General features: G+C 38.9%; 4 protein-coding genes across 6 annotated transcripts; 3 read left to right on the top strand and 1 right to left on the bottom strand.

Moving 5' to 3' along the window:
* Positions 1-51,979: 51,979 nt before the first annotated feature.
* LOC121512055 (galactose-specific lectin nattectin-like) lies at positions 51,980-60,233 on the top strand. The gene is made up of 7 exons (XM_041791038.1): positions 51,980-52,013; positions 52,313-52,378; positions 54,056-54,074; positions 55,315-55,418; positions 55,577-55,711; positions 58,656-58,755; positions 60,046-60,233. The coding sequence occupies exons 2-7, from the start codon at positions 52,313-52,315 to the stop codon at positions 60,123-60,125; spliced, it is 504 nt and encodes a 167-aa protein (XP_041646972.1). The 5' UTR covers positions 51,980-52,013; the 3' UTR covers positions 60,126-60,233.
* Positions 60,234-66,241: 6,008 nt separating this feature from the next.
* LOC121512056 (galactose-specific lectin nattectin-like) lies at positions 66,242-74,915 on the top strand. The gene is made up of 7 exons (XM_041791039.1): positions 66,242-66,303; positions 66,575-66,640; positions 69,910-69,928; positions 70,475-70,569; positions 72,602-72,736; positions 74,498-74,585; positions 74,739-74,915. The coding sequence occupies exons 2-7, from the start codon at positions 66,575-66,577 to the stop codon at positions 74,819-74,821; spliced, it is 486 nt and encodes a 161-aa protein (XP_041646973.1). The 5' UTR covers positions 66,242-66,303; the 3' UTR covers positions 74,822-74,915.
* A 6,617-nt stretch (positions 74,916-81,532) lies between these two features.
* tut4 (terminal uridylyl transferase 4) lies at positions 81,533-124,061 on the bottom strand. Of its 3 annotated transcripts, none has more exons than XM_041791035.1 (30): positions 123,927-124,061; positions 121,148-121,711; positions 120,919-121,070; positions 119,471-119,587; positions 119,178-119,355; positions 118,973-119,061; positions 117,177-117,228; positions 116,865-116,934; positions 112,312-112,438; positions 112,006-112,125; positions 98,351-98,545; positions 98,069-98,243; positions 97,180-97,733; positions 96,476-96,626; positions 95,187-95,273; positions 94,739-94,842; positions 94,580-94,637; positions 94,391-94,494; positions 94,194-94,283; positions 91,637-91,750; positions 91,458-91,535; positions 91,140-91,317; positions 91,002-91,049; positions 90,663-90,745; positions 90,457-90,572; positions 87,416-87,570; positions 87,227-87,321; positions 85,684-86,251; positions 82,142-82,312; positions 81,533-82,051 (listed from the first exon to the last, which is right to left on the bottom strand). In XM_041791035.1, the coding sequence occupies exons 2-30, from the start codon at positions 121,629-121,631 to the stop codon at positions 81,963-81,965; spliced, it is 4,602 nt and encodes a 1,533-aa protein (XP_041646969.1). In that variant the 5' UTR covers positions 121,632-121,711; positions 123,927-124,061; the 3' UTR covers positions 81,533-81,962. The 3 variants fall into 3 exon arrangements, 2 of the variants coding, with proteins under 2 accessions (XP_041646969.1, XP_041646970.1); XM_041791036.1 differs by having other exon boundaries at positions 86,111-86,251; XR_005992089.1 differs by lacking the exons at positions 81,533-82,051; positions 82,142-82,312 and adding an exon at positions 87,088-87,143 and having other exon boundaries at positions 86,166-86,251.
* Positions 124,062-125,972: 1,911 nt separating this feature from the next.
* On the top strand, positions 125,973-138,159 carry gpx7 (glutathione peroxidase 7). Its single transcript, XM_041791037.1, has 3 exons — positions 125,973-126,160; positions 134,118-134,379; positions 137,685-138,159. The coding sequence occupies exons 1-3, from the start codon at positions 126,029-126,031 to the stop codon at positions 137,846-137,848; spliced, it is 558 nt and encodes a 185-aa protein (XP_041646971.1). The 5' UTR covers positions 125,973-126,028; the 3' UTR covers positions 137,849-138,159.
* The last annotated feature ends 6,020 nt before the right edge of the window (positions 138,160-144,179 follow it).

The raw sequence follows: 144,179 nt of genomic DNA, 5'->3' as shown, positions 1-144,179 counted from the left end.
GAGTCCATTTGTTTGGTGAGTTTGTGTGACCTTTCACGCCACTCAAACCTAACCGGACTATCTAGGAAAATGGACCAGAGTTTGTTTAAAGTGGACCAAACAGCTCTGGTGTTGCTCTATAGGCACCAATGCAACCCCATACCGTCAGAGATGTAGGCTTTAGAACTTTGCACTGATAACAAGCTGGATGATCCCCCTATTCTGTGATCCTGAGAGGATTTTTTTATGAGGATTTCAAATTTTGATCCATGTGACCACAGAACAGTTTTCCATTTTGCTGCAGTTGATTTTAAATGAGCTTTAGCCCAGAGGAGACGGTGGCATTTCTGTATTGTGTTCATAAATGGCTCCACCTTTGCAATGATAAACATTTACAACAAACTGCATTGACAGTGATTTCTAGGAGTGTCCCTGAGCGCATGCAGTGATTTACAGTACAGAAATCACCCCTGAGGGCCCAAAGACCACAAGCATCCAGTACTGACCTTCAGCCTTGCCCCTTGCACACAAAGATTTCTCCAAACTCTCTGAATCTGCTGATGGTATAATGGACTGTAGATGGTGGATATTCAGTCTTCAAAGGTTTATGTTGAGGAACATTTGAAATTGTTCCACAATTTATAGACAGTTTTTTGCAGATTGGTGAACCTCTGCCCAGCTGAACTTCTGAGAGACTGCATCTCTAAATGCTGGTCTCTTTAAGTCTTTTTAAATGTAGATTGAAGATCTTGGAGGAAGACGTATCAGGTTGCAGATGTTTTGACTGACGACTTTCTGCTCTGGGGCCCAGCATTTGGTTGATCTTGTAAATCAATTAGTTTTTTCTGGTTAGATGACTTTAAAACTCTGCAGGAAGAATGCTCCAGAAGGTGGGGGCTGTATTGCTGAAGGCTCTGCCTCTGTGGTTACACAGCCTGGTGTCCACTGTCTGAGGACTGAGGTCGGGGTGCGATATATAGGTGAAGGAGGTTGCAGAGGTTCTGAGGGGCAATGGCATAAAGGGATTTTGTAGATGAAATGGAGGATCTTGTACTTGATGCAAAATCTAATGAGAACCAGTGAAGGTGGCTAAAGGTTGGGGTGATGTGCTGCTAAAACCAGTGTAGGTGACAACCCTGTAAGCTGGGTTTTGAACAGCATGTCCTGGACTTTGCTGGGTTGATAAGATTCCCTTTTGATGCCAAAATGGACCCATTTTATTGCTTTACTTATCTCAGCATTTACCAACAAGATATTTGCTATAGGAGGTATTTATTTCTGAAAATTCACATGACCTGAGACTGGTCCCAGCAAAATTGTACATCTTCTGACTAAAGCTTGTTAATTTGTCCCTGCAGCTTACCGTCCGTCTGCCTGCTGTGTGCTCAGGAGAGATAAAAAGCAATCTGCAGGTATTATGTTTATAGAATAAAGAGACGCCTGTGTCTGTCTTATTATTCACACAGCAGTCTAAAGAATACATCATAAAAAGTGTCATGTATCTACAAAGCTGCACATGGATTAACCATGGCAAGGCTTTGGATTATCCTGTGAATGCAATTATTCATTGAAACCTCAGATTTAGTCACAGACTTCACAACAAGCCAAGCAGCGTGAGGATGGAGTCTGATGAAGTCCAAAGACCAAAAAGACACATTCACAGAAAACATCAGGACATGTGGTGTGCAATTGGTCTGGTTGCCTGCTGACTGGAGAGCCAGTGGGTTGCTTCCAGTCAGAGCAACTCTTGCACTTTTGGTGTTGAACATAAGACTGATGGGGCCACTTTGATATGCCTCATTTAGACTGTATTAAAGTCAGTATAACCAATCCAGTGAAGCTGAAATTATAGTAACTAATAAAACAGCCATTTCCCACTCTAAGATGTCTCAGAGGTCCCCAAAACATGCCTGTGAAGTTTGTGGCTGAAAAAAAAACACTCCAGTATAAGATTTCTGCATGTCTAAAAAAACCCCTCTGTTTCAGCCTGCTCAGAACGAGCTGTTTCTGTGTCTGTGGCTTTGAATGTTAACCCCTTAAAGGCTGTTGTATCATATCTGATACATACTTTTATGATACCTCTATCTAACCAAAATGATCATAATTTACTAAAAAAAACTTCTGAATACAATCTGAAAAGTGATTAAAAAATGCCCTCAAGTGGATTATCAGTTACCAAATACACCTAATGTATCAAATGGGATACAAAAAATAAATATGTTAAATTTTATGGAAATTTTGACTTTTTATTTTTTTTTAATTTCAGTAGAAAGTGAAACAAATAATTCAGTTCCAGAAAGTTAGAATTTTCTGGCTATAATTTGTGTTTCAGGCTTTAATGGGTTAACGAGCTGTCTGACTTCGTCCCTGACTCCGCCCCTCTAAGGAAATGGATGTGGCCTAATGAATATGGCTCTCCTGATCCTCCTCTCAACTGGAGGATCAGGAAAAGGAGGGCAGAACATTCTTCCAAGCGGTGAGGGCCAACTGAACCTGGGGGGCAGGGCTAACTCCCAACATGACATCATGAGGGTAAAATCTGAGAACGGCTTGTTTCAGCACACATTTTCTGAAAGTTGGAGAAAGAGAGAGGGGGAGGGAATGGATTTTTCTGATTCTTGGGGGAATTGTGGACAGGCCAGGGGCATATATTTTTGTTAGAAAAGCCTGAAAAAGTGTATTTTTTGTGCGTTGTGTGTTCGAGTGTTGGTGTAAAGACAATTACTGCAATATGCTTTGTAAATCAGACTTTGAGACTGAGCAGATGACAATGGAGCAAGGCCTGTGGTTTGAACCCCAGATTGTTGGAGCCTCTTGTGTGCAGTTTGTAAACTCTCCTTGTGTATGCATGGGTTCTTTCTGGGTACTGCGACTTCCTCCCACAGACCAAAAACATTTTTTTTTTACAGATTTTATCAGTGGAATAATTAAAATTGATGTTGATTTTTGGCAACTTTTTCTTCTCTGTTTGGGTCCTGGGGAGGCTCCACTACTGTTAGATACATTTAGGGGGGGGCTCCAAGGCAAACTGGCCGGGAAACACTCTAGAGCAAACTGCTCCATTTCTAGTCAGTCTAATCAGGTGCATTCCAGAAGTGCCACTCCATTCTATTCCATTCAACATAAATGCTACTTTTATTTTCAGTGACAGCCACTGCCAAAACACACCATCTCAGGTAGAGCAAATTGATCCAAACTGGAGGAAGAACATGCAAAGCATAACTCAATATTTGAAATACTGACTGTAAATCTCGTCTCTATATCAGTAGTATGTTTCATCTTCTGGCACAAGCCAAAGGTCATCATTCAGTCAGAGGGTTACAGAGGTTATACCACACCATGGACAAAAAAAAAAACATTTTTAAGGTAGAAAACAACAGGATTTCATGGGCAAAAATAAACCTTTTAACTTCCTAATGTACTCAGCCATCGTATCAAAGCTGACGGCAAATCAACTTCAGAAAGACAAAGTCATCTGTTGTTTACATTCTCCTGTGATCTTGTGATCTCTCTTCTCCAGCTGCTCTGGTCAGCGCTCCAGAAATGCATCTCTAAGATGCACTCTATTGGTCAGAGTAATGCCCAGAACACAGCTCAGGTAAAGAATGTGAAATATTGGGCTAAATAACCAATTTTAGCAACCCTTTCATAAAGGACAATCATTGGGAACATGTCGGCTAGCTTTTCTAATGAGCCATAAGCACAGAGGGTGTAATTTTTAAAACTGAATGTTTTCTCTTCCCTTGTGCCTCTCCTGCATCCAAATTTTTATTCAGAACAGATCATTTTTTGCTCCATAAAACCAACACAGCAACAGCAACAACGGTTGACACAAAGCCTCAAAAATTAAACCCATAAACACACTATTAATGTGTGAAAGTTGTTGATAAATTAAAGGTAAAACTAAAATGTGACATGAGCATACCTGCACTGATAACACAAATCCATTTAAGAGAGCGATGTATCTTTTTTCTCACTGACACCTACCAGTCGTTGCACGGTGGAGACACAAGGGGACTGATGAGGACAGAGAGAGGGAGGGGTACATGAGGGGAAACTGGAGCAGAGCATCCTCTCTGTTCCCGTGTTAATCAGCAGGGATTGTGTCAGCGACGAGGACACACGTCTGTGATGGAGCCCTGCTGAATAACACAGAAGCTCTGTCTGTGCTGCTCCGGCTTATCTGGCTGTCTGATGGAAATTACCCCTGCTACTGGACTCATATACTTTAATCAGATATGACCCAGACCAGACAAATGCTCAGTTCCACCTCTTCAGCTCATCCCTCCATTCTGCAGGATGAATTAAGCTCTCATGTCACTCGTCGTTGTCTCCCTCCTCATCATCCCCACAGCCAGCGTGGATAAAAAGTCATTTTCTCTCCCCAAAACCATCAAGGTCAGCCCCCTCCCTCCCCCTCCTCCCTCCTCATGCCAGATCCTGATCCTCTGTAACACTTAGGTGAGCTCAGGCTAGGAAGTGGATTCTGTTTCAGCACACACTCTCCAAGATCCTCATCCTTGAACTTTTGCCCTTTTCTCTGACATTTTCCACAAAAGCATCGTCTCAGATGGCAGGGCAGCTGCTGTTTTATGCATTTTTATTTTAAATTTGCAGACATGGATAAAACCAGGAGGAGATGATCCTTAAAAAGACGCTTTATGGAATTACTTTGGATGCATTTGCTTGTAGACTTTAGAGACGTGCACTCATTTATTTCATGTTAAAACAGTGTGTTTCTGAGAGTGGGCTGAGGCTGCAGAAAATAGGGAATACTGTGCAGCCCTGTCATTCCACTTACTGTATAATTTCTTGTGTCTTGTTGGTTAAATTCTAATTAAGTTCCTCTGCAGTCGAAGTCCAGTTCGAGCCAGTTTTCAAAGCCAGACACATCGCTGCAGTGCAGGGTTCACCAACTCCATTTTTACAAGGGCCAGCTTTTTTATGACAGCTGCTGTGGGGGTCAGACTTTCAAAGTAAAATCAATATTTTGGTTTAATTAATATTTTCATGTTGAAATATTGATATTTCCTTCCAAAATTAATTTCAGAGCGTGGGGATGATGAAACATCCCCCCTGATCTGACATCCTGGCTGCCTCCTTCCTGTAGCATCTTCTTATCTTTAGTTGAGATACTACCTTACAGTGCTGTGAAAAAGTATTTGCCTGCTTTCTGATCCCTGACTTTTTTGCATATTTATCACACTTAAATGTTTCTGATCATCAAACCAATTTTAACATCTCACAAAGACAACCAAAGGAAATACAAAATGCAGTTTCTAAATGATGATTTTATTTATCATGGGAGAGGTGACCAAGAACCCAGTGGTCACTCTGATGGAATTTCAGAGATCCAGAGACCATCAGGGTCTTGGCCATCTCTCTTAATAAGGCCCTTCTCCCCAGATCACTCAGTTTGGCCGGGCGACCAGTTCTTGGACGAGTCCTGGTTGTGCCAGACTTTTTCTGTTTGAGGATAATGAGGCCACTGTGCTCTTGGAAACAGACAGACCTTATTTAAGAAGTGTGTTTATTCATGCAAAAAGGATTTTAAATGAAATACACTATATTACCAAAAGTATTTGCTCACCTGCCTTGACTCGCATATGAACTTAAGTGACATCCTCCTCTTAATCCATAGGGTTTAATATGACGTCGGTCCACCCATTGCAACTATAACAGCTTCAACTCTTCTGGGAAGGCTTTCCACAAGGTTTAGGAGTGTGTTTATGTGAATTTTTGACCATTCTTCCAGAAGCACATTTGTGAGGTCACACACTGATGTTTGGACAAGAAGGCCTGGCTCTCAGTCTCCACTCTTAATTCATCCCAAAGGTGCTCTGTCGGGTTGAGGTCAGGACTCTGTGCAGGCCAGTCCAGTTCATCCACACCAAACTCTCTCATCCATGTCTTTATGGACCTTGCTTTGTGCACTGGTGCACAGTCATGTTGGAACAGGAAGGGGCCATCCCCAAACTGTTCCCACAAAGTTGGGAGCATGGAATTGTACAAAATCTCTTGTTATGCTGAAGCATTCAGAGTTTCTTTCACTGGAACTAAGGGGCCAAGCCCAGCTCCTGAAAAACAAGCCCACACCATAATCCCCCCTCCACCAAACTTTACACTTGGCACAGTGCAGTCAGACAAGTACCATTCTCCTGGCAACCGCCAAACCCAGACTCATTCATCAGATTGCCAGATGGAGAAGCGAGATTCATCACTCCAGAAAACGCATCTCCACTACTCTAGAGTCCAGTGGCGGCGTGCTTTAAACCACTGCATCCAACGCTTTGCATTGCACTTGGTGATGTATGGCTTGGATGCACCTGCTCAGCCATGGAAACCCGTTCCATGAAGCTCTCTACGCACTATTCTTGAGCTAATCTGAAGGCCACATGAAGTTTGGAGGTCTGTAGCCATTGACTCTGCAGAAAGTTGGCGACCTCTGCGCGCTATGTGCCTCAGCATCCGCTGACCCCGCTCTGTCATTTTACGTGGCTTACCACTTCATGGCTGAGTTGCTGTTGTTCCCAATCGCTTCCACTTTGTTATAATACTACTGACAGTTGACTGTGGAATATTTAGGAGCCAGGGAATTTCACCACTGGACTTGTTTCACCGTCAGCATCCTATCACAGTACCACGCTGGAATTCACTGAGCTCCTGAGAGCGACCCATTCTTTCGCAAATGTTTGTAGAAACAGTCTGCATGCCTAGGTGCTTTAGTGTATACACCTGTGGACATGGAAGTGATTGGAACACCTGATTTCAATTATTTGGATGGGTGAGTGAATACTTTTGGCAATATCGTATATCATTTCAGCAGATTTACCAACACTGTGATAACACTGATATCTATGATATTTAAGGTTAAAAATTCCGATACAGAACGTCAACATTACTACATCTCTACTCACCTTAACAAACACATCACAGGTCTAGTCATTTTATTAAAATAAATGTAGATGTTTAACAGTCAAAACTCTCCATTTTGCTGCCCTTTCTAGCATATTGACAGTTAGAATTGATCCAAATCCTCTAGTATCTCTTTTTGGGGTAGTTCCAGAAGAGATGCATCTATCAGCAGAGGACCAAAGGGTCATAGCCTTTACCACCCTTTTGGCTCGCCGCTTGATACTTATGAAATGGAAGGATGCTGCACCACCCTCGGTATCTCACTGAATAGCAGATGTATTAATGTACCTGAAGCTTGAAAAAATTTGATTGACACTGCGTGGTTCTGAAAAGAAATTTAATGACGTGTGGAGACCCTTTTTGACATTCTTTGATAAACCTTCTACACAAGTAAATCCTCAGCTGTTGAATGGATGTGTTTGACCCTTTATTTTGAATTTACTGTATTTATTTTTCTTTCTATTAGTGACATTGATCCCACTGTACTCTCTTTTCTGTTTTTTTTCTTTCCCCAAATTATATGTAGGTAATTATCTGCTTTGTCAGTGGGTTTTTAAAAGTCTTGACCCATGAAAGGAGTCAAACATGGTGCTGCGATATTCATGGTAGAACATGTGGAAATACAGTGTTTATTCTATGAAATGTAGTTCTGTTTGGAGATGCGGGTTGTGGCCTGACGCTGACATTTCACACCTTTTTTTTTTTTTTTTTTTTAATACAGCGGGTTACTACTGCTGTTACTATCTCATTAACATATTCACAGAAAGTCTTCTATTAATCTTTTCTTTCTTTGTGCCTATTTTACTCTGTATACAACTTTGTAATGAAGTGTAGCAGACTGGATTATTGAGTGGCAGCTAGGGATAAGGGATTGTAGGGTGGGGGGTGGGTGTAGGGTTTTTGTTTGTTTGTCTGTTTGTGGGGATGTGCAAAATTCAATAAAAAGACTATGAAAAAAAAACTCTCCATGTAGAACCTCTAACAGTGTGCACTAAAGGAGAATAAGGTAGCTGTCTATAGTCACCACATTCCTCATCAATAACCCACTTTAAATAACAGAAACTCTGGTGCTATAACCAGCCGTGTGTTTTACAGCTGCTTGTGTCGCCGGGAGGATACGTGCGTCTCATCACGTCAGGAACAGGTCAACCTTCATCTCCTCCTCCTCCTCCTCCTCTCTGTATATTCTGTGGGTAAATAGGACTCCAGGATTATTGATTTTCTACAAATGAAATGAAATTGGCTTGATGTATTTGGAGGACTCTCTATCAAATCCTCTTCAGACTGGAGGTCAAAGGTCATCTCTGTGATATCTCATGTTTACAGAGAAGCCTGCTCTCTAATTTAACCTTTAAAATGCACAAACATGCCCTGAAAAATACCGTCTAATAAAACATCCAGGATGACAGTAATACAAACTATAATGTGCTTTATTGTCTTTTCTTTTTTTATGTTCAGTTCTCTTGTGTCTGTTTGCCTGTCAACTGGTAAGAAACACTATAAAGCGAATATGTCTTAGTCTTATTAATGAGCACTTTAATTCACTGTAAAATTGCCCAAAAATTTTTGTTGAAAAATGTGTTTTTAGAAATAGATATATTGAGTAATCTTTACTTGTACATTTGTGTTGGGTTAACTTGAATTTACAAGTTAAACTGCACTGTGGAAACGTTCCTATACTTTTAAATTCTGTTCAAATCCAACTTAAAACAACATGTTTAAGTACTTTTCATGAAGCTACCCGGTTTTTGTCCGCTTCAGTTTTCTCTTATTGCTATCTCATACTTTTATCATGAACATTAATGCCACTTAGATAGTTTAACTTAAGTAATAATAAGTAAAAGCTGCACTGAGCCAGGCAGTCCTCTTCCATCATGTTCAGTATAACATCCACAATAATGTGGGACCAGTCTGACTGAGTGACTTCACTCATGGTGCAAAAGTGTCTAATGCTCAAAGGTGTTCTGGGAAACTGGTAAAACAACTGAGAAAAATAGAGCTGAAATGGCTATTTTTTGAATTTTTGGTTTAACACAACTTTTAAACATTTCTTTAACAACCTTTAACAGTTCGATCTTACATGCTGTATAATGTGTTTTTAGTGTAGATGAAGATAAATCTGGTGCATTTATTTTTGGTTAAACTGGGAAAATTCAGGCTGATGCTGGTACTGATGTTCAAAATAACATTTAAGCTGATTGCTGACACTAATGTTTGTTTTAATCACTTCTATTTGGGGCAACATTTTCTCTCATTTCAACCATAGAAACAAGTGATGCACCAACGCATCCGTGAAACATCGGCACCTGCCAATGGTGGCCTTGTGAACCCTCGTCAGCATAAAGGTAAAAAAAACCTGACATGCTCCAGAAAAAAGCAGAAAATGGACAAATCTGAAGTCCATGCTGCTGTGACAAAAACATGACTGCAGTCATGCCATCCTTGCTTTGTATAAATGCAGTCACACCATCCAGGCTTTCAATTCTGTTGCACAAGAAGACAAAATTTTATGGGCTGTCTCTCTGATATGTTCAGTGGCATCATGGAAATTCAGGTTCTCTTGGCAAATGGTTGGTGCGACAAATCCATGAATGGAAATTGAATATTTTCTGTTTTGACAGTCCCTGTGAATTTTTGAAACATGTCAAAACACATCAGGAAGTTAATGTTCAATTGAATTTCAGACAATTTGACTGTAGCGTTATTGATTTAGAGCACTCCAAAATCAGGCTTCTGAGGCCCAATCACTAAAATAGCACGTATATTGAAAAAAAATCATTTAAAAAAATCAACGTAAAACTATGATCTATCAAGTCCAACAAATATTTAAAGAACAAGCAGTCAGCCAGAATTCTGACCAGGAATGCTCCAGGAATCATGGGGGGAAATCTCATCAGATCACCTTGAAAAACTGACAGCTAGAATGCCTCAGGTCTGCACGGCTGTAATTGCTGCAAACTGTGTTTTTTTCTATGAAGGCAAAGTTTAAAGAACACTTGTCATTAAAATCCTTATTTCTAACTCTGACAATGTCAGTATGTCCACTTCATTTGCTGTGTTTCCTATTCAGACTCATTTCATGAGTTTTTCCATGGAAAACAAGAAAAATTCCTAGAGATCCCAAACTTTTAAGCAGTAGTATATATATATATATATGTATATATATATAGGGTGCACCATGAGGGACTTGAACCCTCAATCTCCAGTTTACCAAACCTTTTCCCTGTAATTTGAGCTATCTGGATTACAGATGAAGAGATATTTCTGCAGAAAGCATTTTTGGTCTTTATTCCAAATGACTATTTTAGGGGAGGCTTTTTGCCTTCATATTGGTGGTACAGCTGAAGAGAGACAGAAAATATGGGAAAGACACCAAAAAGCACTAAAACTAGGATTTGATCCTGGGTGTTGAGGTCCAAAGCCTCTGCAACTGGGCACATGCTCTCCCCACTGAGCTAAACTGGCCTCCTGGACAGAGATCTTGACATGTCATTTGCTATAAATCCTGCTCTTTCTGAGTAGATTTTCTTTGAGTATTTCCTGCAGTGTTCACACACCACCTCACCCAAACTTCATACTAAAAATCCTGCAGAAAGCTGGATTTCTGGGTACAGATGTGGTGAAAATGGTTCAATTAGGGTTCAGATCACAAAAGCTTTTGGAGACTTTCGAGAGTTTAGTGCACATTTGATAAAGCAGACATTATTTTCAACTGGAGACAACTGCAAGGGAAACGCATGACAATGAAGAGAGATTTGAACTCACAACCTTCAAACTGCAAAACCAAATCGCTCCCTACTGAGCCAAATGGATTCTGTTGAAAAACAGCAACAGACGGAGTCACTGAACATGTTAGATTAAAACGCCCAAATACAAGCATGTTTGAATAAAAGAAACTTTTTATTTCTTTGCACTAAAGCAGTGTTACTCAACCCTGCCCCTCCAAAGAGCCATTCTTTTTAATTATCTTTGCAAGGGCCCCAAGCTAAGGGGTGAAAAGTGGCAAAAAAGTGGTTAAATTGGCAATAAAAAAAGTAAAAAGGTGGCACAAATTGTCCAAAAAGCAGCAAAAACAGGATAAAAGTGGCAAAAATGGACAAAAAAGTGGCAGAAATTGATCAAAGGTGGCAAAAAAAAATGGAAAAAGGGGCAAAAAAGAAAGTAGGGGCAATGGAAATATACAGACAGAAAATAAAAGTAGACAACTAATTTTGACAAAGCCAACTGTTTAAGTGTGGGAGTCAAACTGACTGTGGCTTGCAATGGGTCATCTCTGAGGTCAAAGATTCCCTTTTTAAAGTTTTTCCGGGAAGTATTTCAAACAAAGACCCAAAAGAGCCACGCACTGAGTTTCACTGCACTAAAGTGTTGAAGTTTCTGCAGCTTCAGTCTGATCTTTCCTTTCTCTCCGGTTCTTGCTGTTTCTCAGCGCTGAAGATGGTCCAGGGGTGAAGGACTCTGCCTGGAGACCGGGACACGTGGGATCGACTCCTGCTTCAGCAGATCTAAGGTAAGTCACACCAGCGTGTGCATGAGTGAGTGTGATTTCATTTCCGACTCGTTGCGTTGCGCCGAACATCGTGCATTTCCGACATTGCGATTTCTCAACGATTTCAACTTGGAGCGCGACAATTTCAACTTGCGAATTTCTGAATTTCCATCACTGACCATGGAGGAGGAGGAAACATGAACAGGTAATGAAAAAGCATGAGCCCAGGGGTGTTGAGGGAGCTAGCTTGGTAAGCTAGCTGCCTCGACGGGCATTTTTAGTGTTTAAATCTGCAGGTCGCTCATCTGTCCCTGTTGAAAATTCCTACTGGATGAAATTCATGCTTTAAGAAAGAACTGCTGCATTGAAATCAGGCAGACTTCTTTTGAATATCAAACTTTCACCTTGATGGGGATTTTCTTAAAGATTTAGCACGACTTCAGCAGAAGAAAACATTCACGCTAAGATAAGCAACACTTGTGAATTCCTACCGATGCTCTTATTTTCACTTGTGAAACCTCTTCCTGTGATTGTGTCTGAGTAAGGGGATACCCATCTGCTTTAACACCTGAACCTCAACACTCAAATCTACCTGCCAACTTCCTGTTTGCCTTTCTGTTTCTTTTATTTTTTTGACCTCTTTTCTGCTCAGCTTAAATCCTACTTTCATTTTATTTTTAAGGCCGAAACACCAAACTCACAACAGAAAAAGGAGGTCAGATGATGTAGCTTATTTGGTGTTTGTTTAAGACTTAAGATTTAAAACAACGCAAGACTGATATTGGAGTGCTCTAATCAACAATGCTACAGTCAAATTGTCTGAAATTCAAGTGAACATTAACTTTCCGATAAATTTTGACGTGTTTCAAAAACTCACAGGGACCATCAAAACAGCAAAGACTCGATTTCCATTCATGGATTTGTCGCATCAGCCATTTACTAGTGAACCTGAATTTCCACGATACCACTGAACGCATCACAGACACGGCCTGTAAAATTTTGTCTACGTGTGCAACAGAATTGAAAGCCTGGATGGTGAGACTGCATTTATCTGAAGCACGGATGGCGTGACCGCAGTGCTGGCTGAAGTAACACCAGTTAAAGCGACAATATGTAACTTTTACACCTTAACAAATTAGTTTCAAAGTCGCTCCATCAGTTGGGTACGGAAGAGTATTAGGGCCACTGAAAAAAAAAAATTGAGACGAAAATTTTTTTTTCCACTTGTGAGAAAAAAGTCAGAATTCTGAGATTAAAGTCAGAATTCTGAGAAAAAAAGTCAGAATTCTGACTTTATTCTTCAAATGAAAAAAGTCTCAATTTTTTTTTTTCAGAATTCTGAGATTAAACTCAGAATTCTGACTTTTTTCTCAGAATTCTGACTTTTTTCTCAGAAGTCTGACTTTAATCTCAGAATTCTGACTTTAATCTCAGAATTCTGACTTTTTTCTTACAAGTGAAAAAAAAAATTTTGTCTCAATTTCTTTTTTTCAGTGGCCCTAATACTCTTCCGTAGGGGTTGGGTGAGTAGTAAGGAGAATGAAGTCTATCCCGTCCTCACGTAGCGGCTCGGCCGCCTGTACTGAGCGCTATATACCTTTGGCAGCGGCCCGCCGTCATCTCGCGAGAATACCGTGCTGTTTTACGGCGAGAGTTCACGTTCACTTACTGAGAAGGAGACAAGCTAGCTTGTCGGGCTTCGTTCGGAGTGATACATGGCTGAGGTAAAGAGAAAGAGGAAGACATCGACTAACAAACTAAGGAAGAGAAAAGGAGAAAGTGACCGAGCAAGAAGCTGGACCAGAATACGTATTGGACTTGTATTTTACAGTGGTGAGAGGTTCGCGAGACGGAAGGCTTCAAGTCCGATGCTGAGCTGGCTGTGTTGGTGTTGGACAGGTAAGCTGTTTGTTCGTTTCAAGCCATTTGTTTGATTTTTTTGCATCGGTTGTCATAGCTTTCGATTCGTTATGACATTTTATATCATAAACTTCACAGCATAGATCACCAGAAGTTAGCAAACAATGTTATCGTGTTGCGTTAGCTTTGCATGCTAACGTCTTTTGTCGGAGGTCCCTGCAGCGGCTGCACACGGACTGTAGGATCGGCCAAAGTCGACAGCTGTTTAGCAGTTGGTTGTGAGTCAAGCCAGCCCATGTCGACAAAAGTTTAGCCGGTAACGTGAGCAAAAAGCCCATAGCTTTAGCAAATACGCTAGTACCGGCTAAACTTTTGTCAACATGGCCTACGCTCCCTCCATTCCGTGATATACTATGTTAACTGTGACGATAAGCATGCTAACTATGGGCTTTCATTTCCCCCTGTTTTCTCAAAAAGCGATCGGCCTCATCTCTTTTCAAAGGGCCACCCCTGCCAGTGTCGAGTCTTACAGAGTCCAACCTCGAGAGCTATGTTTTCCTGGAGATATGTTATCATATAGGCTATATACAAGTACTTTCGTGGAGTTGTAAACTGTGTTTTTTTGTCTGCTGATACAGAAGCGCTGACTTTGTTGTCAAAGGTGTTCAGGCTCTGATTGAAGAGGCTGAGGAGGTTTATGTTGTAGAGTCCAGGTGAGTTTGAGTTGCAACTTTAGTGTGCAAAACACATTGTTTACACTTCGATCACAATGTTTTCAGCATGAGTAATCCCATTATTGATGCCTTTATTTGTACACTGTTTGCAGCATGCGCTCCCTGAATATTGCCAGTGGCAAGCCGCATGAGTTCCTGGATGAAGAGGAGGTGAATGACTCAAGGCATGTAAGTGGCTGTAGCTGATCACTTGTGTCTTTTTGTAGTTATTCATTGACATGTATTTTCAGACTAGAGTGTTTGTTTATGTGCAGTATTGAAATAGAGGATCTAGCTCAAATGGGTGTTTGAGAGGTTGAGGACACCTCTGATGAAGAATTTGATCCTTTTCTTCATTCGTGGTATGTGTGATTTTTTTTTTTCATCTTTTAGAAAAAGCTGATTTTTGTAAGTAAATATGATGAGACATAACTAATCTGTTTCCGTTTTTAAAGTAAAATTTCAAAAATGACTGAGAAATCCTGTTATTTATCGGTTTGAGTATTATAATCCAACATATTTACTCATGTGCTGTCTTAGTGCCGGTAGGAGATGGCAGAAAGGACTCTTCAGGTAAACAGTAGGTTTATTTTGTGAGCACATATTTCACACATGATGGCCAAATGATTTCAGTTATAACTACACAGCTCTCACAGCCAATCACAGCGCATTATCCCAACATGGCGCTCTTTTTTCATACAATGTTTTTCTCACTAATCCTTGCTTCATCAATGCTTTCTACACTGCTGCTGGCAAAGCTTCAGCTCCACCACCCCTGTATCCACATTACTTGTCAAAAAGTTGTTGCTCTCTCAAATTCAGTTTGAAACTACTACAGAGTAGATTGCTGCTGATCAGGCTTTCATTGTATTCAGCATCAATTGTTATAAATGTATTTGTCCATATGACGGTGTCTATATGTGGTATAATTCTGTTTTAATATTTTTTTAGATGATGTGCAGTGCTGTGCTACATCATGTTTGAAACCAACGTGTGGGCTAATAGTAGCTGTGCGCATGAACCCATGGATGATGGCAGTCAGGAAAAGCCTTGGATACAACAAAGTAACTCATCGTGCATTGGGTCTTTCTGTTGATGCAAGTAAATGCAGGCACTTACTCAAATAGATATGATGTTGTCACAGGTTCTGCACCACCTCAGGCACTCACAGCCATCATCCTTGACGAGCACTTGTGATGGATATAAAGAAGTTCATCAGCTTCAGGTATGCCTCTAACCATCAAATCATTTTTCTTTATAATATTAACTTTGTGCTTTTTCATATCTTCCAGGGATCTACTTTGTTATTTAGGGTTGCTAAAAAGTATTTAAAACAAGTGACTTTTATACATCAGGGCTGGCTGTGTTGTTCAAGCTGATTTTCAGGCTTAGGACTCAAATTTCCTTGCATCCACTTTTAGTGCAATATGAAGTGGACATAAGTAGTGATCCTGACAGTTTTTTTTTTTCTTTTCTTTTTTTTTATTTATTTTTTTTAATCCATGGAATAGGATGTCATCTGATTTAGAGTTTCCAAAACCACAACCTGATGTATGCTGTCCAGTGGTTTGGTTACAGCCCACCTGTAAACAGGACACAGACCTTGCTTGCAACCATTGACTATGACCTCCACAACCACAGGCTTCCAGCTCAAAACTGTAGTGGACTCAAAATGTAAATAATTAGTACAGCAGATGTCTTGCACTCAAATACACTGATATAGTTGTCAATCAGTAAAATCGTGCAACAACACTGATACAAAATGTTATTCTCATCTTAGGCACAGGCGATACTACAACAAGAGCTGGAGTGTCTATGGCTTTAAGGGGCCCAGGGACTACAGCTACATCCCAAACCAACAAAGAGCTATGGTCACAAGAAGGATTCAGAGTGGAGTAGGCCTCCCCAAGAGACGAAGTCTGGGGCCAGATGATCCAAGGCACTTCGGCTTGCAATACAACCAACACTCACAGCTGAACTTGTCCAAACACAGATTACACAAGGATACTGGTCTACAGGGTGAAAGTTGAATCTCTACATGACTCCACAAACAATAACTGCTCTGGGATCAAATTTTCTGTCATCATAGATTTTTCATCATATTTCACTTTCAATTGAACAGTATCCAATATACCTGGCAAACTAATTATTGTATTAATTGTAAATAGTGTTTATTACTAACAGTTTTATTTGTATAGAATAATTTTTATCTTAACACCTATTTTGTCTTTATTTATTCCTGTTGTATTTTCTTCTTTATCATTTTTTCTCATTGCTTTTTTTTATTCTGGGTACTTCAAACCTCAGTGAGATGAAGGTGTTTGCTTTTCACAATGACAAAGGCTTAAATTTTTAAACATGTATGACTATTTTTTTTATTCTGTAAATGAAATAAGACAGTACAACTTCCAGTGTGAATTGCACCTAATTACTAAGTATGTTATTAGATAAAACAAAAAAAATGTGGTGTAAGAAATACTAATATGTATCAGTCAAAAACAACAAAACTCAATATCAGTCAAAACTGGAAAAAAACAACCACACCAAAATGTAATGCAAAAAATGTATTTACAAGTCAAAAATGGAGGAAAATAAACAAAGAAGAGTCACACAGGGCAGCACACCCTGAAGCCTTTATAATGCCCCCCCAAGTCAGGAAAGACATCAAAGATTCTCCTGATTCTGCCTGTTTTGTTGCTGCTCCACTCCTGGCTCCTGGTCGTCATCAACAGCAAAAGTGTCATCTAAGGCAGCCCGAGCCAGCTGTAAAGCCCTAGGATCTAATATGTAATACTGCATGTATGCCATAGTACTAATACAGTTTTCAGGGCCAGCTGTAAAGCCCCAGGATCTAATATGTAATACTGCATGTATGCCATAGTACTAATACAGTTTTCAGGGGTCTGGTGGCAGCAGAGCCTCTGGATGTCAGTCAGCATTTCTCTGCAGTTATTGCAGGTACACCAGTGTAGCTGTCCTCCACCTGCAGCTGCAGGGCCTGGTTCAAGAATATCCAACATATCGGACATCAGGCCTGGCAGTCTGCTGTGACTCTCTCCAGCAGCATGTCCCTGTCCAATGTTGGGGACAAAAGTCTTGCCTACAACACAAATCATTTGGTTATAATACAGTAGGGTATTAAACTAAGTGCAGTTTATACATATTCCTGTACACGTTTTAAAAGTAACCTGTATTTCAGCAGTCCTTCTCTCCTGCAGCCCTGCAGCTCTTGTTGTCTCCGAGGGTCAGGGGTCAGTGTCTCTGACCCTGACAGTGCTTCTTCTCCCCCTCCTCCTTCCTCTTTCTCTCCTCTGACCACTCGTCCCCGACATACTCGTTCCTCCAACTTCAGAAGAAGCTGAAGTGGACGCTGAAGTCTGGGTTGACTCCTGGGAAAAAAGCACAGCTGAGGTTGTAAAAAGACGAACTTCACACACTGTTAGCAATGCACAAGAAATGTTATGATACCCAGGAAATAAGTTATACTATGTTTCATGGCTCATGAGACAGCAGAAATCAGACGACATAGTTTAGGCCACATCTGTGCAAAAATAACAGACTGTGACGTAACGTCAAGCTGTTACGTATTTTACTGTCTCATGCTTGGAAGTTTTACCGGATGCATAAAGTTATAAACTAGTTATATCTCAGGTTTTTCCACAAGTAAATGACTCAGTCTTACGTCACGAGTCGTGTCTTTCCCTTCAATCTTCAAGTTAAAGTTATAACTGTAACCTTACAGATCTAGCTCAAATAGTAACTAATAAACGACCCTCTCCAACGTAGTCATTAAGCCATGGCTAAAAATACTGTATACTGAATGCTAATGGATAGCACACGCTAGACACTATAACTACTGTACGGAGATATAATTAACAACCGGAAATATATGTGTGTGTGTGTATATAAAAACATCATTTCGTTACCTTATCAGACGACATGGTTCTTCGTTTTGTCCCTCTTGCCAGCTTTGCAGACCTCTCATCAACAAATGCACGTTGTGTGAGGCGGGGAGGAGGAGGAGCAGCAATGAGTGTTTTACAACATTGCAGTTGCATGCGGAGGCCTTCAGTGGCCGCTATAGAGCAAAAAACGGAAATCTTACATATTGGGCTTTTAATGCAACAACATTGATCGAGACACTGATAAAGTCAGAGGCAGGATAAAAGAGGAGCTGGGGGGAGGAGGGTTATAAAAAAGCAGCTTGCATAGACAGCAGTAAAACGAGAGCAGTTTAAACATGACAGCACCAGTGTGAATTGTCAGTAGCATCCTTAGAATAAATCAGCTTGCAGTCGAGTGATGAGGGCTTGTGACATCAGCTGATCTAAGTTATATGGCAGCGCTTGACTCCATGCTTGGCCTGCCTTAACTAAGGCTGTAGTCTCGACTCACTGTAACATGTAAGAGGCTGTTTTGTGTAGATACGGTTGTGGTGTGCATTGAGATTCTGGCTTGATCTTTGGTGTGCCCTGGGAAAAAAAGGATTTAAAACAAAAAAGTATAAAAAATTCTGACAACCTCATTAGCAGAGGATCTTTATCGATACACATTTGATAGCCCCCATACTGTGACTTTGATTATCCTTTTTATATTAATATTAAACTAAATGAAATTATTTGAAATGATGAATCTGTACTTTTTGTTGGTTTTCAGCAAACAAAGGGTATGATATGAAATTGAAGTAAGGCTACACCTCTGATTTTGATGTAAATATTGTGAGCTTGTCCACAGTGACAGTGTTATTTCTGTGGTAAATTCTGGATTTAAAATCTCTGGATCATGATCCAGGTCATGTCATTTTTATTTCCCTACAGAAATTTTATTTTTCCTAAAGGGGAGATTAATTCTTTTTGTTTGTTTGTTTGTTTGTTTGTTTGTTTTTAATGGTGAGAAATAACAAGACAGATGAGTGATATTCAAGTGGTACATGAGGGACAGTGAGAGATGAAGAAATAAATTTTAAAAAATAAATTAAAGTTGTGTATCTATTAATACAGGGGTTCTCAAATGGTGTGGTGAGGCACACTATTGTGTCTTGAGGCAAGTCAAGGTGTGCCTTGGGGATCTGGCTAGGCCCCTGAAAAAACCCAAAAAGTGGGCCCTCTCCAGCTGGGATTTATTGATGATATCAGTGTATGTGTATTGGATCAGTAGCATTGGTGCTAGCATCCTGGCTAACAGTTACCTCATTTGGCAAGCTATTATTGAGTTGAAACTGGTGTTGAAATTATTAATTGATGTTACTTCTAACCAAGTTAACAAGTTTTTCTACATATTATGCCACTTATTCTGACAACTATTTTTGCTGCTATTTGCAACTATTTTAAAATACTTTCTGCAGCCTTTAACCCACTTTTGCTACCTCTTTGCTGGTTTTTGCCTACTTTTGCTATTATTCAGACATTTTTTAACCCATTTTTACCACCTTTTTAGCACCTTAAACCCTTTTTGCCACTTTCTTGCCAATTTGCCCTCCCTTGATTTGCCCACTTTTTTGCCAAATTTTGTCAATTTTTTAAATCACTTAAACCAACTTTTACCGCATCTTTTTTTATTCTTTTGTACAACACCTAACCCTTTTTGGCCACTTGTGACCCATTTTTTGCCACCTTTTTAACACTTTTAACACATTTTTGCCACTTTCAACCCATTTTTTGGCCCCTAATGCCAATTGTTACCAATTTTTGGCTCTGTCTTCTCACTTTTGCCCAATTATGCCATGTTTATTCATCACTTTTAACTACAGTTTTGCCCCCTTTTGGCCACTTTTGCCACCCCCTGTTGGCCACATTGACTATTATATTATTTAAAAAGTCTATTTTGTATTGATATGAACATGGTGTGCCTTGAGATTTTGGCTTAACCTTAGGTGTGCCTTGGGCGAAAAAAGTTTGAAAACCACTGTATTAATATATATTCATAATATTAGAATATGATTATTAATAATAATAATAATTATTATATATATATATTTTCTTTTCTTTTTTTTAAATAATATATATATATATATATATTTTTTTTTTGGAATAAAAAAAAAACCTCAGATGGATTTAACCAAAAACATTGTACATTGTAATAGAAAAATACAAGAAACACATTGTTAAGACAGCAATAACAAATATTGGAGGCCTATAGCAAAGATATTCAGAAGGAAAACCGTTGTGACATTAGAGTGTTATGGTCATTAGTGTGTGTGTGTATTAATAATGATAAACAAATTCATAATAACATTAACAACACACAAAAATAACAGATAGGATTGAAGATTTAAAAAATGTGGACAATATTAAAGAAATGTTTGAATCTTACTCATTAAACTGACTGAAGGAAGGGGAGTGTTGTTTTGGAGACGGTGCTGAGGATTATTTTTATGTGTCACAGTCAGGTCACGCTGCTTTTAAAGTATACGTCCTGTTCCCTCTATACTGCCGAGGATGGCTGCCCCCTCTTCTGCCAGGTGGTCTTTTTATGTCAAGAACCAGCTGACATTCAGCAAAGACCAACTCTCCGTTCACCTTTGAACGTTTATATCTCTGGGAACAGCTCCGACCTCCCGCCAGCTGCAGCCGCTTCAGAGGAGTCAGAACGGCCATAACCGAGGCTGTCTGCCTCGTCGTTCGTTAATCATCAACTTTCTGTGGTTTTATATGAATACGTTTTTTTAATTCTTCATGGTTTTTAGACATTACACATATTTAAAGTGCTAACTTTATGTCCTGAGCGTGGATATGACTGATAGAGGTTGCAAAGAAACCACAGGAATGTGCTTTGTTTGATCGTTTGAATTTTAGTTTTTCAAGGTAATTTGGAACCTGCGTTTATGAAATGATGTAATATAACAGAGACAGGTAAAGAGCTTCAGTCTGTTTCAGCTCAGCCTGATAATGATCATTTATTAATCTGCTGTGAGGAAACGTGCCGTCTTCTCTCTGAATTTATTCACCTTAATGTTATGGGGATTCACCTTTTCTCCTGAAAACTTCCCGGAGGATTTTTCAGGACGGCAGAGCTAATTACTTTCAGCGATGAGTGCTAAAGAGAAGCTGTCAGAGTGTGAGATATTATTAGGAAGTGTCCGTCCCACAGCTGAACCAGAGGCACAGCACATCTGGCACAGGGAGTTCCCCTCAGCAGGCCTAATGATCCGAACCGTCTCAGTCTAAGAACTGATGTGTAGCACCAACAGCTTGTGTTCTACTCCAGTGCATGAATGATTACGGCTCCACAGAGCAGACATGATGTGACGGCGTGTCCGTGCAGCATCACCACAGGAGGGAAAACGTGCAAACAAGGACTTTACTTTCACTGGGATGTCACCAGAGAAGAACACAAGGTCAGGAAGTAATGGGAAGGATTTTTAGACAGCAGGAAGCCAACAGGATGTTTCCCATCCTAATCCACTCACAGTTTCAGGCACATCCTCAAAAATGGAAGTACTGTGACGAAACGATGCATATCGCAACTGGGTGGCCCTGCCCGACTCTGAATATGTCTGCAGATACTGTACGTACTCTAAAGCAGTGTTTCCCAACCATTTTCCTTGGAGCCCCCCCCCCCCCAAAAGAAGTTGTAAAATGGCCAAAAAAATATGAAAAGGGGTATTTAATGGCATTATAACTGAATAAGAGGGAAAGGCAGATGTTTAAGGACATTTGCAAACTAAAATATCCAAAATATATTCATGTTAAAAATGTTTAAAGATTAGACATAAATGTTTGGATTTTTTTTTTTTTTAATTTCAATCCTTTTTGTGGATGGGGGTCCACCGAATGAATAACTTCTTCTTAGGGGAGGCTCACTCTCCCACACTTTGAAAATCCCGACCTAGAGTGGAATTAATGGCTGCAGATGGCGCTATAACTTTATATCTACTTACCAACATCCAAAAATGTCAGGAAACTCCTCATTGCAAAATCTTTGGGAACAATTTGGGTTGTGAGCATTTAGTGGTTCAGGAGGATCAACGTGCACTTTCTGCTGAAATGTCTTGAGCAGCACCGACACCGCTTTCCACATTATTATGCAAATGACATTTTTCTCTTATTTTCCTAAATATTAATGCAAATGACAGAATATTTTTTAAGACATCAGCCATTAGAGCATAATTCAAATGTTTTTGAACAAACTTCATAATGATAACCATTATTTTTTTAGAAATAAAAACCTCAAAATACACTGTTCCACATTATTAAGCAGGCCACAGGTTTCAGCAATATGGGAAAGAATAAGGATCTCTGCTGCGGAAAAATGTCAAATAGTGTAATGCCTTGGAAAAGGAATGAAAACATTAGATATTTCATGAAAAAATTAATCGTGATCATCGTACTGTTAAGAAATTTGTGGCTGATTCAGAGCACAGACAGGTTCATGCAGATAAAGGCATAATGAGAAAGGTTTTTGACAGACAAATTCATCAGATTAAGAGAGCAGCTGCTAAAATGCCATTACAAAGCAGCAAACAGGTATTTGAAGCTGCTGGTGTGTCTGGAGTCCCAGCAACCTCAAGGTGTAGGATCCTCCAGAGGCTTGCAGTTATGCCTAAACCTACTATTCAGCCACCCCTAACCAATGCTCACAAGCAGAAATACATGAGGACTCATTTTCAAACAGTCTTGTTGACTGATGAATGCCGTGCAACCCTGGATGGTCCAGATGGAGGAGTAGTGGATGGTTGGTGGATGGCCACCATGTCCCAACAAGGCTGTGACGTCAGCAAGGAGGGGGCAGAGTCATGTTCTGGGCCAGATTCATGAGGAGAGAGCTGGTAGGCCCTTTTAGGGTCCCTGAAAGTGTGAAAATGACCTCGGCTGTTAAGATGTTTTTGATTGAAATAGCTTTGATTTCAGTAAATATGACCTTCTCATGCTGCAAATTCAACAAATTAACATTTTCAGTTCTTTACAACCTATAAAATGTTTTAAAACTCTGTTGTAATAATAATAATGTGGAACAGTGCATTTTGAGGTTTTTTTTTTTTTTTAAATAGTGGTTATCATTCTGAAGTTTGTTCAGAAACATTTTAATTATGCTCTAATGGCTGATGACTTGAAAAATATTCTGTCATATGCATTAATATTTAGGGAAATAAGAGAAAATGTCATTTGCATAATAATGTGGAAAGCAGTGTATAGTGACTCCTGTACATCAACGTATTGTTTTGGTTGGTATGGTTTGCCTACACAGCAGGGGCAATCAATTCAATTTCTTCAAGGTCCGGTTTGACAAAATTTCCTTCAGCAAAAGTGGGCATCAGACAAAATGCCATGTTTAGCGGATACCCAACACTGCACGTCACCACAAACACACCATCCCCACTGTGAAGCATGTTGGTGGCAGCATCATGCAATGGGGATGCTTCTCAGCAACCAGCCCTGGAAGGCTTGTAAAGGTAGAATGAATGTGGAGAAATAAAGAAAAATCCTGCTAAAGCATACAGAGAAATGTAAATCTAAATGTACTTTATTTATATAGCCCTTTACAACACCCTACAGGTCACCAAAGTGCTTTGCAAAAAACTGAATAGCATTAAAAACACACAACATAAGGGAAATCCATAAAGATAAAAATAACAGCATTTATAAATACAGACTAAAAGGATAAAACAGTTAAGTCAGAGATAACACATATATCAGAGGAGAGATTATTCCAGAGCCTGGGTGCAGCAACTGAAAAGGCTCGGTCACTGCAGTGTTTATATTTAGACCTTGGCACTTCCAACAAGAGTCAGTTGGATGACCTAAGCCCTGCCATGTTCACTAATGGTTAAAATTTTAGATAAATAGGATGGAGCGAGGCCATTCGGAGCTTTATAAACAAGCAGTGAAAGTTTGAAATCATTGGAGCCAATGAAGGGAAAAGAGAATTGGAGTAATGTCCTCTCCTCTGGTTGTGTTAGTTAAAGGGGACATATTATGCAAAAATCACCTTTTCAGGCTTTTCTAACTAAAATATGTGCCCCTGGCCTGTCCACAATCCCCTCAAGTACCAGAAAATCCATCCCCCCCTCCCTCCATCTTTCAGAAAATGTCTGCTGAAACAACCCATTCTCAGATTTTACCCTCATGACCTCACATGGGGAGTAAGCACCCGCCCCCAGGTTCAGTTGGCCCTCACCACTTGGAAGAAAGTTCCACACTCCTCTCTTGATTCTGTTAGCTGAAATGCTGGATAGCTCAGTGGGTTATCCTGCTGATTTTGGTCTGGGAGGTTGGTGGTTCGAATCCTAGTTAGGTCCTAATCATTGGAGGAAAGTGTCTGTAACATCAGGGGTGCCACATCCATTTCTTGAGAGGGACGGAGTCAGACGACTCATTAACATTTACAGACACAGAAAAGGCTCATTCTGAGCAGGGCGGAAACAGAGGGGGGTTTTAGACATGCAAAAGTCCAATACTGGAGTGTTTTTTCAGCAACAAACTTCACATACATGTTTTGAGGACCCTTAAAAACAATATAAACTTGTCTTAAAGGGTGAAATATGTCCCCTTTAAAAGATGTGCAACTGCATTTTGCACAAGTTGAAGGCATCTGATTGAGGATTGGGAGATGCCAACATGAAGTGCACTGCAGTTGTCCAGTCCGGAACTGATTAAGGCATGGATAGCTTGGTGATTGCTCAAATAAGGTTTGCATTTGCTGAGAAGACGTAAGTGATAAAAGCTTGTCTTAAAGGGATAGTTCAACATTTTGGCAAATTCGCCCATTGCCATAATTCCTATAGTCTTAGTAACAGGTTCGTTTCCTTTAGTTGTCCGTGCAAGCTGTTTTTAGATCTGGGGGGACCGATACACCAGCTGCACAGCTAATGCTATGGAGACAGATGGCATTTTTGGTTTTCCCTCATCAAACTCATCAAATACACAATCCAACAACTCCAAAACGCTCTCGTGGACAAACTGTGACCTGTACATTCACCACGCTATGAAATAATCATGGAACGTTACAAGACAGAGATGTTTTAAAGCTAAATGCAAAGCCGGAACGACCAAGTAACTACGGCACTGCCACAGGTGCGCACTGTGTCACTACGCCCAGTGGTTTACTCCGAAACTAGTTCAAAGTATTTGCTTCATGTGTCATAATGTTACACAATTATACGTCCAGGTCACAACTTATCCACAAGAGCGTTTTGGAGTTGTTGGATTGTGTCTTTGATGAGTTTGATGAGTGAGTTTGATTCTATTTCACTGAGTTTGACACAGTGAAATAGAAAGTATTTCTGTGGCCCAAGACAGTAGTTTTCAAACTTTTTTCACCCAAGGCACACCTAAGGTTAAGCCAAAAACTCAAGGCGCACCATATTCATTTCAACACAAAATAGACTTTTTAAATAATGTAACAGTCAAGGTGGCCCATAAGGGGGGGTAAAGGGGAGAGGTTTCTGGGGCCCAGACAACTGGGGGTGGCTAAAGGGTGGCAAAAATTGGTAAAAGTGATGATAAAACATGGCAAAATTGGGTAAAACATGGCAAAACAAAGTCAAAAATGGTTAACAATTTGCATAAGGGGCCAAAAAATTGGTTAATAGTGGCAAACATGTTGAAAGTGTCATAAAGGTGGCCAAAAAGGTTAAATGTTGTAAAAAGGTGGTTAAAATGGTTAAAAAGTGATTAAAAATTGGGCAAAATTAGGCAAAAAAGTGGCCAAACAAAGGCAAAGTGAGTAAAAATTAGCAAGAAGGTGGGAAAAATGTCAAAAGTGTCAAAAAGGTGACAAAATAGGTTACATGTGGCAGAAAAGTGGCAAAAAGGGTTAAAGTTGCTAAAACATGGTAAAAAGTGATGAAAAAATTGGCAAAAATGTCCAAATAATAGCAAAAGTTGGCAAAAACCATCAAAAAGGTAGCAAAAAATGGTTATATGTGGCAAAAAGTTCCAAAAAAGTTGCAAAATGGGTCAAAGGTATTTTCAAAAAGTTGCAAAATTGCAAAAAAGCAGCAAAAATGGTTTAAGTTGACAAAATTACCGGCAAAATTGGTAGAAAAATTGGTTAACTTTGTTAAGAGTAGCATGAATAATGATAATTTTAACACCCATTTCAACTCGCCAAACGAGGTAACTGTTAGCCAGGATGCTAGCACCAATGCTACTGATCCAACACACATGCTCATCAATAAATCACAACTGGGGAGGGTCCCTTCTCTGGGTTTTTTCAGGGGTCCAGACAGATTCCCAAGGCACACCTAGACTTGTCTCAAGGCACACTAGTGTGCCTCGCCACACCATTTGAGAACCACTGGCCTAAGACATTATTAGATTATTTCTTTTGGTTCTGAGATTGGATATTATATATTGTATTATGAGTTACCCAAGATTCCCACCCTTAGACAATGAGAAACCCTGATGATTGGAATATTTCAGTAGCATAGAATAAATTCAGCTCATAATTTTCCGTGCTCTCAGACACTTTAAATGTGGAGGTTTCTCTGTCAGAGGTGACCTTTCAGTCCGTCTCAGCTGATAGTAATGTCACTGTGATCGATACCACATTAATGCATTCCCCTCGCACTCTCTCCTTCAGTCCACTGGACTCCAAGGGTACCTCACTCAGCCCGATCAACAAAGTCACTCCTGGTCTTCAGTCGCCATCAATCCCTTTACAGCTGCTGTGTCCTAAACATGTCAGAGGGATTTCCTAACATCAGCAATCTGAATGATTAACTTTATGTGCTCTCAATGTTTATGCAGTTGTTGCATTTCTCTGCATACAATCAACAAGTATTAATTTAGATTAAATGTCACCAAATGCTTGGAAATGTGAAAGACAATAAAAATGAGCTTCTAACCCCTTATTTCTATCAGTAGATTTTATGAAATGTTTCATCAGTGAACAATAAAAAAGGTCATTCTTTAAAAAGTCAAAGATTTTGCAGAAAGCTCATATTGCCTCATGCAGTGTTGCCTTGGCTGAGATTTATTTAGTGATCTTCCATCCCGTCACGCTGTCCTCCATCTCTGATGTGATAATGGAAACCTTTGGCAAATGGAATTGTTTTGAAAAGCCTTCCCAGCCTGTCTTTTCCCTGATGAAACACATTTGTTTCTGCTGCTTTCACTGCTCAGACGTCCCCGAGGGGAAAATGGTCTTTTTCACAGCTTTCCCTCGACGTGTCAGAGAGACAAAATCTGCTCTCTGAAAATTTAATTATCACAAATGTTGAGCAGGAGGAGCCGGGGCTTGCACAGGCAGGGCGTCCCTGTTCTATTACAGGAGATTCCCCTGGCCTCAACACTCGGATATCGATCATACTGAGCCGTCACGTACACTAACACTGAGACCTGACGAGTTTAGGCTTGTTAACTCTTATACTGTCCCACAGCCCCCTCTTATCTATTAGTTATCTTGACATGGGACTGTTGCAACTGATAAATGTCATTTTTCTAAGACACTTCCACACAGCCTGACTCTTTGCTTTGCTTCATGCAGAGTCGACCCCTGCCGGGTACTGCAGCGCTGGTGGACCCTGGGGCGCCAAAGTGACACATTGAATGCCGCTGGAAGAAAAACATCATACACCACATTATTATGCAAATGATATTTTTCTCTGATTTTAAATGACAGTATAATTTTCAAGTGATTAACCGTTTAGCATTATTCAAATTTTATTGAACAAATGGTCATTCATTGAATTTGCAGCATTAGGAGGTCATATTTACTAAAATCAAAGCTATTTCAATCAAAAACATCTTAACAGGCCAAGTTCCATGCTAACATGGGAGCCCCTCATTGAAATCATCTTCACAATTCTTGCATCCATTGAACTTGTGAGTTTTTGGAGAGTTTCTGCTTGAATTTCTTTGCTACATGTCAGAATATCCTCCCAGAGCTGCTGTTTTGATGTGAACTGCCTCCCACTCTCATAGATCTTTAGCTTGAGGATGCTCCAAAGGTTCTCAATAGGGTTGAGATCAGGAGAGGATGGGGGCCACACCATGAATTCCTCTCCTTTTATGCCCATAGCAGCCAATGACACAGAGGGATTCTTTGCAGCATGAGATGGTGCATTGTCATGCATGAAGGTAATTTTGCCACAGAAGGCACGGTTCTTCTTTTTATACCATGGAAGAAAGTGATCAGTCAGAAACTCTATATACTTTGCCGAGGTCATTTTCACACCATCAGGGACCCTAAAGGGGCCTACCAGCTCTCTCCTCATGAATCCGGCCCAGAACATGACTCCACCCCCTCCTTGCTGACGTCACAGCCTTGTTGGGACATGGTGGCCATCCACCAACCATCCACTACTCCTCCATCTGGACCATCCAGGGTTGCACGCCCCTCATTAGTAAACAAGACTGTTTGAAAATGAGTCTTCATGTAAATCCTCTGCACCAGTGATAGACGAGGCCAGAGGCATTATGTTCTCCAGTTGTCCGTTCCTGTGAACCCTGTATCTCAAGAACTATTTCATGGATTTTCATCAAACTTTGCATAAATGCCCATCAAGAAACAAGGATGAACTAGTTAGATTTTAGAGCTTAAAGTTCATTGTAATGGACTCATGGTCAGCCCTTGGTTCTAACAGTATATCCACAGTAAACAGTCCTTTTTGACCGACCACTGTATTTTTGGAAACTTTATCAAAGCATTTAACTGTGAGGTGGTAGTTCTAGTTTCCCCCCGAATTCAACAGGGGCAGCCTTTCTTAAAATGTTCTTAAAATGCTTCTGAAACTCTTCACTTGTGTTATTCAGAACTCTTTTAATGAAGCAGCTCATCAGTGTGTGCAGGATAAGAATCATAGTTGTTGTTTTTTGTGTTTTTTTTAATGTAATCCTTGTGATTAGAGTTTAATCTCACAGTACATCAGATTAATGTGGACGAACATCTAACCTTTCCGCGGTCATCGTTGCGTGTTGTTCAGCCCAGGTTCCCTCCAGGTAAACGCTCAGCTCCTCTTTGGCAGCGATTCGTCTCCTGCCATTTACCATCCCATTTCTGCACGGTGATGCAGCATAACGACGGGAGGGGTCGAAACAGAGAGCACGCTCAGAACAGGATGTCAGGACTGTAAATAATTATGCCCAGTAATGTGGATTTACTCACGGCAATCACACTGGTTTATTTCATTACAGTGACGCTGATGGAAACAGCCTGCAGCCTGCATGAAAATGTCACTGACCCCACAAGAAGGGACGCAAATAAAAATGGGATCCTTCCCTCTGCGTGTTGGAGACAAAGCTAAAAATAGAAACTATCTACCCAACAACAGCTACAATCTTAACTTGAAATACTTTCTGATTGATTCGAGCAGTATGTGAATGTGTTTGCTGCGTTTGTGTGCTGATGTGTGAGGAAATGACCAGATGGATCCACCGAGAGGTGAATGATGATACAGTTTGTTTTCTTTGGACGTTTTCAAAGGGTCGCAGCGGTGGCTGAAGTTAATGTGCCAAATTATTCTGTTCCACAGTGTGCCAGGGAAATATTTATGCAACTGTTCTGACTGAAACTTAATCATAGAAGATTGTGTCTGCCTCTAAAAGTAAAAAAAAAAAAAGATGAATTGATTATTTTGAAAAATTGAGATGAAATTATGAGATTGTAAGGTATAATTAATATGAAAGAAGCTGAAGGTATGGGACAGTTTGTCATAAGAATAGAAATATGTAGTAAAATTATAAGAACAAAAGACAAAAATGATGATGTTGAATGTGGAAACCCTAACTAAGAGAATAGGTTTTAATTTGTGAGATAAAAAAAAAGATCTGGCTGCAGACCTCCACAAAGAGGCTACCTCACAAGTGACACACTAAGCCTTGTTGGGTTGTGTTTAGTTTGTGGTGTGTTTTTCTCAATCTTACCCTCCTTACCCTATCCCTTAGGGCTCAGGTGCCTAATACTAACCCATGTTGGGTTTTCCTTGGTTTGTGGTGTTTTTGTCAATTTTATCCCCGTCCCCCTAACCCTAACACTTAGGGCTCAGGTGCCTAACCCTAACCCTCTTATACCCCTTTCTCACTGGCCAACAAACCTGTTTAAACACGCTAACAATCTGCTCCTGTCAGCAGTGGGAAAGGCTCTAATTGGCATTCAGACCCACATCAACTGACCCTGCAATGGACACAGGTTTTTATCGGCTTGCCTCCGATCGGCCCCAGTGGGAACATCACACCCGGGTAAACGGGGGATGACTTTGGCGTAATGTGCCTACGTCATAATATCGGCCTGTAACTTGGGGCAACAAAAGGACGTCGCATCTGAGGGACGAGCATTGTTGTGTTTTGGACTTTGAAATTCCATCCGCCTTTGTATCCTCAGCGCTCAAATGTCGTTCAGTCTGCGCTGAGTTCGTATATTTTGAAAGAGGGACAAAAGTACAAAGTACAGAAAACAGTTGACTACCGAGTCCATGGCTTCCATGCTCCTTTCCATTGTTCATCAGTGTGATGACATCAGCTTGACGCACCAGAGTAAAAAACAAAAATAGCCACCCAGCTCGTCTGCTGGCGATCAGACCCGGATCTGCTGACAATGGGAAAGGAGTCACTAGCTGATTGTTAGCGTGTTTACCCGCATTTAAAAACCCACTTTTACACGCTAATTTTAGAGGGAAAGCGGTATTAGAGTTTCCCTTAGTTTTTGTAAGTAAGTAAAGTTTATTTGTATAGCACTTTCCACAGACCGCAGTCACAAAGTGCTTCATACAGACAAAAAATACAGAGAATAAAAGTGATGATTATGAAATCACCATCCGACCCAATAGTCACAACAATAGTACAGTATAAAAAAAAAATAATATTACCAATCGAAACACACAGTATAAACAGTCCACATTATATTAAAGAAAAATCAAACCAAAGGCCTGTCTAAACAGGTGAGTCTTTAACTGACTTAAAAGTCATTTACAGAGTTTGCAGAGGGGCGGCTCATTCCACATTTTTGGGAAAACAGCTTGAAAAGCTCTATCACCCCGAGTCTTTCGGTGAGTGCGTGGGACAGAGAAATATTCTAGTGAGTTTGATCTGAGAGGGCAGGATGTCTAGTAGGGGTGGATGATGTCTGATGAATAATCTGGAGCTTGACCATGCAAGGATTTGTAAATGAATGTGAGGATCTTGAACTTGATTCTGAATGTAACAGGGAGCCAGTGAAGGGATTTGAGTACAGGAGTGATGTGGGAGAAATTTGTTTGACCTTGTTAGTTCTCTGGCTGCAGCATTTTGGACTGACTGGAGGCGATTTAGTGTGGTTGTGTTGAGGGAGGTGAAGAGTGAATTACAGTAATCAATCCGTGATAAAATGAAGGCATGTATGAGCATTTCAAGTTCAACAGGGGAAACAAGTGATCTGAGTTTATGAATATTTCTAAGATGGAAAAGACCTGATTTTGTGAGCTGTTGGATGTGATGATCAAAAATAACAGGTTTCGAAAACTTGGGCGAACAGCATTTGAGAGGCAACCCTAGTTCTTTAGGATTAAGGGGACAAACTTATCCTGTGCAACAACTAAAACCTCAGTTTTATCAAGCCATCCAGAGCTTTAGAGAATAAACACACTCAAGCAGGCTGGACAGCTATGAGGCTTCACTGGACTTGAATGTGAAAATGAGCTGTAGATCATCTGCATATAGATGGTGTTTTATATTAAAACTCTGTATAATTTGTGTGCTATTTGCAATTTCCTTCCCCTTCCCCTTTAACCCTAACCTTTAGGGTCTGGGTGCCTAACCCCTAACCCCTAACCCTCTTATAGGTAGTTTCCACCAAGCGGTCTGGTTCAGTTCACTTTTTTTTTTTTACGTTTCCACAGAGCAAAAAATTAAGAAAGCGTCCCAAAAAATCGACCCGTACTGTCCCACTTTTTTGAACCAAACTTACATATCGGTCCAAAAAAGGTGGAGCTGCGCACACAACACTGACGTCACATCAGCGCACAACATTTGGCAGAGATCCACACTGTTTCCTAGCCTGTTGATACTGATATGTGTCCACAAATCAAGTTTCTTGACGTTTGTCTGGACCTGATTTTAAGAACACAAAGCAGAGCCTTAAGGCTTACATCAGCCTGGTTTTTCTGCGATGGACGTGAAGCTAAATTAATGCTGAAGTTTTGTGACTATGAAGTTTTAGATCAGTTGATTCTCTGTTTTTTAACAAGTTATTCATCTACTTCTTACTGTAGGTAACTTGTGAAAACATCGCTCTATGGCTGTTGAACGTTCTCGTAAAACTTCAGGCTGCAGCCTATTTTTTAAAGATCAGCGCACCCAGGATTCCTGACTTAATCTAGTTTGATTTTAACACCAGTTAAACCTTTGGTTTATTTCTAATACAACAAATTAACACGGTGCAACTCTAAACTTTTGTTTTATGTCATATAAACTGTTACAGGCTAGATGTACTCACATATTAACATACCATTAGTATGTGACTTCCCAAACCACGGTCAGTTGCAGAGGTCTACAGCTAGATCCTCTTGGACAGTATGAGAGTAACAGTAAGTCAGGTAACTCCATCATAAATCATCCTATCAAAATAAAAAGTCAAAATTATGAGGTGTGATGTCAAAGTTATAAAGAATTACATCACCGTTGTAAAATTAAAGTGAAAATTATAAGAGGCAGGTGGAGCTGCGCCATAAAAAGTCATAACTATAAGATATAAAGTCAAAATAATTTCACAAAATGTCAAAATTACATAAATGTTAAAATATGAAGATGTAAACCATAATTATTAGCCAACATTATGAGAAGAAAAAGAAATGAAATGATGAGGTAAAATTGGTAAATTCTAAAAAAATGTCTAAATTAGGAGAAACCACATCAAAAATTATGATAGCAAACCATGACGGTGAGATTAAAAGTAGAAATTTCAAGATATTCATAAATTAAATAAAAGTAAAAATCTTAGAATAAAAAGCTTTAAAATTAGATAAAGAGAAGAAACCATGAGAAGTTTTAGATCATTTTTTAAATCTTTTTTTTTCCTCTTAATTTATTTGCCGTTCCTGGATTTTATGTCCAGATTTGACAATTTTTTTCCCCTTCTGAGGTAATAAGAGTTCCCAAATGAATGTCTGGGTTTGGTTTAAACCTAACAAAACAACAGCAAGTTTATAGAATCACTCTCCTCTACTGCTATCTGCTCTCTCCATCTCCTTTTGTTCTAGAGGAAAGTCTCCTGTGAAAACGAAGGAGGATGCTGTGAGTGATAGAGTCAGCCATCAGAGCTTGGCAGAGCCGGGGAGCTCTATCTCACTCTGACAGGACAAGACCTGAAATGTCCGCTCGTCCAAAGGTTGTGGTTTCAATTTTCCTCGTCTGCCAAGGGGAGAAAGTGCAGCAGCAACAGCCAACAATGCCACAGAATCAATCTTAAGTCATTATGCGTCCAAACTTTGAGTTATTACAGTTAGAAAGTTGCAATGAAACCTAGAGTAGACGGACATGTTTATATCTGTGAGGCTGCTATGAGAACCACCGTCATGACAGATCAAAACCTGATATGCCAGATAGACTGTTTAAGATATCCATTGTATGGATATATTTCACATTTATTTAGGGAATCTAAATTCTTTGAAGGTGATTGGATGAATGTTCTGTCTGTCATTCATTATAGGCCAATCGGAGCAACAAGAAAAATCACCACCTCAGTAGAAGTTAGTAGAAGTGCTAAAACATCTTCTCTGCCAAGAAAAACTTCCCATCTGGCTTTTTGCTCTTGTTTTGATAAAGAAATGTGGCCAAGGTCTGATAAAACTGCCGCTATACCATAGCTACATCTGAGCTAAACACTACAGCTATTGTATATATTAATATAAATCAGGTTGGGAGAAGAGCGAAAACATATTTTTTGTCATGAAAAGCTTTCAGTGCTGTAGTTTGCTGTGTATCTAATAAAAGAAATGTGGTCCAGTTCTGATGAACTACCACTATACTCAAGGCTGCCCATTATGGTGATAACTGGGAGAGCTTTCTGGGGCCAGCAAAACCATGTTCCACTGTAAAGCTAGGCTGTAATGACTTTTTTCAACCTGAAAAATAACCACTCTTATCGAAATGACAAATATTTTTTTATGACATAGTATGTAGCCTTCTAAAAATATGTAAACCCCTTTTCTTCAAACAAAATTAAAATGGGTTGAAAATGGCAAAAATGGGCAAGAGGTGGTAAATGAGGTTTTAATAGTAGCAGAAATCAGTTAGGGGGGAAAAATAGCATTAATACATTTCAAGTGGTAAAAATGTGTAAACAGAAGCAGGAGAAAACAGTCAGAAAGTGGCTAAAATAGGTTTGGAGTGTCACAAATGGGCACGGCAAATGGTGAAATGCAGTTGAAATTGACATTATTGGGGAAAGCCAGTGGAAAAAAAATGGGTTAATAGTGGCAAAAATGTGTAAACAGAGATAACAACAGGTGGAAAGTGGCAAAAATAGGCAGAAAAAGAGGTGGAAAGGGCTTGTAAGTGATTAAAATGGCTTTAAAGTGGTTTGGTGATACAGGTGGTAGAATAGGCAAAAGTGTGGGATTGTGGGGAGGGCATATATATATTCATGTTAAATGGTGGTAATCCTTAGCCTGACACACCAGATAGATTTGTTTCACACATCCATCTGGTAAACCTCTCATAGATGCTGTTTGGGAAAGGGCAGAGCCTTTGAAAGACACTCAGATGGTATTTGGATGAGCGTTCTGTCTGTCACATCTTAACGGGCCAATCAGAGCAACAAAACACGTGACATAGCCGTCACTGAGGAGTAAATCCATGGAGAGCTGCATAACACAAACCACGGCAACTGTAGACATGTCAGTGCACGACTTTTGTCATTTTTGAAAAGAAAAGAACTCACTGCTGTTCTTTGTTCTTTTTTTAACGAAGAAATGTCGTCAAGTTCTGATAAAACTGGCGCTTTAGCAGCATCCAGGCTAAGCTCTTCCGCCATATTTGCACTGGCCTCTTCTGCTTGCTTACATCACAACTCCACCATGCCTGAAAGTACTGCCCCTCTTCGCTGATTGGTCCTGTCACTTTCTAACCAGGCCCAAACGGTTCAGACGGGAGCTTTGCAAGATGGATTTGCCAGTGAGAAACTGGTGTATCCATCTGCTTTGCAAGGTTAGGTAAACCTTGTATTTTACAAAAAACAAGCACAAGAATATCCACTTTAAAGCTGTCTCCTAAGTGTAAGTCATGATTTAAGACCACACTGGTGTAGCAGTGCAGAACTTACTGAAATATAAACCAACACAACAAAGATATCAGAAGATAGCAGTAACTTTTTTTTTTTTTTACGTTTAAGCAGTTTCTTTGACATGACAGCGTTTTGGGTGCCCAAAAATGTCGAAGTCCTCATGTAACCTGGCAATAGTTAATTCTCTCTGAAAACCCAGACTTTAAACAAACCCCATTACAGCTCCAGTCAATATCATGAGGATTACATCAAAAGAAAGCAACTCTTTACCAGTAAGCTTTTTGAATTCGACCCCGGATGTTTTTTATCAGCTCTACCGATAAAGATGAGCAGTGTTTTCATACTGACAGCGTTGAGGAGAAACAGTGGTGCTGCGCCTCCTGCCTGGCTGGCTCTCATCCAGCAGCTCAAACTGTGCAGTGCATTAAAAGAGAGTTATAATGTTATTGAAGACCTCCACTCATGTGCTTCATTGACTCTCACCTCCAGCACAGTCATAAAAGTCACTTCCTCTAAGGTAAATCACAACACGTCAGGTGCAGAAGTGATGAAAAGGTTGTAAATTAATGCGAGGGAGCAACAGAGCGCCAACTTCAGGATATTGGTTTGGAAACAGCCATTAAATAAGATGTCAAGACACACACAGCAACCTAAACACACATTATTACCCATGAAGAAACATAATTACCATTTTGATGGTTCAGTAACCATTTATAAAAGTAGTGTTTCTGTGTAGCATTTAACATGCAGTATTATGTCTATGTCAAGGGCACAGAAAAAGTTTGAACTTTGAGTAAAACGTGTAAAAAAATCAAAACAGTCATTCACAAATTATTTTCCAATACAGCTCAAAGACACGATTTTCAATCTGATAAACTAAATTGTTGACTTGGAAATCCACACACACATTCTGAATTTGATGGCTGCAAAACTTTCTAAAAAAGTTGGGGATGGAGCTAGATAAAATGGGAACTTGTGGAATACTCATAAAAACCTGGAACATTCCACGTTGGCTGGCTAATTGGTTACAGGTGAAAGTACCATGATTGGGGGAAAGGCCCAGTTGTTCACAGTTATTGGTGACGCAACATTCACCAGTTTGTGAAAGACTGCATGGGCAAATAGTCCAACAGTTTCTGAACAATGTTTCTCAACATACAACTGAAAGAAACTAAAAGATGTTGCTATCTGCATTCCACAAAATCATCAGAAGATTCAGAGAATCTTAAGAAATCTCTGCATGTAAGAGGCAAAGCTGCAAACCAACACCGATAGCCTATGACCTCTGACACCTCAGCAGTGTTAATTTTGACAGCTCTTTTAAACTTTAGTCACAGTTAAGTCATTTCTACTCTTTTAATTTTTATGCCCTGTTTAAACGACAACGTTTTCGGGTGAAAAGTTTTGTAGCATTTTGGCTGTCCGTTTACACGGCAACAGCGTTTTGGTGCCTGAAAATGGAACTTTTTGGAAACGGGCTCCAGAGTGGAAGTTTTTCAAAATGCCTCTGTCTCCGTGTAAACAGGGAAAACGGCACTTTCTGAAAACAAACATGTGCACTGCGGCTGCAGTAAATATCAATGTGCGAGTAGGCTTATAATGCATTTGCAGATGGGAAGCCCAAAACAAAGATGGCCAACACCAGAGTACTGTTCGTGCTCCTCACTCTTCTGAATTTAACTGTACTTCCCCAACAAAGTGTTGATTTACCTCACCATCGCTTGGCTCAGCGGAGACGTATTTTGTGCCTGCACCAGATTCTGACTCGACCTATGCGCCAGCAAAGGCCGTATGGGTCGAGTCAGAATCTGGTGAAGGCACGGAAATCACACCGCCATCTACTGGCCTGGCATGTATACTACATCGTTTTTGGTGTTTCCCGCAGTCTTGTGTGAACAGAGATCATTTTGAAAACATTGCCATCTGAAGGTGGAACTTTTTGGAAACGAAAACGGAAAACGAAGCAAATCGTTGTCATATAAACGGGGCGTTAGTGTAGCTTTAGGCGACCAAAACTCTAAAACATTTTAGTCCGTTTATCAACAATCCCTCTGAGTGCCTCAGATCTCCTCAAAACTTTCAGTTGAATCCCCACACTGAAGAGCACCAGAGAGACACAACATTTTTTCAAGCATTTTTAAACTTCTCAAAACCCATGCTGCACTCCATGCAACTGTTTTTTTTTTTTTTTTTTTTTTTTAAATTTTAGTCTAGTTTTAGTCCATAAAACATCTTCAGATTTCAGTCTTTACTTTTAGTCCAAGGATTTATATTTTCTTGCCTATCTGGTACCAAATCATGGTAGTGTGTTCCATGCATGGGGTCCCTGCTTTCTACAGCTGAGGTCCAAAAGAGATACAGCTACATTGTTTTTTGACAGATTTGCCCACAGTGGAGAAATATCATGGATTTTCAATGGCAGATGAAAACTAAATTACATTGTTGTCTAGTTTTAGTCATCTTGACAAAAACTAAACTCAGTTTATATCAGTTTTAGTCATCACAGATCTATTTTTGTAAGTCTTAGTCAAGTTTTTGTCATGGAAAAAAGGCTCTCGACAAACATTTTTAGTCATAGTTTTAGTCGACCTCAGGTGATACGATATTAAAAACAACCATCATTCCCTGGTGGATATTACACCGTGGGCTTAGGAACACTTCAGAAAACCATTGCCAGTCAACACAGTATATCAATACATCTACAAATATAGATAGGACTCTATCATGCAAAGCCAAACTGTATAGGCAAAATCCAGAAGCTCGCCCACTTCTCTGGACCTGAACTCATCTGAGATGGATTGACCTAAAGTGGAAGTGTGCTGTTGTCTGCTGAGTCCACATTACAAATTGTTTTGGAAATAAAGGCCATAGAGTGAAAAGAAAAAGGACCATCCTGACAACACAAAGTTCAAAAGCCAGCATCTATGATGGTGTGGGTCACTTGTACACCTGTGAAGCCTCCATTAAAACTAAGAGGTACATACAGGTTTGGGAGTGACTTATGCTTCTATCCAGACATTTTCAGGGATGTCCTTGCTTATTTGAACAGGACAATGCCATTACACATTCTGCATGAGTCACAACAGCATGGCTTCACAGTAAAAGAGGATGCATGAAGTCACAGACTGGTCTTCAATTTGGAATGTGTGATACATAGTGAAACACAAAGCACGACAAGGAAAACTTAAAACTGTTGAGAGAATTCCACTTCCAGTACTTCATCAATCAGTGTCTTCAGTCCCCAGATGCAAACAGTGTTGTTAGAAAAAAATATGATGTAACACAGCAGTAAACTTGCTTCTGTACCAACTATTTTTGAATATGCTGCGAGCATCAACTTCAAAATGTGTGTATTCCTCCTAAAATAATTCTGCTTATCATTCTGAGCATTAAATATCTTGTCTTTGTGCTGTACATAGTTAAATATAGATCAAAAAGGATTTGAAAATCACTGTATTCTGTTTTTATTCACATTTTATATAGTGTCCCAACTTTTTCAGAATTGGGGTTTGTAGATCAGACTAGAGCAGCATTGATTCATATTAAAACTTGCAGGTTCAATTACTAAAAACGTGACAGAACGGCTGTGTGAGGGACGGATGAGTATGCAGCATCTGGCTGACTCATGCATCATTTGGTTGATGGAATACTAATAAAAGCAATATGACAACAGCAAACTAAATGTGCAATTAATATTCTAAAATATTCCTGCCCCTGCATGTGGTAGAGACCTGTTCCCGGCTCCCTCGCTGGCAGAGTGTCTGCGCTGTCTCTCCTGTACAGATGAGGCGTCCTTATTAACCTTTTTCCCTGAGCCGTGCCTCCCACAAACCAGCCGGCTCAGCTGAACGCTCAGAGTACACACGGACGCCGTTTGTTGTCCCATCGCCTGACAGCCGTCTTGACAGTAGATAAATAATCTCCTCTAGAGCCTTTCTCATCTGAGCTGAACGGCCAGAAGGAGCTAATGAGTGATTTGGAGATAAATCAAAGTCCAAAGTTAAAGCAGCATTATGGAGGGATTTGTTTCATTACAAAGTCACAAAGCTGTAACTTTGCAAAGCCGATGGATTGGCCAGATTCCACATTTGTCAACTGGCAAATCCATCTTGCAAAGCTTCAGGCTGATAAAGGCGATCAGCAGCTACAAAGCTGGGATTAAATCTTTAAATCAGGTTGTTCTAAAGAATTAAAGCAGATTATGATACTGGTGAGGATGGTATAATCAAATCCTAGTTTTAACTTGGGTTTAACTTCTAGTTTGTGCTGCTTTGAATAGGATTAGGATGTGTTTTCATCCTGATCTCTGGCAAAGGCTTCCTCTAATCCAGAGTCATGGATTACAGGGATAATGTAAGAAAATGACTAAATTTCTCCAACAATAAAACAATTTCACAAGGTGGCTTTAAGTTTTTGAATATATTATGTACTAGAATGCTATTTTGATTCAGTGACAAAATTGATAAGGCATAAATTATAATTGTAAAACAATAAAAGATTTGTCAACTTAGAATATGTAACCAAAAAGCCTCCATATTTAACACAAAATATCCAATTTAAAGCAGCTGTGAGGTTTGTTCAGTTTTATGGAGTTTGGTGCCCCCCTGTGGACAAAAAATTTAGCATTAAGACCCCTTTAAAGCCCTGGTAATCTGGACTTTTTTAAATCTTTGACTGTACCCAGACAAGATTAAACCAATCCAGTCTGTGTGTCACCCAACATTAAAAGTAAACTGGATCATGTTGTTCTTTGTCGAAAAAGCAGGTAGATTTCAAAATGTAAATAATTTTAGCAGCCTTTAAAGACCCTGTAAAGTCAAAATAAATCTATATTTAGGTTTGTTGTATGACAGGTCACTGTGTTATGAACCTCCAGGTCCAATTTCAGTCAAATTAAACATCTCCAAGTTTATAAAATAAAGCTTCAAAATAATGAAAAAGGAGGTCCCAGGATGGTGTGGGCGTGTCGGTTGAATGAGCTGAAGCCACGCCCACTCAGGAGAAATACAGTCCTCTCAGTTTTTAAAAATGTTACAGTCAGAATGGAGGACAGCAGTCACACCATTATTCTGCCTCTTGACCTTTTGTTGACCTCAGAAGAAGAGCGAGAGTCTGTTGAGTCTGGCTCAAATCTCTGTTGTGATGCTTTTAATGATCCTGTGGCTGATAGATTTAGCAAATTTACCTCAGAATGAACAAATAAACAGCATTTGACTGACTGTTAATTTTCAATAAAGGCAGTGACATCAGCTAACAACAGACTGGACTGAGATGAACTGCTCTGTCATTTTATATTGTAGTGTTAGGCTACGTTCACACTGCAGTCAAAAGTGACCTGAATCTGATTTTTTTTGCTCACATGTGACTCATATCTGATTTTTTTCTGTGTGAACAGCGCAAGTCACATTGAATCTGACCTTTTCGAATCAGAACCAGGCCACTTTTGTATGTGGTTCTGAATCAGATGCGTATCTGATCTTTTAGAAGTTGACTGCAGTGTGAACAGGTGAACAAAAAAAAAATCAGATCTGAGAAAAGATCAGAATTGAGCGTTAAGGCCTGCAGTGTGAACGTAGCCTTAGAGGGATGGAGTCATTCCCTACACATATTGGCCCCGCCCACAGGAAATCAAGCCAGGAAAGAGGTGGAAAACTTCCTAACGATCTAAATCCGGAATTCAGTCACTTACAGATCTCAGTGTTTCCACATGTTTACAGCAACCATATTCCAACATATCTAGTGTGTTCAGGCAAAAATTTGGATTTCATTACAGGATCTTTAATCTTGTTTGGTCCTCTCTGAGCAATACTCCTCTTCAGCCTCAAGAAAGTTCAGCCATTTGCATCCACATGTGTATCCTATGAAACATAGCCCCAAGCAAAGCCATAAAAACAAGAACGTTTCAACTGTTTTAGTAGAGCTTATTCAAGAAACAACCCAGCACAAGAGAACATACTTTAGACTGGGAATTCCTTTTGAGTTGCATTGCTGCATGTCTAAAATAAACTCAGCAGAGGGCGCTAATGTTACATAAAGTAATTCTCGCCCCAGTGGCAAAACCCACAGGAAAACATACAGTATACACACTATTAGAAAATAAAATCAGTGCTGTAATGAAGCAAAAATAAAAGCAAACACAAGAAGGTCATTAGTAAAGTTCACATATATTTTAAGTGATCAATTGTTAAATCAACAGTATTTTGATCTGAAAAAAATCTTAACTGTCCTGCACTATAAAATATATTAACCTCCTGAGACCCAAGCTTTCATTTGTAATGTATTTTTGATATCTCTGAGCTATTTGGTATTAGATAACTATGAACTCAACATATTTCAAAAACACACAGTTGAAATAAAAATGTACATGACCGCGTATGAATAAGATAACAACTCAGCATAAAGTATTTCCTAAATTAGATACTTCAGAGTTGTTCCTTTCAATTGCATTCATCAATCTTTCTGCTTTTGACAGAGACATATGCCCCCGTCATGTATCTCATACAAACACAAATCAATGTAGACACAATTGTTCCACGTGCAATAAGCATTTATAAGCACTTTTGCATGCAAACTGTTGGTTTCTTTCCAAAATCTCTCCAAGCTGTTTATCTTCATTTTTACACAAGTAAAAAAGTCACAATGTGCTTTCTGTTTAAAGTGCTGTGGCTTGTTACTGCTGATAAAAACGTGTCAAGAAAATGAAAAGCAGTATAGAAATGGATGGATGGCTATAGAAGGAGCTAGGTCTCTCTGTCTGCCTCTCCTTCTTCCTGGGTCTGACTGATAAATAATAATAATAATAATAATAAATTTGTTTGTGTAGCACCTTTTTGAATAGAGCTTTTCAAAGTGCTTTGACAACAAGCAGAATCACAATTAAGACAAAGAATCCCAACACAAGCATGAGAGCACAACAAGAAAGACAAAACCCCGACAACAGAAGAGGCCATGAAAAACTCAGCCCACAATGTAACCCCAACATCATAATAGCCCAGCAAACATTATAAACCCCGAGAACATTTCATCTTAGAGATGCATTTAACATAAAACATAACATAACATAAAAAGAAAAGAATAAAAATAAAGACCCAGAATGAAAACATGGAATAACCTTGAACACAGGTGTCAAACTCAAGGCCTGGGGCAAAATCCGGGCCGTGGAACAGTTAAATCCGGCCCGCAATATGATCTCATGTTTCTGTTATAACTGGCCCATCAGTATGAGGTGATTTATGATATCCTTGTTATGTCATAAAATCTGAAAAAGTAAGAAGTAAAAATATTTAGATAAGAAGTCAGGAATGTGGGAAAATAAATTATTTTGTTTTATTTTCACATTTTCAATGTAGCATCTCACAATTAGGACTCAAACTTAAGATTCTGACTTTTTATTTCATGCTTTGAGCATTTCAACTCATAATTTTGACTTCTCATATAACATTTTGAGCTTTAAGATTCATAATTCTGGTTTTAAAGTGATATTTTGACCTTTTTAACCAATTATTTAGTATTTTACCTCATATTTTCAACTCCAGACTTTGACCCCACAGTTTGATCTTTTAGACTCACAATTTAAAATTTGGAATCATATTTTGACTTTTAATTTCATGATTACAAATTTTATTTCATGTTTTGACCTTTTAAACTCATGATTTTGACTTTATTTCTAATATATTTGCCTTTAAAAACATTATTTTTCAATTGCAATTTCATGTTTTGACCTTTTTGAACTAATAAATTTACTTTTCTCAGATTGTGAGCCTTTAAACGTATCTTTTTAACTGTTTAAATGTCAAAATCATTTATCATCAGTGCCAAGTTTTTTTTTTTTCATATTTTATTAGCGGTGAAACAAGGTTGACAGTTTATGGTTATAAAGGTGATGCTGTTGGGCCCTCAGGTTAGTCCTGAATCCAGAATCCAGCCCCTGCTGTGACCGAGTTTGACACCCCTGCTTTAAATGATCCATAGACCACTGTGGCTGATAGATTTTGCAAATTTACCTCAAAATGGAAAAAAAAAAAAAAAAAAACAGCATTTAACTGACTGTTAACTTTCAATAAAGGCAGTGTCATCAGCTAACAATGGATTGGACTGAGATGAACTGCTGACCCCACCCACATGAAACCAAGCCAGGAACAAGGTGAAAATCTGTCTTACGGTCTCAATCCAGAATTGAGTCACATGTAGATCTCAGTGTTTTCACATGTTTACAGCAACCATAATCCAACATTTCTAGAGTGTTAAGACAAAGACTTTCATTTTACAGGGTCTTTAAGGTTGTTTTTTTTCCCCGAGTAATCCTTAAAAGAGGCGCAACTGGTCACTAAAGAGCCACATACAGGTTGAGTACCGCTGGTCTAAATGATAAGGAATGGAGCTTCGTTGCTTCCTTTATTATCTCTGTTATGTTAGGTGTGTTATGTGCCATACTAATATTTATTTTCTTTCAGGCACTCTGTGGCACTTCATGGCCTCCATATGCGGACTCCATGGACGGCACTGCTCAGCCTACACAATCAGGCTCTGATCATCTGCACTTGTGGGGAGTCTACAACAGCCAGAACAAACCTACTCCTCTCTCTCTCAGCCTGCAGCCATGTTCCTCAGCCACTATTCTCATTTTCATTGTTAAACCTAAGTTTTGGTAGTAAGAATACTTCTGTTAACCCTTGACCTGTTTCTACTTCTTTATGTTGCTCCCCCTAAGCCAGGGTTGTAACATCTCTTGAAGCAAAGGATGCAGAGGGCCATCCATTACAGAAGGAAAGAGGGAAAGGCTACCCATAATTCTTTTGGTCATCTTCATTCAAAGGGATGCCTCTCAACATGACTGTGGAAATGTCATCTTCTCTAAATTATACAATCATTTTCATTCAAACAAAATTTTGATTCAAGTGGATAAATAAGAAGAGAGGAGGGTGAGAAGAGATGATTTTCCCAGCTGTGTTCCATCACATATAATAACTTAAATTTTTTATTTTATTTCTCAGTCTCCAAGCTGCTGCATTCATGTCACTATTTTTCAAATAGTAAAGATTTTTGTGTCGAAAGTTGAATCACCTTAGCTCTTTTTTCATCAAAGTTAATCCATGTAAGATAAATAATTTAAAGGTGAAGTCTTTAAACTAGCAGTTCTAAGTATGACAACAGCTGACAGACAAAGACCTTCAAATATATAAACAGAAAATGAAAAAAGAAAAAAGCAGAATGTACAGGAAGATAAAGTTACTGTTTCTGTTCACAAATTCTCTGAACACATGAAATAAAGTTAAAAAATCTATCAAAGTGTAAATGTATTTGATGAGAAAGTTCAAGTTTAGAGACATAAAGCCCTGCAGGTGTTTAGACATAGCTGGTCTGTAAAAACTTACATGAGCTCATATTTATCCCTAACGTTTCCACATTTCATTCGCTGTATTAAACAACATGGAGGATGCACTGGATGGTAGCTGTTTATTTTGTTGTCCAATAACAGTAAATTTAAGTTTTTATATAGCAAATTTATGTCACATCTGTAACATCTGCTTAGCAGCTGTATTCCCTTATCATTTGGGTTCTCTTATCCTCTTACTACTTTAATTTCATCGGTCATACATATTCCCTTACCTCGTATTTTGACAGGTGCTAAATAAGTGCAATTCATCCATTTATTTACATTTGGCAATATTGTCACAATGTCTGTCCCGCCCCAGCCTGGATGACAACAGGGATATGTCCCTGTCTGCATGTCAGTGCTGAATAAATACTCCTCTCCTTAAACAGCCCATGGCAGTGTCTAATCTAAGTGTAAGGGGGGCAAGATCAGCTGGTTTATATTGTTTTTATTTTGAGAAGACCCCAATAAAACAGATAGCTTATACAGTGGGATTAATGTTATGATGAAAATAATTAACCCATAGTGACCACTTTTTTACACAGATGGAAATTAAAAATATCCTTATTATTGCAACTAGGAATATGATCATTAAAATCAATTATATTCTTATTAACCAAGAAATGTGTCTTTTACATGCGACTAACTCGGGCTAAATTGCAAAGACTTTCTATTTCTTGTTATTGTAGTAATATATCCTTTAGTTATTTTAAGATACTTTTGAGTATTGTTCAGTGAGTATGTTTGGGTGATAGTGGGGGGCCTCATATCAGAGTCTGCTTAGGGCCTTTGGCCAGGGGCGGTCCTGGATCAAATTGTCCTTCAATGAGTAGAGTATCTCAGAATCACTGTATCATGATACCATCAGTATCATGGACAAAATTGTACTGTAGCGGGGAATACACAAGAGTCCTATTTGTTGCGACTATTCTTACTTCACTAAGTGCTGCAAAGTGTCCTCTTTTTTGGTGCTGTGGAAATGGCCCCCCAAGTTACAAATGGTGTTTCGCATTAGCTAATGGCTGTGTTATACAGTGACTTTCAGCTGAATATGTCCATGGTTGTGGTGTTTATACATGTTATTTGGTTGAATATTAACAAATTCTTGTTCTTCTTCTTTCTCTGAATTGACAGACTACGCAGTTTTGGCACATTACTGCCCTCTACAGTCTGAAATCTGGATGGATGGTCCAGATGGAGGAGTAGTGGACGGTTGGTTGATGGCCACCGTGTCCCAACAAGGCTGCGACATCAGCAAGGAGGGGGCGGAGTCATGTTTTGGGCCGGGATCATGGGGAGAGAGCTGGTAGGCCCCTTTAGGGTCCCTGAAGGTGTGAAAATGCCTTCTGTAGCAAAATGATCTTTCATGCATGACAATGCACCATCTCATGCTGCAAAGAATCCCTCTGTGTCATTGGCTGCTATGGGCATAAAAGGAAAGAAACTCATGGTGTGGCCCCCATCCTCCCCTGACCTCAACCCTTCTGAGAACCTTTGGAGCATCCTCAAGCTAAAGATCTATGAGGGTGGGAGACAGTTCACATCAAAACAGCAGCTCTGGGAGGATATTCTGACATCCTGCAAAGAAATTCAAGCAGAAACTCTCCAAAAACTCACAAGTTCAATTGATGCAAGAATAGTGAAGGAGATATCAAAGAAGGGCTCCTGTGTTAACATGGAACTTGGCCTGTTAAGATGTTTTTGATTGAAATTTCAGTAAATATGACCTCCTAATGCTGCAAATTCAACACGTGCCCATTTTCAGTTCTTTACAACCTATAAAATGTTTTGAAACTCTGTTGTGCTTAATAATGTGGAACAGTGTTTTTTTAGTTTTTTATTTTTGAAAGGAAATAGTTATAATGTGGAGGTTTCTTTAATAAAATTTGAATTATGCTCTAAAAGTTGATGACTTGAAAATTATACTGACTGTCATTTGCATAATAATTTGGAATGTGGTGTAAAACCAAGTTCAGATCACAGGTTTCAGTCAGAGTTTAGATCCCTTTTCTGATCAGCAGAATAGGCGAGAAAAAGTGCCTCACCTTTTCATATTTGAACAATGACGATAAAGGTTACAAGATATTTGCACTCCATTTAATTAGCAGGTGTGTGTATCTTTAACCAGCACCTAACTGTACTGCACATTGTGTAAGTTAGACCAAGGAACAAACATGCATTTATGCATAGTTTAGTTTTAGGGTCAACCCTGCTGTGTGTCATTCATCATATCTACTCAGAGAGCCTGGCTGTTTTCATGAAATGTTTCATGCAGAACATTTTTGAATAATGCACAACTGAAAAGCTCTCATCCTAACAGCAACACACAAGGCCGCATGCCATAATTACAACTGACACGTGATAACATTTTTAAAAGTCTGGAAATGCAAAAGTACTCTCAGGGTCTGAATTTTGCTGTGGGATTGCAGGAATGCACATAAAAAATAAATCCTGCAAGCGTCACTCTAATAGTGTGGGTAGAAATCCCATATAAAATGATAGATTTACAATTATTTTTACAATGCTTGTGTAAGTCACATAACAAGCATTTGCACAGATAAGAAAAGGACAATATTTTTTTATTTAACCTGGTTAGTCCCATTGAGATCAAAGATCTCTTTTTCAAGGGAAACCTGGCAAAGAATGGCAGCAATGCAGTTTCAAAATGAAACACACGAAAAAGGAGCAGAAAACCTAAAAGCCTTCTTTCCCAGCACAGTTCGAACTTTGGGAACAACAAACTGCACAAAGTCAAATGAACATGCAGGTTGTGCAATAGTAGGGAGAAGGAGAACATTTCTTAACGCTGAATTAACAACACGTGTACTGAATACTCTTGTCTCTCACAGTTTGGTCAAATCCATCAAAAAAAGATTTAAGTATGACTGTAGCTCACACAAAACAAGGCAGCACGCCTGGCTCTACAATGCTACTAAAACAAACAGCATGCACTGAGGTCTTGGCTGGCTAAAGGTGGAGGACACGATGACAACTTCACTACTACTGGCAACATGGAAACTTTTGCAATTCATATTTTTTACAATTTATTTGGGGCTTTTTATGCCTTTATTGATAGCGGAGGACAGTAACCTGACATGTTTTCACACATTCATCCGGTAAACCTCCCATAAACGATGTTTGGGAAAGGGCAGAGCCTTTGAAAAATAACTCGGAGGGTGATTGGATGAACGTTTTGTCTGTCACATCTTTACCGGCCAATCAGAGCAACAAAACACGTGACGTAGCCGTTACCGAGGAGTTAAGTCCATGGAGAGCTGCATAACACGAACCATGGCTAGTACACAACTTTCGCCATTTTTTAAAAGAAAAGAACTCACTGCTGTTCTTTGTTCTTCTTTTAACGAAGAAATGTTGTCAAGTTCTGATAACGCTGGCGCTTTAGCAGCATCCATGCTAATGTCTTCCGCCATAATTGCATCGGCCTCTTGTTGCTGCTTGCTTATGTCACAACTCCACTGCTCCAGAAAGTACTGCCCCTCGATGCTGATTGGTCATGTCACTTTCTAACTAGGCCCAAATGGTTTAGACAGGAGCTTTGCAAGATGGATTCGCCAGTGAGAAACACAGAAATGGGCGAATCCATCTGCTTTGCGAGGTTAGGAGGACATTGGATAGAATGAGAAACAGGGATGAGAGAGCTGGGCAGAGACATGCGGGAAAGTGCCACAGACTGGATTCAAACCTCGGTTGACTGCATACATGGGAGCGCCTTAAACCACAAGGCCACCTGCGCCCCAACTTTTGCAATTTAAAACACCTGTTTATCAGTACAGGCAATTAAAACTTAATTTAGAATCGTGTAGATATAACACCAGACAGGCAACAAATCAAAGACAGTACAGTACAGTAGACGGTAGAGTATAGAGCAATAAAGGCATGGAGTTCCTGACCATCACATTCGTAGGACACTATGCACATATGTGTTTGTAGTTTTCTAATCTAAACCTTTTGTTTCTCAATGTGTTGTGGCTGGTATTTATTTTTGACTGAAATTATTAAGTTTAATTGATATTTCAAGCTTCTTGATTTTGTGTAAAGTACATTTTTTAACTCATTGAGTGCCATGGACGTATATATATATATATATATATGTATGTCAAAGTGTTTGTTTTTTTTTGGCAGCTGGCACAAGGGGGCACTCTTACACTCCCTGTGAGTAATTTTGGGGCTTCTGGGATATGTAGTCGGAACACAGAAGAGACAGTAGATCAAAGCCACAGAGATAAGAGGTGGAGACCCTGGGGTCAAAGAGCAGGGCGATCGTTACGGAGGTAATCTAAGCTAAAAGTTTTAAAATAGGCGCTGGAAGAAACTTTAAACTTTTGCCTGAGAAATCGCTTACTCACTGAAACCGACACTGAACTTAACAACAGCAAATCCAGGGACCAGGGCTTTCATTCATCTGTCTATGCCAGCCAAGAGGCTAAAGAATGCCACGAGGTCTCCCCTGGCGTCGGAGAAATAAGGCAGCCTCTCGCCAGCTGGATGCATACAGCGACGACACTTCAGAGACGGACTTTTCCAACCCAGACTCTGAGGAATGGCTGCCGAGTGAGCGGAGCGGATCTTGTTCTCTGTCCCAGAGCAATGGAGGTAAGTTAACATTAGGAACCCACTGATTATTCAACTAAATTTATCGAATGAAACCATCACTCATGCTCCTGTGATTTCAGAAGTAGCCTTGAGAGAAGAACAAGCCCCATGCAGTTCTACAACACCGTCTGTTGGCAGAAAAAGAGGTAGGAACAAAAAAATTCTATATTATAGGTTATATATTATATACAGTATATAAAACATATTATATTACTTTTATAATTTACAGGTAGTGCCAGGGGACACGCAAGCAGGAGACGACATGGGCGTATAGGGGGGGTCACGTGGAGGCTATCCAGTTCCAGACTGTGAATGGTATGACAGTGCCTGGAAGCATTACTGATAAAATAACATTTGTAATACAATTTTCAGATGTCTTTTATGTCACTGAAGGTAAATTATAACATTCAAATCATTGTTTTGCTTGACAGACTCTCTTTCACAAAAATGCATTTTTCTCAGCTTTCTAGAAAAAAACTAGCCTCTTATTCAACCTAAGATAAATCAAGAACAGAACAAGGTGCAAAAAAATGTTTTTTTTCCATGTTGAAATAGAGAGTTTCTTCTTTCATTTGAGCTTTTTGGTATTTTCAGAGTCATAGAACAAAATACTCTGTGGGTCTTGAGAGATGACTCAAAATGGCAAAAAAACGCTGGCACAAGCCACTTTCCATTTTATAAAAGGGCTGGCACTCAATGAGTTAATTCTCTTTCCAAAATGTAATTGTTTGCACAAACTTTGGCTCTCTTTTATTTTTAAATGTATATTTGATAAGCCTGTAAAGTCTCTTTTTAGCCTGGACCCCAGGCAAGGTTCTAATAGTTTTGGATATTTATTTAGTTTTTATTTTTATTTCATTTTTAATTTCTGTGTTCAGTTTCAGTTTTTAGTTGGCACCAGTATTGGCCTTAATTTGGGTCAGGGATTGTTCTGTGTCTTGATGAACAGCCAATCAGATCCTCCGGCTCAGCACCGGTGAAATTTTTTTGGGTCTACCATTTGGCTTTTTTGTTCCATAATCCTCAGGATCTTTAAGAAATTCAAGATGACTGTCTTACTGCGTCCAACCTCAGCAGCGATGGTGCGTTGCGAGAGGCCTTGCTTATGCAGCTCAACAATCCGACCACGTTCAAAGACAGAAAGCTTTTTTGCCTTTGCCATCAGGAGGTCATGACAGTATGAATACCTGATAGAAAATCACATGGAATCCACATTTTTGTGCATATTTTGACTTTAATAGGCTGGGGTCTTAAACTTTTGTTTGAATTGTTGTTTTCAATAAATTGCTCATGCAATTTTTTTTTGTCTCACTCCCATTTCTTCTTTTTGCATTTTGAAGCTCTAGTCAGAACCTTCTTAAGATCCAACAGTGCAAAATGTAAATTCTTGCAATTTTCAACCAGTCTTAAGATTTTTGGTCAGGAGTGTATTTCTGGGACTACCGTGTCATTTTAAGTGAATATGCTGCATCCTGATTGGTGAAAAACACATGAATGAAACAGACCTTTTGTTTTGATTCTCATGCAGTAAAAAATAAACTCTCAGGCCCCCTGAACTGTTTAACTTACACAGAAAAATCTGTTGCTTCAGTCAAGAATGGACTTAAGATTGTGTGTTTGTCATGCATTTTATTGCTGATAAAGGTTAATAATTGTTAGATTTTTGTAAAACTGATCAAACTTTAAGCCAATATTTTAAAAAACTGTTTCAATCGCACTTGTTTTTGGAGACACTGAAATATTTGTAGGGATTAAAAGTGAAAATAAAGAAAAGATACCCTAAATTATTATTATTTCCTTAGCACATTTTCTGAATTTTATCACGCTTCTGGGGACCAGATAGAAAGCTGTGGGGGCCCTGATTTGGCCCCCGGGCCTCCAGTTGATGATCAGGGCCCTAGGCCCTGACTTTAAATAATTTATTTTCTCTGCATGTGTAGGGCTCGGCAATTAATTGCAAATTAGATTAAATCACAATCTGGCCTGCTACAATTTTTCAAATTGCAGATGGTGCAATATATTTTGTTAAAATACCAGTTTGAAACTTTTTTGCAGCTGAGACATCATGCATTATATATCATTATATATCATCATTCTAGTGGCATAGTGTGCAAAAAAAAAAAAAAATCCTATTTTCTTAATTTTGGTGTATTTTTTTTCTTGTTAAATATGAGAATTATATAAAAATAATTATTCCCTTCAATACAACAGTTCACATCCAAGTTGCAAAATGAGTCAAAATCATCACAATTAGATATCTTTCACAATTGTTTAGTTTAATCTAATATTGTGTTGGTTATAGTATAGAATGAATCATTGCTTGTTTTGTTGGAAAATACTTGAGATGAGGAACTTAAGAAATAATTGCATATTAAATCGAAATTGCAATATTGATTAAAAAAAATTGCAATTAGATTATTTTCCCAAGTCATTCAGCCCTATGTTCGTACTTTTATGAATTATGCAGCAATGTTCTCATGGATCAACAGGGATCTGTTTTACCGCTTATTAATTTTGAGTAACTGCATTCATTATCTGTAGGAGTACACCCTAAGAGAAAACATTCTTGTAATTATATTAATAGCTTCATGCAAAAGCGCAGGGAAAACCCAGTGAACTCGATGTTCTGTCAGCCTGTCTCATGCCCTCAGTCCAGACCGGTTTGAGAAAATCCTGTGAGAAAGATGGGCTGTTTACGTCCTTGTTTTGTTTGATCAAATGCAGCAGCTGATTTGATGGAATTATCTGCAAATGTTTCTTCAAGGAGGCTGTCCTTTACTCAAAGCTGTGGCATTTCATTAGTTGCAATATCAATATTGGCAATAGTTCCCTAATAAACAGTCTTTCAATGGTATTTAATTAATGCTTCTTTTGCAAGAGAGTAGAGTAGTTTTCTGCAAGTCCAGACTCACCTGATCATCAGAACAAGGTAAGGGACGCTTGCTCATTGTAAACTTTATGTTATGCCTTATTTCATTCCCTTTAGATTTGCTTTTTAGTATGATTTATGTGATATGTTCAATTTGTAATTACAATTAAAAATCAGAACTATAATCTTCTGATGTGATTTTTGAATTGTAAAAGGAATGGATTTGGAATGGAATATGAAAATGAAAACTGTAATAATTGTCTCAGTATTCAAATAATTTGAAAAATTAATACACCCAGTACACTGAAAAGGTGTTGTTTTACAGCATAATATATTTTTAACACATGATTTTTACACAGATGGCAGCAACATTCCAGCTTGTTTTGCTCATTGGTTTGAGTAGTGGACTCTTGATGGGAGCTGATGTGAGTATTATTTGATTTCAATGCAACACTGTAGACTTTACTGTATGCTCAAGCTCAACAAATCAACCCTTTTCTGTCTCCACTCAACAGCTTTGTGAACGGTGTAGTTATGAGGCACTGATTGATGAAAAGGCCCAAACACCTCTGTTTGATGCTTTTGCCTTGCTTTTAATGGCTGTGAATATAAGTTTTAGCAATGCTGAATCAAATGAGAGACAGAGGAGAAACGACAACCAAGTGAAGGGCCGGTTACTGAGTGAGGGATTCATTTAGTCCAGATAAATTAGACAATGTGTTTAGTTTTTTACATTCTAATAAATGGTACCAAGCTAATATTTTTGATGTATACATGTTTTTTTTGTCTCTGATCCACTTGAGCTGGGCTTTTCTCAAACCACTATGACTTTTGGCCATGCCAAGCCAAAGTAAGCCGTGCTGATTTACTTTTCCGTCACCAGTTTGACCAGGCTGGGCTGAACCCACAATGCTCCTGTTCTGGAACAGGGCCAAAGCGAGCCAGCCCGGTCCAATAGTCGCACACAGCTTGGGTTAGATTAAAATTAGGATGGACCATGCACAGCGCCAGGAGAACTATTCATATAAAAATGTTATAGACTAAGAAGTTCTAGATGTTTTCTAAAAAAATGCTAAAAGAAACCCAGTTTTTTTCTAACTAATGAGTCATATTACTTTATCAACTGGTGCAAGTAAAGCATACAGTTCTTATCGCCCAATCCAAAATTATGATTTTGTTTATCTGCTGCTATCCTAAAGACCTATAAATCAATCATTAGAAGACTTTTCTTTAACTTCTGTATGAAAAAGACCTGAGTTGCTTTGCATTTGTTACTTTCAGCTGTATAAAAGACAAATTCTCCACACGTTTTTTGTTCCAAAATTTAAAAAATAACGTCAAAGCTTGTGTCATGTCATCTCATGAGATAAGGGTCTTGTCACACCCCTAGTTTTTAACAAGATAAGTGGACTTCAAAATAAGCTGTATGTAAAACTAGATGCTTGTATTTTGTTGTTAATATCACAGATTAAATTGAGTTAAATTAATTTTTCTCACATTGCTTTTATCTAGTGTAGCTGCTAATGCTGATATTGCATTGTTCCATTTTCTATCAATCATGATTGTAATTGGTAATTCTGCTAATTCCTCATGAAACTGCAGTTTTAACAAGGGAATTCTGGTTTCCACTGACTAGTTTATTCTCTAGACATAAAACAATGCACACCAGTAAGATTTTATATATTTAAAAATGTTTGTCGACAACCTTTTTTTCCATGACAAAAACTAAACTAAGACTAACAAAAATAGATCTGTAATGACTAAAACTGACAAAAACTAAGTTCGGAGAACACACTATCAGGATTTGGTACCTGATTTAGACAAGAAAATAAATTCTCGGACTAATAGTAAAGACAAAAATGTTTAAGAGTTGTTGTTGACTAAAACTAGACTTAAACTAAAAAAGATTTTAATAAATATGCATTTAGATTATTAATTTCAGCTAAACAGCTTACAGTGTCAATGATGTAACGATTGTTTTAATCAGATGTCCTTTCTCACGATTCTCAAATTCCTGAAAGTTTCTTTTATTTGCACACTTTCTCCAGCATCTTTTCTTGCACTAGTACTGATGGCTAATAATGTGTTCTTTATATTTGCAGGCAAGATGCCGGAAAAAAGGTTGGTACCTCATTGTTTTTCAATGATGGAGGTAATGTTATGATCCGAAGATCGAGAGTTTTAGTGTAGGACCCAAAATGCAGAATCGGACACATATGAAGCAGTTAAATGGATTCATTGTGGTGGAGCAGGCAGTAGGGGGGGAATCCAGGGTCCAGGGTGTGAGAGGGGAATCCGCGGGGACGTGAGGGTTGAAGGCGTGAGGCTTTGAGGGGAGAGGTGGTGAGTGAATCCAGGGAGAGAGTGAGGCAGCATGGCAGAGATTGGGCTTAGCACTGGCAGCTCATGGAGGCACTGGAACAGAGAGCAGGATTAGTCACAGGAGAAAAACACATAGTAGAAATCTAAATCAATGACTCAAAGTAGCAACAAAGCACTAGAAGTTGGCCGATACCACATGAGATGTGGGAATAATCTGGTGAAGAACTCAGAGCAGAGCTTCAGAACTGGTGGTGATTGCTGTGATCAGGTGTGCAGGTGCCAGCGCAGAGGGAGACGCCCGATCTCTGTAAAGAGGGAAACAGAATTCCATGCAGGAAATAGTCAACAGGAACTTGTCAAAATAAAAGCCAAATACTGCAATCAGCACAGGTAAAGGGGGGGCCTGGTTCAGCTCAGCTTAACTGAAGCAAAGTCTTCGATGAACTGGTTTGGAGGACAACTCCCAGTGCAAATACTTAAAAAAAAACATTAGTTCTGAAGGCAGTTTGCATCCACATTTAAGGTGCCTGTAAATGCAAAACCTTTTCAATAACTTTAGCTCACCTTTCAGTAAATATTCCAACTCAATCTTCTGAGACACAGCACTGCATAATACCCATAACCACTGGTGTTCAGATTTACAGCAGCTGCTCTGATTTTGATGGAAGCAGTAGAAGAACTTAGGGGAGTGAAAGTCTGTTAAGAGAGGAGTTTGGATGAATTGATCGGTTGTGAATAAGCTTTCACTTGGGAAACTTTAGCCTTTTGCACAACAATGTCTAAATTCTATCATAAGGGATTCTACAGTCCCTGGAACAACCCGACTTATTCAACATGCTCCGTCTCTTAAATGAAAGTGAGGTACTTGAGGAATGAGTCAAAAGCTCAAGCTCAGATCATAAGCCACTGCCATACCCTACCAAACTCAAACAGAAACGGTGTGATGTGTTTTTATGTGTTTCTGTGCACATCTGTTTGTAAACCCCTGGTCTTAAAAGTGCTGTACAAATAAAAGCTATTATCATGTTTATAATTATAGGAGGATGTAAGCATGAGTGCATGGGTTGCCCTGACGGTTGGACTATAAAGGAGAATCGCTGCTACAGGTTCGAGGCTGACAAAAAGGAGTGGTGTGATGCTGAGGTACTTGAGAGAATAATATTGTAATGGCTTTAACAGTTTTTATGGCATGTTCTTGCTATGAGAATCATTCAGAGAGGTCCTACTGTGACTTTATTTGTGCTTCACATCTTATTTATTCATTCAGGTGTTTTTTTATTAATGGTCTTTTCCCATATTAGAAACATTGCATTGCTCAAGGAGGAAATCTGGCTTCGATCCATGATGCTGGTGAACTCCATTTTATCAGAGGCATGATCGATAGAGTTTCTGAGAAAAAAACAGCGGCTTGGCTTGGTGGCACCGATGCAATCAAGGTGAGTGATTTATGTTGAATTAGAAGTATTGAAACATAAGTAGACCAAATCCTAACACTGAAAGCTTTTTCTTGGTGGAAAATATGTTTTAGGTCTTTTCCTAACCATCTTCATCCAGAGTTTGATTCATCAACTGGGTCAAGTGATGGCGAAAAACCAAAACAGCCTGCCCTATGATGTAGTTTATGCCTCAGGCTGACAAAAACATCTTTACTATCAAGAAAAGCTCTTAGTGTGGTGCTTTGCTCTTCTTTCAATAAAATTCTGGTGAAAATATCACCGTAGCTGCATCCACAGAGTGGTACTGTTTACAGACTCTGAGCACAGCTAAGCCACACCCATAGCCATCACCTTTTTCACCTCAAATGATGCTAATTTTCCTGGTCATTCTCTGACCAGGACCAAATATTTCAGCTTCTGGCCAATCCATCTGCTTTGCAAGATCAGAAATCACTAGAGTGGAGGCTTAAACATTTCAGAATTGCCCACAGTCTGAATGTTTAAAGACCCTGTAAAGTGTAAATGAATCTGTTTAGGTTTGTTGTATGACCAGTCACTGTGTTATGAACACCTAAATTAAATTTCAGTCAACTAAAACATATATATATATATAATTTATATAAAAAACATATAAACATAAGTTTATAAAAATAAGCTTCAAAATCATGAAAAATGAGGCAGTAATCTGCTCAAGGATGATGTGGGCGTGACTGTTGAATAAGATAAAGCCACGCCCACTCAGGAGAAATACGATCGTCTCAGATTTAAAAAAGGTTACAATCTGAATGTTGACCTTATGATCAGAAAGCAGCTGCCTGGCTCTGTGACAGAGAAGAGACAAAGTCTGTTTTCTGGCTGAAATCTCTGTTTTGATGCTTTAATGATCCATAGACCACTGTGGCTGATAGATTTGGTAAATTTACCTCAAAATGAACAAAAAAACCCAGCATTTAACTGACTTAACTTTAAATAAAGGCAGTGACATCAGCTAACAACAGACGGGACTGAGATTAACTGCTCTGTGAGTTTATATTGTAGTGTTAGAGGGACGGGGTCATTCCCCACCATGGGCTTGTGACATCATGAGCCCACATATTGGCCCTGCCCACATGAAACCAAGCCAGGAAAGAGGTGAAAAACTTTCTAACAGTCTAAATCCAGAATTCAGTCACATGTAGATCTCAGCATTTTAACATGTTTACAGCAACCAGATTCCAACATATCTAGAGTGTTCAGACACTTATATTAGATTTTACTTTTCAGGGTCTTTAAAGGAGAAGGATCCAGGACTACAATTTGGGCACTGAGTTCCAACTTTAACTTTTTAAATTGCATTTTCATTTAGATTCAAATGAAACCCAGTTAAACCTGCTTTGGTGACTATACACTAACACTATAATGTTTCCAACACTTAAAATTGTACCCACACAGCTGCCTGATTATGGCAAAAATTTTGGTCATATTGTTTTAATGATGCTTAGATTATTAAGCTTGATTATGTACTGTTTTTAACGTCTGCTTCTGTGCAGGAACTTCAAATGATTTAATAAATCTTTGTGTTGCCTTGCCAGGCGGCCTCATCTGTGTAACACATTCTGTAAGTTATTCAGCAGCGTTCCAAGTCCAGTCATGTTGATAGTTCACTATTTTACATTTTGAACTGAGTTCAGCGTTTTTCTTCCTTTTTATCTCCTCTTGTTATCAAGCTCATTTCTTAGAAAAGCATTTTTTTATTTCTTGCTCATTCACTTGTGAAATTTACCTGTAACTGAACTTTACCGAAAGCTAGGGCCATCAACTGAAGTGCTTTTTTTTAATTATTATTCTATATGGAAAGGTTGATTATAGGAAAGGTTGAAGATCTGTGTGCTCAAAAAATTAAATGTTGTTGCTTGTCAGTAAAATATTGATCACTCCTCATTCCTGGCTTTTTCTCCATACCTCTACAGAGGTGATGCCATTATCTGCCAAGTTTCTTTTTTGTCATTTTAAATCAATTTTTCATCCCATTTCACCAAATTTCTACACATTTTTGCCAATTCAAAGCCATTTCAGCCACTTTTAAACTCATTTTTACCACTATTTATGCCCATTTTTCAAATTTTAACACATTCTTTCCATATTTATGTAAGTGTTGCCACTTCTAACCCATTTATACCACTTCTAAAGTCCAGTTTCACCAGTTTCCAGTTTCTTAACATTTATGCCATTATTAACCCATTTTAGTAACTTTTAACCCATTTCAGTTCTTTTTTTACAACATTTTTAAGAAGGCTATTTACTACACAAATGATTAAAAAAGACATTCGTTTCGGGGCGCAGGTGGCCGAGTGGTTAAGGTGCGCCCCATGTACGCAGACGGCCCGGGTTGGAATCCGGCCTGAGGCCCTTTACCTTATGTCTCTCCCCCGCTCTCATCTTTGTTTCCAACTCTATCCACTGTCCTCCTCTATCAAATAAAGGCCCAAAAATGCCCAAAATAAACCTTTAAAAAAAAAGAAAGACATTTGTTTCTTTGATAAGAGTGATTATTTTATCAGGTTAAATATAGACTATGGTTTTCACAGCTTTACTTTACAATGGATCGTGATTTTGCTGACCTCCATGGGCCCCAAATTTGGCTCGGCGCAAGAAAGCTCTCCCCTTTATCTCCCCTTATTTAGCTTTTCTAGGCACAACACTGCAGAACGCCCTGCTGCTGTAGAGACACACAGTGCTTTGTTTACGACACATGAAAAATTAACCTCAATATGTCATCGTTTAACCCCAGACATCTTGTTTTATGTTTTGTTTTTTAATTGTTGAACTCAACATAGAAAGTGAAACTCAGTCAATCCTCGGCAGTCAATTGATACCCGGACTGGAAGGGTGGTAACCTGTGTATTACTGTGTTATTGAGTAAGGGATGTTGTCATTAACTCAGTGTGCACATTTTTTCTGTTAGGAGGGTTGCTGGATGTGGAGTGATGGCTCATCTTGTGACTTTAAGTACTGGGGTAAAAACCAGCCAAGCAAAAAGAAACGCCAAGACTGCATGCTGCTGGGTAAGAATCTACAGCCATGTTTTCATACTATGACTCTTAAATATCGGTTGACTATATTGAATTACATTCCTTTTTACAGCTGTATCTACACATATGCTTCTTCAGAAGTGCTTATAGTAGGACTACACATTGTTGGCCAGAATGATAATCATGATTATTCTGATCAATATTAGGTTCACAATGATTAATCATTATTGATTTTTAATTCAAGAGAAGACTTTTCCGTTGCACTTGTTTTTGTTTTGTTTTTTAAACGTCAGATTTAGACTTGGATAAAAAGTATGTTATGACATCTTTGGCCACATCAGCCCCAAGCAGTTAGTCAGATGATACAGTTAGGGATGGGTATTGGTTCATCTGAAATCAAACTGAACCACATTCCAGTCCGTAAATGCAGTCTTCGTGACTGGGAGAGCGGCTAGAGCAGGCGACTTTCCATGCCGGATGTGAAAGCAGCATTGCACACATGACTAATACGTCTAATCTGAGGAAGCAGTGGCATGATTCAAAACAGATAAAAACAAGGTTTCTGCAACTCTTTCAAAGCACAACATGCAAAAATCTCAAATCTTAACAAATTTGTTCAGTCAACTTCTTGTAAAAAATAAATCCTTGTATGCATTTGAAAGCCACTGACAAGTGCAGAATTGTTTTAAATATCTGAAAATGAGATATTTATCTAGATTTGTCATGTGAATGAGGCCTAAAAGAAGTGTTCAGAGGTAATTCTGACTAGAAATAAGATGGACTGATGTTTGAGTGTTTGCAGGTGTAGCTCTTTGTTGTTTTAGCAAGTGATTCTTCCTATTATCACATTAATGAAGTCGACAAATAGCAGATCAGTACTGGTCTTGCCCAGTGATGGAAAATCCTGAGTTCAGCCAGTCCAAAGATTGAGTAAAAATGCTCAAGTCAAGACTAAGACATTCAAGACCATTCTCGAGTACTACAACACTAGGAAAGGCAAGCTAAATATAAGAGTAGATTCACATAATGTGACATAAAACCAAGCATGATTCAAATAAGTATCTATTTTGAAAAAATGTTTCAGGAGACATCCATATAGAGTTTTCTATGGGCAGTTCATGTATTGAAGCGTAAATTATTGCCAACAGTTGTGTTTCTTTGATCGTGGGAAGGTCAAAATCAAAACTACAATTCAACTAGTTTGACAAGCCTGCTGAACTAGCAACAGAGATTTCTTTGTTTTACTGATAATTTAAGAAGATTTAAGAAGACTGCATGAAGTTTAGCTTTTAAAATCTCTTTGTTGTGTTTGTACTACCACAGGTATCAATGGGGTCAACAACATCCGTTGTAATGTGAAGGCGGCTTTCGTTTGTACCCGGGACGTTGAACCCAGAGAATGATCCTTCAGTATCTTCAGGGATGGAGTGTCATTCACTGCCATCTGAACACCTTAATCATATCAGTTTGTTGTCATTTCTGATAAACTGAAATGTGATTCAATAAAGCAATTCTTCTGAGCATTCATTCTGACCCTTTTTATTGTGTCTACATATATGGTTGCAATGTCAGTGTACAAACTGGTGAGTCTAGGGCAGTGGTTTCCAATCTTTTTCCCCCGCTACTCATATAAGAAAAGCTCAGCCACCCCAGGATCCACATCCACTTTGTTGTACATACCATCAACCTGCAGATGGAAAATAGCCTATGGCTACAATCTGGCACATTTACATGTCCATGCTCATTAAAATGTGCATTGTCCCATGTAACAAATAAATAAATAAAACATGGAAAAATTAAACATCAACTTTGACAAAATCCCAACATAACAGGCCTACATACACAGAAGATCCATGTATAAACGGTCCATTATTTGGACAGTGTATTAGGGCCACCATAAAGGAAATAATTAACAATGCCCCCCTCTGTTTAGTTTCAATAAAAAAAACTTGAAATTCTCAAGTTTAAAAAGTTGATAATTAAGAGGAAAAAAATTACTCTAAAAGTGGACCAAAACATAGGTTTGTAAAGTCAAAAATTCAACCTGATTTCAATTTGGTTTCTTGTCATATTTTTACTCTGCACTGTTTTAGATTTACATTTTTAAAAACTTTACATTTTGGAGTTTCTAGAGTCAAAATTTAAATTTTTTCACTTGGCAATTTTAAGGTTTTTTCCTAGTAAATTCTCACCTTTTAAAACCTGAAATTCTGATTTCTTGTTAATACCTGACTTTTAATCTAAAAATGTTGAGCTTTTTTCCAAAAACCTTTACTTTTAGCACAAAAGTGTACAGATTCCCTCCATTTTTTTCATCTTTTAGGTAGGCCCTAATATATTATGTTTCTAATCATTGTTCTAAAAAAATATAAATATGAGAAAACACAACTGCTGTGTTTTCTATAATCATTATGCCGAAAATATTTTTTCATTTATGTGCGTCCTTCATAGTCTGTTGTGCCATTTTGCAGTTGAGTGCAGCGCATGGAGAGGAAATTCATCATACCCCTTGGTTTCAAGTGTGTTCCTGAAAAATCTTCATTTCAAGGGCTATGTAGCCCTTGGCCCTAACCCTCAATTCAAAAGAGAACTGGGACACCTGACACAGAGTTTTTATGTTCTCCCTGTTGAGTGGGTTCTTTCCGGGTACTCTGGCATCCTCCGACCACCATAGACATGCCTGTTAGGTTAAGTAGTGACTCTAAATTGGTTGTATGTGTGAATGTGAGAGTGCCTGGTTGTCTGTCTCTGTCAGCCCTGTGATTGACTGGCAACCAGTCCAGAGTGTAGCCGCCTGTCATCCAATGACAGCTGGGATAGGCTCCAGCCCCCTGTGACCTCCAACGGGATAAGCGGTATAGAAAATGGATAGATGGATGGATGGAGACGCAGCCAGGGCCCCCTGAGAACCACTGGTCTAGGGTTCAACTAATGGGTCAGGATTTAGTCATCTTTAAATGAGAATCCCCTGAGCAGTAACATTTCTACAGGGGGTTTGTAGCGCAACAGAAAAGTCAGAGGAGCCCAAATGAGCAGCTTCTATCCTCTTAGAACCAAAAATTTTTCAAGGAAAATAGTCCTGACTTTTGATTAGGCTTTTAACCATTTGACTTCCACACTAAGAAATCCATTTGTAAAAAGTTATTAGTAAAATTGTGTTTCCGCCTCTTCATTGAACAACATTTCAAGTTTAATTTTTCAGGTTACCTAATCAGGAAGCAGACATGGCAAGTCAACCAGCTGGTTGGATTTCTTTTATTTTTACAACAATTTTAAAATGTTTTCAACTAAAAACATCACAGAGTAGAATTTGTTTAAATAAGGTTTCATTTATTTAACAAATATATTTCTTGACTTATCTGTAAATACTTTGTTAACATTTACTTAATTGAACAACAATGTAATTTCATTTAAGTCAAATACAACCCACAATACTGAATTATTCTCTCTAAACAGGAATACAATAATAATACACACCTTTACAAATGTTCCATGTACCAAGTTTTCAGACAAGGATATTTATGTACAGCAGCGCCACCCAATGGATATAGTCGGTGTAACACACACTTTTCAGTGAGGTTAATGAGGATAAACAGCCATACAGCAATGTAGCAGTGAAAAAAAGGTCAGCCGTGCAGTTACAATGCAAGTCAAAGGGTTGATGAGGTGTGTCTGTGCTGGAGCCATTATTTGTAGAACTGTGACTCTAAAGTCAGGTAATGGGGAGGGTTCTGCCATCTTCCTCTCAAAAAACCCCAAAACATTTTCTAGAAGCAAAAGCCTTGAAACATGGCAACTAAAACCACCACTCTGAAGTTCAGGCAAACAGGCTGTTTTACAAATAATGGTCCATGTACTTCGATAGGTCTCAATAATAATTTACTGTTGAGCGCAGCTTATTATCCTTTATAATGGACCTTAAATATTTACCAAACCAAGAAATTGTTATACAAAGCTCTAGTATGTGGCCTTACTTTGGGTCAGATTTGCAGGAGAATGACTTTAAGACAGGATAGGAGAACAAGAGGATTTAGGTGTCTTTCACACTAGGGGCCCGGTACCGGATCCGAGTGCACTTGAGCCCAAAGTCCAGTTCGTTTTGGTAGTGTGAATGCAATCGAACCGTGCCTTGGCATCGGGCCCAGGCCCACTTGGGGAGGTGGTCTCGGGCACGATTCAAGTGGACTCTGGCACAGTTTGGATGAGATGCGGATGCAACCGCGCTCAGATACGGGACAGAGTGTTGAACCAGCTTTTTGACATCAACGTAAAAGCTAAACTTTTTTCAACAGTGCGGCAGTTTGTTCCCATTTTTCCTCAATAAAGGGCGAAAATCATCAGAATCCAGTCAATAAATGGTCTGCTGTGACTCACCTTACAGATGAACACAAGTTGGAGTCAGTGAGAGTCAAAAACGCTGTATCTGCACAGTGCGAGCCCATTTAATCCTCTGAGCTGTAGTAGATGTGCAAATACGAAGAGCGAAGTTGCTGGCATCTTTAAAGTGATTTTAATCATCCATGGCTGCAGGATGGACTTTTTGCAAGGTCAAAACAAAAACAATCTTCACTCAGGTCATGACCCTAGTGGTTGCCATGGTAACTTCTTCTTCTCTCTCCTCCTTTGCGGGGTTTTAAACCAGCTACGTGCATACCGCCACCTGCTGTTTCAGAATGAATAAATACGCAAGTGAGCCCGAGCACAGATTGATGTTGATTGTGTGAAAGCAAGCTGGGGGGGTGGGGAATCGCACTACAGTGCGGTTCAAAACAACTGGGCCTTATGTGAAAGCGCCCTTAATGGAAAACCTAAACTGATTTGCAAGTGGTGATTGAAGCACTCTGGGGTTTTAACCCTGAGACTGATAGAGTAGCTTCAGCAGATTCCAGGAACAACATCAGAGATCTCTTTTCCAGAAGAGTGCAATCATAGAAACAGCTAAGCGGTTCTCAGGCCTCTGGTAGAGGACACAATGTTAAAGACCCTTAAAGTGAAATCCATAATTTGTGTCTTAATACACTAGATATGTTGGAATATAGTTGCTTTAAACATGTGAAAACACTGTCTGTGTTTCAAGGTTAGTTGCAGGGCATCTAGAGCCGTCGGCAGCGAGAAACATGCACTCTTAAGATATATCTTGGGCTTGCAGTGTTATTTCACAATTAAGTTGACAACATATGTTGAAACCTGTGAAAACAAAGAAGATGGATGGTCCAGGACACCTTTGAGAGCGGAAAAAGTGCTTCCACTGCACTTTGGAGATATATTTCTCCATTGAAAAGTCTGAAAAAAACCTCCTCATGAGAGCGTAAAAACTATTCAGTTTTTGCGCATTTCTCAAGGTGATGGAAACAGCTACTGAGATTAGTGAATTTTGGATTTAGACCTTTAGAACGTTTTTCACCTCTTTCCTGGCTGGGTGCAATGTGTCTGTTTAATGAAGTTGTTCTCTAATCTTCTACTTTTAGTGAAGCTTTCTGTTTTCACACTGGTAGAATATGTCACAGCAAAGATAAACACAGTGTGAGCACACTTCTAGTTTGTGCTTTTCAAAGTTAAAGCCTGGTTAAGCATTTCTTTGGAGATACTTCCATACATTCACTTGTAAGGGGGTTTGTTGAGGTAAAATTTATGAAGAATGACAGGGCTTTGACAGCAGGGAGATGTGGCCAACATGAAGCAAACTTGCGCCTAGTGTGAGAGCCAGAGCAGACACTCTCAGCAGATGTGCACAGCAAAAGACACAGCCAGCCTATTTGCTGTTTCATGGCATGGCATTACTTTAATAGTTTCGTTTGAATTATTTTGCGAGAAATTAGTGAAATGATTGAACAAAAAATGCCTTCAACCATACAGATAAGCATGCCACAGCCAGAGTTTCTAAGGTTCTCAAACTTAAAAGTATATCAATAAAATAACGTGTTTTTTTTTTAAACGTTTGCAATAATGCCAAAATAATCCCATTATTTTGTTTAAATCTGTAGATTGTACTATTAAATGTTTATCTTACATAAAGTTATCTTTAGATAGTCTTTATGTGTTCAAGCAGTTAAAAGGTCCCCTTACAAAGCTGATGGATTGACCAGACTCCCTGTCCGTCATCAAGCAAATCCATCTTGCAGAGCCCTCATCTGCAATGTTTGTGGCGAACCAGAGCACCAATCAGCGTCTTTTGAGAAAAACAAGGCCATAGCCACAGGCGGGGTTTAGTTGTACTTTGAGCTGACAGCAACCTCCATGTTTCTCGGTTAGCTTGGGGGAGTGTAGTGTCAGTTTTATCACATTTCTTTATACAATAAGGAGCAAGAAACAGCACTGGAAGCTTTTCATGGCTAAAAGATGTTTCCAAATGTCTGCTGACCTGCGTTGGCATGAGTTTGCAAGAGTTACGGGGGAAGGGGGGTCTTTATAAAATGGGAGCTGGTGGAGCTCGGCTGTAGCATTGGTATAGCAGCAGTTTTATCAGAACTGGGCCACATTTCTTCATTTAAACAAGAGCAAAGAGCCACACTGTAAGTTCCTTGTGGCAGAGAAGATGCTTTCGCTCTTCTCCCAACTGTCCACGGCATTTAATCCACATCGTAATCCACAGTAGCATTTACTGGTAGGTTTGTTGCAGAGCTGCGCATGCATGCTACTCCATCATGTTTTGTCACCCTGGTTGGACTGTGAACATTTGTACAATCACCTTCCAAGAACCTTTTTAAAAGTCCTGCCTTTCCCAAATGCCTCGATCACAAGCTTTCCCAGATGAATGTGAAATATCCATGCATCCAGGCATGTCAGGTTAGTAAACAGGCTTCTTTAATGTGATCCTTGCTGTATATGAAATAACTAATTCTAAAATGATTGTGTGAAAAAAATGCAGGAAATCAAGTATTAGATCCTGTAACTTTATCAGTTTACAGTTTATTGATAGAATAGAGGATTTAAATGTGCCAGAATCATCAAAGTTGGGCATTTTTTACCAAAAACCTCTTTTGTGCTGTACCATTTGACATTTTATAAACATATGAGAAAATTCCACCCTGGTCTGGCATACCAAGAAATCTTAAGTCTGTCATGTTTGCCGGGCAAAAAGTGGTATCCATTTTTCTCAGTTTTGCTCCTAAAAAGTCCTTTTGTTTAAAAGCATGAATCAACCCTGTTAACGCCAAACTGCCAGGTAAGGAGTTGTTCATAAAGCTGGGTCTAAAATTGTCTCAGAAGTAGAAAGGGACTTTGCAGGCAATATGTGGTTGGGTAACTCATTCTTGTCCCAAGATGACTACCAGAGTCTCAAGCTTGCCACGTGTAAAGAAATTATATGGTCGTCATCCTGTTGATATCCTTGTTTTGGCGCAATCACATGCTGCAGCTCATCATGGAGCAGGACTATATGCAAATGTTTCTTCCAGGAACAGGCTAACCTTTACTCAAGGCTGTGGCAATGTGGCAATATCAATATTGTCCTTGGTTTCCCTCATATCATGCAAATTTCTTAATCAAACAGCCAGTCAAAGGAATATATAGAGTGCTTCTCTACCAAGATATCATAACGAGCTTTCTTCAAGTCCAGACTCTTCTGACCATCAGAACAAGGTGAGGAGTTTTGTATTATGACATATATTTCACAATCTTTATTCACTCTTCATCATTGTTTTCTGTATAACCTGATTGCAGCTTTTTCTTTGAGTAAAACTGTTACCCTTTGTACAACTCAGATATTTGTTAAAAAAAATCTTCGTCTGTAGGAGAATTTTAAGGTACATGAAGCAGAATGATTCATCTTGAAAATTTTAACGGATGTACGGCTATGCTAAAGTAGCACAGAGCTAGCATGGTTTATTCACAATCTCTGATCTTTACACAGATGGCGATGACTCTTCAACTCATTCTGCTCCTTGGTTTGAGTAGTGGACTGTGGATGGGAGCAAACGTAAGTATTACCACCTCAACAATTATACGGCACTGAATGTCATGTAGTGACTCCGTTGACTAAAACTATGACTAAAAATGTTTGTCAAGTCTGAGAAAGGCTAGACTAAGACTAGCTAAAAAATGCATCTTTGATGACAAACTGAATAAAAGTAAGTTTAGTTGGTAACTGACTTTACTTGTGGGTAAATCTGTCAAAATACAAAGCATCTGTATCTATAGAGTGGTGCAGTCACGACGTAGTTTTGTTGGCAAACCCAGAAGTTAGCATTGCATGGGTTGCCTCAGGGATTTTCAATGGGTTTTTGGATCATTGCTGAAAATAAGATGTGTCAAATAAAAGTTTATGAAACTTACACATTTTGTTCATTATGATAATCTTCCTAAACTGATGATATAACCATCACATCTGGTTCGTTATTCTAACTGACAAAAGTAAAAAAGCTAACGTCATGCTATATTAAACTACAACACGTCAACTGAATTTAATGTCATCACCCACGGATACAAGTGAACGGCAGGCTCAGTTGCGGTGCTTCGGATGATGACATGTAGTCTTCCTGACAAACGCTGTAGTCCTGGTTAACTGTCCGTTGGCAACTGCCTTTATTAAGACCTGAAATGATACACAATTCAAAGGTGGGGCACGTTTCAGATGTATTTTATGTTGTAGGATAAAATGTTAAGATCTCTTGAGCTTGGACTCACTGCAGACCTTATTTCAGGCATTTAACTGAATATGCAGTCAAAAATCCCATAGACTTTCAGACGAGGGAACCGGAAGTGCTAAAATGCTAAGTCACATCAGCATTTTAGGACTCATTCCTGCACCACCCTATTCTGCCTCTCAGCAATAGAAAGCAGGGACCTCCAGTTTTGCGTAGTCAATAGAGCACACTACTGCTCGAAATTTACTAATGTCTTTGCTTCATAAAAGTAGGGGACTATATGAATGAAATAATAGGAAAGTGCAGAAAACATGTCCAAAATGAAATTTTGTCATATTGTTTTTTTTAGCATAAATGTTGTATGTTATTCTGTTTCACCAAATGATTCAAATATTAGATAAATGAGTCTGAATAATGACTTCAGCTTTGCTTAACCATCATCAGGTATCAACAGGCCTAATTCTATCCTCTTGCTCTGTCCCTCACCTTACCTCTCCTGCAAAACCTGTGATAGAGAGGGCCTTAGCAATTCCAGAGTGTCAATTGGCTGGCACAAGTTGACGAGCAAAGGATTCATCCAATAATGCGCAGTAAGAGGTGACAGCATTTGCCCATTGCTCTCTTATTGGCCCCTGTAATGCCGGCTGTAAATCACGTGAGATGGCAAGTGATGGGAGAAGTGAAAGATGAGACTCTCCAGTTCACAGAAGTGTTCACACAGCATTTCTACGACGTAAAATGACAAAGATATTCATAAAAACATACGGAAAAGTCGCTTAAACGCGGTGGCGCGTGCCCAACCTCAGAGGGTTAAGCACTAAGCAGTAGGGCTAAATGATTTGCAAAAATAATCTTATTGCAATTTTTTTCCCCAATATTGCGATTATTTATAGGTTCCTCATCTTTTTTACTTTTCGATAAGTACAAGCAATAAATTAATCTAAATTTTAACGTACACAGTATTAGATGTAATATACTGGGGAAAAATTATTTAAATAAATATCTAATTGCAATCATTTTGGCTCATATTGCAAGTTTGATATCAATTATCATTTTTATGTCAATCTGATTTTAAATAAGAAAAACATGCATTAGTAAAGCAGGAATTTTTATTCTAAAAAAACATTAATGTTTGCATTATGTGCATAAAATCTCTGCTGCAGAAAAATGTATTAAACTGGTATTTTAACACATTTCAAGTCAACGAAATGTTGCAAGTTTTGCAATTTGTAAATTGCAGCAAGCCATATTGTAATTTAATCTAATTTGCGATTAATTGCCCAGCCGAACTGTATGTCCACTTGAACAAGTGGGTGTGGTTAAAGGGATACTTCAACATTTTGGCAAATTTGATGAGTTTGATGAGGGAAAGCCAGAATACCGTCTGCTTACATTGAGTTGGCACAGCAGCTCTGAACTCGGCAGCGGCCGATCTGAAAACAGCTTGCACCGACAACTGAAGGTAACGAACCTATTACTAAGACTATAGGGATTATGGCAATGGATGAATTTGCCAAAATGTTGAAGTATCCCTTTAATTGCTATTGTTATAAAATAAGACAAAAACAATTACCCAGAGTGCTTTTATTTTTAGTTCTGCATAGTTAGTGTAATGTGAACTCCAGTTCATTTACATGCTATAACATTAGAAAAACCCCATGAATCTCAGCAGGTGTATACTTATCACTGATGGACTGTTGATCTGGATTTGGGCTACTCAGAACAGCTTTGCAGTCCATAAAAATGAGGAATATAAATACTGCTTGTCTATTTTAATGTTATTTGAAAAAATATTGATGAGGCAAAGAACATCTGAAATTGGTTCAAGTTTATATTTTCATGAAATATTTCTTCTTTTAAATATTAGCAAGAGTGAAAAGGTTAAATGAGGACAGAAGTAAAACCAAATGTTTACACAGCAACGCTGCGCATAAAGAAGATGGATAAACAACCAAAGGGAGGGGCTGAGAAAGAACTGGAGATGGCTATGATGCCTGAGGATGAGAAATCTGACAAAATAACAGATTGTTTTCCAAACATAGCCCTAATTTTGGCTGCCAGCGCAGCTAGTAGCAGTAAACAGTAATAATAATAATAATAATATCTTGATTTTATATAGCGCCTTTCAAGAAACCCAAGGACGCTTTACAGGAACACATAGACATGGACAAACTATGTGAGGGGTAGGATGAGTGTAAGGGGTGGTTTAGTGAAGACTGTAGGCTGTGGTGAACAGGTGGTGCTTGAGACGTTTTTTGAAAATGTCCAGAGATGGAGCGCTACGGATGTCTGCAGGAAGAGTGTTCCAGAGGTTTGGAGCTGCAGCACTGAAGGCTCTGTCTCCAGTATACTGCATATAATAAAAACATGCAAACAGCTGTTTTTTTTTATTTTGTGTTCATTTAGACAACCAGCCAGGATGCACTGACTACTGTCACTGATTAGGTTGATCTGAAAAAATCTGCAGTTTTTTTCAAAGAACAATTGATTGTTTAATTGGTTGATTAGATGTGTGATTTCAGATGTTTTTTCTTGCTGCTGATCAATACCTGTCTCTTCCACTTCTACCAAATGGCTAACAATGTTCTCTTTACATTTACAGGCGAAATGCCATAAAAAAGGTTAGTATTTAATTATTTTGTCAGCTATATAAATTTAAAGTATTCAGAAACTGTTTGGGAATCAAGAAGAGGGTTATAATTATAATATATATATGTGCAATGGATATGTAAAGCAGTCCATGTGGCATGAAGCCTCACATCTTACACCAAATGAACTTGCCAGTGAATCCCTTCGAATGTTTTTGTGGCAGGTGAAGTAGAGCAGGAGTGAAGTGCATGGGGGAGGGTGATTTTACGAGCTTACCCATGCTAAGAAATCACCAATAGGGAGCACAAGGGAGAAAAGGGTAACAGCCCTTAAAAGAGTCCTGGTCATGCTAAACTACTTCCATTTGAGAATTATGGAGGCCTAATGAAAAGGTACTAAGAGTAGATTAATGAGAATTTTTTTTTTTTAATGATTGTAGCATCAACATAAAAAGCAAAAGGCATCTGAATACTTTCTGAATACTCTGCAGGTGTGTAAACTTTACTATACCACCATTTATTTATAAGTGAAGGACTAATAATATTTGAAGTCTGACTTGCATGATGTTTGTGTTGTAGGTGGATGCTGTGAGGGCTGTCCTGATGGGTGGACCCCGATAAAAGAGCGCTGTTACATGTACCACAATCTGGCAAAGGAATGGTGTGAGGCTGAGGTACTTTGAAGACTCATTAAATTTCTTTGTTTGAAAGACGTACAGGCAAGGATGGAGCTCTCTGCATGTACTCTGTGCATAGATCACTCATATATCAGCACATTCTCTTGATTCCAAAAGAAACTGACTAAACCATGTAATACCACTGGTAATCATGTGAGCAGTGTTGAGTAATGTAGCTAACATTTTAAGCCAGAGCAGCAGAACACAAATATCATTTGTCTTGATGTAATGAGGGGACTGTCCACGCTAGGACTGAATAAGACTATCCTCCAGGTTTTTCCTATTATTTACCACATTCATTTTACCTCTACTGTTACAAGCCTTCCAGAGCTGGCTGCCAAGAAGCATCCCCACAGCATGATGGCATTGTACCCTAACCCTTAAGGAGTTTTCTTTTGTATTTTTTGGTCAAAAACCCAAATTATGTTGACCTTGAATGATTTATAAAATCAGTAAGATAAAGGCACTGTAACTACAACAGAACGGTGCGGCCAAGGATGGACTGAGCAGTGGAGTTGTAGACATTAGTGTTGGGAAGTTCGGCTCTTTTCAGAGAGCCGGCTCTTTTGGCTCGACTCCCAAAGAGGAGCCAGCTCTTTCAACTCCCGAACAGCTCTTTATTTAGGATCTTTTGTAGCCCTATATTTTACCTTAACTTGGCAAAAAATAATGGTTAGTGTGTTGAAAACCCTTTTGCATTCAGTGTTTTTATGAGAAGACTTAGAATAGCCGAATTTTGTGCATTTATTCTGTTACAAAACCATTCTTAGGTTTAGCATTTGTTACACCCCTTCTAGGGGTGGCCAGGACACAACATGAAAAGGACCCAAATCACTCATCTCTCAAATAGCCACAGGACTAAGGTTACAAGTTTTAACAATAATAGCATTTATTTACATAAGAGTTCTCAGTAACAAAGAATGGTAACCTGTTCAGGGTGAATCCGAGATAACTAAAAAACTGGAGAGACGCTTAAATGAATCTGCAAAGTAAACAATTAACTTCTCCAGGTAACAGCTAAGTTGCTTTACTTTTAACATAAATCAGGAGTAACACTACACAAAGGGTAAACTAACAACTAGAGATGAACTCAAACGATGCTGTGGCGTGGCCGGTTGAGAGGTGAATGAGCTGGGGTTCCCCCTGCGCCCCGGTGACGTCACATCTCCTCCTTACATTAAGCTTGAGCTCCGCAGCAGCCTACCACCTGTCCGCACGGGACCCCAGATCAGCCAATCAACAGTGAACGATGGCACACCTAATTGAGCAGACAGATAGGAAGCAAACTCGCCTCACTCTACACACACACAGCAGGCACAACCAATTCAGAGGAAACAGAGATGCAATATACAATAACAAAAACACATTACGACCGTGGTCATAACACATTTGAATTCCACTGGTTAGGGTTAGAATTAATGCCGAGCGGATGTAGGCGCATTTGCCCATGCGCAGTACAAATCGGGTTTCCGGGACGGATCGGGTAGCAACATCCCCCCTGTTTGTTTTCACATAATGCTAAAATCCTTTATCCTCACATGTGATTGGCCACATGGCCGCCATGCTGGCCAATCAAAACAAAGTTCTTAGCAGAGCTGGGGCTGAGCACCATGAGAGCTAAGCAGCAAAATTTTTTAAAAAACTGTGAGCCGGCTCTCACTCTATGCGAGCCGGCTCTTCTGATTCACTACAAAGCATTGGCTCTCAGAGTCGCAGCTTTTGCTCATGACCCATCACTAGTGGACATCCGTGTAAATACATGTTTTCATGTAAACAGACACTTGATTACTTTTGCAGGGACGACTGTATCATTTAAAATGTGCAGATCCATCTTTGATCACAAAGGGAGCATAAATAAGCCTTAATCCTGTATTAACTACATATAAAATATCAATCTATCATTACCAAAAAAAATATTTTATAGAAGTGTCTGCTGCTATCCTTTCAACTCTACTTGTCCTTGTTCATTGTTAAGGCTTTCTGTATTTCCATTTGTTTTTCACTTTATTTACTTTTGCCTTTCCATTAGAAACACTGTGTGAGCAAAGGAGGGAATCTGATTTCAATCCTTGGACCTAATGACAAGATGGCAGTCAAAGACATATTAAAAAGGGCTGTGGGTAAACCTATAGCTGTTTGGACCGGAACCCATGATGCAGTCAAGGTGAGTGATGCATATTGGGCAGATTGCAAGGTTTCCACAAAGTAAACTGAAATTTTGAAAATATGTAGCAGCTTTAGGCAATGAAAGGATGTTCCAACAATCTGTAGCAACTGGAAATTGTATCACAGGACAAAAATCGTTGGTTCTCAACTGGTGGGTTGGAAGCTGCTTTCAGATGAATGTGAATACTGTCTGAGCTTTCTTCCGGCACTTCACTGGACGTAAATATTAGAAGCTTAGTGGTAGCTTAGCGGTTAGCATGTAGGAGGAACCGCTTGGTATGACACTTTATAAGTAGTAAATGGAAATAAAGTGGTGTGTTGGCTGCCAAGGGTTTAACTAATGTGTAACTGCTCAACCAAACTGAAAAGAGGCCGCATGCCCAAGTCATGACAGGAACGAAGGCTGGTGGAGCTAGCAGCTGCTGTAAGCCATGCTGCACAGAGTAGACAGACTCATGTCATACCTGCTGACATAATGACCCTGAGAGAAATTACTGTTTTCTAAGTATTTTCCCCTCTTTAGACTGGTCGGTGAAATGCAATTTAAATGGGCGTTTAGCCAAGTGGGGAAATAGACGCCTAGAAACATCCTTTGTAGCTGCTGTTTTCTACTTCTTCATATCTGCGTAAAGCCGTTAAAGTACATTAGCATCACAAGTTCTTGACCCTCTCTGCTTCTTAAAAGCAGCGCAGAGGAAAAAGAAGCTGCCAGGGCTCTCCACTCCTCAGGTAATGCAACCATTGTAAGTGTTTCTTCTTCGTGTGTTTTGTTTTGCCTGCTTCTTCCTCTTCTTCATTGGATGTTTAAAAGGGTTACCTAACAGTCACAAGTGTAACTGCCTCCTACATTGGCAACACTGTCACCTTTGATTTTGTGAATCTCCATTCAAACCATAGTTTGTAGAAAACATATATGTATTTGTTCTGGGACTGCAGTACATGCACCGAACCACAACGCCCAAATCAAATACAAACACCCTTACACCCCTACTGTAAATAGATTTTTTAAATTATAACTTTTTGGGGACATATTTTCATCCATGTCTGTCCTGATCATAGCTTAAAAAATTCTCAAGTTTCAGGATTCTAACCCTTTAAATGTCAGTGATTGCATGATTCTGATATTTTGTCATCAAATAATACATTGTTTTTCTCAACATTCAGGAAGCGTAGTGATTGAAAAAGTCCCTAAGCCCCAGTCAGTGTATTTTTTGGCAGATCCATTTTCTGGTTAAAACCAGACTCAAAAATTGGAGAAACTCTCGTTATTCTGTTTTTTTTTTCATTTTGGTCACAAAAACGGAAAAACAAACATTTTTTAAAAAAGGGGTCCAATTTTTTATATTTCTTAAATTCCATTATTTTGTTTTCTTCATTTAATGAAATACTTGATACTCGTATTTTTATCAAGACTAAAAAACAAATAGATAGTAAAAAAAAAAAAAAAAAAGAATTCATGTATTCAATGTTCTTGGAAGTGGCCATTTTTTGTACTTAAAGGCCTTAACACTTTAATGTTAGGACACTGAAGAGATACCACAGTTGTTGTTTTCCAATTTACCTCCAATGGAAATTGTTTGATTGTAGCTCAACATTAAAACAAAGGTCACTGAAAAATATTCCTGTTTGATTGAAAAATTTCTTCCTTCATGACCCAACAAAGACTCTAAGTTAGAGAGTGGAGAAAATTCTCATCAAGAACCTAATGTTTTATATCCATTTCCATATTCATTCATTAATATGTGACTTTGACTTTCAGAATGGTTGCTGGTTGAACAGTGATGGCTCAGAGCATCACAAGAGTTGGGCTGCTAAGGGCAAAAAAGGAGAAAACTGCATCATGTACGGTCAGTACAGTTCCGCTGTTTATTATCCTAATGTGATATTGAATAATCATGCTAAACTTTACAACCAAGAGACATTGTTTTGATTCATTCAAGGATAAACACAGTCGCACTGTTGATGTTCAAACCTTTTATTTTTGTGTCTCACTACAACAGGACTTTCAGGCAACCCTGTTGCCTCAGACTGTTCAGCCAAAAAACCTTTCATTTGCTCGACTGAAGTTGGCCCGAAGGACTGAAGTGCAGCATCTTCGCTTCCCCTTTCAGATCTGAGCATCAATGCTTCAAGATTGATCAACATTTCTGATTCACTGAAATGAAATCAATAAAGCAAATTACTTAGCATTCTTTCTGGTGTCTTCTCTTACATCTGTCCAACACTAATGGTTACAATGTTCAGAATTTCAAACTTGTGATTTAAGCAAGAAGCTTAATTTCCATCTGGTTATTGTGGCATGTATATATATATATATATATATATATAAATAGCCTAGTAGCATTTAGCAAAACAAGCTTGGTTAAAATGAAACATAACGTTTGTAGGTAGATTGATCTAAATGAGTGATGACATCTGATATACACATATGATAGATCTGACATCTGATTCCTTCTGTGGTGCCACAGAAACAGGCAAAATGCAAAAATCCAAGATGGCGGCGCCCTTGGAGGGGACCCTCCCTATGTATGAATAAAAGGCTTATTCTGAGTTATTTTAAAAGTTGGATTTAAAAAATGTGTTATCAGATGTCAACACTAATTTAGATCAATCTACTTATAAATGTTATGTTTCATTTTAACCAAGCTTGTGTTGCTAAATGCTACTAGGCTAAATATTACACACTGCACCTTTAATTATATTACACCCTAAGTGTAACAATGGTAGTAAAACCAACCTGGTGTTGCTTAAGTTATGCTAAGAACTCCAGAATACATGATGAAAAAAAACTTGTGTCATAGCTTTCTATAGCCTGACACGTCAGATGGATGTGTTGCGCACATCCATCTGGTAAACCTCTCATAGACAGTGCTTGGGAAAGGGCAGAGCCTTTGAAAAAAAAAAAAAACTCAGAGGGTGACTGGATGAACCTTCTGTCTGTCCCATCTTTACAGGCCCATCTTTTCAGAGCAACAAAACATGACAGCCACGATTGAGGTACGCCCCTACCGAGGACTAAACTCAATTTAGAACTGCATATCATGAACCATGGCGACTATAGACATGTCAGTACACGATTTGGACATTATGGTAAAGAAAACAACTCACTGATGTTCTTTGTTCTTCTTTTAACAAAGAAATGTCAAGTTCTGATAAAACTGTAGCATTTGCATCATCCACGCTAATGTCTTCCGCAATAGTTGCACCGGCCTCTTGCTGCTTGCTAACGTCACGACTCTGCCCCTTGACGCTGCATTCTCACGAGGGCTGTTGGAACGAATTTCGGTGTTCGAATATTATTGAATACTCTGCGTTACAAAATATTATGAAAATTGGATTTTAGTGTCATAAATATTCTTTTTTTTGTTTTGTTTTACAATCAAACTCATGGATGGTATTGTGTCTCAGAGCTCTGGATCACTGAAACTCTAACAGTCATACCTAGTAAGGTCTATGCAATCAAAAAATGTCAGAAAATTTGTTCTCTGAAATGTTCCTGTCTTTGAACAACCCAGATGTTAGGCTCTAAAACTCTTGAAGGACACTGCAATGCCTCCAGTGTCCTGTCTCCTGTATGTTGAGCAGGAGGCATTTATAAAAATGTTTAATGGCGCTGCCAGCCGGGCCAGAAGAGGCCCTGGTGATGGATGACAGGGAAAGCAGCAGGAGTGCCCGAGATCCTCAGTGTGACACTTTGATCAATGTTCATCGCCCCATAGCCAGGCAGGAGATGTAGTGGCTGACACGTTCAGACCCTATTATCTAATCCAGCGTTTCATTTGTACCCAGGCGAAGGTTAACGAGACACAGAAAAGCCATCAGATGATCAATTTACTGTTGTAAGTCTAATCTTTGATTGTGTCCTCTCTTTTCCAGGAATTAGAGACTATTAGCACAGTTTAAGTACCACCAGGAGGCCTCAGGTATTTCGTCAGTATAGCTGAGGGCATCCCTAGACAAAACAAGTCTCTAGACAAATCATATTCTGTACATTAAGTTTTACTCTGTGGTGCACCTGTACCAGATGTGTGGAGCACATATGATGCCTCTCTCTTGCTGCATTTTTTACTCCTCTGGTGTTGATGACACCAAACTGCACCAATGTGGCTGGCACCTCTTGCAGCATGACCTTCTTGTCCATACCTGTAGCAGCTTAAGCTTCAGCCATGTCTTCATTGCTTCCCATTCCTTGTTGTGGCTGTATAGCAGTTTCTTTTTTATCTGTAATTTTAACCCAAAGTTGTGCACCAACCAAAAGCACACAAAAAGAAACCTATCTCAGGTTTTGTGGCTTTTGATGTTGTAGGTAACACTGTTGTGCACGAGACTGCTGTGACAGATTGATGTGCCACTTGAATGTGCTCAGTGCATGATGGGTTACTTGCTTTGCCAGCTGATCCAAGATAAGTAAAGTGTTCTCTACTGATTACAAAGAAGTAATATCAAAATGTGATCCTAGACTTCACGTTGCTCATAATAAGAAAGAGGAGACAGTCTCTGTTCCCTTGCTGCCTTTTCTCCTCTGCATCCCATGTGTCTGTCCCCATTTTATCAGTATATCCAGTGTTGTAGCCATCAGGCCAGCTGATCCCGCACAAACAGCATGAGGCTGCTGCACAACGCTGGTGCATGACGGTCATTTCATGCCCAAAAAAACTTGACAAAAGCCTCTAAAAAAACAAGCATATAGAGAAGCACAAGTTGCCAGAAAGATTCAAACAAGTAAACTCAAACTTGAACCAGTGTTAATTTTGTCGACTAAAGCTATGACTAAAAATGTTTGTTGACAGCTTTTTGTCCAGGACAAAAACTAGATTAAGACCAACAAAAATAGATCTGTGATGACTAAAAATGACAAAAACTAAAATTAGTTTTTCTGTCATGATAACTAAAACTAGACTAAAATGTACTGTAGTTTTCGTCGGACATTCAAAATCCATGATATTTCTCCACTGTGGGTCAATCTGTCAAAAACAGTGCAGCTTTATCTAATCTTCTGCTCAGCTGTAGAAAGCAGGGACCCCAGGTTTGGCAGGGTGCAGAGAACACACTACCATGCCTTGGTGTCAGATTTAGGCAAGAGAATAAATGCTTGAACTAAAACTACACTAAAATGTTTTCATCGACTAAAACTAAAAAGGGTCGAAATGACTAAAATGTGACTAAAACTGAAAGACATTTCATCTAAAGACTAAGACTAAAACTAAAACTAAAAACAACTGACAAAATTAACACTACATGAACTGAGGTTGTGGGCTCTGCAAGCACAAAAAACAGGGGCTGTTAAAACAGACCTTAATGTGTAAATCACGGAAAATAACCATCAAAATCAAGTTATATACCTGCCCTATTTCATCACATTTTTTTCCATAGAAAAGTCACAAATATAGTAATATGTTGACCCAATCCAGATCATATTCTGCTTGATATATCAGTAAGAATTAAAACTCGTTCATCTTCCCTTGCTTATTAGACATGGGTCACTGAATGACTACAATTCCATTTGATTCCTCACAGGGGTCCTAAGGAGCTTTCTGCCCCCTGGTGGTTTATCAGAGCACTGCATAGATCTGGCTGTATAGTTATGAGGTCTTCAGAAGGTCCCTTTATGCTGCGGCTCTTTCCTTTTAAACATCTTTTTCATTTAAAATAAGATAAAAGCAGTTCATTGTTATTCTGTGTGCTCCTGCTTCCCTGGGCTGTTTTAAATTTGAGCAGCATGCCATCTCCAGCAGCAGTCACATCCTAACAGAACCACCACAGGGGCCTTTAAGGATTGTTCAACTCATGTGGAGCACTCCATCCTTACAGCAGCAGCTGTTTTATTCCTGCTGGTTTGATCATAAAGATTTTGGACTTTAAGGCTAGACCTTTAAAGATGTTTGTGATGTGAACAGAGTGACAGTAATGCAAAGCCTGAGCAGCTATTTCCACAGTTAATAAGACCGTTTGATATATTAATTCATACAAATCAAACAGAGACAGCTCAAGCTGTTCAGTGGTCAGCCTCCGGTTTTATCTTGTGAAAGGATTAAAGGGTTTATGAACTCACGTTTCCTCCAAGTACAGAGTTATTAATATATATATACACCATCCCGTCTCCTCTAAGGCCTCTTATCCAAACATGTTCCTCCTCTCTTTGTGAAATTTGATGAAAAAATCTTCCAATTAATGATTAAAAGGGAGGTATAACCAGATTCTTCCCTTGTTATTTGTGCTGGTCAGAGGCATGTGAAGATAGGAGCAGGACACCTGGACAGAGGAACTGCTGTGTTGATTAATTAAGCCTTTACTTACCCATCCTGGTCACTGCAGTTGGCCTCTTTTCAAAAGCTTTCTACTCAGCACATGGGTTCAATGGAACAGTTTCCCATCAGCTAATTCAGTAGAGGTTATGTTGGGGTCAGACAATGTGTTATAAGCACCCTTATAGTCAGATCCAGCAGTCACAGGGTTTTTGGACCCATTGTTTATTAAAACCAATTGTTTCTACTGTGCATTGTGTCCCATTGAGTGTAAATCAGGTATTAGAGAGAGAGGGGGATGACAAGTGGTGAAAAAGCCACAGGCTGGACCTGAACCCAGGCAGCACATGGGGCACGGCCCAACCACTAAGCCATCAACTGCGTTTATACAAGTGCCAGCTTTAGTCATCACAGACATTTTGTTCAAATGAACATTATAGTTCAAATGCTATTTTCCTTGAACTGTACCCTGCCACAGAGGGGTGATTGAGATATTTAAGCAACATATTTCTGGGGCTACCATGTTTTTGACTCTGGGTTTGATGTGAATATGATGTATCCTGGTTGGTAAAAAAAAACAAAAAAAAAATCGTGCAGGAAACAGGACCCTTGTTTTGATTTTCAGGCAGGTAAAAATGCACTCTCAAAGCATCTGAAGTAGTGAGTTGACAGTAACAGCAGCTTCAAGCAAGAAAGGACTGATGGGTATGTCTCTATCCTGCATAGTGGATTTCTGTAGAACAGATCATGCATTAAAGGGGACATATTTGGCCCCTTCAAGACAAGTTTATATTGTTCTCAGAGATCCCAAAAACATTCCTGTGAAGTTTGTAGCTGAAAAAAAAAACCAAAAAAAAACCAAAAAAAAAAACCTCCAGTATTGGATTTTTGCATGTCTAAAAACCCCCCGTTTCAGCCCTGCTCAGAGCGAGCGGTTTCTGTGTCTATGGCTTTAAATGTTACTGAGTTGACTCCACCTCTGACCCTGCCCCTCTCAGTAAATGGATGTGGCTCTCCTGATCCTCCTCTCAACTGGCAGCTGAGAGGAGGATCAGGAGAGGAGGGTGGAACTTTCCTCCAAGTGGGGAGGGCCAACTGAACCTGGAGGTGGGGCTAACACATGACATCATGAGGGGTAAAATCTGAGAATGGCTTGTTTCAGCACACATTTTCTGAAAGCTGGAGAAAGAGAGGGGGGAGGGAATGGATTTTTCTGATTTTTGGGGGACTGTGGACAGGCCAGGGGCACATATTTTTGTAATTTTTGAAAAATTGTATTTTGCATAATATTTGACCTTTAAGCCAACATAAAGTAATGTTTCAAACTCCCTTATTTGTGGTTTATTTAATAGCTTTAAGTATGAAAAAGAAAGAAATGAAACCCCACATAGCACAATATTTTCTGACTAATTATCTTCTGGGGGCCATGTTGAAAGCTGCGGGGGCCTGATATGGCCCCTGGGCCTCCAGTTGATGATCAGTGCACTAGTCAATCTGCGCCCTGAGAGGCATTGTGTTTTGATAGATTTTCATTAATCTTTGAGCAGCTCTTCATTGTGATCCTTGGATAAACAAACAGGATGTTGGAGGCAATATGTCAAAGGTCAAGGTCAATGGGTCTCCTGTTCAGCCCTTGCTTTCTGATGTAAAAGGATTAGATTTAAGTGTATGCTGCCACCTGTAGGAGGTTCCAGGACACTATAAAGCTAGGTAAACTGACTGCTAAACCAGGTGAACATATCAGAACATTAAAGGGGACATATTATACAAAAATCACTTTTTCAGGCTTTTCTAACACAAATATGTGTCCCTGGCCTGTCCACAATCTCCTCAAATACCAGAAAACCCATTCCCTCTCCCCCTCTCTTTCTCCACCTTTCAGAAAATGTGTGCTGAAAAAAGCCGTTCTTAGATTTTACATCTAGTGACCTCACCAGGGGCCTAAGCACCTGCCCCCAGGTTTGGTTGGCCCTCCCCGACTTGGAGGAAAGTTTACTGATCACCTTTACTGATCTTCCTCTCAGCTACCAGCTGAGATGCTAGATACTTCAGTGGGTTACCCCGCTGAATTTGATCTGAGAGATTGATGGTTTGAATCCCAGTCTAAACTTTGGAAAAAGAAGTGTCTGTAATTTCACGAGTGCTGCATCCATTTCCTGAGAGGGGTGTGGTCAGGGGCGGAGTCAGACAGCTAATTACCATTGAAAGCCATAGACACCATTTGTTCTGAGAAGGGCTGAAACAGAGAGGTTTTTAGACTTGCAAAAATCAAATACTGGAGTTTTTTTTTCAGCAATTAACTTCACAGGCATGTTTTGGGGACCTCTGAGAACAATATAAACTTGTCTTAAAAGGGTAAAATATCTCACCTTTAAATATGATAAACATCAGAATCTGTTTCATAGGTGCAGTAGCAACGGGAAAAAACCTAATCTGGGCATCCCTAAAACGAGCCTTTAAACATGAGAGCTTATTCAACATCGTTCTCATCAGCCATGCACACAAACACACTGCAGAGATGAACCACACTACACAGAGAGGTTGTTTGCGTTTTTTTCTTTAATTTTTTTTGTAACTTTTTTTATATTGAAGATTTTTTTCCCTTTTTCTTGCTATCCCTGCTTTTGGCACTACATACTGAGGGTGACATGTTAGATTGTTTTTAAAACAAACGTCTATTCAAAGCCTTCATCTTGTGGCAAGCAAAGTATGAATACAGCTAATAAAAATAAAGGTTTACATTTTTCCTTGCTTACTTTACACATAAAATAAAAACACTTTTTTGGACCCCCTCAAAAACGGGGGTATTAAAATATTTGACATTTGTATCACAAATCAATGTAATGAAACAAAACATAAAAACTGTACAAAAATGATAAAATTCATTTTAAAAATCCTCGTGATCAAATGATGCAGAGAGTAAATAAATTTGCTTTGTAATGTTACTGACCATAGATCTAATTAAAAGGAGACGAGAGTTCACTTCTTTTGTTGGATAAAATTCAGATTTACTTGATGTCGGACGTGGGGGACCAAGGGGAAGTTGGGGTTTTGATGTGCCACAGAACCTGAGGAAAGACCAAACAAAAATAGGGTCAAAGGAAAAGATGGGAATTTTCCTTTTTTTTCTCAGGAAAGAAACGTTTAAGAAGTCTTACCCTGGGTCATGAAGGGTTTGCCGGGCTGGTAACCTCCATTGCCCTGCTGGATAAAGTTCTGGGGCATTCTGTAGGGCCAGGATGGAGAGAGGGCGTACTGAGGGGCCTTACTATGATCCCATAGCCGGGAGCCTTGGCTGACATTAACAAACTGAGTGGGATGACCTGAGTCTAGAAAGGAAAAATCAAAACACCTTCAATAATCAATAGACAGTTCAGTTCAATCAGTAGTCAAATTTAAGTCATAATGTAGTTAATGTAATCAGAATGAAACATGGTTATCTGACATTCTCGATACATGATGGTATTGAAAAACTTTAAAAAATACCAACTCTTATGTCCTATTTATGACCAGTGTTAATTTTGGCAGCTGTTTTTAATTTTCGTCTGACTCTTTAGATGAAATGTCTTCTAGATTTAGTCCCATTTTAGTCATTTCTACCCTTTTTAGTTTTAGTCTAGTTTTAGTCCATAAAAAGTTCTCACATTTTAGTCTTTACTTTTAGTCCAAGCATTTATTCTCTTGCCTAAATCTGGTACCAAATCATGGTAGTGTGTTCTATGCACGCTGCCAAACCTGGGGTCCCTGCTTTCTACAGCTGAGAGACAGAATAGCTACAGCTGCATTGTTTTTTGACAGATTTACCACCAGAAGAGAAATACCATGGATTTTGAATGTCCGATGAAAACTACATTACATTTCAGTCTAGTTTTGGTCATCTTGATGAAAACTAAACTGAGTTTTTGTCAGTTTTAGTCATCAGAGATCTATTTTTGTTAGTCTTAGTCTAGTTTTTGTCATGGAAAAAAGGCTGCCAACAAATAGTTTCAGTCATAGTTTAAGCTGATGAAATTAAAGCAATTTATGACCAAATCTTGCAGTGGTGTCCATTTAAATTCACGTCCACACTCTCATGCTGACATTTTTCTGGTCCTTTGGTGTCTCATTAAGGTTGCTGATATAATGTATTTATGTCTGTTTTGGATACCAAGTAAGGCATCCAATGACACTCCTGTATCAACCCTCAAATTCCACATATTCCCTCTGCACAGTGATCGGCACACAAAGCACACTCCAGGACTAATCACTCCCTTTTTTATGAAAATATGAAATTAAACTCTTGAATTTTACTCTTTCTTCTACATTTTCTTCAGTGTTGTCTTCTGTATGTACACTTTGGAACCACTGTGTTGTGTGTGAAGTGCTAAGTAAATAAAGTTGATTTGATTTGATTAACAGCACACTCTGATCTGTCTCTTTGGCAAGTGCAAGAAGCGCTGCTTTGCTCAAGACACGTGCAGAGTCTATTTTCAGCTGAGGCTAAGTCAATCCACGTAGAGCAGATAGAGGAACCAAATGGGAAAGAGAACGCACAAAACATCAATGCACAGGGTCACAGGGGTGACATGACACTATAGATGAAAAAAAGTTAACTTTGAGGAGGGAAAACCACAGGATTTTATATGAGTCCTGGCAAACAAATCCTTTAACTTCCTAATGTATTCACTAGGGGTGTAACAGTGCACAAAAAAATGGGATTACTTTATTAAGTGATGGGGCCGACTGCAAAGTTTGGGAGCAATTTTCACAGCCTCAACAAACTTTAATACGTCCAGAACTCTGCAGCACACCTCCTCACCAACAACCATTCCCATGACCACATCACCACTGTCCTTCAAAACCTCCACTGGCTCCCTGTCGCCAATCACATTCAATTCAAAATCCTCCTCCTTACCCATAAATCCTAAGCCAGGGGGGTCCTAACATTTTCCACTGAACGCTACATACAGGAATATATAAGGATGGTGGGGCCACTTTCATATACCTTTCCTTAAGGATATTAGAGTTATTAAAATCAATCAAATGTTGGTTAAGATATGCTCAGTGACTGGGTATGCTTAAATGGCTAGTGGATGGCTTACAATGCAAATTGCCAGTCATTTTGCTGCTCTTCAAACCTCAGTTTCCTCTCTCCAACAATAAGAACCAAGCACTGAACCTGGGGGGTCAGAGCCTTCTCCATAGCTGCCTCCTCCCTCTGGAACTCACTCCCTAAATATATTCCATACTGCACCAACTCACCCACATTCAAATCACAGCTCGAAACTCACCTATTTAAACTGGCTTGTAATATGTGATTCTAATGTTGTCTTGTCACTTTACTTGCTTGTTTGCCTGTTATGTTTTTTGTGAGTAATGTCTTTTGATCTACTGAAGTGTCTTTGAAGTTTTGATAAGTGCTTTATAAATTAATGTGTTACAATCATTGTCTTTCTGCCAGCTCTTACACAGTTGAGATAAATGTCAAGTCAAGGGAAATTCATACAGGGCTGGTGAGAGATTTTTGTTGAAGGGCAGAGGAGAGAAATGTCTTTGTTTTGGCTAACTAACTTTAACATATATTAAGTATTAGCAACTTATGTGATTGTAGATCTACTGCTTATTTTTTTATCACTTTTGTCCTCTCAGAAACTGTCAAAGGGGACGCTAAACTTCCAAAAGGAACTGTGGTTTCTCTATTTTTCTCCTGGTCCCAATGACATTCATGTTTGGGTGGTGCCTTTCCAAACCCTTTAACTGACCAAATGAACGTGCTTTCAGAATAATGCCCATATGACATCTGTCTTGTCCTCATCTCCATCCACTGTTGTATTTCACTGGGGTACAAAGTGTTCTCAAAGAGGAGAAGTTTAGCTGGGAATATTTAGGCTATTGCTTGTTTTGGTTGTGTGGCTGCCAGGATGTTGTGGGTTGGGCTCCTGTCGATGTGGCCCATGTGTTCATTCAATACACATCTATACTGTACTGAGAGGCCCATACGTGAACTTTTTACTTCTCCCATGAGCTTGTGATCCCTAATCTCCATTTGCTCAGGGCTGCAGGTCACTTCAGAGGTGCATCGGTTGGAGCAAACCGCAGTGTGTGCACAACCCTGTGGAGTATGTGGAATATATGGGTTTGAGTGCCCTGACATCCTGCAAATGATGCAGTAATAGTGTCAAGAAGCAACGCCATTTTTCTCCTGTCACTGGCGCTGTCATGGATGTGGAAGAAGGGAGACTGGCCACATGCTCAGTGTCCTACAGGATATTTTCTTTCACTTTTATCACTCAAGAGAGATTGTTAACTTGTTTAAAAAACTGGCGATAGTGGTGCATGACCATATCTGTTAGAAGTGTTACACTACACTTGTTTTATAAATATATAAAAACAAAACAGAGACAAAACTCTATCATTTTCTGTCAAAGATTTTTTTTTTCATCCTTTAAAATGTAAGTGTTGGATGTCATACTGTATAAGGGAATTAATAAAGCATAGAACTGAATATTCAAAAGGTACGGTGGACAGTGAGAAGCCAATGCTGCACAAAACAAAGTGATACCTGCCGCTCTTATGCTAAAGGAGACATCGAAGGGAAAACTGTCTTATATTTGAGCCGATACTGTAAAGAAATCTCTGGTTGTATTTAAAGTGAAAGATTGAGGGAAGAACAAAGAAAGAATCACACAAATGGTGCCACCAAAGTTCACCCAGTGAATACCTGACTTGACCACAGTGCCATTTCCCATGAGTGACCCAGGTTGTGCCAAGTGGTTGTGCCAGTGTCCTTCCCGTCCCGTCCCGCCACCACCCAGCTGCCTCCCCGCTGGCTGGGCGAAGATGATGCTGGGGTCGTTCAGGTTCATGGGGCTGGGGCTGCCCCCAGAGCCCGTTGGACTTCCGTTCCCCGAAGCGGTGCGCAGAGCGAACTTTAGGCCGGGCGGGGAGGGGGTGGTAGGTGAGGATGTGGTGAGGACAGGTCCGTGGATTGGCCAGGAGGTGGAGGGGATGTGGACTGGGTGATGAGGCTGCCCCTGGGAGTGGTGTGACTGGTGCTGGTGGGAGGGAAGAAGCCCCAGTGCGGTTAGCGCCCCCTGATGGTACTGGCTCGGGTGGGAGGTGGGGAAGCTGAAGAGGGACAACGGCACCTGGGGATGAGTGGGCTGCTTCACAGGGCCTGCAGAGATGGTCTTGGTGTGGGAGGGCTGAGGGGAGCTCGAGGACTGGGAAGAACTTTGGGAGACAGTGGATGGCTGCGGAGAGTACGGTGGAGTCTGTCGGCTATCGGACTAAGGAAAGGAAAGAAAAAATAACAGAAATTAATGTCAATGCACTACTGATAATGCCAAAAGCATCCAACATATTGAAGACAACACCAGGATATTCACTTATATTTTCAGAGGAGGGACAGCACACACGAGTGGGGGTAGTTGTTAGTTTCACAACAATTACAATCCCGTGAAGTTGTAAAGACACCAAAACCTCAGCTCAGACAGAAGGCAGACGCTGGATTTTGCTTGACTTATGCTAAAGATGTGCCTTCTTCTGCCTTCTGCTTCCCTTTCTACACTCCGCCCTCTTTCACGCCTCTATTCCTGCTGTTTTATGTGCACAATGTTAACATTAGTCTCTGTCATGTGAAAATCTTATCATTACACAAATACTGACGTCCTTAAAATATCCTTAATAAGAGAGAATAAGAAAGACACTTCTTCTGGTTTATTCATGATAATTCAGACAAAAAAAAATGATTTAAGGTAAACCATATACATTATTTAGAAGAAACTATTATCCATTTAGCCTTTTTTTCAAAGAACAGTGCGTAAAATTTTGGTATATATTCCATTAACCTTTCAAATACGCAGGGCGGTAAACTTTTTGGGATGAGTAGACACCAACTAATAGATGCACATGTATCTGTAAAGGACAATTTTTCCCTCTGCATGATGGTGATATTACAATCTAATCCTCAATGACCACATCCCTGATGTTAATGAGCTGCAGACAGGAGAGCATGAGACTATCAGGACTAGGCTAGTGTCACCCTTCATAAAGCTTTTCTTCCACATCAGACCATCACTGGCAGAGCTTCACTAGCAAACTGTTAGCAAGGAGGATTACCAACCATTTACATGATGAAAACAGATGGTGCTGCAGAGAAGCTGGATGGTGTGGACTTTACTGAGGGCAATGGAAAAGATCACACCAGTGGGAGTAAGATTCTGGATTCTACGATAAGTATGATTTCTAAGTAATGTACTCACACATTCGGAGGGCTGCCTGGTCCTTCCTGGACCGTCCGCTGCCTGTGGAATGGAAATAGACTGGGAGCTCCCAATAGGTCGTACCATGTGAGGAGCTGAGGAACAAGAGAAAAAAAGACATTCATTGTTTTCACTCACTTTTGTTTTTTTCCTTTGAAGTAAGCTTTTGTTACTAGGTGCATTTTATACCTGGTGCTCCAGCGTTTCTCTGTTTGAGGTGGCGGTACTCAGGACAGTCTCTCCGTACGTGGCCCATGTCTCCACACTGAAAACAGCGCCTATCCTTCGGCTCCCGCTCCTCCTCTTTAATGTCCTCGTCTTTGTCATTTTCCTTCTTCTTTATCCTGGCAGATGGAAGTCCAGGGCATAAAAAGAGGCATTAATTAGGGGAGTGTGCAAAAGAAATAAAACAGTAACTTACAAAGTAAATATTTCTAACAGTACTTTCAGCTCTGTCTTGAGTTCTTAAAACTCTACCTCAGCTTGAAAACTTTGTTTCTTTGCCACTTGGATGAATTTCCAGGGTTTTTTTTTACCTCTCTTGTCGTTGCTGGTCTCTCTATCTCTTCCCTGGCTTCTGCTACTTCTACTCTGACAGCTCTGAGAGATATGACCAATCCTGTAGTTTTCTTTCTGGATCTTTCCTACGATGTTGCCGACATTTAACAGACTTTTTATGTCCCTGTTTCGTGCCCTTCTATTGCTGACTGATGGAAGTAACAAATAAAAAGAAGCTGGAAAATGTCTTTATAGCACGAAAGAAGAAAGAAACATTAAAATCGTACTAAGCACAACTGTAAAGCCTGTTTCATAGGCTACTTCTGTGTTGAATCAAAACCATGGCATAATCTGTAGGTTCATGTTACTTTAAACCCTTTATTGAATCCTATGCATGTAGCCTGGTGTGTACTTCATCAAAAAGTGGCTGTTGAAACAACACAGACTGCAAACACTGGGATTAGACCTATGGAAATAGATTGTCTGCAGCACCACGGCCAACCTCCTTCTACACATGGTACATTATCAGGCAAGACGCCCATTTCAGAGTGTGTGTTTGCTGTGTGCAGCTCCCACACGGTCAGGTCTGGCTTTCATCATCACAGCTTTCATACTGTGTTGCTTCGTCTCCCTGCTGTCACAGTCCAAGTGACTTGATTCATCACACAGCCAAACGGAGCCAGGAAAATTTCTGAATCAAAGCATTCCTTACAAGAAAAACAAATTTCTCCACGGACATGAAAAACTGGGCTTTCACTTTGAAAAGTGCAAACCAGATATGTGACCTTGTAGCGTTCACCTTCCTTGTGACATATTCTACTGATATGGAAACTGAAAGCTCCAACTATAGTTGAACAACAACTTTATGAGGCTGGTGGTCTTCATCAGGGTCATCAAGAAACACATTCTATCTCATGGAACAACATACCTGTTATTTTTAAGCTGAGAGATACACACAGCTTATGGAAAAAAAAGTGTAACTATTCTCTAACTTTGCAAGCAGATGGATTCACAAGATTCCATGTCTGTCATCAGGCAAATCCATCTTGCAAAGCTTCATCTGAAGTGTTTGTGCCAGACCTGATAACATACTGCCCAAACAGTGTCATTTGAGGAGAACAGGGCGACACAGACAGGGTTAAGTTGTCCTGTTAGCCATTAGTCATTTCTGCCAATGGCGTAGCAAGTAGTCCGGATAAATGTGAGGTCGTTTTCACACCTGATAGTCCGGGGGACTCTGTTCAGTTTGGAATCAGTACAGAAGAAAAAAGGTGAGCCAATGTGTTGCTATGGCTACAAAGATGCCGAGTGCAGTACTGACATGTATTTGAGGGTATAAAATCACATATATAAATCTATGTATTATTATGCTTTATGCCACTTCCTGCCTTTGGTTCACAAGTTGTCCATCTTCAAGCGTGACCAAACAAGCGGACATCTTTTTGTGGATCAAACAAGCGGACCAAACAAGCAGACGTCTTCTTGCTGGCCAAACAAGTGAACGTCTTCTTGCGGACCAAACAAGCAGATGTCTTCTTGCGGACCAAACAAGCGGACGTCTTCTTGCGGACCAAACAAGCGAACGTCTTCTTGCAGAGTTTTCTTGTTTGGCCTGCACGAGAGTCCTTGTGAGCCTTTACACCACTCCAAACGAGCCGGACTATCAAGGAAAACGAACCAGAGTTTGTCTAAAAGCTGACCAAATAGCTCTGGTGTGAATGCGCCCTGAGATTCATCCATGCAGTGGATAAATAAGACAGTCTATCTGGCGTGTCAGGTGTGTGAGACCTTGTACTCGTGCAGTCTGAAAGCCCTGCTGTTAACATGCACAGCAAAATAAAAACTGTGAGGCAGCAAAGACTTACACCCCATCTGAATCATGCTCGAGTCCTGCTGTTGAATCCTCACTCACTTGTTACAGAAACAGTGTTGCCTTTACAGATGTAAAGATATTCTTGCAAATATAAGTGGACTTACTGTAAAGTTAAACCAGAATATTTTTCTCAAATCAACAACAGAAATAAGAGCAACAACAGAGAACATCTGTTACACATATTTCCATTACTTTTAGGCAATAGAGCCATTTGGTTTTACTGTTTTTCTACAAGAAAATACGAGTCTTTGGATGACTGATAACTAGATTTGTTTAAATATTCCTATTAAGTATTTTTCCTGGCAAGTCTTACTTTTCATGGCAGTGTAGGATATTCTTTGTTTGTGGTAAGAACATTTTCTGTATTTTACTTTCCTAAGGCTGTGTTTTAAATCAGTGTTGTTTCCTTGTTTGCTAACTTTCAAACTGATTTATTGCCTGGCTGTGGTTGTTTGCGAATGAGTCACACATGCAATTGCTACTGAGACGCCTTAGGCTAAAGATATTTGTTTAGCTGCCATCTATCTTTGTCATTTAAATTTTAATACTTTGCTGCCAGTGCTGATAATTTTTGCAGCTCTGTTCCTCATGCAGCTGTAACATAACATTTTCCCTCTATAGTAATATTACAAAGCTGTATTCTTTCCCGACATATCTGATGTTAAAAACAGCACTGATATATGAGAAGTTAATCTTTAAATGAGGTTAAAAAACTCTATTTTTTCACTCTGAGGGAAAACAAGGTAGAAACTATGATAATGAATCAGTAATTGAATACTTCTTAGTAGATTTATCTAAAGATTTCTGTGGAAATCTATTGAGGCGAGAGAAATAAATCTGAGAAAAAACAAGGGACAACCTGCGTCTCTTTGGGCAGTCCTTCATGTAATGTCCGATCTTCCCACAGATCCTGCAGCATCTGTCGTTTGGCGCCAACTCGCCATCTGTCAAAACCTTCGAGTCAAAGAAGTAGTCCTGTGACAGTAAAAGCAGACAGCTCAGCCTCAGAGAGCATTTTATAGTTTTAATCATTTATGCAAACAACTTGTGTCATGAGTGACGTACCACTTCAGTGCCGGGGACGGGGTAGAATGGAGTTCCAAACAACTTCCTCCCATTTATAAAAGCCTTCATGATGAAGTTTGTCACTAGATGAGGTAAAAGGGATATTGTAAAGGCGGCCAAGATCTAGGGATGCACCCATTAACCTCTTAATGTTTGTGCAGGTATGCAAAGGTGGAGCCATGTCTGTACTTTGGTGATATTTTAACATAAATGAGGATGACAAAAGTGAGTTTTTTATAATAATTAAAAAAAAAAACAAAAAAAAAAAACTCTGCTGCCTCAGTAACTGCCTCAGCGCTAGAAAAAGACATTTAGTTCTAATACTGAGGTTAAACTTACTTTTGCGTGAAACTCCAGCACCAAGATTATGATTCAAATCGAATGGATCTGACAAGAAGAGCAGAAAAGTGAGTAGAAAAGAAGGCCTGTGATCTTGAGAAGTAAATTTGAAAAGTAAAGGGCTGATCTGAGGAGCACCTTCGATAGCGATGCATTTGCTGGTCCACTGTTTCTCAAAGGTGGTGAGGCGTTTCTTTTGGCGGATGCTGATGACGTGCTCTTTGAAGTCAAATTCCTCCGTGTAAAAGCGTAGGAGTCCCAACCACAGCTCTCCCACTGACTCCGTGTTTGGTGGCAGGTCAGAGAGGAGACGACGCTGTGAGAAGACAGGAAAAGATCTCAATACACAAACATTTTATTTAGACTGTGGCTGACAGAGCAATGAAACCCCAAATAAAGAAATAATACAAACAAGGAAGGATGGAGTTTCTCTTAACTTCTCTTCATTCAACTCACCAAATCTTCAAGATCATCAAAAAAGAAAGCGTTCCATCCGTCTACCATCCGCTGGGGAACAGTCTTCCCATCAAAGATCTAAGAAGACATGATGCAGACATGTATTTTCAGAGTTTAGCGAGCCTTGCTTTTTGCATTTGATTTGAAATGACAGTATATGATTATATAACAGCAGGTACCTCCTGCAGAACCGGAATCACCGGTGGCTGCCTCTGCTGCAGGAAGTAAAGCACCATCAGTATGTATGCATAAGAAGAGAGGCTCCCTCTGGATGCGTCCCCTATGTCGCAGCGCTGTGAGCACAAACAGAACTGAGTTACAAAGTAAATAATCACAAAAAAATAACCCAAGAATTAGGCTTAGAGATAAAACCCTCTGTCTTACATCACTGGTATCTGCTGGTTTGAAGACACAAATGTGACGCCTATTTACCTCTCAGTTAAACAGTGTTAATTTTGTTAACTAAAACTATGACTGAAAATGTTCGTCGACAGCCTTTTTTTCCAGGACAAAAACCAGACTAAGACTAACAAAAATAGATCTGTGATGAATAAAACTGACAAAAAGTCAATGTAGTTTTTGTCAAAATGACTAAAACTAGACTGAAATGTAATTTAGTTTTCGTTGAACAGAAAAATCCGATATTGTTCCACTGTGGGCAAATCTGTCAAAAAACAATGCAGCTGTAGCTATTCTGCCTCTCAGCTGTAGAAAGCAGGGACCCCAGGTTTGGCAGGATGCAGAGAACACACCCCCATGATCTGGTACCAGATTTAGGCAAGAGAATAAATGCTTGGACTAAAAGTAAAGACTAAAATGTGAGGACATTTTATGGACTAAAACTAGACTAAAATGTTTTTGAGTTTTCGTCGAATACAAGTAGACTAAAACCAAAAAGGCTAGAAATGACTAAAATGTGACTAAAACTAAAAGACATTTGGTCTAAAGACTAAAACAAAAACTAAAATTAAAAATAGCTGCCAAAATTAACACAGCTGTTAAAACCTGCTGGACACATAAAATCCAAAATGGTGAAAGCACCCACTTGAATGTACTTCAGTGGAGTACAGATAACATCAAAGATGACTCAGTAGCCAGTAGAGCTGGGCAGTTAATCACAAATTTGATTAAATCACATTAAGGCCTGCTGCAATTTATGAACTGGAAAAGTTGCAGTATTTCTTTCACTTGAAATGTTAGAATACAAGTTTCATACATTTTTATGCAGCACAGATTTTATGCACATTGTGCCAAAATTCAACTTTTTAAAAATAAAAATCCCTGCTGTACCGATGAATATGTTTTTCTTATTTAAAACAAGATTGATATAAAAATTTTCATCCTCTTTAATATAGCAATTGATATCAAATTTGCAGTATGAGTGAAAATAATCATATTTAGATATTTCTTTTAAATCGGTTTGCCCCAGTATATCTAATCTAATACGGTTTAGGTTATAATATAGAAATATTTATTTCTTATCTTTATTGAAAAATATGTAAGATGAGGTACCTAAAAACAATGGCAAATTGAATCTTAATTGCAATATTGAGTGAAAAAACTGCAGTTCAATTATTATTGCAAATTGTTCAGCTCTAATAGCAGTACAGCCAACAGTTCAGATGATTGCCTGAAAATATTATCACAGTTTTTAAATCTACTTTTATTTTTTTGCCTTATCCCCAGTTAATGAAATTGTGGCAGTGCTTAGTTGCCAATCTGAGTCTGCTCTACTTTTGTCTTATTTATGGTAAAGACTGAACTATTGTAAGAGTCTTTTAACAGGTGTTAATCTGAAATTAATAGAACATCTCCAAACAGTACAAAATTCAGCTGCAAGACTTTTAACTAAAACCAAGATAAGAGAGCATATTACTCCTGTTTTTATGACCCTGCACTGGCTGCCCATTTCTTTCAGGATTGATTTTAAGATTTCACTTCTTACTTTTAAAACTCTTCATGGTCTGGCCCCTGAATATATATCTGAGCTGTTGTCCCCTCACCATCCAGTGCACAGCCTGAGATCCTTAGACAGGAACCTCCTTATTGTTCCCACCTCAAACAAAACAAACAAAAGGCAACAGAGCATCTGCTAGTAGGGCACCTCGGCTGTGGAACGACCTGCCTTAGGATCTCAGACTAGCTACATCAGTGTCTTCTTTTAAATACCTTCTAAAAACATATCTTTATCGTAAAGCCTTCTTGTGAATTGTGTTTTCTTCCAATCCCTTGTCTATATGATTTTTTTTCCATTGGTCAAGGTTTTTAATATTTTATCCAATTTTTATTTTCTTTGTATTCTTCTATCTATCCTAGTTCTACATTAACTTGTTACTATTACTTGGTGTATTCTTTTATTTTTAAATCAATTATTTTTTTTTAATCATGACTTTCACTGATGAACTTTGATGTTTTAGTAAAGCACTTTGCAACGTTGGTTTTGATAAGTGCTGTATAAATAAACATTATTATTATTATTAAAATGTCACCGAACTGCAGACATGGCTCCAATTTAACCTACCAGATTAAATTCTCAGAGGCTGTTAAAATGATACTTAGTGCAGTATCTGAAATGTATTACCAGTTTGAACACCTAGGCTTGGTATTAGCACCAAAACCCATACTCATATTGGCATTGGTGCATCCTTATCAGACTTTTAAATAAAAATACAAACTTCCCTTTCCTTTTGCAATATGTCTGTGATTAAAGTATCAGTTCTGACAAATGTAACATACCTTTGCAAAGACCTTCATTGTGTATCCCAGGAACTGCACCCGTGGATCCAGAGCTGCATAAGTAGCGAGCATTCTGGTGTTGTGTTGAGCCTGCAGAAACAAGCCCTTCATGTTCATTTCAACATTCTCTTCAGTCATATTTAAGCCCTTTGTGAAACAATGAAGGAAGACCCTTGTATGAGAGTCTTTTCACTCACCAGTGTGTTGTAAAGGCTTATATCTCCCTCCAAACCACTCTGTCTGTGCTCAAACTTCACAATAGGCACTTTAGCTGTTGTGATAGGCAAGATATTTCTTAAACCTGAAAAAAAAAGAGTCATATTGGTTATTAGATGGAGCAGAAGCATCCCAGTTATCAAAAGACAATCTGTAAAATGTGTAACCACCTGTATGCTTCTTCAGAACTTTTGCAAGGCCTTCAATGATCTCCTTACAGTTCAGTTTCTGTTTAGACAAAAATGTAAAGGTCATTTATATCTTAGCTCAATGATGTAGAGAGTTAGATCTAGTGATAATCTAGTAATACATGTGTTTTGTTGGCTTACCTCTGCAGTCTCGTGACCCTCCAGAGTCATGCAGATGTCCAGGTCACTGTCACGGAAACCAAAGCCATTCTTGGAAGAGCCAAACAAGCAGAGCTGCGCTTTATCTGAAGATTTACAGAAAGAATGACAAACGTTTACTTCTATTTAAGTTTAAAGTGCATTTCAGTGTCCTTCTCAAAAACTCTCAAATGTAAATACCTGTCTAGAAAGCCAAGCAAAAGTCAGTTTTTGGCCCCACATTTTAAAAAAAAGGAAGGTTTAAACTGACCTCCTGCATGAATATCTTTAGATTTCATTTAATATTTTGCACAAATCAAACAGCAAAAAAAGGAATCAAAAAATGTATGCTCTCTAATAAATGTGTTAGAAGAGCAAATTCCAGGCAATAAAAAAGGCCTAGTTGTGTCCTTACTGGGAGAACATTTTTTTTTTTGTCCTTAATACTTACCGTTGTACTCTTTCCTTATGAACCTCTCTAGGCTGGCGAGGATCTGCTCCCTCTTCTGCTGCTCTGCATGTGAAGGTGACAATTCATCTACAAAAAAAAAAGCAGAAACTCAATCAGGCAATACATCAACTGACTGGGGACGAATTCTGATGAAGAAAAACTGATCGTTTTACACCTCCTATTACAAATGAGTGCTGTACAATATCCAAATGCAATAGTGATGTCAGGCTGTGCGATTACATAGCTGCATAAAGCAGCATTTATTTCTCTATCAAGTAGTACTTGAAAGGTTTAAAAAATCCTTGGGATGTTCCAAGACCATTTTTCCTTCCCGATACAATTCAGATACCAAGGTGTTAGACTAGCAATGTAATTTTAGACCTTTAAGTCCCCAAAAGTCACACGAGTTCAAAGCTCACTGAAAATGCTGCTGCAAGGGAGTCAGAGGCATCAATAATGTCAATGGGAAGGCACTACGGCAAACTTCAAGAGGGAAAAAAAAGTAAGAGGCAGTGATTTATGGTTCAAAAGTTATTTAACTTTTGATAAACTGTGTCACTTCTTGTTGTGTACGACAGCGCCAATCTAGAAGGCATTTTAACGATCACATTCAGAGCAAAACTGCCACGAGGCAGCCATTCTTTGCTGCTGCAGTGGGGCCTTTGTTTCTTCTTCGCTGCTCCAAAAAACGGTAGCTCTTGCACACAGTGCTTCCCGGCAGTGAAGAAGAATTGATTTCTGGTTTATAGTGCTAACATTTAGCATGGCTAAGCGAAGCAAAATAAAAAGCTAAACCAAACAGAATCGTATCGGTGCATAAACTTGTGTACTCATTGATAACAATACTTACACTTTAGCAGAATGGAAATATTTCCGATACTGGTATTGGACTCGGAACAACCCTAAAAAATCCTTCTGCACAAATGCTGTTAAGCTGAGAAATACATGCTTCAAAACTATCATTATTCTCTTCATTTTCAATGATAAACAAGCAAGCAGCCATGATACCATTTATGTATTATATCGTATTCACAGTAACATACAGCAATGTTGTCCTGTGTAATTGCAGTCACACTTTATTACCAAATCAGGCAGCAGGTTGTTGATCTACTTCCAGTAAGACAAAGGGTTTAATGGTGGATCTAGTAATACCTACTCTTTCTTTTTCCAATAGTTAAAATAAACATAGGTATTCATCAAATGCAAGAGCAAAACATCTGTATTTTCACCATTTGTGTTGGTAATAAAATATAAGGAGCATTCAACAATGTCAATATTAATGATCTTACAGTAGCAAAGTTTGCAGAGGCCATCAAGAATATCTCTAAAGCGATCGTTCATGGGGGGCAGAGGTTTCAGCTCAATCTTCTTAAAGTCCTCAGGGCACTCGTCCTTCAGGTGACCGTCCCGTTTGCAGATGCTGCACACGACAGTCGGAGGCTATGACAAAAAGTTCAAACAACAATTCAAATTAACAGAGACAAATGACAACGTTTATGAGACAACAGCATGAAAAATGTTGATTCTACAATGCTGCTAGGCATTGGGTATAACTTAGCGTAATCCCCCTTTAAGAACATTATATGTAAACAAACCAATAATTAATCTTCGCAAATTTCAATTATCACTGGAGTGGCAGATACCCATCAATGCTGACAATTAAAAATAATCATTTTTCGGTGTCTAATTTTTTTAGAAGCTTCACATACTTCCTTTGTAATCATCTTGATCACATGCATGTACCTGTATAAAAATACATGTAAACTTACTGTTTTCAGCTTCCCAAAAAGCTGTTGCTGTGTAAACTTACAGCCAAAAAGCAACAGTTTCAGCCATCATTTATTTGTAAATGTGGCCTAAGTCTTCCAATGAAGGCATTGATCATTACTTAAGTGTGGGCTTCAGAATTAAATGTCTCAGAGCTGAGAAATACACATGCAGTCTAATGACTGATCATGTATGCAAAAGGGTGCATGGTGTTTGTGATGGTTACCTTTCCGCCAGTGAAAATCATCTTATCAAACACATAGTGCAGATTCTCAGATGCAACAGGTCCATCTGTTTCTAAAACACTGCTTTCTTCGTCGCCGTCATCATCGTCCTCCTCCTCCTCCTCCCCCTCTTTGTCACTGTCCAGCAGGCCATTGGGGGAGAGGGAAGGTTTGTTCCCCTCGTTGAGAACCATGTCCATCAAACTCGCATCCAAAGTCTTCTCTTCCTCCTTCCTGGACGGATCTGAACCATCTTCATCCTCACTGTCAGCTTCTTCGTCCTCTTTTAGACCCCGATGCCCCCTCTGGGCGCTCTGACCTTTGTCACTTTTCCCCTCGTCCTCATTCTTGCTCAGTAAACCAGCCTCCGTTCTCTCAACCCCTTCAAATTTTGCACCTTTTTTTATTGACTTCTTGCCTCTATGGCGCCCAGCAGCACCCAGGCTCTGAGGGCAAGCAAAGTATTTATAAGCTGAGCGGAAGCGCTCCTGGATGTACTCAAACACCATTTGGCTGTTTAAGCTGCGTGCGACATTCCTCTTCAAGGCAAAAGGATCTAAAAACAAAAAGACAGTTTACAGAGTGGATTTCTATTACTTCTCCAGACCTGAAAGATTCATTTTCTAACAGTGTGTGCCAACTGCATGTGACATGAGCGGGTGTTAGTGACAACATTAACTCAGAGCTTCACAAAAATATACCAATACAAAGCACCACACCTCCCTTTCTCTGCATTCTAGATAAAAGCCCTCGAAGTCTTACTATTCAAGGGGAAAACTAAGAATTTATAGGGCAGGTATAACAAGTTTAATGGATGCAGTGTGGGCAGCAGGCTTCTACTGCTATGCTCACATGCCTTTAGGACATGTTGTAACAAGAGGAATCTCCTACCTTCAATAGCAAGCCTGCGACGAGGCCAGTTCTTCACCTCCCTGGAGAGAAGCTCCTTTAAACGGATGCTGATGATGTGTTCTTCAAGAGCAAACTCCAGAGTGTAAAAACGTAACAGCTCCAACCACAACTGGCCCAGTGACACGCCTTTCCCCAGGTCCAAGGTTAGCCGAGACTGAAAGCAGGGTGACCCATACAGAAATATCAATATCCTCTGTAAAAACATGATTTATGTCTAAATCCAAGGCTAAATCTTATTTGTTTTATCAAGATCTCACTCACCAGTCCTTCTGAGTAGTGAGAGTCATCAACTTTTTTCTGCTCTTGTTTTGGTCTTCCTTCTCCTCTAGTCTCGTTACGATTCTCCCCTCGTCCATCCGTGGAGCTCTGAGGTCTGCGCTCCCATCGGACGAACATGTCCAGTGAGATTCCAGTGAGGTGATACTCGTCCACACGTTTCACGTCAAAGCCTTCGATCTGAGCAAAGAAAGACAAAGGTGACAGAGAAAATGAGCAACATTAACGTTAATAACCCCGAAACAGCATTCATAGAGCTGACAAACTATTAATACCAGCTATTAATTTAGTTTCATGGGCCGCTAATTCAGTGCTTAATAGTTCAAAAAACCACCATAACAAGATGCATACCCTACTGGGACTTATACTGTAGAATTTTGGGCATTGAATATAAATTGAATATTTAAAACTCATTAATATACGAAAGCTAAAGTCACTATTTGAGGAGGGAGGAGACATCCCTAAGAGTGATATACGAGAGGGAGAAAAAAAAAACGACAGTGAAGGAGAAAAACAGATAACACAGCAATAAAGAGAGCAAGTGCTGGTGTCCTGTTGTTGAAACAGCAGTGATACAAAGAGAGCAGATGTTTTTTTCCTGATTATTTCACAGCAGTTTTACTCTAAATAAGTTAGAAACACATCAAACCTTCGGCACAGAGGAAGATTCAGGATTTGGTTTGACTGATGCTGAAGACATGCCTCTTTCTGCCTGCTATATGTCTTTCCACCCCTGCCTTTATCCTCACTACTTGTTTGATTCAACTGTTGGCAAATAGGCTTCATTAAGTTTCTTCAGCATCTTTTAAAAACGCACATGCTAACCTAAGTGTCCGTTACAGAAGGACACGGAGCAGAGGGGAAAGCCAGTGATGTACCCTGCAGACTGATCACAGCCATGCATAAACGCAGTCACCAATAAGATGACTTAAAAGTGGGGGGGAAAAAAAAAAAAAAAAAAAAAAAAAAGGAAAATATAGAGAGCAGACTTAATGCAGGTTTTTCTGGTTTATTAATGAAATTCAAAGGAAAAACTTACATTTAGGCAGTTTACGTTATTATAGGATAATCTGATTAATTTCGTCTTTAATTACTATAAGCATTACTTTAAATATTCTCTTACTTGTTTACTGTTTACTGTTCTTTCCTCATGTAAAGGTTGGGAATAAAAGTAAATCAATAAATTAAGCTGTTTTGGGGGTCCGGGAGATATTTTGTTGTGGTGGTATCGAAAGAGGTCTTGATGTCATTTGATTTTAGCTAGTACAGTACAAGGTTGTTATAGTGAACTAAAACTAACTTAATAACTAAAACTAAAATTCACTCACTCAGCCCCGACATCTATCCATAAAAAAATATAAAAATAACACTAAAACTAATAAAAACTAAACTAACACAAAGCATTTTTGCAAAATAAAAACTAAACTAAACTAAACTAACAAACCAGCAGTCAAAACTAATAAAAACTAAACTGAAATCAAACACAGAAAGTGAAGACAAAATTAAAACAAAAACTAATGAAAAATCCATAACTATTATAACCTTGGGACAATATCACAATTCATCTGTAACATCGCATCTGTGACATATGAATATTTTTCCAGTAATTCTTTGGAATAAAAAATTCATATTTAGGCTTTTAATGTAAGGCTAAACAACCACTTCATTTAACCCCTTAAAGCTGGTATCACATTGATCTAGTGCAGTGGTTTTCAACTGGTGGGCCAGGACCCAAAAGTGGGTCACGGAGCAGTTTTCAGAGGGTCATGACTAGGTGTCTGGGAAAAAAATGGTGGCAAAAGTCCTTAAGTCCTTATTGGACATGCATGGACACTTTATATTTTACCCTGTTTTACTGTGAAATTGGGTTAATTTAAATGTTTGATCAATATTTATTTTATCTCCTCTACATGCAATAAATGGTTAGATAAATGGCTGGTGGGTCCTGAGGCCATGCCAGTTGAGAACCACTGGTCTTTGTCATGTCATGTGATTAAATGCATGCTCACAGATGCATGTAAATGTCAATATGTGATAGCTGCAGTGGCTAAATAAACTTAATATAAGAGGGTGCATTAATGCACAGGATCTGCACAATTTACCAGCTTACCTTCATCATAATCTCTAGTCAACAGCACAGTAACTAGTTGAACAAACAAATTCATCTTTTCATTTGAAGGCCCTAAATCCAGTTAAAGCGCATGAGCTGTAATGCTACACTTTGCCACTAGCTGGACTGCAGCCTTAGTTATTGGACCAGCTTCCCCTGCTCTAAAGCCCGGATGCAATGTGAAGCCAGATACAATTTTTCCTATCCTTTTTTTCCAGTTATTGTCAATCTGTTTTTCTTTATTACTTTGCACATTAATTCCATGCCACCCTTGGGAGAGTTAAGGCCCAAGTTACCTCATTCAAAAAGTCTGGATTCTCCCCTACTTGTTAAATTAACATGCTTGCAGACACATTATGTTACTTTGTCCAGCAGCAGAATGGAGGCTTCAACAAGAGAAGAACAGGGACACAACTTTTACCTCTGTTAAAACTTCTCAAGGGGATGACAATATTTCCCTGATTGATCTGACAGACTTTTTCAGCTAAGTGAGCATCTGTCTGGTGTCATAGCTAAAAAACATATCCTATTGAGAAGGATAAATCCTAGAAATCAACATGGAAAAGAAAAGGGTATAGTGCTGAAAGTTACTGTCTGCCTGTCCAGATAGTCAAAAAGAGGGTTTTCTTAGAATCAAAACCACAGCATCAGAAGGTTGCATGTACTGGTTGATGTCATATTATAATTTTGGCACTAAATGGGCAGCATTATAATTACATTAAGTAATAATCTGTACGTAAATGTTTCAGAGAAATATCTTTAAAAGAGGACAACAGACTATGAGATAAGAAAAAGAAATCAGTCATACAGGCTTTAGTAAGAGGCACTGTCACTCTGCCAAGACTCATATCCCGACGCTGTGTCAGAGACAAAACAACCTGTCAGTCAGTGTGAATGTGTCAAAGACAAACACTCAGTGACCTTGACAAGTTCATGCAAGCAGAGCAGAGATACTGCTCAAGACAGCAAAGTGAAAAAAAGACGCTGAAGCTCTGCTAAATATCATGACTGTGCTTATATTTTGTAGCCTACATCCTTTAAAGCCTTGGTTCCCAACCTGGGGTCCGGGACCCCCCAGGGGGGGTGCCAGAGATCTTAGGGGGGGCGCGAGGCTTTGTCTGCTCTGAGGCTGCCAAAAATAGGTTTGCAAATCTTGACTAAAACCATGATAAAGCAGTTATAAAGTAGTTCATACAAAGGTCTTTTGTTAAGAAAAGTATGCATGGAACTTTTTTAGGGTTTTATCAGTGGAACAATTAAAATCTATGTTGATTTTTGGCAGCAATGTGTCACTTTTTCTTCTCTCTTGGGTCCTGGGGGGGGCTCCGCTTTTCTGAGGAGCGTGTAGGGGGGGCTCCAAGGAAAAATGGTTGGGAAACACTGCTTTAAAGTATGTTGTGGCTACACAGTGGAGTGGGAGTTGGTGCTGTTGCATCACAGCAACAACGGTCCTGGTTCTCCTTGGCCCTTCTGTGTGGGTTTTGCGTGTTGCCCCTGTGCATGCATGGGTAATCTGGCTTTCTCCTACAGTCCACAGACTTGCTCATTACCCCAAACTGATTACAGGTCTGACTGTGAGCATTGTTACTTGTTTGTCCTAAATGTCAGCCTTGCAATTGACTAGCATCCAGTCCAGGATATACCCTTCTCATCCAATGGCTGCTGGGATTGGCTCCAGCCCCCTGTGACCCCAAATAAGATAAGTGGTGTAGACAGTGGATCAGTGGATGTTGTACCTTTGACTTTGAGCAATGGGGAGTCATACTGAGATGGCTTGAACCACAACATCAAAAACAGAAGTTCAAGATAAGGATGCACAATATTAGCAGCATGATGTTGGTACTGGCAGATGTTAGGTTATAAAGTTAAATTGGCAGAACTGAAATTTTTGACAATATTTACAACCAATATATCAGCTTTAAATATTGGCTGTATGGACTAGGGCTGGGCAATTAAATGATATTAAATCGCAATATGGCCTGCTGCAATTTACAAATTGCAGAAGTTGCAATATTTCTTGCCAAAATATCAGTTTAATATATTCATTTTTTGCAGCAGCAGCAGAGCTTTTATGCACATCATGCAAGCATTCAAGTGTTGACACAGTGGTCCATTGAAGCATGACATACTTCTCACTGATCCCTGCTTACATTAATGTTGTTGCAACATGCTGCTGCTAGTAAAATTTCATCTCCTCCACCCCAGGCTCCTCCTTTATAGCTTAAATGTTGTTGCATCCTCAGATTCATGTTACTATGGATTAATTACTTCTGAAATAATTTCATTGTGTTAAATACGCATTGTCATAAATGTATATGTCCATACGAGATGTCTAGCTATGCATTCCCTTGAAAGTCGAAGCACGCTGCTTGACTAACCCAGGGAGTATCATTAAAGCATCTTTCAATAAAATGGTTAAATGTATGATAAGTGTGTTCCTGATGGAATGCAGGTTACGATGTAGAATGATTTATTGTTTGAAATTGTTGAAAAATACATAAATGAGGAACTAACAATAATTGCAATATTAGATGGCAATATTGTGCGAAAAAATTGTAATTCAAATATTTTTGTAAATCGTTCAGCCCTAGTATGAACAAAAACATCTGTGTAAGGCCAACAGGTCTACATCAGTTAAAGTCTTTTTCTTTGTTCAATCTAATTTTTTTTAACTTTAGTGTCTTTTTAAAGGACTTTTCCTAAACTTTTAAGTGTGTTTTAAAGACTGAAGTTTTAAGTCTGCGCTAACTATTTTATATTGGTATCAATATTGGTATTTGCAAAAATGAATTTGTAAATATTGACATATTAGCATAAATCCAGTGTTGTGCATCCCAAGTACTGGGTCATATTTCTAACCAAAAGAGAGAGCGAGTAATGTCTTAATTGCACAAATGCGTTCGAAACACTGGGAAAAGTTGGGCAAAGAGCTACTAACAGCAGTTTCACTGGAGGTTACCAAATATTTCTAATGTAATTTGTGCAATTCAGACAGTATGTAGGAGTTTAGCAGAAATTTTTTTTTTTTTTTTTTTTTTTTTATTATTAAAACCAATGAATCACCCAATATTCAGCATCTAGGATTGCTACCCTTTTGCCATGGTATCAAAAATACAGATGCTCTCAGATAATATAAAATGATACAATTTAAACCATTAAGACCAAACATATCAAACTGATTATATTGTGCTTAATAAAAATATTACTACTAGTTCTTATTGCACACTATCTAAACATCGAGCATTGGGCCTGCACTCTATTCCATCCACTTTAAATCAACATCAATAAACTATACTGATACAATAACATTATCTTAATCTATCTTACTTGGAAATAGCTTGAAATATCTTAAAAACTTCATACATAGCACACCCCTATGCCTCCTGTCATCCTGAATAAACTTTAATCAGTTTTGACAGTTGTCAGTTTTCTTTGCCTAGATTTAAATTTTCATTCAATCAAAAAATAGACACTATAATTAAACCTATGTAATGCCTCTATCAACACTTGCCCAGTGCACAATCCTCTACCAGACAACCAGGCCAAGCATCCAATTACGTACCACTTGTTTTCTACATACCTTAGCATGGCTTTAAATAGATTGAGAACTGTGAGCCAAGTAAAATATGGGTAAGCTTAAACCCTAGAAACATCATTCTCATCAACGGAGTTGACTTTGTGAACCCAGATAACCCTCAGGTAGATGACGCTACCTGAAAAAAGGAGTGGCAACCTCCTCCTAGGCAGCTAAACCCCCTCATATGATACTGAAACCTAGCATGCTTGCTCTGCTGTCCTGAAGGCTAAAGGCTGCTTTCTGGATTTGAAAAAGAAAATAAATCGATAAGATACTCTAATCTATTTGCATCTTTAATCCGCAGCCTATGTTGTCTAGCGATCTAAATGTAAATTGTCATTTGGACGTCACTGTTAGGGGTGGTTACAGGTGCAACAACACCCATTTCAGACCATGCCAAACAGCACAACCAAAGAATGTTATCATGGTGACAATGTTAATTATCTTAAATATTCAACCTCAGTACATGTTTATTTTTCTTAACACTGCAGAGAAGTTTGTTCTGGCGGTCAGTGCTGAAAAACAGACTAGAAGTATTGTTTCACTGCCAAAAATATCAAATGACTACAAAACAAAATAGGTCATTTTAAGGCTACATGTAACCATGAATGTTTGTGTTCCATTTCAAAGAAATGAAAGAGCTTTATTCACCAATCCTGTTTGGAATCTAGAGCACTCTTTTGCACAACTGACTGCAGTGATTATAAAGTTTCTGTCTTTCTCAGACACGTTTCTGTTATTAAAGTTTTGTTGGAGTGGAGGGAGGATGGGTGTGCAGTGGTGGGCAATCCAAATAAAGTGGAGCGCTGGCAGACAAAAATGGGAACAATTTTGAGCTTTGATCTGAGCAGATGAAGAAGAAAATTGTCCTGTAGTAGCTGATAGGGATGTTCTGATACCATTGTTTCTTTCTAGATATGATTTAGATACCAGGCCGATACCAAGTACCGATCCGATATCAGTGTGAACTTTCTGGACTGACTGTGCAGAGTAGCAAATTATTTTAGACCTATATTTGGCTCAGAACATGGCTCAACCAATAGAATCATAATGTAAAGCATCTCTGTGACCCTTAAGTTGTTTTCCTTCTGTAAACTGAGTTTTACTGCTAAATATTAAAATAACAATAATACAGGGGGCTGCATCACAGGCTCTCTCTCTCTATTATGCTCTATTCAGTCAGCATGACGTGATTATGGAACAGACCCTCACAAAGGGTAAATAATATGGTGGTTAGCATTCCAGCTAGCGGTAATAAATGAACATAATTCGATTAAAATGGAAAAAGGACGTTAAATATCCACTATACTGGTGTGGATTTTTTTCATAAAAGTCCCCAAAAGTCACATGAGTTCCAGGGTTTCTGAAAATGCTGCCGCAAGGGATTCAAAGGCATCAATGGCATCAATGGTAAGGCATAACGGCTAGATTTGAGGAAAAACAAGTAAGAGGCAACGATTTATGGTTCACAGGTTACAGGAATTCGATTACATTGAACTTTTGATCAACTGTGTCACTTCTTGTCGTGTACGACAGTGTCGGTCTGGAAGGCATTTTAATGATCACATTCAGAGCAGTGTTAATTTCGTTGATTAAAACTATGACTAAAAATGTTTGTCGACAGCCTTTTTTTTCCCATGACGAAAACGAGACTAAAACTAACAAAAAGAGATCTGTGATGACTAAAACTGACAAAAAGTAAGTTTAGTTTTCATCAAGATGACCAAAACTAGACTAAAATGTAATGTCGTTTTCGTCGGGCATTCAAATTCTATGATATGTCTCTTCTGGTGGTAAATCTGTCAAAAAACAATGCACTCCAGGTTTAGCAGAGTGCATAGATCACACTACCATGACTTGAAACCAGATTTAGGCAAGAAAATAAACGCTTGGGCTAAAAGGAAAGACTAAAAACATGAGGACTTTTTATGGACTAAAAATAGACTAAAATGTTTTGGAGTTTTCGTCGACTAAAACTAGACTAAAACTAAAAAGGGTATAAGTGACTAAAATATGACCACAACTGAAATGCATTTCATTTAAAGACTAAAACTAAAATTAAAAATAGCTGACAAGATTAACACTGATTCAGAGAAAAACTGTCACGAAGCCACCATTCTCTGCTGCTGCAGTGAGCCTTTGTTTCTTCTTTGGTGCTCTAGAAACAGTAGCTCGTGCATGCAGTGCTTCCCGGCAGCGAGGAAGAATTGATTTCTGGTTTATAGCGCTAACATTTAACATGGCTAAACGAAGCAAAAAATAAAGCTAAACCAAACAGAATCATATTGGTGCATAAACTCTTGTACTTGCTGATACCAATACCTGAATTTTAAGCAGTATCAGACGTATTTCCGATACTGGTATCGGAATCGGAACAACCCAAGCAGCTGAAGCCAGTGTTATGATTGCACACTACTACATCACAGCCAGAGTATTTTTTTAGGCTTACACAGTATCACAAAGCTAAAACACTATCTATTCCCAGGTTTTGAAAGAAATATACAGAACCAGGTTGTTTATACCTTGGTTTCTTTCTCCATCCTTTTAAACAACTCTACATAAATGTGCAGAAGGGTACAGGGTTTAGTTTACACTGTAGTGGAGCTGCAAGTGTCTGACACAGCCTCTGACACCAGTGCCTATTTTATTCACTGGGTCATAAATACTAGGGATGTAAAGATCCATCGGCTTAAAGCTGGTATCGGCCAATATCAGCCAAATGATACAACATGAACAGATTAAAGTTACTGGTGGTATCCAATCAATCTTATGCTGGCATCTGGTATATCCAACAGTCAAATCATAAAACAGATTTATTAAAGGGCAGAAAAAGTGACCTGTTAGATAAACTGACCTGTTTTCATGGTCAAACTTGAGTGAATTACAGAATTTCCATTTACCATATTAAACATACAGGTGTTTTAATGGAATGGCAGCGTCTGCTACAGACAGAGAGCAGAGGAAAGAGACAGCTAAGTGTCACAGTCCCTCAGAGTATTGTATTGTATACTGTCTAGTCTTTATGTTTGTGTATTACACAGGGTCATCTGAGACAAGTGGGTCCTGCTTGAATTTTATTTCACTCGGGGTTAATAAAGTATCTATTTATGTAATTGTTGACATTATAAAACTAATGACCTGAAGACATTTTGTGTAGAACTTTATACAGTTTTTGTGCTGTAATCACCAAAATAATGAATATGGGTAGCTTCATGCAGGTCAGCTCTTAGCCAGTTGATATTTTTGTTCTCATGAGGTGAAAATAAATACTTTTGTTATGCTGCAAAATGCTTGCAATAAGGACCCTGTCACTGGTAAAGTCAATGTAGAGAAAACTGCCAGTTTTTTCTACTCTCTTTTGGGATTTCAAAATAAAATAAAGTTTGATCCAATTATCATACTATTATGTTAATATTCTTATTGTCTTTAAATATGTATTTTTAAAAAAATTAACAGTCAGATCAGCCCTGATCACCTATACAGAAACCAGCCACAAAGGGGCAATAGAGTCATTCTAATGACTCTTCATAGCCAGAGCTGTCATGCCATCCATCACTGAGTTTGACGTCAATCTGGAGTGTTATGACATGTGAAATGCACGTGGAGGAAACAGATCTTTTGTTTTGATTCTCAGGAAGTGAAAGCTGAACTTCCAAATAGCCTGAAGCGGAAAGTTGGCACGGAAAACTGCACCTTTAATCAAGAGTGGATTGACAAGTATGTGCTTATCAGGCCAGTTTACAGAAATGCTATCCCCGTGTGCCTATGTTTTGACTGAAGAGTTATTTCAGTTGACATGTTTATTTAAACTTTAAGAAATAAAGCAATTACTGCACAATAGAAAGTGTGAAAATAATGACAGATAAGGCCTGCATGTGAAATAATTAAGGCTGTCAATAGATTAAAATTTTTAATTGCGATTAATTTCACAAATTCCATAGTTAACTCGCAATTAATTGCAAATTAATCACACTTTTTTGTCTGTTCTAAATGTACCTTACAGTGCTATTTCTCAAGATTTAAATACCCTTATCAACACAAGTGGAAAAAATGCTTTCTTTATGCAAATGTTTGTTCATGTCAGCAACCCAAAATAACAACAGATATAGTCCAGAAAATTCTCTAGTCTGAGCTCAAAGATAATGAAGGCTCCAAAAATACACTGAGAGCATATCATGGTAAACTCAAGCCCAACAAGCCACAACGGATGGAGATACTGACCTTAATGTAACATCACTGAATAATACCACAATGCAGAGTCAAACTTTAGACTTCTAGAAGTTCACTCCTCTGTTCTCAGCAGCTGAACATAGAACAACAGATCTCATCATCACACATGGACATAAAGAAGTCAAGTTTCTGCTGAGAGCTCAGCAGTAAGGCACAGACACATCTAATGGTGTTTCACTGTTCTGATGTGAGTAAGATGGACACATCTGCCCTGCTCAAGAGAAAAAGCAAATAATTACTTAAAAAATGTCTGCTATTATTTATCATATTTTTACTTTCAAACTAAAAAATGTAGTCCAAATGTAAAATAAATGCTGCCAGTAAGAAATGACTGTCATCAGTCCAGTAGATTTTAGGGCTGTCACTTTTTATAAAAAAACAACTTCGAACGAATTTAGAATATGACAATGTGATGTTCGAATATATTCGAAACCCCCCCCGTACCGCGACCCAACTCACGTACACAGTTAAATCCAAAATACTTCCACACAGCGCTTCTAAGATGTTTTAGTGTTGTAATTGTCCATTTGTTGCTTCACTTCAAAGGCCTTCCATTGTAAAATAGCATAGCAAATAGCAAAGAGAGTCTTAATGGAGGTCAAGAGGGCATAAAACGGACAAGTTTCTCTGAGGGCGCCCTCTGCTGGGTCGAATGGCAAACTACTTTAGACTGCATGATGCACTGATAGAGGGTGTATTTTGACTTTGAACGTCTCATTTCAGTTCGGATACGAACTTTTATTCTCAGGTTTGAAAGAATGTTCGAATTTTGAATAAAAAGTGACAGCCCTAGTAGATTTACTGGAATGATGTCAATAAACACACATTTGAAGCCTCTTTTCAAAACTCATGAACACACAAAGTAAAAGAAGTCTCAGTTGAGAACTTTTAAGGTGTACTAAGAGGACTTAACCATCACTTCATTCTTCAGATCATAGAAGAGCTATGGATTTAATCTAAAACTATTTTTTTCTTTGTAAAATAAAGGAGACCCACCGTCTAATAATGCTTGCAGCTTATATTATGATACTCTACAGAGCTCATTCACTAACCTCTGCTCTCCTGTCACACACCAGCCTCTGCTGCTCTGTCTCCTCCTCCTCCTCCTCATGATGCAGCTGTATATTCACCATGCATTAGACAATCTCCTGTAGGGACTGCAGAGTCTTTGACACTTTTGCAGCATCTTGATTGACTGTTATTTAAATTTGGCGTTTATCTGGCGTTTCGTTTTTTCCGAATACTTTCACTTTCAAGCAGGAGCTGCATGGGGATGAGAGCGGACCTTAAGGAGACGTGATCGGACCAGTCAACAGTCAATAGCGCAGCTGCGGTGCCGGTTCATGGCAGATATAATAACCTAAATAAATGAATAAATCATACTGGCCCAAAAGTGCATTGGCACACCGGGATAGCGAGTCCATCCCTGCAGAGTTGTCTGAGTGTCTCCGTTATAAACAAATCCAGCATGGAGGGGGGCGGCTCTCTGCATTAGCGATGTGCATGGCCAGCGAGTGGTCCAGGCTATATAAGACTCTACGAACTTCCTGTAACTCCGTTCATGTTGACAGTAGGAGAAAATAACTTAAGTCTTATCTGACATGATCTGAAAGCTGAACCTGTCATTCAAAAGTCTCTGTCCTTTATCCATTTCTGCTTGCTTGTACCGCATCACGACGGCGCCACTTCCTGGTCTGGCAAACTACGGGATGGGTCGAGGGTCATACAGAACGCGCGTGCGTTAATCGTGCGACAAAAAAATTAGCGGCGTTAAAAGTAATTTGAGTTAACGCGATATTAACACGTTAACTTTGACAGCCCTAGAAACAATTAAACAAAATATTACTGCAGAGGTACCAGTTTGCCCACATTCCTAGATGTAGACAGTATAAGGCACATGCAGCACTTCAGAGGAGAGGAGGAGGACTTGTTTGAGCTTCACTGATCCTAAACCACAACTATGTGGTGCATAACCAATGCAGCAGGCAGAGTGTGGTAGCCCAAACTACTGGATTAATATATGCTGACAGATTTATGTACAAATAAACCTTAAATCATTTCAGATAAAACTTTTTAAACTGTTTTTGGGTCATTTCAATAGTACTACTAGTTAATATAAACATAACTAGTGATGCACAATAACTATTTTTCTGAACCGATACGGATAACCGATAATTTCCTTCTCCTGATGACCGATCACCAATAATAACCGATATATTTTTTTCAATTGTTGATTTAACAAAAGAAGTTTATTTGATGTGTTTATGCACATCGGGGGGTAAGAAGGGGTTACTATGTAGTGAGCAAAGATATTTATAACTCATTTTAACTAATATCACTCGTGTTTTTCAAAAAACAAAGAACCATTCTGACTTTATAACTGTTATCATAGTTCACTTTTCTTAGTTAAACATTTGTGTACCAAGTACAACATACAAAAACATAGACATAGGTTTTCCCCCATAAAACCAAATGATAACAGGCTGTTATGCTTAACAAATGGAGATATTTGGGGGTCTGTTTTTTTTTTTTTTTTGCTTAAGCCAGAATTAAAGCAAGCTGATGTTTGACATAAAGATTAAAAATATGCACTGACATAAGTCTTATCAGAGATAGGTTAAGAATGTAAAGTCCACCGTGGTCTGTGGCTACCTTCTGTTCATAACGTCGATCAGACTGAATGAAACCACGTTAAACAGAGCAGGCAGGTATACGTCTATGAAAGTAGCGATGGATCAGGAGACTGTCAGACTGATTTTGTTATTATAACGTTGCGCCTTTTGGCTCTGGCAAGCTTTCTGCAGTTTTCAAAGCCTGCTAATGCCCGCGGCTGAGGCTAATGGCTGCTGCTGCTTCGTTTTAACGTCATTAGGATGATGACTCTTAAGTGACTTATAAGATCCGTCGAGGACTTCTTTCTACTCTTTGCGACCTTTGCAGGGCAAATTCTACACACACGGTCGTGTTATACTCCCCGTCAATACTGAATAACGCCATCGTGTTGTCAGCATTTTAGCACAGGGGCTGCTACTTTCTCTTCTTCTTTGGTGCTTTAATAGCAGGTCTTGTACTGGGGCGCCACCTGCTGTTTCGGAATGTGTAGTCTCCTGAGAAAGTGATGTTATCGGGGCTCGTCGTAATGATATCGGACCGATAAGAACGACGTAATAATTTTCTGTTATCAGCCCGATAACTATCGGCCCCATAGTTATCGTGCACCCCTAAACATAACATTAAAATGATATCGGACCGATAAGAATGACGTAATAATTTCCTGTTATCGCCTGATAACTATCCTGCTATAGGCCCGATAGTTATTGTGCACCCCTAAACATAACATTAAAAAGAGTAGTTTTCACTGATAATTCATCTTTTTTGCTGTTGTATTGATCATAAATACTGCTTCATATTCATATTTTGATGGAGAGATTTTACTGGTTTCATGAACTACTAACATTAACTATGAAAAAAAGGTATCAGTCTACCCTCTAATATAGAGCTTTTATGTAATGCTTGACAAACACCACAGAGGACAAGTTAGCGATAACAAGTAGGTACAATCTGAATTTCAGTCAGTCCCTCTAAAACTTTAGTTAGGGAAACATGAGCAGAAAAGGAAGTGACAGATCATACACAACAGCGCCCTGATTTTGCATCCAGATGTCATGAGCTTTTAAGAAATGACAAAGGGAGATTTCTTTGAGTAACAGTTATTTTACATACCCAGTGGCCCAGGTAGACAGGGAGGATGGGATCTTTCCTCTGCTGCAGGAAAAAGATGACCATGAGGGCGAAGGAGTAGGAGGGGATGCCACCTTCAGCCTGGCAGTCAATGTGACACAACTGCAGCAATGTCAAGAGAAAAATACAGATTTAAGTTAATCTGCATTTGTGCCTTTACAGAAACAATTCAACTCACTCATTTACAAAAAAAAGAGTCTAATGTATGCTACAACTTTCAGCTCCATGTCATATGAGGAATATATCATGTTTGTACAGGGATGGAGGTGCTGTCACTCTCAGGCTTACCCTTGCCCAGTAGCGGAAGGCCAGCACCAGGGGAACCAATCTGGGCTCGAGTTTAGCTAGGGCTGCCAGGTGATTGGTGGTGAGACAAGCAACATCATTGCCTGCACTTACTTTGCACATCAGACCACTGCACAGAAACAGAGGAAAGAAAGATAAATAGAAAGGGTTGGATCAAATTCTTACATTCACAGTGTTGTACTGACAGAGGACTCAGGGGATATAAAAGGTCAAGGATCAGGATTACTATGAACTTTGATTTAACAACATCTTAATTTGAAATGATATAATAAACTTGTTAAGCTGCCTTGAGGTGCAGCCAAAACCATGTAAACATATCAAATCCTGCATGTTAAGCCAGCAACACACAACATAGTTTTCAGCCTGACATAAGGGCAGATTTGCACACTTTGACTATATTACAACTCCAAACCACGTCAGAGCCTCCCTAACCTTGAACCAAAAATATCATACGTCTGACATTTGCAATTGTGGTTGGGCTTCCTCTGGCAGAATACCCACAACAACCACTGAGAGTGAGCAGACTTGGTACTGTCACCAGCCGGATGTTACATGCCAAACAGCTTACAAACATTAACACAACTATGCCTTCTTCTCAGCCAGGATGCCATCCAAATCTTTTTCCTCATTTTTGTATTTCTGCCATAACTGTAATGCACAGCAGGAAGATTTTGATAGTCCTTTGATTTTGTATTTTTCTTCTGAAGTCAGGTTTGATCACGCAAGTTCATGTGAGATCTCGTGTGGGGAATCTTCACTTTGGGACTGCTTCAACAGACAATGTACGTTTTTGTAAAGCATCCTTGGGTTCCTTGTAAGGGGCTATATAAATCCAAGATTATATTATAAAATGTTTTTGAGTTTTCATCTACTAAAACTTTAAATACCAAAATGTGACAAAAACTAAAGAACATTTTAATCTCGAAATTTAGACTAAAACTATATTCAAAATAGCTGTCAAAATTAAAACTGAGCCCAAGTAATCTAATGTGTGTGCTCAGGGACTGTAAGATGAAAAATCAGTTGAAATGGTCCATACATCTCCATATAACTGAGGTAATTTTTCTTAAACAGCTGCCTTCCCGACATCTTCTGTAACTGTCTTTTCAAACCAACAGGAGTATGTTGTGAGTCCTTCTGCTCCTCACTTAAATTAAAGTGAGAGCTGTTTTGGAGGGAGGGGGCAGAGCTCAAGCTGTGCTGAATTTACCACCAATGACAAAACCAGATGGTCATACAGCCCTGTAAGTGTTTCATTTAGACTTTTGTATTCATAACCACTGGAGGCTAAAAATCATTTCAATCAATCAATTTGAAACTTGACAATGTCACACCATTCCTTGTTACGTAATAAATATTCTGAGATTGTTAACGAGTGAACGTGCGAAGGAGGACCACAGGACTAAAACGTCATGGAAGTATTACTCTGCAATATCCAGATAATCCATTTCCACAAATCCACTTTCTTTGTCATCATCTTACAAGCATCTGTTTTCTTTGCTACCTGGGTGACGAGTTCCGCCCTCTCTAGTATAGGATTGTTTGCCTGGATTAGCGACACCAGCATCATTCTGAACACAATGGACTGAGAAGTGTTGGTTGTAGTGCTTGAGTGGTCTGATCAGCACTAAACAAACACTCATAATGCACTGAAAAGACGCTGGGTGTAGCGGTTCTTTCCAACACTCACATGCAGCTGACTTTGCTCTAGTGTTAGCTCTGCTGATTGATAAATGGACTTATATCGCGTGCGAGCCTAACGACAGCTGACGCCAAAAGGCCAACATCAATAAATGATCGGCTTAGCAGCTTTCTGCTACAAAACACATTCACTAACCTGAAACAAATACCTGCAGTTCTTTGAATACAAACACTGCCCATCATTTTTTGTGAATGGTGATTAAAGTTTTGAAGTCCTGAAAAAACTGAACATTCATGGTGTAAGCTCATAAGCTATTGAGCTAGCTACCATACTTGCTCATGGAGGTGAGGCACCAGCTGGCAGGTATTCCACATTGGATGTCTTCTATCAGTCATGATGTAACAAAGATTGGCTTCATTTGTAAGATAGTCACATGGGGGGACTTGTAGCTCTTTAACCCTTAAGCCTGATTTATGCTTCTGCGTCGCGTCGACGGTGTGGCTATGCGTAGCCCTCTGCGTCAACGTGGACCCCTACGCCATAGCCTGATGCGCACCTCCAAAAAATTCTAACTTCACGTCACGATGACACGGACTGCAAGGGCTGTGATTGGTCCGCTCAAAACGTCATTTCTAGCAGTTGCTTTTTCTCAACGTTGGTCTCCGTGCTGACAACACACAGAGAGGCTGCTGCAGCCTCCAAGTGTTTCAGTACACAGGTCGACATGTAGAGGCCTTTGCACAATGAGCCTGTTTCATGTTGTTATAATCATGTCTGCACACTGATGCTGAAATTGTCGGGTTTTTTCCGTTAATTTCATATGTGTCCAAGGTGACCAATGAAACCTCACTTTAACACTGTACTTTCCATGTCATGGAAATATGACAGATAAAGGCATACGTTTAGAACCTACTCACAGGTCATAACAGAGACAGAACTTAAAGTTGTGCTCCATCTCTCTGACTTGTCTCTGCGCTGTGACGCATGAGTGTGTGCTGTATGAAGCTCTCTGTCAGGATGGATCCAGCGGGATTTTAAAGGAGTGACGGACAACAAAAAAGTCCAGCGCAACCTCTGGTTTGTGCTTATGTACACTAGAGATCAAAATTAGAGAACAATTCATGAATACTTGATTTATTCCGAAATAATGTAATCCTCATTGCTCAGCATTTAAAGGATTCTTTGTTGTGGCAATACCATGCAACTAGAACAGCGTTTTACAACAAAATATGGAACACTAACAAAAACAACTTCATTTTGCAGAAAAAATGATGATCAAAGTTAAAGAACAGCAATGCCTGTAGCACAAAGAAAGATTACAACATAATTTTCTGAATGTTATGACAATCAAAAATTAGTAGGAAGTGTATAGGACTTTGCTTTGAATGACTTCAGCACATCTACGGCCACAGGACATAACCAGTCTCTCACACTGCTCTGGTGTGATTTTGGTCCACTCTTCTTCCAGTCTCATCCACAGTTTGGTGACAGTAGTGGGTTTCGTGGCAATAACTTTGTCTCCAAGGATTTTCCAGAGGTTTTCTATTGGGTTTAGATCAAGACTCTGGGCTGGCCATTTCATTATTTCAATGTTTTCGGTTTCAAGGAACTGCTTTACTTGTTTTGCTGTGTGACAGGGGGCATTGTCCTGCATGAAAATTGCTGGCTGATTTTGTGAATTTGTGACTTGGTAAAGATGTAATATTCTGGTTATCACAGATTTGGAACGACCAACTTCTCTTCTTATTGCTGACAAGGTCATCCCTTTGCACTTCATCTGGACAACCTGCTACCGGAGGGTTTCAGTGACTTTAGAACAGCTCACCATCTTGTGAAGTCAGTGAAAACTGGAAGTTAGGCTGCCATTTAAATAGGGTTTGTCAGATAATTAAGGAAATTGGCACCAGGTGCCAGACTAACACCAATTACTGGGAGGTATCTGAAAGTGTTTTCTAATTTTGATCAGTGTTCTTTTTAGAATATCTGATTTAAGTTTTTATACTGTGCTTCAGAATATTTGTAACTCATGCAATATGCTTAAAATACTGCCCTTTTACTTGTGTTTGGATAATTTTTGAGAGGACAATGGAGTGAACTTGACATTTAGGAAATTGTGGGTTGTCCTCTAATTTTGATCTCCAGTGTACAAACAACATGTAATATTGACTGCTGGTTGAAATCACACACCCAAGCATCCACTCTTTCATTAACAACAGATGTTGTCCAGTTCAGCGGAGGGCGATACTGCAGCTTGGATGTGACCCATAACCGGCTCATAACCGGAATACTAAAGTCCATGGGAATACACTCACTGACTCTTGCTCAGGTTGCATGTAGTTAGGACGCGGTGTTACAGGTGCTAGGTTATAAAAGCTGACTTCTGCTTTCCTTGGTAGTATCCATATATTTTCTTTTAAATAGCTAAGAACAAACTCATTTTCTGTTTTCAAGGAAATGTTTCCAAGAAAACATAAAAACAATGTAAAGGAATCCTGTCCTGACATTAGCAGCTCTAAACATGGAAACTTTGCTTACAAAAGGCGAGTAAGATCAGTTTCTCTATTGCCGATGATGTTGGCTAAGTTGATATCAAAAGTCCTACCCCTTCCTGATTTTGTTTGGCCAGTGAGCAAGAAGTAGCATTGATGAATGTTGTGCTGCTCCAAAAGTGTTTTTGTGCTCATGAAGGTGGGTGCTGAAAATGCTGACTCACACTGGTTTTATGTAGAAAATGAGGATTACCTGTGTGTAAAACAGCAGCTGTGGACACTGGCCCTGTCCCTTAATTCTCTTGTCATGTATGATGAATGTAATGTTACAGAGAGAAAAAAAGACAAAATAATACACAGATATAAGAATGGGAAAAATCTCAGTGGACGCATTCCACACTCACCTGCTGACATCCCGACAGAACACAGCAGGAACTTTGGCATGAAAATCTGACTCAACCTCCGAAAATTCAGCTAGAGAGAGGAGAGTGAACAAGAAAGCAAATGACCACGAAGAAACAAAGAGCAGCTATGCATTAAGTAGCTTTACAAATCTAAACCAAATTATTAATCCAAACAAAAAAGCAAAAGAATGCCTCAGCAATTTCCCCTTTTGAAAAATCCTCACTACATGTATTTGGCAAATGCATTTAGAACAATAAACCACTTCGAATCATCTTCATGCAAAATCTGTAATGTACTCCGGCAAAACTTACAGCTGTTTTTAAGAATTTCCAGCACTTGAATCAAGACCTCGGGTTGTGTCATCTGAAGAACAATAAGTAAAGATGAAATGTGAGCCCAAACGTTGGTGTCAGTTAAAATACAGTCATGGATGAAAATATTGGCACCCCTGGAATTTTTCCAGGAAATACATCATTTCTCCCAGAAATTGCTGCAATTACAAATGTTTTTGGTATACACGTTTATTTCCTTTATGTGCATTGGAAAAACACAAAAAAATCCAAAGAAAAAAGACAAAATTGACATAATTTTACACAAAACTCAAAAAATGGGCCAGACAAAATTATTGACACCCTTTCAAAACTGTGGGTAAATCATTTTATTTCAAGCATGTGATGCTCATTTAAACTAACCTGTGGCAGTAGCAGGTGCTGGCAATCTAGAAATCACACCTGAAGCCAGCTGGAATGTCTAAAAGTTGACTCAACCTTTGTGTTGTGTGCCTGTGTGTGTCACACCAAGCATGGAGAAGAGAAAGAGGAGCCGAGAATTGTCTGAGGACTTAAAAAGCAAAATTGTGGAAAAATATAAACAATCTCAAGGTTTCAAGACCATTTCCAGAGATCTTGAAATTCCTTTGTCCACTGTGCATAATATAATCAAGAAGTTTATAATCCATGGAACTGTGGCTAATCTCCCTGGATGTGGATAGAAGAGAAAAACTGATAAATGAATGCAACGCAGGATAGTTGGAATGGTGGATAAACATCCTCAGTCAACTTCCACACAAATTTGGGCTGTCCTGCAGACTCAGGGTGCAAAAGTGTCAGCTCAGACCATACGTCATAATCTGAATGAGATGAAGCGCTATGGCAGGAGACTGAGGAGGACCCCACTGCTGACAAAGAGACACAAAAAAGCCAGACTGGAGTTTGCAAAAATGTACCTGAGTAAGCCTCAATCCTTCTGGGAGAACATTTTGTGGACAGATGAGACTAAGGTAGAGCTTTTTGGAAAAGCAGGTCATTCTACTGTTTACAAAAAATGGAATGAGGCCTACAAAGAACAGAACACAGTACCTACATTCAAACATGGTGGAGGTTCAAGGATGTTTTGGGGTTATTTTGCTGCCTCTGGCACTGGGTGCCTTGACTGTGTGCAAGGAATCATGAAATCTGAGACTACCAAAAGATTTTGGGCCGCAATGTAGGGCCTAATGTCAGAAAGCTGGGTCTGCGTAAGAGGTCATGGGTGTTCTAGCAGGTCAATGACCCCAAACATACCTCAAAAAGCACCAAGAAATGGTTGGAGACAAAGTGCTGGAGAGTTCTGAAGTGGCCAGCAATGAGTCTGGATCTAAATCCCACTCAACACCTATGAAGAGATCTTAAAACTGCTGCTGCAAGAAGCACCCTTCAAATCTGAGAGACCTGGAGTAGTTTGCAAAAGAAGAGTGGTCCAAAAATCCAGCTGAGAGGTATAAGAAGCTTGTTGATGGTTATAGGAAGCGATTGGTTTCAGTTATTTTTTCCAAGGTTGTGCAACCAAATATTAAGTTGAGGGTGCCAATAATTTTGTCCGGCCCATTTTTTGAGTTTTGTGTAAAATTATGTCAATTTTGTCTTTTTTCTTCTGATTTTTTGTATTGTTCCAATGCACATCAAGGAAATAAACACGTGTATACCAAAAACAATTGCTGATTGCAGCAATTTCTGGGAGAAATGATGTATTTTCTGGAAAAATTCCAGGGGTGCCAATATTTTCATCTATGACTGTATATATAATTTTAGAGAAATTCTATTGTCACTTTTTGAACAGCGGAGCTTACTGAGGAAGGGTGGGTGACATCGATGTTGATATCACTCGCCTTGAAGGCAAATCGGGTAAGACATGAACCGTAGAGACGCAGAGAACAAGCTGGAAAACCAAAGAAAACATGTAGACCAATAAATAAAGTATAAAGAACTTAGATCACATCAAAAGGGTCTGCACACTTATGAAAGAAAACTGTCCATAAAAGAACTTCAAACAACCTGAGAGGTGCCTCTTTATGATCTCTTCCATCCTGATGACCACGGCCTTGCGAACCTCGAAGTCCTCCTCTGAGATCCCATGCTCCTTGGCTGTTTCCAGCACGGCCATGTCCACTGCCTTCAGTTGGGCAGCAGAGGGAGGTGGCAGGGCACGCAGCTCATTCTCTTCCTGTTTTTCCTAATGTATTACATCCAGATTAAACAAAAAAGCATCACACCAAGCTCATACATTTTGCCCCGCTAGTTAAACAACAAGATTAAAATGAGGAAGCAAAAACATAAGATTTTCATACCATTATGTTCTTCTTGTGTCTCTTTTCCTTGATGTGTTTGTGTGCTCCTTGAATGTTCTCAATGTGCACAGAGCAGAGCTTGCATAAGTACTGATAGTTTGGGTACTCTGGAGACTGCTGTGAAAGCAAAGGCAAAGGAAAATGTCAGCTTTTGAATGTTTCATTCTGTTATCTGTTCAGTATTTAGGGGACTGATGGTTTAAACCTGAACACATTCACACCAATTAACCTAATCACAGGCATAGAGGACAGTTGCAGTTGTGTAAACTGAGCCATCACTGCTTGATTCAGGCTGGCTGCGAGGGTTGCCTGTAGGCCTGTAGTCAACCAAAGAAAAACTTCTAGACTGAGAAAACACCCTTGTACCGACCAATCGATTGTTCGTTGGGTGCGGCAGAGTCATCACGTAAGCAAGCAGCAACAAGAGGCCGGTGCAATTATGGCGGAAGAGATTAGCGAGGATACTGCTAAAGCTCCAGTTTGATCAGAACTTCACAACAATTCTCCGTTAAAAGAAGAACAAAGAACAGCAGTGAGTTGTTTTCTTTTCAAAAACGACAAAAGTCGTGTACTGACATATCTACAGTCGCCATGGTTCATGTTATGCAGCTCTCTATGGAGTTTACTCCTTCAGTAGTGGCTACGTCACGTGTTTTGTTGCTCTGACTGGCCCGTAAAGATGTGACATCCAATCATCCTCCGAGTTTTTTCAAAGGCTCTGCCATTTCCCTAACGCTGTCTTTGAGTGGTTTACCAGATGGATGTGTGAAACACATCAATCTGCCATGCCAGGTTACTTGTTCCTGCCAGCGCTAGGTAATTTACAAGCATATCAGTCAGCATGCAGTGTTTATTTACCAAGATGAAGCAAAAAAGTTGCAGCTCTGGACTTTTAAGCAGCAATGACAATGCCTTCTCACTCCTCTTCTCTCCATCGGTCTCTAACAGACACTAGTGCTAATGTGTACAATTTAATGAGACGATAAAGAGGCTTCAACAACAGATTTGCTGAATGATGAATGAAACAGGCAGCAGGAGTAGGCTGTGACAATGGGCAGAGCAGAGACACTCAGAGCACAATTTCAGTACAAACATCCTACATCTTTGTCTCAAGCTGTGTTGTTTCTAAGTTATTCAGGGCATAACTGCCGTGAAACAATGAGAAAACTACATGTTAGACTTTTTCCCTCTCTCTGCTTGAATCGCCCAGCTCTGCATGCTCTCCTGCCTGTGTGTATCACTAATCTAATTCATACAGTGACACACTCCTGCCACTTCTCATTTCTTCTGTCTCCCTTAGTCGTCACTGAAGACATATTTTTAGGGCATCATGTGAATGTACAAACTAAGTGAGTCAACTTGTTAGCCCAAAACAGACAGTTTAACAGCTCATACAGGCTTAGATCAGCTGATCCATATACATACTTTAAGTAGGACTTTTTCCTTACTTTTAACAGTCGGTGGATGTAGTCTCTATAGAGGCGCTCCTCTGCTTGACGGAGGCCCAGCTGTTGCTCTGTCAGGGGACCCTCCTCCACACTTGGCCTCCTGTCTTTGCCCTCTTCAACAGGCTGATGCATCAGTGCAGCAGCTTTCACCCCTACAATTAACGGTGATTAAGTGGTGCATCAGAGGATGAAAATATAATTTCAGCAAAAAAGCATCTTCCCAACCCACCTTGAGACTTCTCCTTTGCTGGCACTGCAGTGACACTCTTGGCCTTTTCTGCGAGGGCTTTCTCAGGTGTGCCCAGCGCTGCAGGAGAACTGATCTCTCTGTTTGCTGAGGGGCTACTGTCTGCAGACACTGATGCCCTGGAGTCCACTGCCTGTGCCACGAGTTGCTGTTGCAGGCTGGCCACTTTTCCCTTGCCTCTTTCCCCAGAACTTGTCCTTCCGGTCAGTCGAATCAGCCTGGAGGGCCGGCCTCTCCTCTTGTCCTGGGGTGTATCAGAGAAAGTCTTGCCTGATCCACGACCAACCTGGGTGCCTATGTTGTGTTCATCCTTTGCAGCAGTGACATTTTCCTGTCTTCGGGTTGCAGACCTGGTGCCCTCTCTCTGTGCTGGAGCCTCGCTGTTTGACTTCTCACTGGACGAAGCTTTGGCTCCTCTGGGCTGAGAGTGTTTGCCTGATTTTACTGGACTTTTGGACTCATCCATACTTCCTGTTCTTCTGCTTGTGTCCCTGGTAGAGTCAACACAACGCTGAGGATGATCAGGGAGGTTGGCCACCTAAACTCCTGGAGAAAAAAGTTAAAGCATGAGTCCAGGTAGCCATGTTTAGCCATCCGTTTTATTTTTTTCCCAATTCTGTTTTTCTGATTTAAATTTTTGAAATGCCGCTTTTAAACCTTTCCACTAATTTTACCATAAAAAGAGTGTCTTGTTTATGTAAATGAATGAAATGTTCACTAATTAAATAGAAATAACCTTAAATTCATAGAAAAACGGCCAGAGTTGGCCCAGGAGTCATTGTTTGGATAACCCTGATATAAAATAATTATAACCAGTGAAACAGTCAGATATTTCCAACATTTCAAGACATATCCACATGTATAATCACATCTTAACTGATGTTCATAATGTAAATAAAGAAATCCTTTTGTTCTCTCAAACAGACAGTGATAGTGCTTATTAGGAAAGTCACATTAAAGTTAAATGGTTAAAAGTAAACCTGTTACCTAAACTTTTCTTTACTCTCTCAATATGAAACAGTGCATGCAGTCTGACGCTGCATTGTTCTACTCCTGACTGTAATGGTTCTTATCATCTCTCTCCATCCTTGCTGTCTGTCCTTCTGCCTCACATCAGAGCGCTACGTTAATACAGACACGTGTTGGCTCGTTCGGCAATCAAAGGGAACTACAGTATCTACAGGATGAATTATTAAGCTAACTGTAACTTGTTTAGACTGCTGGATTTCATAAAATCTCGCACGGATGAGTTTCCTTGAAGGTGCAACATTATGTCGCCCTGTACTGCCCCGTATGGGGCTACGTGATGTTTGCCGGTGTTCAATGCAGCTGTTTGACATGCTGTTATTGTTTAGGAGAGGTCGGGGTGAGTGTTTGTGAGTGAGGCACAAGTTGTGCCACACTTTAATGATCCCCCGGGAACATCTTCCTCAGATATAGGTTCCTCTTTCTAAAAGAAAACACAGCATTTCAGTCAACTTCATTCAATTTCCGCGATTTTCGTGGTAAATTGTAAATTCTGTTTTTATTGGCCAATTCCGCAATTCTGTCCGCGATTCCGTTAACGCGGAAATCATAGGGCCCTAGATGACCTATTGAAGCATATACTTCCCCCCAAAAAACAAACACATGACTAACAAATAACACCTTTCACGTTGCATCTTGTATTCAGTAAAAAATAGAAGAAATGATAAAACTGTACTTGTTGGCATTTTTAGCTTTTGTACAAAGTTGTGTGCATAAATTTAAAGGGATATTTCTCTCAAACAGATCATCTTGAGGTCAGTAAGACTACTTATTTCCGTAAGTGGTTCTTAAAACAATAATTTATGTGAGCATTAGGCCTGGTATGTATTTTCTACTTTGTAAATAAACCCATACTGTAATACACTCACCGGTGGCCAAATTTAGAAATATGTACAGTGTTTTACAGTAACGGTATTTTAAAGAGACGTAAGTTATATTGATATAAAACAGCACTGCCTTGTCCTTAATCCCATTTGGAATGTATTGACGTTCAAATTCAAAAACTCAATATTTTGCCCAGTCCTACACAGTATCATCACACACATCTTATTGTGAATTAAGTCTACTTTTACATGTCAATTACTGTAGTTCTCCTCTCGCCCCTGTCTATAACTTGGTACAAACAGAAAATTAACTATTGGAATTTACAGATGCCAACACATCACATCTTGTACAGATAGCCTTAACAGTTCAATACTGTTGAAGATGTTGTGTTAAAGTCCGCCTTACCCTCTAAGTGGATCCAGACAGTTACTCCCTCATGCCTGTACTAATGAATTCATTTCTACTACTTAGATGGTGGTTAAACATAGTAGACACGTCTGGTTTGGCTTAATTCGCGTCTGGCGGCTGTTTCGAGTTGGAGAGAAACGAAACTGCAAGGGTGACAGACTTCGACATAACACCAGAGTGAACGTTAGCTCAACTTCCAAAACAGAGACGAAAGGAAGGGGGCAAAGCGCACCCAGGTAACGTGTATGCTCATAGTCAACACATAAGCGGTTTCTAATGTTCTTAGGAGGATTCCCACTGGGACTATTTGACCAGGCAACTTTGCTGTTAGCTGCCCTCGTACGCTAACAAATGTTAGCCGCTTGCCCGGCGGTCCTCCGGTTGAGCTAGCTAACGAGAAATAAATAACACTGGCACTCAGTTACCACTCAGGAGTAAGTCCAACAAACCCGTTAAAAACGACTTCAACTACTGCAACACACAACAGCACGGTTACACTTACCTCCCAGATCTGAATCTGATGCAGTACTATGGTTTATCTGTCTCCATAGTTCTGTTCTACATGATATTTCTCGAATCTCTCGGCCCTGGTCAAAACAGCCACCATTGACGCCATGTTAATACACCGCCGCGTTGCATTGTGGGAATCTCAGTGATGATGAAGAGGGGCGTGTAACGCGTTCAAATACCGAGGCTACTGTAATACAGTAGCGGGGTTTTTCAATACAAATCCCCTGAAACTTCTTTTTTGTTTGTTGGTGTGTTTGTTTGTTTGTTTGTTTGTTTGTTTGTTTGTTTGTTTTTTACCGGATTTACTAATGCAAAACGAATTATTAGCAGCACGTTAAAACAGTGGTGTTTTAAGATTAAAGTTATAATTTATCTGAATTGAAGACGTGAATCTACGAGAATAAAGTTGTTATTTTGGTCAACACTTAGATCATCTGTTATTTTGAAAGGCTATATCATGGAATCAGAAAATCTAATGTACTAAAATAAAGAAATCGTGGCATCTTGTTAGGTTATCGCATACTTTTGTACTATTTGGGCCTATCTGAGAAAAATGAAATACCTTTTCGATCTCTTTAATTTGATTTGCTCATATTGTCAAGTCACAACTTTAATCTTGTAAATTTTAACTTAATGGGGCCTCTAAATGGTCGTGAAGTTGTGTCATGATGTCTTGTGCAGGAGAGGCTTGCACAGCTCACTTTTCCAGTCTAGCTCAGTCAATCTCAGACGAGTGTGGGTCTAGGGAAGTGGGCAGTGCTTCCGGAACATGTTGATATATGACCTTTGCTTTGCATGAAAGAGTCTTATTTACCTGCAGCGACATGCTGCATTAAGTGAGAATGTTTTTTTGAAACGGTCCTATGGTCCTAAGCCCGGTTTGTAATATCTATCACAGAATGATGCCATGTATTAATGCAGTGCTGCCTGAGGTGTCTAAGGTCACAGGCAGGGGCGTTGCAAGGGATTTGGGGCCCCCCAGAAAGAAAATTAAACAGGACCCCTCTTAGCAAGTCAACCAAGCAAAAAATATTGGGCCATTTTAAAAATATATCTGCATTTTAATGTATTTTGAACTATAATTACCCTATATTAATGAGAAATCTTTTTTCTATGGTACTGAAATTACATACATTAACTACAGGCTAGACTCCATATAATTCTGGATGCTCACGAAAGAAGCAAGCAGTTATAAATCCAGGACAAAATCACATATTTCTGCAGCTCTAACTTGGAGAATTTTATATAGGTCTGTGGGATTTGTCAAGAAATATTGATGCAAGTTTCATTAATGAAGTGTCTAGGTGGGATAAAAACACACACTTCAGTCTTTCTCAGGTCACAGTAGTGAACTGGCTGATGTACAGCCTTGTAAGCAATCATCATGATAACTTATCAAAGCTCTGGAATACAAGTGGATGTAGACATCAGTGTGAAACCCAGTAACAAATAGGGCTGAAAATTTTTGAAAAAGAAAAAAAATGTGAATATGTTGACTCATATTGGCAATTCAGTATGAATTGTATTGGAGATAATAATCCATTTTACATCCTTCTAATTTTTAGCAAGAGGACATATGTAAAACTGCACAAACTAGGATTTTTTGCAATCTGTTCTGAAAAAAACTGACACTTGAAAGCTTGCATAAATTGCATAGCAGAAAAGCTCTGCTGCAATGAATATATCATACTGGTATTTTAACAAATTTTAGTACAGAGAAATATTATACTGTCTGCAATTGAAAAGTTTCTGTAGACTTTATTATGATTTAACTGAAATGTTTTAACTGCCCAGACCTAGCATCTACTTAGTACTCAGTGCTTAAAGTAGAAATTAAAATTAAATACTTTCTACGTTTACTTGAGTAGATTTATAAATGAATTACTTACTTTTACGTAAGTAATTTTTAATCAGAGTAACTGTACTTTTACCTGTGTCTTCTTTTAAAATTCACATTTTATTTTGAACATTTCCGGTTTGTCCCGGAAGTGTTGATCTTCCGGTCTGTACCTTGACTACCAGGACAGATGTGGAGCTGCAGAGGAGTTCGGAGAAGTTTTCCTGCAGTTACGTTGGCAGCGTACGTGTACAAAGATGCTTCCTGGAGTGCTCGCCGTGTTGCTGACTTTATTTAGCCTCTCTGAAAGCAAACAAAAAGACTTTTATTCATTTAAAGTGGTAAACAGCAGAGGGAAGTTAGTATCCCTGGAGAAATACCGAGGTTCGGTAAGTGGGACCTAAAAGCTGCGCAATACTAGAACGTTATAGCATGAATGCCCGTGAATTCACTGAAGCCTCTTTGCATGTTAACCCGCTGCATGAATGAATATTGCATGGGAATGTTTTCATGTTTCCTTTCCCTCTGAATGACTGATTTGTAGATGTAACCCACTAACACACAGTAGACTTCTGCTGTGGATAAGACTCTCTGTAACCCGCTGGGATGTCCCATCATGTAGCCCGGCTAGCCTACGTGGCAAGAGGCCTGCAGAGCTCCCCTTTCATTCAAACAAGGTACGGATCACTAGAACCGGATTAGGGCTAATCCTCATACAATAGGCTGATACGGTAACACTGCCTTTCAATGCCAGTCTTTATTTAGCAAACCGATGTTCACGAATCAGCCTGAACTTTCATTATCGTATTTTCAAGTGGAGTTTGCTGTAGGATTTAATTTATGTACTGCAAATATAAAAATTCTTTGACAGAATAGAGTTCTACAGGAAAAAATATTGGCATTTCTATGTAAAGTGGCCCTCAATTATAACTGAATGAAAAAAATGTTAAATGCTAAAATATTTCACATAAAAACAGATGCTTTTGATAAAAAAAAAAGACACATAAAATGGTTTTGTGAAACATGAAAACATTTTCATTACAGAAAAACCTTCAATTAAAAAAGTATATTTGTATTTCATTAAATGTTTATTTCTTGAAATGCATTTTTATATTTGCAACATATTTATATTTTACAAAATGTTTGTTATTGAAAAGGCTGTTTAAAAGGTATTTTGCATTTCATTTAATGTTTTGAATATTTTTTTGCATAAATCAAAACAGTTTTTTGGACTTAAGGAATTCATTTTTGAATTTCATAAAATAAATATAATTATATTACTTGGACTTTTTTTGTTTTTTAAATTACATGAAGCATTTTGTGATGTATTTTGTGTTTGTAAAGTATTTTTATTTTTCCTCTAAAAAGGTTTTAGGAAGAGTTTTGGGGGGTTTATAGGTTATTTTATGCATTTGTTGTGAAACTTTTTTCTACTTTAAAATTAATTTTAGGGTTTGTAAAGTATTTTGTTGTTATAAATTAATGTTTTGGTTTTTTTTTACATTTGGTTTTATAAAAAAATGTTTTGAATGATTTCATGAATCATTTTTTAGTTTAATCAGATATTTATGCATTTGTGAAATATTTCCATATTTCATTCAACATTTTTATGTGTCATTTAAAGTAATTTTAATTTTCAAGGAATATAATATAATTATATAATAATTTTTTATAGAAGTACTTTTTTTAACTTTTTGTTTCAAATATTTTTGCGAAATACTATTTAAATTCACAATTATTTGACTGTCATTTTAAATGATTTTTTTTTTACTTTTTTTAAGTAATTTGATTTTCATGAAATGTTTTTCATGGTCAGAAACATTCATTTAGTCATGACATATGTTTGCATTTATTTGATGAAATTTCAGAAGAAAAGTATTTTTTAAGTTTCAATATTTTTTTTTATTTTTTCATTTTTTTGATTATTTATGCACTTATCCACATTTTGTGGAATATTTTTAGTTTCATTAGACCATAATCTCATTTTTATTAGTTGTTTTGTTTTGTGAAATATTTTGAGTATCAATAAATATTTTTTTTATTGTGAACTGTTTTTTACATTAATTAAAATGCATAGTGGATTGACCTCCTGTACATCTTTTTTTAAACAATGATTTCAAATTTTATCTTATTCTAACTCCTTCCCTGAAATCAAGAAGTCAGTCTTTCACTTCTTTATTGTCCTGCTTTGTTTGTTGTCTTTGCACCAAGACACAAAGTCATATTTTCTAAACTTAAATGGCGAGAAAACCCAGTTCTGATTCACACCATCAGGCATGGTGGTGTGGCTAAAAAAAAAACATTTAAAGAAAGACTGCTTGTTCTTACTGGTGCACTGATGAGCTGCCATCATTACAAACATACTCACCAGATTTTATGCTGTGAATCTGAATAGCTTTGCCCTGAACACATCTGCAAAGCTCATGGTTTGTTTACTTGTGTGACTCCTGCACGTTTAGAGCACTGTATGCTCTAATTGGTTAACGTCATTGTCATCACTGGACAACCCCTAAAGGTTTAGTCTCTTGGGTCTCTGTGCCCTTTCGAAAAATGCTTCCATCCAAGCACGTTGGTGCTGGCATACAATTGTTGTCACCCTTGCTTAACAACAAAAAGTAAAAATCTAGTAGAGTGGAAAAAAGAGGGGCTCATGAAAAGATTCCTTCTGTAGTGAAATTCAAGCTTCTTATGTAGAGTGGTGGTTTATAGCTGTAAAATTTGAATCATTGTCTGTGAAACTGCCACATGACTGCAGTATAACCTTAATCGGTCTGAAATGCCATTCAGTTTTAAACTGACTGGTGGACAGAACCTGAAATACAAGCATCTGTGGGTCATTAACGTGATAATTAGCACAATAAGAGTCATATGAGTAAAAGACTGAGTATTAACAGCGAGAATAGGCCAACAGCTTTTTGAGAGGCTTCCATATGTAGGTTATAAACTTACCTCCCATTGGACCAAAATGACCATAGGTGAGGTGTTAATTAGACTTCTATGACTGTTAACAGTGATTCATTAGTGCAGAATGAGTGTTGATGTTGTAGTTAATACAGGTGGAGCTACTGGAAATTACTGAATAAGTAATTATAGTCATGATCTTTGTTTATGGGGCATGTCCACACAGCATCATCTGCACGACTGAAAACTCCTTGTATGGCATATTTGCCTTTTTTTTAATACCTGAAATTTTGATTTCTGATATCTTGAATATTGTGAAATCAGATGAGTATTATGTGAGTGCAATTACTTGAAGCTACTCTGGCATAAGTCACTGGCACAGTTGGGCCTCTCCGGACAAAAAAACTAACTACACCACTGGTGTTTAAGCAGTCTTTTTGGTTGTCTATTTTTGAGTATGAATGAAAAAAAATGATGGCGCATGTTTCTGGGTCTGGCTGCCTTACTGATATGTTACTCCATGAGGCACATTTGACAGTCTTGTACAAACATCACAGTTGCCAAAAAATGACGAGACTCCAAAGGACAGCCAAAAAAAGTGGGCTCGGTGGGGTCCTTTACGGTGAAACGTAGGCTTATTTTTTAGAGTTGTTGGTTTTAAGTTGTTAATATTAAATTTCTGGATATAAAGCTGCAGGTCAAACCATACTAAACATTTGGACTCTTTAAAGTGTACATATTTAGTGCTTTTCTCAAGTGTTAATGCACATTTCAATGATAGCAGAAAAAACTTTGATCAGGTAAAGTGGTTCAACATGTAAGGAGAGGAGTTTCCAAATATTTTCAATCTCATTTCAAAGGAAACAGACGTTATTGTAGGAGAATAGGTTCCCACCTGACACGTTTATGCAGTTTTGCTCTGACTGGTCGACAGAACCTGAAATACCAGCCTCTGTGTGTTGTTAACATGATAATTACCACCGGAGACAAATTAGAGTCATTACATTACTCCGGGCTGCAAAACATGCAAGTCTGCTTTGTGAGGAGAGGGCAGAAACGGGAGATAAACAGACTAATATCTGCATTAATCAGAGATATTTAGACTTGACAGAGATCCACACTGTTTCCTAGTCTATGGATATTGATATCTGGCCACAAATCAAGTTTCCTGACGTTTATGTGGACCTGATTTTAAGAACACAAAGCAGAGCCCGAAGGCTCACATCAGCCTGGTCTATCCACGATAGATGTGAAACTAAATTATTGCCGAAGTTTTGTAAATATGAAGCCTTATAACAGTTGATTCTCTGTACTGTAACTAGTTGTTAATCTACTTCTTACATTAGGTAACTTGTGAAAACATTGCCCTGTGGTTGTTGAACGTGTTTGTAAAACTTAGGGTTTCAGCCTATTTTAAAACGAGATCAGCGCACCCAGGATTTCTGACTTAATCTAGTTTGATTTTAACACCAGCTAAACTTTTACTTTATTTTAATGTGGCGAATTCTCACAGTACAGCTCTAAACTTTTATATTTTGTCGTATAAACTGTACTAGACTAGATACATTCACATATTAACATACAGTTACGACTTAAACCGTCTCTGTACACGTATTCCATCAGCTGATGAGCTGTACTGACAGCGGTTAACATAATAGTTGATATTTAAAAAGCACTTTTAGCTGAAATCTAGCTGTTTAATGGTTATTCCCTAGTGATTTCTCCAGCTCTCACCCTCTCTACAACTCTGCGGGACTTCAGATTTATGCTTTTACAGCCCACCCACCAAGTGAGGGCACGGGTGTCTGTGGAAACGCAAACTGTTTTGGGGTTTAGCGTACCAAACCATACCAAACCGTACTGAATCAAACCAGACCCCTGATTGAAACACAGCTTAAGTGTTTATGTTGTAGCAGATGTAAGTATAAGCTGCTAGAGTAATTATAGTCATAATCTGTCTTTATGGACTAAGCAATTAAACAAGCCATGCAAGACTAGAGATCAACAAAACAAAGGGGAAAAAGGCAGGTAAACTCATTAGCCTCATGAAATCACAGTTTGGAGCAAAAAGATGGTGAATAAAAGCGATAGAAAATAGAAAAGGCTTCAGCAGCTGGTTTAACAGTGGTCGCTCATGCACAGTTAAAGGTCAGATATTTTGCAAAATATACTTTTTCAAGCTTTTCTAACAAAAATATGTGCCCCTGGCCTGTCCACAATCCCCCAACAATCACAACCCCCCCCCTTTCAGAAAATGTGTGCTGAAACAAACTGTTCTCAGATTTCCCCTCATGATGTAATGTGGGGAGTTAGCCTTGCCCCCAGCAGAGCTGAAATGGAGGGGTTTTTAGTCATGCAACAATCCAATACTGAAGTGTTTTTTTTTCAGCAACAAACTTCACAGGCATGTTTTGGGGACCTCTGAGACCAATATAAACTTGTCTTAAAGAAGTGAAATGTGTGACCTTTAAGTCAAGCTACAGTTGAGCTCGAAATGGATATTTAACTGTACTACTGTCCTTGTCCTAGAATGGCCATGGCCACCCTGGAATCCTGATTGGCCACTCCAAAATCCTGCATTATAACTGACTGATTATTTGCTTTGTCAGAGGTTGCTTTTAATATAATTATTTGTTTGGGCTATGTGACTTATACAGGAGCAAGAGGTCAGATATGTTGCACCAAGAGAGGTCATTTCAACTCAAATAAGTGGTTAAATTTACAGGGAGCCAGTACCAGGAGGCTTAATCTGGTATAAGTTCTGGTTAGAAATATTGCCTCTGACATCTTTTAAGTCAGAATCAAAAGGACTTTTGGACAAAAGGTACTTGAAAAAGAAAACCTTACAGCAGTAGTTCCCAACCTTATTTTCTTCGCGAGCCACTCCAGCCCTGAGAAACATGATCTATAATCTAGTGTCGTTACGCTCTAAGGATTATGTAATGCTGTCGAGCATGAGTCCTTGGTGCATAGTCAGGGTTAAGAGGAGAAAAGGAAACTCTCACACACAAGGTGGCGCTTGTTGCTCATGAAAGAGCCAGCACTCTTTGAACCGGTTTGTTCACACATGACACATAGTTAAATCATTTCATTGGTATTATTTATTGTGTCGTTTATTTAACAATGGTATCAGTGTTCAACCCACTTTATTTCCTTCTAAAACACAAAGGTGTATTGTTGCATGAGAAGGAAACACCAAGAAAAAGAATCACATAGAAATACTTCAGTGTAAATAGATACTTTCTATGTTTCAGTTTCTCAAGATGCTGCTGTCAACTGCCAGTAAGACTGGCAAGGGCGTGACCACAACAAGGCAAAATAGAAACCGCAGATACCTCACCTGGAAGGGCTTGAAAGAACTCATTAGAAAGGGCAATAAAACATGTGACACTGCAGCTGACAAAGTAACAAGGAAGAACCACAACATAGCAATGCACTGAATAATTACAGTGGAGAGCGCTCCATAGTGTGCTCCATTTTATGACTTTTTAAAAAATTATTTATTTATCCTTTATTTTAGCAGGGGAAAACCCACTGAGACCAAGGTCTCTTTTCCAGGGGTGCCCTGCAGCAATACAATACAATACGATGCAGAATTAAAAACATGTGCATGGTTAACACAGTTACAGTTACATTAATAAACGAATATACAATTTGCAAACACATGATTTGTAAATCACAATTTAAAGCAGCTGCAATTACCTTCCTTATATAGTTCAGACACAAGCTCTTTAAAAATTCTGTATGAGACCAAAGAGGGCAATCTAGCTGTCAATTGAAAACTGTTCCACATAGTGGGTGCAGCAACACTAAAAGCAGTCCTGCCCCATTCGGTTCTAAACCTTGGGGTTTTTAAAGTGATCCAGCTCTGAGATCTGGTAGTATGTGGTAACTTAACAAGGATATCTTAAATCAGGGGTGTCAAACTCAAGGCCTGGGGGCCAAATCTGGCCCGTGGAACAGTTAAATCCGGCCCGCAAGATGATCTCATATTTCTGTTATAACTGGCCAATCAGTCTGAGGTCGGCAGATTTCCTTAAGTATAAAAATGTAAACTTATCCTTGATGATTTAAGATATCCTTGTTAAGTCATTAAATCTGAAAAAGTAGGGAGTAAAAATATTTAGATAAGAAGTCAGGAATGTGGGAAAAGAAATTAATTTGTGTTTTAATTTCACATTTTCAATTTTTCATCACGCAGTTAGGACTCAAACTTAGGATTTTGACTTTTTCTTTTGTACTTTGAGCATTTCAACTCATCATTTTGACTTCCTATATAAGATTTTGAGCTTTTAGATTCATATTTTGACCGCTTTAACTAACTGTTTTGTGGTTTAGTTCATATTTTCAACTCCTAACTTTGACTTCATTATACCATAATTTTAAAATTTGAATCATATTTTGACTTTTGATTTATGATTACAAATTTTATATTTGCCTTCAACAACATTATTTTTCAATTTCATGTTTTGACCTTTTAGAACAAATACATTTACTTTTCTTTTTTACTCATCACTGGCACATAGAGCATACTGTTAATAGCTATTCAGAGTCCTTTAACCTCTACTTTTGTTTGGAATAAATTTTTAGTTTTGTCTACTTATGGTTATAAGCAGTTTTTACTTGACTCAATTTTGACTTCTAATCATAATAGAAGTTGAAAAAAATGATATTATATAAGGGGTCAAATTATCGCGATATATTGCTGTATTGATATTTTTCAAACTCCTACAAAAATACCCCAAAATATAAAAAAAAAAAACAAATTTCATGTTTAGTGAGATTTTCTAAAAAAAAAAAAAATTATTACTGTAATAATTCATCCAAAAAATTCATAAGGATTCCAGAAATTTTCAGTTAAATTTAAGCTCTTTATGTATTGAAATATATTTATTTATTTATTTATTTATTTATTACATTAAGCTTTTAGATTGAGCCTGGTACTTGAGAGCTTTATTTCATTGGATATTGTTGTTCAATAAAAACATCTAAATCAATATCCCCAAAATTTCCATAACGTTCACCTGAAGTTCAATGGAAAATTACAGAAAATTTCCAGAAACATTCCTTCAAACAATACAACAAATTCCCTTAATTCTTGAAGGAAATTTAAGGACATTTCAAAGGTAATTACCCCCTTAATTGTTCAATTGAATTCTCCAAAATGTATAGCTAAAACTTCAAATTCAAGTTAAAGTAGCTAGAAATTTTAAAAACAACCTCCCCAAAAACTTCAATTCAGACTCTTAAAAATATACGAAGATATTCCCGATTTATTATGGAAATTCTGGTCTATTATCTTAAAAACTCTAAAAGCATTAATGCTTTCTGTGTTGTAGAAAATCCAAAATGTTACATCCTCATATGTTCATGCAGGGTCTTAGGATGTTAAAGTGCTGATAACCATTGTAATTCCTTTTTAATGGTGCTTTGCTGTGTCTTCAGGTGTCCCTGGTGGTGAATGTCGCAAGTGAATGTGGCTTCACTGAGGAGCACTACAAAGACCTTCAGCAGCTCCAGCGAGACTTTGGGCCATATCACTTCAATGTGCTTGCCTTCCCTTGTAACCAGTTTGGGCAGCAGGAGCCGGGCAGCGACAAGGAGATCGACAGCTTTGTGCGCAGAGTCTATGGCGTCTCCTTCCCTTTGTTCAGTAAAATTGCTGTTGTTGGAACCGGAGCCAACAATGTGTACAAGTACCTAGTAGGTGAGTACAATGTGTGGGTGTGGACTCAGAGTCTGTTCAGGTGCCATAATAGATTTTATTTTCATTTTCTGTGCTTTCCTTTCCGGCTAAAAGCTTTTAAACAGTAGCTCATTATGAAGATGTTTCACATTGACGGCACATGCATACCGGTTTAACAAAACACTTAAACAAGCAATGTTAGGAATTATAATAACAAAAGACGCAACAATTCTCTCTGTTAAACCAACCAGATTTTACAAACTGCATGAAATTACTGATTTCCTTATCCAGCTGGACTTGGCATCTTCCCACAGCGAAGCCAAAACTAACAGGAACTGGTTTGCTGACCATGGTGTTACTGTGTTTGATTGGCCAGCCAACTGGTCTGACCTGAACCCTGTAGAGCAGGGGTGTCAAGAAAAAAAACAGCACTGATGATAAATCATTTGAAAATTCAGAAAAGTAAAAATTCTAAGTTTAAAGGCTAAAATCTGAGATAAAAATTCCAATTAGTTCAAAAGATCAGAACACGATATTAAAAATAGAAAAATAATGTTTTTAAAGAGCAAATATATAAGGAGAAGTTTAAATCATAAGTTTGAAAGGTCAAAATATGAGATCAAATTTGAAATCATGAGTTGAAAAGTCAAAATATGACTTAAAATTTTAAATCGTGAGTCTGATAGTTCAAAATGTGGAATTAAAAATCCAAAATTAGGAGTTGAAAATGTTGAAATATGAGCTAGAATTCAAAATGATGACTTAAAAAGTTAAAAGTATGGAGGTGCGCCAGTAGTGGCAAGTGCCACGTACGCAGGAGATCCGGGTTCAAATTCGGCCCGTGGCACTATTTCCTGCATGTCTCTCCCTGCTCTCTTACCTGTTTGCGACTCTATCCACTGTCCTATCTAATAAAGGCCAAAAATAAATCTTTAAAAAGTAAAAAATATGAATTAAATTTAAAATTGGGAGTGTAAAAGGTCAAAATATGATATTAAAAGTTAAAATTATTAATTTAAAATGGCAAAATATGAAATCATATTTTTAAAATGTCAAAATATTGGATTAAAAAGCAAAAGTACGGAGTTGAAAAGGTCAAAATATGACCTAAAATTTAAAATTGGGAATCTAAAAGATAAAAACGGGACGTATCAAGTCCAAATTCTGAGTTGAAAAGGTCAAAGCGTGAAATGAAAAGTCAAAATCATAAGTTTGAGTCGTAATCTTGTGATGCAAAATTTAAAATATGAAACTGAATACAAATTAATTTTTTTCACCCACATTCTTGACTTTATATCTAATTTTTCTTACTCTTTCCTTTTGATGATTTTTATGGCTCAACAAGGATATTTTAAATAATCAAGTTGAAGTTTACATTATTATACTGGAGGAAATCTGCAGACCTCATACTGGTGGGCCAGTTATAACACAAATATGATATGATCTCGTGGGCCGGATATAATCGTTCCATGGGCCGGATTTGGCCCCTGGGCCTTGAGTTTGACACCCATGCCGTAAGAATCTCTGGAGGAAGACGAGAGACACCGGACTCAATAATACAGACGAGCTGAAGACTGCTATCAGAGCAACCTGGGCTTCATAACACCCCAGCAGTGCCACGGACTGATTGGCTCTATGAAACGTCACAAAGATGCAGTAATTTGTGCAAAAGGAGCTTTAACTAAGCACTGCATAACTGATTAACATTTTCCATAAAGAAAGAGCTTTTCATTTTTTTTTTTTTTGAGCTGTAAGCCATAACTTAATCATTGATATTAAAACAAAAAATCCTTAAGATATATCGCTTTGTATGAGATGAGTCTAGAATCTGTGGAGTTTTAACTTGAATCTTAATTAATGAGATTGCTGTATGAGGTTTTGGTTGGTTGGGATAGTCTGATGGCCCCCCTGATTTTACTAAATAAAATCGTGCCCCGTGTGCTGTATAATAGTCCAAGGTGACAAAAACTTGCCGTTTGAAATCATAATTTGCCCTCCAAGCCTCTGTCATGTAACTGAAAGCTATGAGTTGCTGCAAAGGAATCCTGATGGCCAGAAAATCAAACTGACTCACCTGAAGTGGTATTCTAATCATCTGATGACATTCCTGAAATGAAACCTTATATAAAAAGTAATTTAGCTGCCACATTACTCATTTAAAAGCAGACAGATTGCATAGATCAAGGGTGTCAGACTCAAGGCCCGGGGGCAAAATCCGGCCCATGGAACAGTTAAATCCGGCCTGCAAGATGATCTCATATTTCTGTTATAACTGTCCCATCAGTCTGAGGTCTGCAGATTTCATCATGTATAAAAATGTAAATGTATCCTTGATGATTTAAGATATCCTTGTTAAGTCATCAAATCTGAAAAAGTAAGGAGCACAAATATTTAGATAGGAAGTCAGGAATGTGGGAAAAGAAATTAGTATGTGTTTTCATTTCACATTATCAATTTTGCATCTCACAATGAGGACTCAAACGTAGGATTTTGACTTTTAATTTCATACTTTGAGCATTTCAACTCATAGTTTTGACTTCTCATAGAATATTTTGAGCTTTAAGATTCATAGTTCTAATTCTTGATTCAGATTTTGACCTCTTTAACCAGTCATTTAGTATTTTATTTCGTATTTTCTACTCCAAACTTTGACTTCATAATCCCACAGTTGGATCTTTTAGACTCACAATTTAAAATTTTGAATCATATTTTGACTTTTAATTTTAAGATTACAAATTTTATTTCATATTTTGACCTTTTAAACTAATGATTTTGGCTGGTTTTTTTCGATTACATTTTCCTTTAAAAACATTATTTTTCAATTATTTTTCATGTTTTGACCTTTGTGAATCAATAAATTTATTTGTCTCAGATTTTGAGCCTTTAAACTTATCTTTTTAGCTTTTTAAATGTCAAAATAGTTTATCATCAGTGCTAAGCATTTTTTTTATATTTTATTACCAATGAAACAAGATTGACAGTTTATGGTTAAAATAGTGACCCTGTTAGGCCCTCAGGTTAGTTCTGAATCCAGAATCCGGCCCCTACTGTGATTGAGTTTGACACCCCTGGTGTAGATGAAAAGATAATCTGACTTGGTTGATCATGGAGGTTGCTTATGTATCACTGAAGCTTTGACTGGAGCAGATCCAAATAATTTTATTCTGAGACATCACAACAACGCCCAGCTTTAAGAACAGCTTTGCACACAAAAAAAGTGATTATGTCAAAGATTATTCAGACAACAGAAAGACGGTCATTCTTGATGAGCTAGAATGGAACGCAGAGAGACTTTAAATGACCTTTTCTTGTCTTCTTCCCCGCAGAGTCCTCTGGAAAGGAGCCTGACTGGAACTTCTGGAAGTATCTTGTTGATGTAAACGGCAAAGTGGTGGATGCATGGGGACCAAACGTGTCTGTCAAAGAACTCCGACCTAAAATAGCTGAAATGGTGCGACAGATCATCTTAAAGAAGAAGGAAGAGCTTTAACCTCTTGTGAAAAAGCCCAGCGCATAGGATGAATATTTTAATGATAAGCCAAAGGGATGGACTGAACATGTTTGCTTTACCTGTCCATATGTCTTTATTCAAGAAGATCACTCGAGTCATTAAATTAAAGCATGCTGTATTTTGTGGAAGCACTGATGAGACACTACCATGTTTTCATGTGAAATTTAAAGAGTTACATCTGGATTTTGATATGGATTTAGCCAAAGAGATCAATTTGCCCATTTTTCTAGAGCCGTGTATTGTTTTTGTATTCACTCTGAATTGTGGAATAAACTTTTACCCTGGTGAGAGCTTTGTGTTAGTATTGAATTTATGGTTAAATCTCCTTTAGAATCATTTTCACCACTTAAATTCTTCCCTATTCTTGCTTGGTGTTCATCAGAAGTTGCTTACTAGTGCATACTTCCATTGTTGAATTTTGCACTTCATAATGTACCATACATGCAGACCAGTCTAGGCCCTGCCCTCTTTCATTGTGAAGCCATGCTGTTGTTACTTGTGCAGAATGTGGCTAGGGATTGCCTTGCCGAAAAAAAAATAAATAAAAACAAAAGAGCCACCCCTGAAAAAGGCAGAGAAACTGCAGATGGGCCACAAGAGGTCTTTAGAGGGCAAAATTATTAGCCCCCCTCTGACAATTTCAGTTTTTCCTCAAGCAGCAACCTCCAGTCCTAAAAAATGAAGCCAATGCAGAAGTGCAAAAAATTGCTATACCGCGACTGTCCACTTGAGGCTGGCTGCTGGAAAACCGGAAGTTCCGTCTGCACACGTTAAACAGCCGGTTTTGACACACAAAATAAACTGGTTTACAGCCTGGTTCAAAACACCAAACGTGTCTCATTAGCTAGTGTCTTATTGTGCTCCCACTGTACGGGGGGTGAGTTTTTTTGTACCACGATCGTTTGGATTATATTTAGGATAAACCTCACTTCACGGTGATTGGCGCATCTCATTTGATTGACAGATAGCTCGGCAGGCAGAGGCTCCGTTTCTGTCAACCGGAATGCTAGCTAGCAGGCTGACAGGAAGTCGTGCTTAGTGGGCGGGCCGTTAGGTTGATCCAAAGTTCCGTTGAGACCGCGATTTCAATATGGAAGCATCCACGGATTGGCTTCTAAAGCCGTTTTACTCTGCCTATTGTAAGCAGACGACTGACGTCACATGGGGTTTGTCCAATTCTTTCTACAGTCTATGTTTTTCCTCAAGGATTTCCCAAGTGCTGTTAAAGAGAATGGAGATTTTTTAACCCTTAGTGCTCACGCAGCACAGAACCGTGCCGCAGGCACACCCATTTGTAAACTGCTTGGTAACTTTTGAACCATTACTTGTAGACTCTAACTTGTTTTTTTCCTGTGAAAGCTCCTTGTTGTGCCTTTCTAATCATGTCTTCCATGCATTCGTAGCTCTTACAGAACATTTTCTAGTGGGCCCAGAACTTGGCTGACTTTCCAGGGTCTCTAAGGACATTGTTGTCGTTTAGAACAAGAAGTGACACAGTTTAGAAAAACGTTGAGAACTTCTGAGCCATAAGTCATAGACGCTCTTTTTTTTTCTCTGAAACTGACCGTTTTGCCATTCGTTTGCTACCATCGATGTCTACGTAGCTCTTAAGGATGCCAATCTTTAAAGAGCTTGGAACTCCGGTGACTTTTCAGGGTCTTTAAAGATTAATGGCGTTACACCCAATAATACATGTCTTTTTGTCCATTTTTAATCTATTTTTGATCATCTACTTTGACTTTCTGCGGTGGGTAGCGCCATATTTGTTGAGGGCAATTTTTACATGCAATGCATTGTGGGAGGGGCTGTCCTTCTATAGCAAGATGTTGCATCTCTACTGCTTAAAGGAATGGCACAGATGAATCTAGCTGCAAAAAAGCACATGGACTTTTTGTATATATGTAGATATTTTGAAGACCTTTAGTCACAGAATATTTATTTTTTCACTGATGTGTCCCCAAGAGATGGGAGAACAAGTCTGTGCGAAGAAAATACTTAGTCACTGTTGTTAACTGTGTGTTATCAGTACAAATCTTTGAGTTTCAAATTCCAATTTGTTTTTTTATTTTGTCTTTAGAGTCCTATAACTTTTTCAAAAATCAGGTGACATTACTGTAGATATATTCTTAAAGCCCTGGTTTTCCCGAAAAAAAAAAAAAGAAGATGTATAGAGCCTGACTGTGCACCACAGGGTTGATGTTTTACAAGCTTTTTTTTTTTTTTTTTGTTAAAGAAAAAGTCCAGACGAGACATGATGGTGAAAAAAATAGCTATGAGGTCTAAGGGTTAACACAGCTTTTCCAAACATCTTAGATTTATTTTGGATGCTGAAATTATTTTACCTTGCACACAGAAATATGATAAAATACAATTGAAAAAAAAAAATTTCCACAATCAAACAAAAACTACTAGGGTCAAAATTAATAATTATTGGTGGGCCGATTCTTTCAGTTGCTTTTGATTCAATATTGACACTAGTTACTGAGAGAAAATAAATAAAAATACTCTTTTCATTGCAGGCTTCTCAGGGGCCCCTCCCTACTGTGGGCCTAGGTAATCAGTGCCCTTTCCCCCCCCGTGCTACACCCATGGCCTTCTGGCATGGACCATCATCCTCAGTTCACCCCATAGATTTTCCGTGGGATTAAAGTCAGGGCTTTGTGCAGGCCACTCAATAACGCTCACTTTGGTTTTCTGAAGGTAGTTCTTCACCAGAAGCCACGAATGTTTTTGGTCGTTGTTGCTTTGAAAGAAAAAGCGTTGACCCAGCCCCAGTCTTGTTGCTGACTGCTTCAGGTTTTCCCACAGAATCTCCAAATATCCTTCTTTGTTCATTCTTCCTTCCACCTGGACAAGGTTTCCAGTTCCAGATGCACTGAAGCATCCCCACAGCAAAATCCTCCCACCACCATGTTTCACTGTGGGGATGGTGTTCTTTGGGTGATACACCTTTCCCCTCTTTCTCCAAACATAACCGTCATTTCTATGGCCAAAGAGTTCTAGTTTATTTTCATCTCACCAAAGGACACGCTTCCAGTATTCATAATCCTTCTCCAGGTTTCCTTAGCACACTTCAGTCTGGTTTAAAGGTGTCTCTTCTGCAGGAGTTGAGGTTTTCTATGTCTGTGACCTCAAAGTCCATTCCTGTGCAGGGCTCGAGTGGTGGTCATCTTTGAGACTATAATTCCTGACTAGTCTAAAGTCTTGGCAGTTGTTCTGGGGGTCTTTAGACACATCTCTCACTCGTTTTCTTTCCAGGGTCTTTGAAATATTTCTCTTCCTCCCTCTGCCAGGCTTGTTCTGGACTGTGTGGCTCTCATTCAATTTCTTGATTATATTTCTCAATCCAGTTTTTGACCCTTGGAAATGCTGTGATAACTTTGTATTTCCTTCTCCTTTCAATTCTTTTTCTCCAGACTAAACTGATTTCTTTTGGTTTTGGCATGGTGCCTTTTCAAGTGACAGCTCAAACCCTTTCTGAAGCTTTTAAACTGTGTGTAAACTGGGAAACTTGTTTTAACTTGATTTTATAAAGTTTGAGTATTGCAAAGTTAAGGCACACCATTGACTAAGTGGTTTTTGCTATGGTTCAACTAAAAGGTCAGTTCCAAAGGGGGCTGATCATTTTCACCCTGGTAGTTTTTGGTTTTGGTGAAATAATTTAGTTTCTGTGTGCATAGTAAAATAGTGTTAACATCAAAAATAACTAGGATGTTCGGAAAAGCTGTTAAAAACTCCCCACTCTCTTTAACAGCACTTGGGAAATATTTGAGAAAAACCAAAATGGTCAGAGGGGGGCTTACAATTTTGTGCTGAAGTGTAAGCCATAAGATTAAAAAAACAATTATTTAACATGGTAAAATACTTGATTTAAAGTTTATATATTTTTTCAAAGACCTAACAAAACACAGCCAGAGGATTTAAGTGGTTGTTGGAGCTGCAGTTGTTACACACGTGGACAAAGTTATTAGTACCTTTGTATTAAAGAAAGAAAAACCCATAAATGATCAATGAAATAACTTGAAACTGACAAAATTATGAATAAAAATTTAGTGAAAACCAACTAACAAAATGATCAGACATTGCTTTTGAACTGGGGTTCAAAAGGATAATAAAAAAAAAAACATAATAATGAAACTGGCCTGGACAAAATTATTTGTACCCCTTTAGAATGATGAAAAATAATTTGACTATAAGGAATGTTAAAATGTAAAGGTGTGTCCTGCAAGTAATTTTGTAATATATGTGGCGTTCTTCTCTTACGTTTTCAAAAATACTGCCTGCATGGAAAACAAAATCAAAAATGAGCTATAACAGGTAAGTTATCATGGATAGGAAAACTTTATTGGCATGTTGAAATATATTAAGTAAAATTAGTGTAATCACAGAACACTATGAAAATGAATCAAACTAAGGAAACGAAAAAAGAAAAATTATATATTTCAACAGAAAATGATTATATAAGAATATACAATGAAGAAGTAATCAATAACAGTATGCAAAAGGGCTCAAGAAAAATAAAAAGTTGATTAATGAAAAGTTATTATGTAGAATGGCATGAATTCAAATATTGTTGAGGCTTAAGGGCAAAGATGAAAAAACAGATGAAGAGCTATGAAAAAGAATCTGTTAAAAACACAAATTTGCCATTATATCGCTGAAAAGAATATTGCAATGGGGTTGGAGCTGCAGTTGTTGTGGTTGTTGGAGCTGCAGTTGTTGTAGTTGTTGGAGCTGCAGTTGTTGTAGTTGTTGGAGCTGCAGTTGTTGTAGTTGTTGGAGCTGCAGTTGTTGTAGTTGTTGGAGCTGCAGTTGTGGTTGTTGGAGCTGCAGTTGTTGTAGTTGTTGGAGCTGCAGTTGTTGTGGTTGTTGGAGCTGCAGTTGTTGTGGTTGTTGGAGCTGCAGTTGTTGTGGTTGTTGGAGCTGCAGTAGTTGTAGTTGTTGGAGCTGCAGTTGTTGTGGTTGTTGGAGCGACTACTGAAGCTGCACTAACTGAAGGAGAGCTCTGGGGAGCTATAGTCGTTTTGGTGGTTGTTGGAGCTGCAGTCAATGTTGTGGTTGTTAAACCTGCAGTAGTTGTAGTGGTTGTTGGAACTTCAGGAGTGTTCGTGGCTGTTGGAGCTGCAGATGTTAATGTGGTGGACGGAGCTCTAGTTGTTGAAGTTGTTGGAGCTGCAGTAGTTGTAGTTGTTGTTGGAGCTGCAGTCATTGTGGTTGTTGAAGCTGCAGTAGTTGTAGTGGTTATTGGAGTGGCAGTCATTGTAGTGGTTGGAGCTGCAGTTCTTGTGGTTGTTGGAGCTGCAGTAGTTGTTGTTGTTGGAAAACACAGTTGCCATTATATTGTTGAAAATTATAATACACGGTTCATTTACAAATTGTGATTGTATATATTGTTTATAGCCACATTCCCATTTCTTAATCTCAGAAACACTCATGCTCAAACTCCTTCACGAAAGACCACACAGGCCGGTAGATTTTGACAACTGAAAATATATTGGCCTGATCTGGGGTAATTAATGTATCATTACTGCTTACAATTTGAAATAACAGAAGATAAAGGTAAATAGACCCAGTAGAAGGTGGATCATAATGGGTCTAATGAAGGAAGCACCGCTAGCTGTAGTTGAAGTCGTATTTGATTGTGATTGTGTGGTGCTTGTTGGAGCTGATGTAGTTGTGGTTGTTGGAGCGACTACTGAAGGTGCTGCACTAGCTGAAGGAGAGCTCTGTGGAGCTGCAGTAGTTGTGGTGGTTGTTGAAGGTGCAGTCATTGTATTGGTTGATGGAGCTGTAGTAGTTGTAGTGGGTATTGGAGCTACAGTTGTTGTGGTGGTTGTTGGAGCTGCAGTCGTTGTAGTTGTCGTTGGAGCTGCAGTCGTTGTTGTGGTTGTTGGAACTGCAGTCGTTGTAGTGCTTGGAGCTGCAGTCGTTGTAGTGGTTGTTGGAGCTGCAGGAGTTGATGTGGTTTTTGGAGCTGCAGTAGTGTTAGTGGTTATTGGAGCTGCAGTGGTTGTAGTGGTTGTTGGAGCTGCAGAAGTTGTAGTTGTTGTTGGAGCTGCAGTAGTGTTAGTGGTTATTGGAGCTGCAGTCATTGTAGTGGTTGTTGGAGCTGCAAGCGTTGTAGTGGTTTTTGGACCTGCAGGACTTATAATGGTTGTTGGAGCTGCAGTAGTTGTTGTGGTTGTTGGAGCTGCAGTTGTTGTAGTTGTTGGAGCTGCAGTTGTTGTGGTTGTTGGAGCTGCAGTTGTTGTAGTTGTTGGAGCTGCAGTTGTTGTGGTTGTTGGAGCTGCAGTTGTTGTGGTTGTTGGAG

This window comes from Cheilinus undulatus, linkage group 7 (genome assembly GCF_018320785.1).
Source record: "Cheilinus undulatus linkage group 7, ASM1832078v1, whole genome shotgun sequence".
Taxonomy (NCBI): Eukaryota; Metazoa; Chordata; class Actinopteri; order Labriformes; family Labridae; genus Cheilinus; species Cheilinus undulatus.
Note: the sequence above shows the minus strand (reverse complement) of the source record. Positions and strands in the feature narration are given on the sequence as shown.

Coding starts and splice junctions, on each gene's coding strand:
- tut4 (XM_041791035.1), bottom strand. CDS start 121,631: ATGGATGAGTCCAAAAGTCCAGTAAAATCAGGCAAACACTCTCAGCCC. Junction 119,356..119,470: donor GACACAAGAAGAACATAATG/GTATGAAAATCT, acceptor GTAATACATTAG/GAAAAACAGGAAGAGAATGA. Junction 90,573..90,662: donor CCGTCCCCGGCACTGAAGTG/GTACGTCACTCA, acceptor TTACTGTCACAG/GACTACTTCTTTGACTCGAA.
- LOC121512056 (XM_041791039.1), top strand. CDS start 66,575: ATGGCGATGACTCTTCAACTCATTCTGCTCCTTGGTTTGAGTAGTGGA. Junction 70,570..72,601: donor AGGAATGGTGTGAGGCTGAG/GTACTTTGAAGA, acceptor CCTTTCCATTAG/AAACACTGTGTGAGCAAAGG. Junction 74,586..74,738: donor AGAAAACTGCATCATGTACG/GTCAGTACAGTT, acceptor TCACTACAACAG/GACTTTCAGGCAACCCTGTT.
- gpx7 (XM_041791037.1), top strand. CDS start 126,029: ATGCTTCCTGGAGTGCTCGCCGTGTTGCTGACTTTATTTAGCCTCTCT. Junction 126,161..134,117: donor TGGAGAAATACCGAGGTTCG/GTAAGTGGGACC, acceptor CTGTGTCTTCAG/GTGTCCCTGGTGGTGAATGT. Junction 134,380..137,684: donor TGTGTACAAGTACCTAGTAG/GTGAGTACAATG, acceptor TCTTCCCCGCAG/AGTCCTCTGGAAAGGAGCCT.
- LOC121512055 (XM_041791038.1), top strand. CDS start 52,313: ATGGCAGCAACATTCCAGCTTGTTTTGCTCATTGGTTTGAGTAGTGGA. Junction 55,419..55,576: donor AGGAGTGGTGTGATGCTGAG/GTACTTGAGAGA, acceptor TTCCCATATTAG/AAACATTGCATTGCTCAAGG. Junction 55,712..58,655: donor GTGGCACCGATGCAATCAAG/GTGAGTGATTTA, acceptor TTTTTCTGTTAG/GAGGGTTGCTGGATGTGGAG.